The sequence below is a fragment of the Cervus canadensis genome, chromosome 18 (assembly GCF_019320065.1).
Source record: "Cervus canadensis isolate Bull #8, Minnesota chromosome 18, ASM1932006v1, whole genome shotgun sequence".
NCBI lineage: Eukaryota > Metazoa > Chordata > Mammalia > Artiodactyla > Cervidae > Cervus > Cervus canadensis.
The window spans coordinates 10722540-10866189 of record NC_057403.1 but is presented as its reverse complement, the minus strand read 5'-3'; the positions used below and the strand labels follow the sequence as shown (position 1 = coordinate 10866189).

Here is a 143650-nt window from a genome sequence, read left to right as displayed (position 1 = left end):
TCTCCAGTGTGGACTCTGTGATGATAACGAAGGCTAGAGCTAAAAGTAAAAGATTTCCCACATTCACTACATTCATAAGGCCTTTCTCCTGAATGAACTCTTACATGTATAATTAGGTTATTTTTTCGGGTAAAAGATTTCCCACATTCACTACACTCGTAAGGCCTTTCTCCAGTGTGAACTCTGTGATGATAACGGAGAGCAGTACGAGTGATAAAAGATTTCCCACATTCACTGCACTCATGAGGCCTTTCTCCAGAATGAACTCTCTGATGATAACGGAGGTCAGAGCTAGAGATAAAAGATTTCCCACAATCACTGCATATGTAAGGTCGTTCTCCAGTGTGGGATCTCTGATGATAACAGAGTGCAGACACTGAAGTAAAAGATTTCACACAGTCACTACATTTATAAGGCCGTTCTCCAGTTTGAACTCTCCTGTGTGGAATGAATACTGACCTATGGCTAAAAGATTTCGAACATTCACTGCATATATAACTCTTTTCTCCATTGCACCATGGGTGGGGAGAAATGAGGACAGATTTGTGACTTAAGGACTTCCCACATTTGCTGCACTTATATTGCCTTGCCCCAGTATGAATTCTTCGATGTTTATAGAGAATTGAACTTCGCTTAAAGGATTTCCCACATTCACCACACATATGAAGGTTTTTTCCAGCGTGCACTCTCTGGTGCACAACAAATGAGGATTTGTACCTGAATGCTTTCCCACATTCACTGCACACAAAACAAGGTATTCCAGTATGGACACTCTGATCCTGAACAAGTGTGTGTTTGGGGCTGAGGGCTTTCTTGCATTCTCCTGAGGTGTGATGACTTCTGCTCTGTAAAGTTGACTCACATCGGGTGCCTGTGTTTGGCTTCTCCACAGTATGAGTGGTCTGTTGCTGCAGGTGTCCCACAATGGTCGGGAAGTCCTTTTCAAACTCCCTGCAGGTGAATGGCTTCTGTAACACAAGGAATCTGCAGCTCTTGAAAAACTTGGCCTCATCCACACTACTTCTGAGGATTTTCTCTCCCATGTGCCACTCCTGGTGCTGCTGAAAATTTGCACTAAAACAAAACTGTTTCACACATGCTCCACACCTCAACAGTTTCTGGGTGTGTTGTGTTTCCTGGTGGTCAGCCAAGTGGAAAACTTTTTTCAAGACTGCACCACAAATCTCACAGGGGTGCATCTTCTGGGAAGACAAAGCTGCCTTTGGAATCCTAGCCTGTGACACTCCTAGAGAAGTGATCTGTTCAGAAGGTGCCTCTGCATTCTCTGTTCCACAGCAGCAACCTGAACAGAAAGAAATGCAGGTCAAGTACATATTGACTATAGAGAAGGGTCCAGCTCATCACTAATGTGTACCTATCTCATCCAGGTATGAGTCTATGAGATGCTTTTCAAGATACAGGAGTTGGAATTCAGCTGGAAGAACAGCCAACTGTTGTGTATTACTGAGTGTCAAGGTCACACAATAGTGGAGACCTCATCAGGAGGAAAAACAAAAACAGGGTAGGACACAAGAAGAGAGGCAGGGTCTATGACTTACTTCTCTTCCAGTGGCTTCCTGTAGGACTTTTCTGCTGACACTGGGTAGAAAAGGTTATCTAAGCTCATTAAAACCCCCACAGCAACATATCAGCTGCTATTCAAAATCAATTCAGGGAAATGCGAACATATCATAGCACAATCAATGTTGGTGAGTACTACAGAAAAGGTAGTGAGAGAAATGGGAGAGATATGGAGTCCAGAGAGGAGTGAAGACCAGAGATGTGGAGTCCAAATAATCAGTCCAGATTATCCCTGGGCTAAAGTCACAGTAGGAATAACAAGCAGTACAACTGACAAGTCAGTCAAGTGTTAACAGTGGAAAAGAAAAGATAGAAGTAGTATGGCCATGCACTGGAAATGGCACCTAAACCCTGGTTGAACAAAGACAGGTTCCTGCTATGATCTGAACACAGTCTGATGTCATACTCTTCTTAGCAGCCATTCACCAGGACCAGGCCCCCTCTGAGCCCACCTCACCATGACTGGAGTCATGTCAATCCTGGGACATCTATAAGCACTAGTTAAGCAACTACATAGGACATGCAGGATAAAAATCCTAACGGAAAAACAGGACAGATGAATAGCTTGTACCGTCACAAAGCAACTCAGCACATAACAGATGCAGAAAAAAGATCCAGGAGAGTGATGTCAGCAAAACAGCAGAGGACACGAGCCTTCGCCAACAACAAAAAAATACACAAAAGCAAACAAAAGTTGCCCTTGGAAGACTTAGGAATCCAATTAAGATACTGCAGCAACAAATTGAAATTGAAATTGAAAAAACAACACAAAACGATCACCAAAGATATTACCTTAACAGACTCGTGGAGATGGACAGGAAATAAGATGAAGGGTGGCAACTAAGTGCATCAGCCAAATGATGGCTGCTGTCACATTCCCAATGGCCTGCACTGCAAAGGATCCCAGTAGCTTTTACCTTAGAGAGCCTCAACAGGCCCTGCCACACTTGGAGACCCCACAGTTTGCAGAGCAGAGGAAGGCAAGTGTTTACAGGTGTGAACCCCAGCTGCCTGCTCTGCAGAGGGCACTGGAAGTTCTCACACTAAGGTAACTAATAGCCACCACCATGAGGCACCTGCAAGAGAATAATATTGTGAATCATCCCTGTCCCAAGTAGATATTGCTCTATTTCAGAGCCACAGCTGCCATCCCCATAAATCCTGCACACACCCTAAACCCTTGAGCCCCACCTGAACCACAGATGTTCATATTCTATAACCTGACTCCACATCTGTCACCTGAATGTCTGAATGTCTCAGGTGCCAGATTCATGGCCACTGTGGGTGTGCTAGTTCCTCAGACCCCAGAGACACTGTCTCTCTGTGTATACCCATACTCTGGTCAAGGCTCCACCACCGCTCATTGTGCCACTGCATCTCACAAAGCGAAGTCAACACTGAGACAGACTATTCAGTGTCTGGGACCCTAAAAGTGCTACTGCCTTCCATCTATTCACATCCTAGAGTTCAGATCTATATCTGCTCCACAGAATCCACACATCAGACACCAATGCCATCACCCCTATGAAGCATTCCGCCTCCAAGAGCCAAACTCTGCATTAAGACGGACCCCCAAGTCAAAACATTTCCCATGGGAGAAAGAAATCAGGAGAGCCCTAGCAGTCTTCTCTACTTCTGTGGACACCCACGGCTTTAGCTACTGAGGACCCTGCAGTCTGTGCTGACACTGACCTCAGGTGACAGAGCTGCAAACAAAGCCGCTGGGCCTTGTGGGTGCAGCAGCCACTGTCCATCAAGCTAGCACACTCACACCCACACAGAGGTGAGGATCTTGCCCACCAAACCCTTACGTAAAGCCTGAAAGAAATGACTGCTCCATGAAAGATACTAATCAACATAAGGCTTCAGGAAACACAAACACAATAATCGAGGAAACATGACACCCCTGAAGGAACAATAATCAGTTGCCCCAAAGAAATGGAGATCTACAAGCTGTCAAAAAAAATTTATAATAATTATTTATTTTTTTAACTTTTGAAAAATTTATATTTTAATTAAAGGATAACTGCTTTACAGAGTTTTGTTGTTTTCTGTCAACATGAATAAGCCATAGGTATACATATGTCCCTGGCTCTTGAACCTTCCCCCTCCCACCTCCCTCCCCATCCCACCCCTCTAGGTTGATACAGAGCCCCTGTTTGAGTTCCCCGAGACATACAGAAAATTCCCATTGGCTACCTATTTTACATATGGGAATGTAAGTTTCCATGTTACTTTCTCAATGCACCTTACCCTCTCCTCCCCTCTCCCCGTGTCCATAAGTCTGTACTCTATGTCTGTTTCTCCACTGCTGCCCTGAAAATAAATTCTTCAGTACCATCTTTCTAGATTCCATATATATATGTTAGTATACAATATTTATCTTTCTCTTTCTGACTTACCTCACTCTGTATAATAGGCTCTAGGTTCATTCACCTCAGAACTGACTCAAATGCATTCTTTTTTATGTCTGGGTAATAGTCCATTGTGTATATGTACCACAACTTCTTTATCCATTCATTTGTTGATGGACATCTAGATTGCTTCCATGTTCTAGCTATTATAAGTAGTGCTGCATGAACATTGGGGTACATGTGTCTTTTTCAATTTTAGTTTCCTCAGGGTATATGCCTAGGAGTGGGATTGCTGGGTCATATGGTGGTTTTATTCCTAGTTTTTTAAGAAATCTCCATACCATCTTCCATAGTGGCTGTATCAATTTACATTCCCAGTGCAAGAGGGTTTCCTTTTCTCCACACCCTCTCCAGCATTTATTGTTTGTAGACTTTTTGATGATGGCCATTCTGACTGGTGTGAGGTGATATCTCACTGTAGTTCTGATTTGCATTTCTCTGATAATGAGTGATGTTGAGCATCTTTTCATGTGTTTGTTAGCCATCTGAATGTCTTCTTTGGAGAAATGTCTGTTTAGGTCTTTTTCCTACTTTTTGATTGGGTTGTTTTTCTGGCATTGAATTGTATCAGCTGTCTACATATTTTAGAAATTAACCCTTTATCAGTTGTTTCATTTGCTATTATTTTCTCCCACTCTGAGGATTGTCTTTTCACCTTGTTTATAGTCTCCTTTCCTGTGCAAAAGCTTTTAAGTTTAATTAGGTCCCACTTGCTTACTTTTGTTTTTACTTCCATTATTCTAGGAGGTGGGTCATAGAGGATCTTGCTTTGATTTATGTCATTGAGTTTATGTTTTCCTCTAAGTTTTATATTTTCTGGTCTTACATTTAGGTCTTTAATCCATTTTGAGTTTATCTTTGTGTATGGTGTTAGGAAGTGTTCTACTTTCATTCTTTCATATGTAGCTGTCCAGTTTCCCCAGCACTACTTATTGAAGAGACTGTCTCTGCCCCATTGTATATTTGTGCCTCCTTTGTCAAAATTAAAGTACCCATAAGTGCATGGGTTTACTTCTGGGCTTTCTACCTTGTTCCATTGGTCTATATTTCTGTTTTTGTGCCTGTACCATACCATCTTGATGACTGCAGCTTTGTAGTATAATCTGACCAGGCCACAAGGCATGCAGGCTTTTAGTTCCCCAAGCAAGGATGGAACCTGTGCCCCTAGCACTGAAAGCCCAGAGTTGTAACTACTGGCCTGCCAGGGAAGTCTCTCACAATAATTTTTTAATTTTTTATTTTATATTGGAGTATAAACTATAGGTGATTAACAATGTTGTGACAGTTTCAGGTGGAGAGCAAAGGGACTCAATCATTCATATACACGTATCTATTCTTCCCTTAGCTCCCTCTCATTCAGGCTGCCACGTAACACTGAGAAAAGTTCCCTGTGCTCTACAATAGGTCCTTGTTGGTTATCCATTTTAAATATAGCATTGTATACAGGTAGATCGCAAACTCCGTAACTATCCCTTTGCCCTCATTTCCCCCACCCAGGAACCATAAGTTCATTCTCTAAGTCTCACAATAATTGTTTTAATGAAGCTCAGTAAGCTAACAGAAAACACAGACAGACAATTAAACAAAATAAAGAAAATGATATACAAGTAAAATAAGGCTTTAAACTGAGATTCAGAAAAATATGAAAAAAAGTCAAACAAATTACAGTGGAGAGTATGATGAATGAAATGTAGAGCACTAATAGCTAATTTGATCAATCAAAACAATGAATATGAAATGGAAAGTAGATCTTTGAGATTATCCAGTCAAAGGAGAAAAAAGATAAAATGACTAAAAAGAGTAAAGAAAAAAGTCTACATGAATTATGGGACACTGTGAAACAAAATAATATTTGCATAATGGTAGCCCTAGAAGGAAGAGAGCATGAGGAAGGGTCAGAAACTTTATTAAAAGAAATAATGAATGAAAACTTTCCAAATCTGGGAAAAGAAATGGACATTCAGGTACATGAGGCTTGCAAGTCCCCAAACAGATTCACTCCACAGAGGACTGGACGAAGACACATTAATATAAAACTCAAAGTGATGACAAATTATTTTGAAAGTTGCAAGAAAACAGAAAGTCATCACTCAAGGGAACCCCCCTAAAGATACAAGTGGTTTTCTTAGCGAAAACACTGCATACAGTGACAGTGAGATATGTTCTAAATGCCAAGGGGGAAGGGATGGGGGCACTGCAAACCAAGAATATTTTACCAGCAATGCTATTCTTCAGTAATGAGGAAGACTTTCTTAGACAAATGAAAATTGAGGAAGTTCATCACCACTTGACCTAACCCTATAAGAAATGAGGAAGTCTAACAAAGTCTTCTTCAAGCTGAATAAAGATATGCTAACAGTAATATGAAAACATATTAAAACATAAAACACACTGGTAAAAATAAGTATACAGTCAAATTCAGAACACTCTAATACTGTAAAACTGCCTTAATCACTCAACTCAATTATTAAAGATAGTAAGAGTATTAAAAGCAACTATACCAACAATAACTTGTTGATGGTTACACAATATACAATAGAAAATGATGTAAACGTGACATCAAAAACAAAATGTACGTGTTGGGGAAGTATAAGAGTGGACATTTTGTATGGGATTGAATTTACAGTCTTTATCAGCATAAAATAGAACGTTATAAGATGTTTTATATAAGCCTATGGTAACCACAAGTCAAAAACCAATAGACACAAAAGTCAGGAGAAAGGAATAAAAGTATCTTACCACAGGGTCTTCCCAGGTGGTTAATAATCTGCCTTGCAATGCAAGCGATGCACGTTTGATCCCTGGTCAAGGAACTAAGATCTTGTATGCCTCGGAGCAACTAAATCCATGCACCACAACTACAGAGCCCATGCACCGCAACTAGCTGTGCACCACAACAAAATATCCTGCCCAATACAACGAATATCCTGCATGCTGCAACTAAGACCCAACACAGCTAAATAAATAAATATATATTTTTAAAAGTACATTCCCACAGAAAATCATGAAGACAGCAAGAAAGGAAGAAAAAACTCTGCAAAATAGGGGGGCAATAATAAGGTGACAACAGTAGGTCCAATCAAATGATATAAAGTGGTTGAACAACAACAAAAAAAAAAACACAAGACTCAACGCTATGCTGCCTACAACAGAGTAACTTCAGCTTTAAGGACACACACAACCTGAAGGTGAAGAAATTGAAAGAGATACTCCACACAAATGGAAATCAGAAGAGAAGAGGGTAAACTATACTTAACTGAGACAAAACAGACTTTAAATCAAAAAACGTCACAAGAGACAAAGGTCATTATATAATAATAAAGGAGTTAGTCATGAATGTAATAATTATAACCACAAACACACACATCATACCTTAAAAATTAAGCAAATATGACCAGATCTGAAGGCTGAAAAGACAGGAAGCGAAAATTGGAGTTGGGGGGAAGGGGCGGGAAGCTGCATGGCAGGCAGGATCCTAGTTCTCCAACAAGGGACCGAACTGTGCTCCCTGCAATGGAAGCATAGAATCTTAACCACTGGGCCACCAGGGAAGTATCAGCCACAGGATATTTACAGGGAACTGCAATATCCCCCCTTCAACATAGGTGGATATCCAAATAGAAAGTTATTTGAATTGAATACTCCAGTCCAAATGGATGTAACAGATGTGTATAGAACATTCCATCCTATTGTAGCAGAATACACTCTCTTCCGAAGTACATATAGAATATTCTCTAGGATAGATTATATATTACGTCAAACAAGTCTTAACAAATATCAGAAGACTGAAACCATATGAATTAACTTTTCCTAACACAATGGATAACACTAGAAACCGGCAATAGGAGGAAAGCTTCAAAATTCAGATACATGAACATTAAACAATATGCTCCTGGCCAATCAATCAGTAAAAGGAAAAATCAAAAGGAAAATGAAACATACCTTGAAAAAAACAAAAATATAAACAAAACATATGAAACGTGCAAAGGCAGTTTTAAGAGAAAAGTTTAGAGCAATAAATGCCACCATTAAGAAAAAAGAAAGATCTCAAATAAATAACCAAACTTTACACCTCCAGGAACTAGAAAAAGAAAACTAAGACTAAAGTTATCAAAACAAATGAAACGAAGATAGCAAAGGGGAATTCCTTACAGATGCAATGGTTAAGATTTCATGCTTCCAATGCAGGGTGTGCAGGTTCCTTTCCTGGAAGGGGAATTAAGGCTAAGGTTCCCACATGCTGCACAGCATGGCCAAAAAAAAAAAAAAAAATCAGAGCAGAAATAAATGAAATACAAACTAGAAATATAATAAAAAGATTAACAACACTAAGAGCTCGTTTTGTAGGGGCTTCTCTAGTGGCTTAGTGGTAAAGAATTTACCTGTCAATGCAGGAGACATGGGTTCAATCTCTGATCCAGGTAGATCCCACATGCCATGCAACAGCTAAGCCCACATGCTACAACTACTAAAGACCTTGTGCCCTAGAGCCTGTGCTCCACAAGATAAGCCACCACAATGAGAAGCCCAAGCACCTCATTTAGGGTGTAGTCCTTACTCTCCACTACTAGAGAAAAGCCCTCGCTGCAACAAAGACCCAGCAGAGCCAAACATAAATAAATAAATAAAAAGATAAATCAAATTGACAAACCTTTGTCTAGACTTTATCTCATATAAATTAACAGAGAAATAAAACAGAACAAAAGAATCATAAAAGATTACTAGGAGCTGTTACACACCAACAGATTAGACAACCTAGAAGAAACAGATATATTCCTAGAAACATACAACCTATCAATTCTTAACCATAAATAGAAAAATTTAATAGACCAGTACCAATAAGGAAATTGAATCAGTAATCTTCAACAACAAAAATAGGCCATTAGATCAGACAGATTTCATTGGTGAAATTTATATTTTAATATCTAAAGTACTCAATAATATAAGGTACTGTACAATTCAACAGGAAAAGAACAATCTGTTCAAAAAGTGAGCAAAGGAACTTCCCTGGTGGTCCAGTGGTTAAGAATCCGCCTACCAATTGCAGGAGATACGGGTTCAATCCTGTTGGGGTCCTTTAATGGACCGGAACTTGGTGGTATGGAGTCGACGATAAGAAAGAGAGAAAGAGAGAGAGAGACAAAAAAAGACCCGGGGACCTAAGCTCTGATGGAGCAAAGGTGCTTTAATGATTTTTCTATGAGTATATATAGGCTGTGGTACAAGAAACTTCTTTCGGGAATGATAGAGATCAGAAAACCAAACGTACAGCAACCGTTACCAAGGGAACAAGGGGTAATGTTAGTCACAAGGTCAGGAGACAATCCATATCTCAAGAAAGGGGAACAAGACTAAGCAGTTTTGTCCTAAAGAGAATGTTTACTAAAGGAGACCCAAGCCTGCCTCACAGTCCCTGGGAGCAGCATGCTGTTCTGCTTGAAGAGGGACAAAGGACTCATGAGAGACAGCACGTAGGAATCCTCCTGTCAAACATTCCCTGACAATTCCCCCTTATTTATTTATAATATTTGTAAGGAGAGTTCTGACCATCAGAGTTTGTTCAGTTTTGACAATCTTTGCATGAAGCCAACGGTAGACAACAAATATAACTGTTAAGACAATCACCAAAATTATAGTTCTAGACCCAATGTTATGAGTAAGGCTTTGAAACCATCCATGTGGGTCTAGCCCAGATAACTGATCAGCTAATTGTTTAGCTAAAGTTCCCATACTAGTGGAAGAGGGCAGATTATTAGAAAAGGTTTCACATATTTCTTTTTTGTAATAACTGTACATTCAGAAAGGCATTATCATATATGTTTTGTAAATGAAACTTGATTTGTTTCCAGTTGTAGCCACTATTATAGAAATGAACAGGAGTAACATGAAATTGAGTAGAATTTCAATCACATTTTAGCATCATGTTTTTGTACATCTGTTCATTGATCTCCAACCCATTTGATGGCTGTTCTCAGTTCCTGTATTTCTTTTTGAATATCCTCATCTATTTGAGCCTGAGTAGCCCACATAGTATGAGCATCTTTAGTCCAATTTTGGATAAAATTATGTGTTTGAATTGAGGTTTGTAAAGTAACGCTAGTGATGGCAGCAATGGTGCAAATAGTTTTAATCCTATAATGCCAAAAATCAGCCATCTAATGAATCGTTTAGATCACTAGAGCAATTTAGTAAATAACTGGGAAGCAAGTCTAGCCTTGGGACCTTCTTCCCAGGGCCATTGGAGATTATTGGTAACCACAGATTATGTCGAGATGGAAGAATCAAACAGGAGTCATTTTTTAAGGAAATAGAGGAGTTAAGACAAGTATATAATTTACAATTTATGCAAGTTACAGAACGTAAAGTCTTATTGAATTGTAAATTTCTTATAGCTACAACAAAAGGAAGTGGAACATAGGCTTGTATAAAATATGATTGATTATAGTGAAAGAAATAATTGCTATAGCTATGATTGGTCCCTGTGAAATGTCTGGTCCAAGTCCCAAGTTCTTCAGTGTTTGCAGCAAGTTTTCAGATGTCCCACTGTTTAGGCCCAATCTGTTTATCAAGGATGATTCGAGGACGGGGTGGGGGCCATTCCATCGTCAAGCTAGCCAAGAAGTCCTCTGTCATAGTAATGTTTCATTGTAGTATTAGTAACCTTCCATGTTACTTTAGTAATATAATCATACATAGTATTGTTAATATCATCTGAGCAGTTCAATAACCACATACTATGGGGTCCCCAATTGACAATTGTATGATTAGCTATAAACGTTAATTTTCCTGATTTGGCCTGACATTTGTCTTAATGAACAGGAATATATTTAAAGTTCTTATTAGTAAACCCTTTGCATAGTGTTGTTTTTTCTTTAATTCTTTTCCTAAAGTTTTAGTATTATAAACATGATTCATGGACAAAGAAAAGGCAGTAAGTAATCCAAGAAGCATCAGAAAGTCCTCTTTTGGAGGCAGGGGAAGGCCTAAGTTTGTCAGCTAACGTTTATGCATAATTCTGTTGTGCCCATACACAAAGGTAGGATTTCATAACCTAGAAAGATATTAATTAGTTTTTCTTTTTCTTCAGGATGAGAGGGCCCCTCTAAGTTCCAAGGAGGGGGCATATGTGTTGACTCATTAGTGGATATGATTGGTCCTATATCTGTCCAATTTATAACCTACAATAAAAAGGGGGGGTTAGGTATATAAGCCCAGTAAGTGTGATCAATCAAGTCAGCCTGAGCGGGGGAAGCAAAAGCAAGCAAAGCAAGCATAGTGAAGAAAAATATTTTCAGGATTCTGAGGCATTCCCTGTTGAGAAATCAGATTTTCAGTTTGATTAGTAAGGGTTTTTATCTGTCTCCAAGTAGGGAGATCATAAGGTCGATGACGTCAAGTGCGGTGTTTTTTGGAAATTTTTAATGTCGCCATGGCTTGTATTGGAATTCTTTCTTCCTGGGTTTTTGCTGTTTCATCTCTAGTCTGAATGTTGGGGGCCCCCTTAGGTTGAATCTTTTGAAGAGGAAGTCATGTGAGCTCGTTGGAAGATTAGTTTCTTAGATTTCCATTGATTAGTTAACCCGTCTTGATATCAAATGGGCAAAGGAAAGGAGGTGTCCTTTAATGTTTCAAAACTTCTTTTTTTGTTTGTTTGTTTTTTGCTTTTGTCAAAACATCTCTTTGTGGTAAGTTTAAAAAGTTTAAAACAAATAAGGCTATATTAACAATAGTTATAAAAAGAAAGGAAAGCGATAATGATGAAAACATTCTTAGGAAATATTTCAGTCCAAAAGAAAAAAATCATTCAGAAATCTGTTTGGGACTGGTATTTGGCTGTGGTTTGTGTTATTTGGGGCAAAGGATTAGGAGTAACCATTTAAATATTTTTTCCTAAGTGAAATTATTGAAAAGGTGATGCAGAACAACTTGACAAATGAAATGTTGCTCACATCCAAATATATTTGACCTTGTCCTTGAAAAAGAAATGCAGCTTAGCAACTGTTGAATCTCACTGTTCAGTGTGTTAAAGAGGATGACTACACTTCCCAAGACAGACCTGAAAAGAAGGCGAACATTCCACATTTCTGATATTCTTAGGAACAAAGAATCCATTCAGGAAATGGTCTTTTTTTATGTTGTTTTCGTTTTAAGAATCTTACAGATTGGAAACAGAAATAAAGTCATATTAATAATAGTTATAGTCTTAAAGACTATATTACATTAGACTCTAGTAAAGTTTGTTCTGGATAAGGAAGATAAAAGTGTTCCTGTGTATTTCCTCTTATTTAATTTTTTATTTGCAGTTACAGTGTGTAACGTGTTTGTTTAATTATGTCTTGTGTTTGTGGATTATAAGGAATGTCTGTAATCTGTTTAATAGAGAATGAATGTAAAAATTGTTTGAACTGCTTAGAATATAGGCAGAGTCATTGTCTGTTTTTATAGAATTAGGTGTTCTCATTATCATGAAGTAAGTTGATAGGTAGGTTATAACATGTTGTGTAGTTTTACCTTAGAGAGGTATTGCCCCTGGAAAAGAAGAATTTGTATTGATCGAGAAATGTAAGAAGGAAGAGGAAGAAAGTTCAGGACAATGAGTTACATTTATTTGCCATAAAATTTTCTTTCATTTGTCATAAGCCTTTTTAAAATTCCAGCACTAAATATCTTTAAAAGTTAAAAGGCCAAAACAAAATATGATAGCACAATAAACAAATGCAATGTTTATTTCAAATAAACACATCATACTTTGTGGTTTTCATTGTGATCTACCTAAGTATTTTAATTGCATTTTCCAATATTTTTGCAGTCTGAATGTATCTGCTGACTAAAGTTAATTCTGTTAAATGTTGTTTTCCCAGAATTTTTCTTTTGTTTCTAATTTGGCTTAATTTGGAGAAAGAACATTTGCTGTAGCTAGAACAACAATGAAAAACTAGTTTAGTAAAGCCTATGTAAATACTATTTTATTTTATAATAAATGTTTCAACAATTAAAAAAAATATTTTTGTATTCATTTTATTTGTTATTTCTTATATCTTTTTATTAAAAGCATATATTTTTCTTTTCTATAGCAACTATGAAATGTATGTTAGTATTTTATAGACTGTTGAATATATTAATCAAATCATATTATATATATCCATTCCTATATAAATATATATTTATATTCATTAACAGCTCAAAATCTCTTCAGCTCTTCTGCAAGAAAAACCCCTTGTAAGAGTAAGCCAATGTTCAGCAATTAATGCTTCAAAATCCTACTTCATTTGGAAATGACCCAGCCATTCAACAAACTTCCACTATTTAGTTCAGTACAACTCCAGAAACCTAAGTCACTCCAATCCTAAGAGATTGTTTTAGATTATAGATAATAGATTATTCTATTAAAAATATAATTATTTCTAATGGAGCTTATCTAAAAGTTTTCATCTCATTTATATATTTGTATATATATATATAGTTACCTTTATGTTGACAAACTTAGTTTACCTTAAACCAAGGCATAATAAAAGTATTATATAATGTTGATGACTTAAGACATGTCTTAATTAGATTAACAAATAATTATATTTAAATAAACATTATATTTAATATTGAATACTTTTCAGTTAATGTGAAGTTGAATTTAAATAGAGCTTATTAACTTTATATTATCCAAAAACAAAGACATATATTGAGACATAGGTAATTTTAGATACATAAGCATAGTTCTCCATTTGAAATTTAAAATATCTTTTTGTTTTATTTATTTATTTTGAGCTCCACCAATTTGTTAATGGCTGGAGTCCTAGATAGAGTGGGCTGTGTATCCCAAGGACATGATAAGAGTTAACTTAAGGTTTTTTCTTAGGCCTATTTTTGTTTCCCAGGCAGAACTGGAGCTCCAAAAAAATATTTTAACAAGTTAACCTTTTCTTAACTGCACATGCAAGAAGAACCGGTTTTGCAATTTCAAAAAAGATTTTATTTTAATCAGTTTTCTCCAGAGTCTAAAGAATATCATAGCCATTGTGTCAAAAATATCATTTCTCCTTTTGGTAGCTATAGTATATTATTAATGATATATGCATAAGGGAATTGCTGTCACATAGGAAGTAAAGCCTTGGCTACAAAATTTTGACAAATTCTAGGACAGTTATGGGGATGGCAATGGCACCCTATTTCAGTACTCTTGTCTGGAGAATCCCAGGGATGGGGGAGCCTGGTGGGCTGACATCTATGGGGTCGCATAGAGTAGGACATGGCTGAAGTGACTTAGCAGCAGCAGTAGCAGGACTTTTAAGCATACCTTGAGGTAACATAGTCTACTGAAATCTCTTATGAGGCCTGATATGATTAGGATAAGGGAGAGAGAAAGTGAATCTCTCCCGGTCTAAAGGGTGTAAAGGTATATTAAAAAAGCAATCTTGTGAATCAATAATAATGTGCCAATTTTGAGGAATAGTAATAGGTGATGGGAGCTCTGGTTGCAATGCACCCATAGGTTTCATAAAAGAATTAACTTTTCTAAACTCTGTTAAGAGACACCATTTGTTATATTTCTTTTTTATAACAAAAATAGGAGAGTTCCAAAAAGAGCAAGATTCCTCAATATGTTTCAATTTTAATTGTGTGTTTATAAGTTCTTTAGTAGCTTGTAATTTTCCTTTTGTAAGGGGCCACTGCTTTGTCCAAATAGACTCATAATTTTTCTGTTATTTTAATAATTGTTTTGTTTGTTAAATGAGCAGTGGCCCCCAGGAAAAATGTGGAATGTATTTCTGAGTTTGCCATTGCATAAGTAAGTCCCTTCCTATTAGATTAAGGGGTGCATCTATCACATAAGGTCTTAATGTTGTAGGTTGGCCTTTTAGTCTATCATATGGGTAGATTTGAATATTTTGATAAATTTCTTGTACTTTGGTTTAAGAAATTTCTGCAATTTGGCAAGAGACCTTTTGTATAGGTCAGGATTTGGGCCACAGTGTTTGGAAATAATAATAATATTAGATCCAGTGCCGAGGAGACCAGAAAATCTTTTACCATTAATTTTGATATTTATAGTTGGTCGGACATATTTAAATACCAATGATGTCCATAAGGATTGTTTTTGATCTGTATTGCCAAATCTGCCTGTCCGTACATTATTAGAGGAGTTAATAGAAATGTAAGGCAAAAGAAGTAACTGAGCAATTTTGTCCCCCCTTTTGAATTGCCAAAGAATCTGAGCTGACATCATAATTTGAATTTCTCTTTTATAATTTGAATCAATTATTCCAGGGTGAACAGTAATTCCTTTTAGAAGCCAAATTAAATCAGCCAAGTAAAAGACTGAAGGTTTGTTGGGGGCAGGGGTCCAAAAAGTCCAGTAGGTATTCTAGAAGGGACTGCTTAAGGGTGAAGGAAAAAATCATTTAGGGCTGGTATATTAATGGCAGCACTGCTGGACGTTGAGGGTTTGAGGGAAAAGATAGAATTTGCCTCTGGTTTTTGTTGTAGGGGACCTGAGAGGTCCCCTGTTTGGAGTTTCCTGGAATAGGTTTTCCTTCAATATCAAATTTAAACTTACTGTCTTTGGCCCAATACATTCCTCTATGGCAGCAAGGGCGAATTTTTGGAGGTTTTTTATTAGCCTTCTTAGAGCAGTCCCTTTTTAAATGGTTTTTATCTCCACATGTAAAGCATCCTTCATTTCCCTTTTTAAAAGGTAGTAGCCATTGTTTCAGCTAGTATTTGCATCTTTTAAGTTTCTGATCCTAGATTGTGACAAGCCTTCAAATAATCAATAATAGTCCTAGTCTCACAAATTGCAGCTATAGCTCTTTGACATTTCTGATTTGCATTCTCATAAGCAAGTAATTTCTCTAGCTGTTTTTTGGTTTCTGATTACAGTACGGGAAATAGCAGCTTCTAATCTAGCTTAAAAATTAGCATAACTTTTCATTAGGTTCCAACAAAGGAGAGTTCCAACAACAAGAGTTGCGACTGTTGGCAGAGGAGAAGCATTTGGAGCAGCTGGGGCAGGGCTAGTAAGAAAATTTTGAGATATTTTGTATTGTTTTAATTGGGCCTTTTGTAAAGTTTAATCATTTAATTTATATTTACGTAGTAAGTGTTCTGTCTGTTGCTGAATATTGGAAGGGCTATAATGTACCTTGAAATGGCAGAATTACAGCTTTAATAAGAGCCCATAGGGGCTAGAGATCAATTGGAATATTTTTTCCTTGTTTGGTTGCTCATTTAACATTTTCTTTGAACTGGAGTCAAATTTCTAAATCAAAACTGCATTTATCAGGAAACTAAGGATTATGTTCAACTACTGTTTGAAGGCAAGCCTCTATTCATTGGCATGAAACCAGAAGTCCCTGAAATTTAAACAAATGGTGAAGTAAAGTAGAAAAATAATGGGGCTGGCCAGCCGTTTGACCCATTCCTTAGTACTTACCGACCTCAATAGGTCCCTGAGTCATTCTGCCCGATATGCCACATACACCAGTGTCCCTGTTCCTTGGCGCCATTTGTTGGGGTCCTTTAATGGCCCGGAACTTGGTGGTACGGAGTCGACGATAAGAAAGTAAAAGAGAGAAAGAGAGAGAGACAAAAAAAGACCTGGGGACCTAAGCTCTGATGGAGCAAAGGTGCTTTAATGATTTTTCTATGAGTATATATAGGCTGTGGTACAAGAAACTTCTTTCGGGAATGATAGAGATCAGAAAACCAAACGTAAAGCAACCGTTACCAAGGGAACAAGGGGTAATGTTAGTCACAAGGTCAGGAGACAATCCATATCTCAAGAAAGGGGAACGAGACTAAGCAGTTTTGTCCTAAAGAGAATGTTTACTAAAGGAGACCCAAGCCTGCCTCACACAATGACCTCAGTCCCTGGGAGCAGGGTGCTGTTCCGCTTGAAGAGGGACAAAGGACTCATGAGAGACAGCACGTAGGAATCCTCCTGTCAAACATTCCCTGACAAATCCTTGGTCCAGGAAGATTCCACAAGCCTTGAGGCAACTAGGCCCATGAGCCCGCAACTAATGAGCCTGTGCTCTAGAGCCCATGAGCCAAAAGAAGAGAAGCCACTACTGTGGACCTGTGCACTGCAACCAGAGAGTAGCCTCCGTTTGCCTGCATGCAGCAACACAGATCCGGGGCAGCCAAAAATAAATAAGTTAATTAAAATCAAGCTAAAAATAGGAGTCCCTGGTAGCTCAGATGGTAAAGAACCTGCCTGCAATGCAGGAGACCTGGTTTCATTCCCTGGGTTGGGAAGATTCCCTAGAGAACAAAGTGGCAACCCACTCCAGTATTCTTGCCTGGAGAATCCCATGGATAGAGGAGCCTGGCAGGCTACAGCCCATGGGGTCTCAAAGAGTCGGACACAACTGAGTGACTAAGCTAACACACAAGTTAAAAATAAAGATTAAAAAAAAATTTTTTTAAGGGAGCAAAGGACTTGAATAGACATTTTATCAAAGAAGATCTACAAATGGCTAAAAGGTACATGAAAAAATATTCCTCCTCACTATCTCACTAACCATCAGGAAAATGCAAATCAAAACCACAATGAGATAACACCTCACATCTGGTAAGATGTAGTAGTAGTTGCTCAGTCGTGTTCCGCTCTTTGTGACTCTATGAACTGTAGCCTGGCAGGCTGCTCTGTCCATGGGATTCTCCAGGCAAGAATACTGGAGTGGATTGCCATTCCCTTCTCTAGAGGATCTTCCTGACCCAGGGATCAAACTGCACTGCAAGGGGATTCTTTACCATCTGAACTATAGGGAAGTCTACCTGATAAGATGGCTACTATCAAAAAAGAGCAGGGGACAAAAAAAGAAAAGGAAAAAAAGAGCAGAGATAAGAAGTATTGGTGAGGGCATAGATTTAAAGGAAACAATCTTTGTCCACTATGGTTGTAATTTTTAAAAACTAAATAAGGGAAAATCATAGAAATAGAAAGTAAAATGCTAGGAGCTGGGGAATATGGAAAATAGGGAGATTGTTAGTCAAAAGGTACAAATGTTCAGTTATAAGATTAACAAGTTCTGAGGATGTAATATAAAGCATGGTGACTATAGTTAACAATGATGCTGGGACTTCCCTGGTGGTCCAGTGGCTAAGACTCTGCCATCCCAAAGCAGGAGGCCTGGGTTCAATCCCTGGTCAGTGAATTAGATCCCACATGACACAAAGAGGGAGCCTGCATGCTGCAACAAAGATCAAAGATCCTGAGTGCCACAACTAAGACCTGGAACAGCCTAAATAAATATTAACAAAAAATGATGTATAACAACGGTAACAACAACAATAATGTAACTTAATGAGGTGATAGATGTTTACCTAATTTCACTGTGACAATTATTTCATACTGTTTTCACACATCAAGTCAAAATGTTTACACATCAAGATATGCAATTTTATATCTGGACAAAGCTGGGGAAAAAAGAGAAAGCAAATCTAAACACTACCGACCTTGGAGGACACTGAAAAGTAGCTCATGCTTCAGCACAAGCAGGCACAAAGAAATGTTAGCTAAAAAGAAGGGATCAAGTGAGTTCCCTAGCAGTCCAGTGACCAGGACCCCAAGCTTTCACTGCCAGGGCCTTGATTTAGTCCCTGGTCAGTAAACTAAGATCCCACAAGCTGCACAACTCAGCATAAAAGAAGGGACATAGAGTTGAAAAGGATCTAGACACACCGACCCGGATAGAGAAAGGGCAAGTAAGGTAGAATCCATTAAACTTACTGAAATACTACTGACCTGGAATCTTTTTCCTAACAGCGTTCTATACAGCAGGTATTGGGGTTGGTACTGCAGGGGAAAGAAGAAGGCAGTGAAAACAACCCAGTCCTAGCTAGCTATCACAGCAACTCACTGCCGGGAGCCAACACTTGAGACCCTACCCATGACAAAGGCATGAGGGAGAAAACCTGACGGGCAAGGCGGATCAGGTTTTCAGGGATTTTGAAAAGCTGCCCCGGCACTCACCTTAAAGATGATATCTGTCTTTCTGATGCCTGCTTCAATAGACTACTCCCTAATTTCTGTGACACAGGCAGAAGGCCTTCCCCGATCTCTTCCCAAATAACAATCAATTCAGAACTTTAATCAATAAGTTTCCCAGGTGGTGGTATTTTATGAGATTATCCAGGGTGAAAGGAGTGTTTTAATTTAAACTCCTTTGCTGGTATTTTAGTTTGTTTGGCAAATCCGTTTATGCCCTTGGTACTAACAAGCATGACTGCTCATAATACCCTAATCATAAGACAGCATAAAGAACCTGATCATATAGAAGCCCTAATAGACATAGAACCTTTTTGAGGGGAGAAGGAGTCCTATTAGAAAACATAAGAAAAATTATTCTAAAAGTGGTTATTGGGTTAACATTTGCTTGCTGTGTTTCTACTCTTAATATGCTAAGGTTGTGTTATAGAAACCATTGTTAATATAGTTATAGATCTAGAAAAATAAGAGCTTAGCCCTAGTGTAGTAACAATGAGATGGTTGCTAATTGTCAGCCAGGAGTGCTAGGCACAGGCTGCCTCACCAAAGTCGCAGAGTCAGTCTGGGGTAAACTTCTTAGATAAACTCAACTGACAACTTCTACAGAAGGATTAATTTTTATGTTAACAGGGTTATACTTCTACTCTGTACTGTTGCCCTATGAGACTGCTACCTTTCAGTTAAGATCACCATAGAAACAGAAAATAGGTTTACATTCAACTGACCTGCATAAAATGTTAATAGGCCCCAAGGCCAGAAGATAATGTACAAGACCCTCATAAACAAAGAAGTATACAGAAAACACCCTGGTTTCCTGAAGAACAAGCTGATGTAATGTTAAACTATCTTCCCCTTAGAAATGTACTAATTTAAGGTATAAAAGCCACGGTGAAAAATAAAGCATTGCCAGACTCTGCCAGACCCTGCTGCACCCCCGCCCCCGTCTGGTCACTCTCTCTCTCTCTCTTTCTCTCTCTCTCCCTCGCAGACTTGGCCCTATCAAGGCTGGTCTCAAGTGTCTTCTCTTGCCGACGCCGTTCATCCTGAGGGTACCCCCTGGATCCTGCCGAGGCTGGACCCCAGCAAGTGGTGCCCGAACAGGGAACCCGAAGGTAATCTCCCCCCATTGTTCAGTCTTCAGGACGGCTAGGACCCCACTAGGGCGCCGCGGGCCCCCCTGCATAAGATAGGTAGGGTAAGGAAAGTGGGTAGGCTTCAGGTTTTAGAACCCCACTAGGGTGCTACAGGTCCCCCTACATAAGAAAGGTAGGGTAAGAAAGGTGGGTACGTTTCAGGTTTTTTCTTTCTTCTCTAAAATTAAGCCTCTTTCTTTTTTTCTCTTTTTTTCTTCTTCTAATTAGTGACAAAAATGGGTAACAGTGAGTCAAAGGAAGACAGCTTTTTATTGGAATCATAATGCAACTCCTTAACCACAGAGGAATTAAAGTTAAAAAAAACAGTGTTCAGTCCTTTTTTATGTTTGTCCAAGAGCAATGTCCTTGTTTTCCAGAAGAGAGCAGTTCTCCTGGGTTTCCTTACCTACTGCTCTCTACCCGGGTGCCCTGTCCCAATAAAATCTCTTGCTTTGTCAGCATGTGTCTCCTCGGACAATTCATTTCCGAGTGTTAGACAAGAGCCCAGTTTCGGGCCCTGAAAGAGGTCCCCCTTCTTGCAACAAATGGCGACTCTGGTGGGGACTCGTCTTTGCTGAGACTGACATCCTGACCACTCGGGGTACTCAGGGGCCAGCTTGCCTGCCAATGGACCAGACCCAGCGGCCGCAACTGGGACCCTTTTGTCCCTGATCTCCTCCTGACGCGGACAACTGGCCAGAGTGCCCTAACTGGTAAGGAACAAGAGACTTTATTGACCTCTCTCCCCTTCCCTCTCTCGTTCCTCTCCTTAGCCCTTCCTATCCTTCCCGTTTTTCTAGTCCCCTGGTCCTGGACGCAGGAATCTGGTCGAAGGGCCTCAGCTTGAGCTGAGGATTGGAGACTGATCACCTCCTCTTGGCAGAGAACTCGAATTCTGGTAGGGCCGAGTTCCAGTCCTCCCTTCTCTAGAAACCCAGGGAAAATTCCTGTAACGCCTGGGTATCTGCAGGTGGCAGGAGACGTCTGTAAGGCCACCCCTTTTGCCCCCCTTTCCCACCTCCTCCTTCTTTTCCTTTCCTCCTCTTAAAATCTTTGAAGACATCTGAAGTTCTGTGTCTCTATAGAAGGTTTTCTGAGAGACTGTATTCTTGTATTTAAGGGAGTGTCTGATGAGGACTGCCAGGTTTATATGTGTGTGTTTTAACTCTGTGTTCTGTGTTGTGATTTTTGATGGCCATTTTGCTTTTTGTTAGAACTTGATTTTCTTTCCCTGTACCTTGAGACCAGGGCTCTCAGGAACACTTATCTAGACCATCTCTAAATCCTGAGACTGAGGGAAAAAGGGAAAAAGCCTTTAAAATTTTTATTTATTTCTACTTTTTTATAAACTAGTAAATTTTATATTGTAATATCTAATTCATGACCAAACTTAAAAAATGAAGCTAGATCTTGCACTGTGTCTGTCTAAATATGTCTTGGTATGTCTTTGTCTCTGGGTAGTATTTTTTAGGTTAATTTGTAAAAGAGCTCTAATTAATTGGCTTAAAGAAAGGTAAGTGCTTACAAATCAAATAATTCTAAATTAAACAATAAATTCCAGGTTCAGGTAAACTGGAAAATATTCAGTATTAAATACCTGATATTAATGTTTGTTTGTTGACCTATCTAATATAGACATGTCTTAGAGTAATTAACATCAAGTGAAATATTTTCATTATGCCTAGGTTTATTATAAGTTAAATATTGTTATATTGTAATATCCGCTACAAGTTTGTCAACAAGGAAAGTACCTCAAGTAAAGAAACTTCAAAAAAAATGTAAATGAGATAGGAGTTTTTAGATAAACTATTAAAAATCATCATACTTTAGAAATGTCTCTCTAAAACAGTCCCTTTAGATTTTGGTAACCTGAATTTCTAGGGTTGTGCTAAATTAAGTGACTGATTTATTGAATAACTAGATCATTTAAAAAAATAATAATAAGATTCTAAAACATTCATTACTGAACACTAATTTCCTCTTTCAGAGAAACTAAAGACTTTAGACTATTAATAAATAATTTTTGATGCCATCCTGAAATGTTTGCTAGAATTTTTTTTAGAAATTATCACTGGTATTTATATTTACCAATCTATAGAATGTTAATACAGAAGTAAATTCTTGGTTGCTTAAAGAAAGTAGGATGTGTGTGTTCAGTAAAGATGGTATGAAAAATGAAGTTACATTAAAAAAAAAAAAAAAGGAAGTAAGTCTGACTTACAGGTGGCTGTTTCAGGATGGGAGAACAAAGTAACGGGTACAGAAAGTGTTAAGAAGGTTTGATGGAAAGTGCACTCCAAGGGAAGAGTTTTGTGCATAAATACAAGTTTTCTTGAGATGTTGAACTGCCTTTGATAATGGATTTTAAGTTTCTTTACCTCTGAAGTGATCTGTTCTATGTTTACCTTTAAAATCTTCTTTTTTACTTTGGCTAAGTAAATATATTATTTCACAGTGAACTATATGATTCTACCTGACAGAGTACTGTAAACCCTTTTGATATTTATTGACAAAACTGCCTAAATAGCTTGACTTCTAGCTGACTTTGGGATGCTTCAGAGGGCCCCTGAGACATCCCAAAGAGCTATTAAACTACCTGAGTTCATTTGACATGTTAAATTGCATGGGAATTATTGTTGGAGGAGTGATAAATCTTCTCCCGTTATATTCTATGGTTGATGTTACTTATATAGATATCCTAGAAATTATGTAAAATTCATGAAAATCTGATATTTCCTGGTAAAATGTTGTCAGTTATAATTTTAGTTATCATGTTAAAGTGTTACAAGTCACAGCAATGACCAGGCTACTTTGTCAATTACAATTTAAATAGATTTTAAACATGCCTTGTATGGTTTAACTCTCATGCCTTTAGAAAAATACTGCTAGTTCTTCAAGATTTATAAAAAAAGACTTTTCTAAGATTAACTGAAAAATTTTGTTTGTCTGCTATCTGGTAAATTGGTAACAGACTGAAATTTAGTCTACTCTCTATGTTAAGAGAACAAAGTTTTCTTAGAATGAATCTTTCAATAACAGATTATGAATTTCTTTGCCTTTAAGTGATTTATATTTGTTTTTAAAATCTTTTGTTACTTTAGTAAAGTAAATACATTTAAAAGCTCATTCTGCTTCTACCAAAAATAACCCCTCACTGTTAGACTTGTGCTATCCTAATGTCTTAAAACTGACAACGCCCCTGCTTACACTTCTAAATCATTTCAAGACTTTTGTACAAGGTTTTATATAAAACATAGCACAGGTATCCCTTATAACCCACAGGGACAAGCCATCGTAGAAAGAGCACATCAGACCCTAAAAACTCAAAATTTAAAACTACAGAAAGGTGAATTTAAGTATAGTTCCCCTCACCAGATTCTACAACATGCTCTTTTGTGATAAACAATCTAAACACTGATTCATTTGGGGTTACTGTAATGCTCCGACTTTGGAGTCCAGAGCAGCAGAGTACAAAACCTCTGGTTAAATAGAAAGACCTTCTTTCAGGACAATGGAAGGGTCCTGACCCATTGCTAACCAGCAGCCAAGGGTATGCTTGTATTTTTCCCCAGGGTGCTGAGTCACCAATTTGGGTCCTAGACAGACTGATTTGCCATGTCGCAGTCCCCCAGACATCCAGTTCCCCCATTGCTCCAACCACAAAAGAAGGAGGACACTCCTCTGCCCTTGCCTTCACCACCCACCTGGAAGGTCCAGCAGACTCTGAAAAAACTGGCAGTGGAGATCCCGGAAGAACAAACGGAAACCACCAGGACGTCCTGCGCGAGCAACTCAACAAGCCTGCATACCCACAAGGGGGCAAATTAAGTCGCTGTGCCGCTTCTCTGCAGGGATCTTCAGCCTCTCCTGAAAGGGTTTTTATTGCTATGCTTGCTTTACTGTCTTGCCAGGTAAGTGCTACCTCTTCTACATCAGAAAAATACTGGGCATATTTCCCTGATCCCCCGACCTTCCAAGTAGTTACCTGGAACAATGACCCTATACGGGTCAACACAGACCAGCCTCATCTCTTGGGAGGATCCTATACTTCTTATAATAAAGATCATTATCCCATCAATTTTAACTATACTTTTAGGGGATTAACAGATGACCTTCCCCTTTGCTTTAACTTCCCCCATAGTCATACAAGCGATCTTATCACTCCCTCTAAGGAGGGGTGTGTCGGAGCCTCCAAAAAAGCAATTCTGACAGATTCTCCAGCATGAAAATTTTCAGATAAAACAGGAGATCGGCTGGTTTGGATATTACAGGCCCATATGCCCGGGGTCCTTGATCCCTGTAAATCCTTGTTCCTTAATGCTCCACCAAAATATCCAAATTGTATTGATGTTGCTCCGTCAGACGTTATATGGAAAGTTATAGACAACCGCCTTGGATACCTGGTATGAAAATTTTGTACTTACAATTCAAGAATAGATTATAGAATACCGGGAGGCGGAAACTATTCGGTACAAGACTGGAGCAATCCAAATCCAAGTCAGAATCCAGGATCTGTTTCTGACCATGTCAGTAGGTTTAGCAATTGGAAAAATGATTCCCTCCCTTGGCCATTGGTGGCCAACAGATGGCATTATAATCAGTTTGTTTTCCCCATGTTGTCCTATACAACTAAGGGCAAAACTTTTTGGCAACCAGAAATTTGGAGAGCCCTTGCTGCCACCTCCCTTGTTACTCTATCTCGGCCAGAAAATGATTCCACCTATTCTGTGCTGGCTTGTTTACCCTCCCCTTATGTTTTTTTGTTGTTGTTGTTTACTAATGATTCAGAAGGGCTTCATATACAGAAGAATTATTCAGGTGGACCCAATATAGTCTACTGTGAACCATGCATGCTCTCATCCTGTTTAACCCCTCAATATAATATTTGTTCTTTTGTGGTCCTGCAACGCCCACCTTATCTTATGGTGCTTGTCATAGTGAATGCCTATTGGTATGACAATTACGGTTTAGCCGTTCTGCAACAACTACAAGATTTAATGCATTCCCAACAGTTTGTAGGACTACTTATTCTAGGGATTTCAGCTTTGATAACAGCAATTACCTCTGTCACTGTGGCAGCGATATCATTGACTCAACAGGTACATACTGTTCAATATGTCAATGATATGTCAAAAAATGTTTCTTTAGCTCTAGCTATGCAAGAGATTATAGATAGGAAATTAGAAGGAAAAATAGATGCCCTAGAAGAAGCAGTCATGCATATTGGAACTGAGTTGCAGGCTTTAAGAGTAAAGTTAGCACTATCCTGTCACGCTGACTATTGGTGGATCTGTGTAACACCCCTGAAAGTAAATGATACAGATTAGAATTGGGAAAGGATTAAAAATCATATTTCAGGTGTATGGAATAGCTACAACATTAGTTTAGATCTTGGAAAGCTTCACGGTCAGATAAAAACCGTAGAACATTCCCGCCTGGACTTTACTGCTGCAGGAGCTGCAAATGATTTTTTTCGTACCTTTTCTAAATTTATTACTGGAAAAAATATCCTATCAACTATCTTCAGTTATGCTGCTGTAGCAGCCCTAGTTTTACTTCTCATTATAATCCTTCCTTGCATTGTCAGAACTCTCCGGCAGAGCACTCAGAAGCTCGCAACTGAGATCCATCTGGCTGTCTTAAAAAGTAAAAAAAGGGGGAGATGCCGGGAGCCAACACACGAGACCCTACCCATGACAAGGTCATGAGGGAGAAAACCTGATGGGCAAGGCGGATCAGGTTTTCAGGGGTTTCGAAAAGGCCAGCTCATGAGATCCCACCCATGACAAGGTCACGAGGAGAAAGCCTGACAGGCAAGGAAGATCAGGTTTTCAGGGATTTCGAAAAGCTGCCCCCGGTGCTCACCTTAAAGATGATATCTGTCTTTCTGATGCCTGCCTCAATAGACTACTCCCTAATTTCTGTGACACAGGCAGAAGGCTTTCCCCGATCTCTTCCCAAATAACAATCAATTCAGAACTTTAATCAATAAGTTTCCCAGGTGGTGGTATTTTATGAGATTATCCAGGGTGAAAGGAGTGTTTTAATTTAAACTCCTTTGCTGGTATTTTAGTTTGTTTGGCAAATCCGTTTATGCCCTTGGTACTAACATGCAGGACTGCTCATAATACACTAATCATAAGACAGCATAAAGAACCTGATCATATAGAAGCCCTAATAGACATAGAGCCTTTTTGAGGGGTGAAGGAGTCCTATTAGAAAACATAAGAAAAATTATTCTAAAAGTGGTTATTGGGTTAACATTTGCTTGCTGTGTTTTTGCTTTTAATATACTAAGGTTGTGCTGTGGAAACCATTGTTAATATAGATCTAGAAAAATAAGAGCTTAGCCCTAGTGTAGTAACAATGAGATGGTTGCTAATTGTCAGCCAGGAGTGCTAGGCACAGGCTGCCTCACCAAAGTCGCAGAGTCAGTCTGGGGTAAACTTCTTAGATAAACACAACTGACAACTTCTACAGAAGGATTAATTTTTATGTTAACAAGGTTATACTTCTACTCTGTACTGTTGCCCTATGAGACTGCTACCTTTCAGTTAAGGTCACCATAGAAACAGAAAATAGGTTTACATTCAACTGACCTGCATAAAATGTTAATAGGCCCCAAGGCCAGAAGATAATGTACAAGACCCTCATAAACAAAGAAGTATGCAGAAAACACCCTGGTTTCCTGAAGAACAAGCTGATGTAATGTTAAACTATCTTCCCCTTAGAAATGTACTAATTTAAGGTATAAAAGCCACGGTGAAAAATAAAGCATTGCCAGACTCTGCCAGACTCTGCTGCAACCCCCGTCTGGTCACTCTCTCTCTTTCTCTCTCTCTCCCTCGCAGACTTGGCACTATCAAGGTTGGTCTCAAGTGTCTTCTCTCTCTCGCCAATGCCGTTCATCCTAAGGGTACCCCCTGGATCCTGCCGAGGCTGGACCCCGGCAACTCAGAAAGCTTGGGAAACAAGCAGTGCTCACAGTCCACATGTAGAAGAACAGAGCACCCCCTGGGGAAAGGGGGGTGAGATGGGACAGAGCCTAGTCCAGGTCACTGGGAAGGCTGTGAGAGTCTTACCCAGCGAGGATATAAGTGCATAGTTCTCCAGCATCACATCGAGGTACACGCTTCTCTGGGCCTCATCAAGGAGTCTCCATTCCTCCCAGGAGAAGTACACAGCCACATCCTCAAAGGTCACACTGCACTTCTATGAGAGACAGAGTAAACTATGAACATTCTAGGATCCCACAATCCATCTCATCACACATCTATTCCACCCTCATCCTCTTCCAAAGCTCTCCACCGAACAGGAATTCCAGACCTAGTTGTCACTGATGCCCACCTTATCCTTCAGGGTCCCCTTATTCACTGTGTTCAGTTCTCAGCAACATTGGGATGGACTGCTTTCCAAGCTTTCGTCCTGGCCTGTAGGGTCCCATCCATTCTGTCAATGAACTCCCCTGGAGTCTCTAGGTTGTGACTCACAGACACAACCAAACCTGGGCTCAAGTTTCACCCTTCAGTCCCCAATAACAGGATGCTGGGGTCATGAGCTAGTACTTCCTCTCCATGTACCCATGATTCTGTAGACTGTACCTTTCTCACACCTTTAGTCCCCACAGCTGCACTCCCACAACTGCACTTGTGGAAAGTTGCTTTGAAGGCCCCTTTTATACCTTTATTGATTCTTGCTTCAATTTGAGCCACCCAGAAGCACATGTGATTACAGATGCCCAAGACCCACTTCCCCTTTTGTGTTGCACTCCCTGTCCCCTCAGCAGCCAAAACCCTTCCCTCCCTCAACCTTCTTTGGAATCCTGGTCCACATGGTGTCTGTTCTAGACACCACAAATGACTCTCACGTTTGAGTAGGTCTGAGGCAGGATGATGGAGGCTGGGCCCTGCCCACATAAAACATAAGAAACCATATATTTTCCATTCTTGAAGTTAAGGATACCTTCCCACTACACATGCACAGAAAGGCTCCTTGGAAGTCAGCACAGAAAACCTCCTTGGAAAGGGAAGGGGCGTCACCTCATAGTAGGTGATGTCAACTACCCAATTAGCCTTCTCACTGGAATTCATCTTGGCTAAAAGATGCGCTTACACCCAGGAAAATCCTGAGATACACCAAATACCGACTCAAAACCAGGCAAAGCAAGATGATTGGCCAAAGGAAACCAGAAATAAATGCCCCACAAAAGCGACTAAAACCACCACAGCACGACTCTCCCTGAGTCCGCTGGAGTACAGTCCAAAAGGTACTGTACTCTTTTCTCCTCCTGATAAGTACTCTGTTTCACGGCTTCCCCTCTTTGTGGGAATTTTTTTCCTGCAAAACTGAAGGGCTAGGGCCTTGTCACTGACCACTGGTCTAGTGACTAGGATTCCGTGTTCACACCACAACCAACCTGCCTCAATCCCTCAATCTCTGGCCAGGAACCGAAGCCTACCCACCCAGTCACCCCCTTCAGTTCACTGCAGGTAGATCCACCCTAGATCAAGATCACTCTGTCACACTCTGTTCCCTGCAGACACCAGATCCACGCCAGTTTTCCTGGACCTTCTCGTCTATATCCGACCTCTAAGCCTTTGTACAGGCAGGTTCCTCCGCCTGTCACCCTCTCCCCGGCTCCATCACACTGTCAGACACAGGGCCCCACCCACGACCACCTCACCGGCCTGGACCCCAGGGCCGGGCTTCAGGCACGTGAGCAGGCGTCACGCACTTCGGGCTTTAGTGTCTGGTGGGGTGAGAACGGTAAGGGCCCAGGGGACTTGCGTTTACCTGAGGCTGATCCCTCAAGGCCGCCGCCGCCATCGGACTCTGTGGCCAGAGCCGGCGGGAGAGGAGACGGGAAGCGGGCACAGCGCGCGCGATTTGGGGCCTGGAGCGGGGGACCCCGGACGGCCCGCCTCTTTGCGCTGCCTCTTGGACCTTCTCAATCCCGTCACCTCACTCCCAACGTAGCGTTCCCGAGCGACAACACACAGAAAAGCAATATAAATGGCCGCCAGGAGGAGGACGCCGGAAGTCCCGCCCCGAGGAGAGCCACAGGCACGGAAATGCCTTTATGTTGTCCTGTCATTGGCTCAACACGGCACACAACCTTCTGGGTAATGTAGTTTCTAGCGCTCTAGAGGCCACTGGGAAAGGGTGTTGACGGTCTTGACTATCAGAGCATCAGTTCAGTTCAGTCGCTCAATGGTGTCTGACTCTCTGCGACCCCATGGACTGCAGCACGCCAGCCTTCCCTGTCCATCACCAACTCCCAGAGCTTGCTGAAACTCATGTCCATCCAGTCAGTGATGCCATCCAACCATCTCATCCTCTGTCGTCCCTTTCTCCCGCCTTCAATCTTCCCCAGCATTAGGGTCTTTTCAAATGAGTCATTCTTTGCATCAGGTGGCCAAAATGTTGGAGTTACAGCTTCAGCATCAGTCCTTCCAATTAATATTTAGGACTGATCTCTTGTAGGATGGACTGGTTGGATCTCCTTGCAGTCCAAGGGACTCTTAAGAGTCTTCTCCAATACCACAGTTCAAAAGCATCCGTTCTTTGACGCTCAACTTTCTTTATGGTCCAACTCTCACATCCATATATGACTACTGGAAAAACCATAGCTTTGACTAAGTGGACTTTTGTTGGTAAAGTAATGTCTCTGCTTTTTAATATACTGTCTAAGTTGGTCATAGCTTTTCTTCCAAGGAGCAAGCATCTTTTAATTTCATGGCTGCAGTCACCATCTGCAGTGATTTTGGAGCCCAAGGAAACAGTCTGTCACTGTTTCCATTGTTTCTTCATCTATTTGCCATGAAGTGATGGGACTGGATGCCATGATCTTAGTTATTTGAATGTTGAGTTTTAGGCCAGCTTTTTCACTCTTCTCTTTCACTTTCATCAAGAGGCTCCTCAGTTCCTCTTTGATTTCTGCCATAAGGGTGGTGTCATCTGCATATCTGAGGTTATTGATATTTCTCCTGGCAATCTTGATTCCAGCTTGTGCTTCACCCAGTCTGGCATTTCACACGATGTTTTCCATATTTAAGTTAAATAGGCAGGGTGACAATATACAGCCTTGATGTACTCCTTTCCCAATTTGAAACCAGCTTGTTGTTCCATGACTGGTTGTAACTGTTGCTTCTTGACCCACATACCGATTTCTCAGGAGGCAGGTAAGGTGGTCTGGTATTCCCATCTCTTAAAGAATTTTCCATCCATGCATTACTCTGAGAAATACGTGAAAGTGATAATCCCACCTAGATGGACTGAGGGGCTTTACTTCTTGTGAACTGCAGGAGAAAGATGTAATTTCATACTCTGTGAAGATCAGCCTGCTCTCAGGAAATAAAATTTGAGATACTCACAAATCTATTAAGGTGCTGGAATTTCAGCTGAGTTATTTCAAATCCTAAAAGATGATGCTGTTAGTGCTGCACTCAATATGCCCTCAAATTTGGAAAGCTCAGCAGTGGCCACAGTACTGGAAAAGGTCAGTTTTCATTCCAATCCCAAAGAAAGGCAATTCAAAGAATGTTAAAACTACCACACAATTGCATTCATTTCACAAGCTAGAAAAGTAATGCTCAACATCCTTTAAGCTAGACTTCAACAGTGTGTAAACCAAGAACTTTGAGATGTTCAAGTTGGATTTAGAAAAGGCATAGGAACCAGAGATCAAATTGCCATCATCCGTTGGATCATAGAAAAAGCAAGGGAATTCCAGAAAACATCTATTTCTGCTTCACTGACTACGCTAAAGCCTTTAACTGTGTGGATCACAACAAACTGGAAAATTATTAAAGAGATGGGGGAAAAAAAAAGAGAGATGGGAATACCAGGCCACATTACCTGCCTCCTGAGAAATCTGTGTGCAGGTCAAGAAGCAACAGTTGGCACCAGACATGGAACAGTGGAATGGTTCAAAATTGGGAAAAGAGTACAACAAGGCCATATACTGTCATCCTGCTTATTTAACTTACATGCAGAAGGGAGGGGAAGTCTAGGCCAGGTCCTTCACGAGGTTTCAAGGAAAAGGCAAGGCAAGGGCAGAGCAAACAGCTTAAGATTGGCTATTTCAATAGGAAATGCCAACCCATTCTAGTATTCTTGCCTGGGAAATCTTATGGACAGAGGAGCCATGCAGGTACAGTCCATGGGGCACAAAGAATTGGATATCATTTAGTGACTAAACAAGAACAATAAAGTTGAATAACTGAGGTGAGAGACTTGGTATACAGGAGTGATATCTAGTTGCCTGGAGCCTGGCCCTGGAATGATTGGGCAAAAGAATATTGAGGAATAAGGTATATAATATGGATTTTAAAAAAGAGTGTTCTTTGCTGGGTAGGACAATCACTGTTGATACAGACAAAGGAGACATTGGCTATCAATAGCCTGAGACAAGCACAAAACACATAACTGCTATTGAAACTGAGAGGAGTCATCAGTTAGATCTATTAAACTGTGTGCTCTGTCGTGCGGTCGTGTCTGACTCTTTGTGACCCCATGGACTGTAGTCACCAGACTCTTCTGTCCATGGAATTTTCTAGGCAAGAATACTGGAATGGGTTGCCATTTCCTACTCTAGGCCATCTTCTTGACCCAGGGATTGAACCCACCTCTCTTGCATCTGCTGCACTGGTAAGTGGATTCTTTACCACTAGCACCACCTGAGAAGCCCATTAAACTATAACTTGCTTAATAAATAAATGAACTGTAAAATGCCTTCATGTCATCTAAGCTGTAATGCCTAAACAATTAAGATGTTTGCCAGAGTTGTTTTTCAGGAAATTGGATGGCTACTCCATTTCTTCTAAGGGATTCTTGCCCACAGTAGTAGATATAAAGGTCATCTGAGTTAAATTCACCCACTCCAGTCCATTTTAGTTCTCTGATTCCTAAAACATCGATGTTCACTCTTGCCATCTCGTGTTTGACCACTTACAATTTGCATCGATTCATTGACCTAACATTCCAGGTTCCTATGCAATATTGCCCTTTACAGCATCGGACTTACTTCCATCACCAGTCACATCCACAAATGAGTGTTGTTTTTGATTTGGCTTCTCCCTTAGGAAAGACCTAAGGTTTTATGAGTTCTGTGCTGGAAACCTAGACAAAGACCAAATATGTATTTCTTGTTATAAATCTTAGTACTGCACTGCTGTAGTAAACAAATATGGATATGTTCATAGAGAATTCAGAAACCTTTCTATATTGTGGCTTCATTTTTACCTTAGTGAATGTGATTTTTCAAATGTTCAACAGTGTAAAATCAAGATAAATGTGTATCTTCTGAATGTTATATTACTAATATCATCTATATGCTTATTCTTTGTTTGATTTATCTCTTTCTAAGAAGATGTATGTGAATGAATAAGTTATACTTTTGTTCCTACAATTATTTTTCAGTTTTTTGCTTTAAATGCTCTCATATAAATAAAATAAAATAAAATAAAATACTCTCATATACTTAAATTATAGGGAAAATTTTTTTCAGATGATTAAATTCTTGGAGAACCTATAATAAATAATCCTTAATTACAAACATAAATTTAAGTGAAAAGGAATAGAATGAAATAATACGTGAATACTAACCAAAAGAGTGTTGGAGAGGTTATTTTAATATAAGAAAAACTTAAGGAAAAATAATATGACCAAAGAAAACACATGGCCATTTTATAATATTAAACAAGTAATTTAATCAAGAAGATTTGAAAATGCTAACTGGGGGATTCTTGGTGCTCCAGTGGTTAGAATTATGTGCTTTTACTGCAAGGGTCACAGGTTTGATCTCTGGTCAAATTAAGGTCTTGCAAGTCGCATGGCCATAAATAAATAAATGCTAAGTATATTTGTACCTAAGAATAGGCTTTCAAAATTCTTTACTCTCAATAATTAATAGAATAGGCAGGAAAATAATAAGGATACAGAAGACATGACCAGTATCATCAGCTATTTTTATTCAGTAAATATGTATAAGACATTACTTCAGTCTACAGCAGAATACACATTCTTTTCAGGTACGCATAGTACATTCCTCCGAGATAAATTAAACTCTGGGGGCATAAAGTAAATTTCAGTAAGTTTTAAAATAAGAACTATTACATATCAAAGAGTAAAAGAAATTGTGTGTTAGTCGCTCAGTTCTGTCTGACTGTTTGCAACCCCATAGACTGTCCCAGCCCACTAGGCTCCTCTGTCCATGGGATTCTCCAGATAAGAATACTGGAGTGGGTTGCCATTTTCTTCTCCAGGGAATTTTCTAGACCCAGGGATCGGACCCAGGTCTCCTGCATTGAGATGGAGTCTTTACCACCTGAGCCACCAGGGAAGCAAAAGAAATAAGGAAACCAATAGAAGATAAATTAGGAGCATAGTTTTTTTAAACAGACAAGAATAATTCTTTTTAACTTTTTTTTTAACTGTACCACACAGCATGTGAGACCTAGTTCCCTGACCAGAGATCAAACCCATGCCCCCTGTGTTGGCAGTGTGATATCTTAACCACTGGACTGCTGGGGAAGTCTCAAGAACAATTTAAAGTATCACCAAAAACCAAAATATTTTGTGTGGGGAAATTGATGAGTAATTTCTTTTAGAATTGCAGGCTTCTATTCCATAAAGCTCATGACAGTTAAAATTTAAAGAGCAAAAGACTATATCTCCAGTTTCTAAAACTGCCAAAGGATGAGCACACAGGACATACAAGGAAACTGTATTAATTAGAACAAGAAATACAACTCCAACCTAAATGACAAAAATAAGAGCAACCAGTGGAAGAAGGAGTCAAGGTGATTATCAGGCATATGATAAGATAAACCCGTTGACATTTGAGAACTGCATACCAAATACAGCGATCTTTAGAGAACAGAGAATATAAAAAACATTCTAAAACATCTGAAATTTTTAGAACCAACCTCATGAAAATGGAGCCTGGCAGACTACAGTCAAAGAATCGAATGCAACTGAGCATACACACACCTCATGAAAATAAATATAAATATCATTAAAACAATATTAGCAAATAAAATTCAGCTATGTGTAAAAAGAATTACATACCGTAACCAGAGAGATTTTTTTTAGTGGTGTTGGGCTTATTTAATATGAGAAAAACAAAGAATGTTATCCACCATATTAACAGGTTAAAGAAGAAAAATCACATATCATTTGATGCAGAAAACTCACTAGCATAGTTGAATGTAGCAAAGTGCTGTGTATAGTTCTTTTTCTCTTTACATATATTTATAAATACACGTGTGAAAAATAGCCTCCAACTAATAAAAAAAAATTAAAAAAAATAGCCTCCAACTAATAAAAAAATAAATAAAAAAAAATAAATACACGTGTGTATATGGTGGACAGAGGGTTATAGATATAAATGAACTGTTCTATGTATTAGTAATACATAGAAAACAATTGAATAATTAAATTTTCTAAATCTATAGCATAAAAAGTAAAATAGGAACAAATATAATTAAATATATGCAAATTCTTTGATTATATTCATTCCTCATTCATTGAAAACTACAAAATTATTCTTTTCAGTATTACTGAAAACTTCAAAGTTTAGCTGAAATCAAGAAAAACACTTCTGCTCAGAGAAATTAAAGATGACTTAAATAAATGGAGCAGTCTTTCTTATAGAATTTGATTTCACTTTTTCCCTCCTCTGAGAGTTTTGTGCTCATTTTGCACTCCAGTATCAAGTGATGGTGTCCTGTTGAAGACTGAACCTGGTAAGCTTGAGTCATGGGAATTCAGGCTGAGCTTTCATTTACTAGCCAGATCCACCTAGGGCCAGTTTACCTGAGGATAGTAGGGTCAGGGAGGCTGGTGGGGGGTGAGGTTCTTGTTCCTGGAAGAAGTGAGCACCTGAAGGCCTCTGAATCAACTCAAAAGAATATGGATGGTCAGGAGTCATTTCCTGGTCTTCCAATGTGAAAGGTTTGAAGCACAGTTGGGAGAATGACTAGAGGATGGCATGTAATTCTCCAGGTAATAACCCCAACAATCATGTGCTATGAATACTGTTGTTTCCCGCTTTCAGAAATGAGGAAATAGACGCTTAGAGAAGTGAGGCTTTCTGGCTAATGTACCATAATCAGTAATGGGGTTACAGGCCCTGAAGTCAGACACTGGACACCATGTCGTAGATTGCCTTGCCAGTTTGAAGCCAAACACATGATTGGTTCTAGTGTAAGTTCAAAGGCTGTGAATTTGAAAGTAAGATATAAAAAGTTTATGCTACCACCCTATGCTGTGGTTAAGACTCCACACTTCTGAAGCCGGGGGCATGGGTTTGATCCCTGGCTGGAGAACTAGGATTCCACATACCTTATGACACAGTTAAAAAATTGCTCTTGCCTGTTTCAAAAAAATATACTCCTGAGGGAAAAATATTTCTTAAACTATAAATCTTGAATCATCTTGCCTAGAAGAACATACCCCTAATGAAACTGGCTACCTGAAATTGATGATATCATTCTGTATGTGTGATTATTTTCTTCCTAAATGAATTTTAAATGGTACAGATTGTACACACTGCCATCCTATAAAATTTTAAATCATTCCTGTTAAGGCTCCTCATAGGTCCATGGTGTGTGTGTGTGAATTCTGATAGACATTGCCCAGAACTCTGTACATAGGCAGGCTTTCCTCACCTCCCACCACACAGGTACCTGATAGCCAAGGTTCCTGATGATGAGGACCATGTAGCCAGCACTAATCGTGCACCATGCCATGGTTTAAGCCCTTAATAATGTAACCTTACCAAGATATGGGTACTATTTTAGTGAATGCTCATTTATGTTTGAGGAATATTTAAGTAACTTCACAGAGGTCTGCAAGAGAGGTTTTAACTTCAATTTGCATTCCACATCATGGAAGTGAAGCTGCTGGCTTTGGGTCCCAAATTCAGAGGCTGGTATTTGCAGGCTGTGAACCTCCAAAACAGCCAGAATCAGCGTATCTCACTCAGGATGTGGAGCGCCTGCTGGAGATTTTACAGGAAGCAGGCCCCCCATCGGGGGAAAACTGCTGACCACAAGCAGACAGAACCAGACCTGTTGAAATTTCACCTTGAGGCCAACCAATCTAAGGACTGAGCACAAGTGGATCACACACCCTGCAGCCCACTTCCTCACACAGCCTTTATTTATTTATTTATTTTTTTCTTCCTCACACAGCCTTTAAATCCTTTGTCTCATAACCGGCAACTTGGATGGTCTCAGGACATTAGTCCACCATCTTCCCAGACTGCTGGTCTCCTAAATAAAGCAACTGTTCCTTTCCCACCAACATTTGTCTGCTTTTTCCAGTGGCAAGCAGTTGAACTTGGGTTTGGTACCAGCCTCATCTGGTTACAGAGATTTTGAGGTGTGATATGCAGCCTGAGGCTTGGGAGCAACTGGCAGGCTAAGAAGACAGTAAGCCCTCAATAAATGATTCGTTTACTTCCACCTTCTGACCAGGGGCTTCCCCTTTGTGACTGGAGGCAAACTGGGGCCTAAAATACCCAGAATTCTCAATGCTACAACGTGTCATCTCTCTGCCAGTCATGGCCCAGAAGAGGGGCCTTTTCCTGTGAGCAGTTCACCTTGGACCAGAGCTTCCAGCGTCCCATCTCATCTCCAGGAGTGCAGAATGCTGGAGACAAGACTAGCACCCCTGTCCTGGGGCAAGACGTGCTCAGTCATGTCTGATTCTTTGTGACCTCATGGACTGTAGCCCACCAGGCTCCTCTGTCCTTAGGATTTTCCAGCAAGAATACTGGAATGAGTTGTCATTTCCTTCTCCAGGGGATCTCCCCAACCCAGGGATCAAACCCATGTCACCTGCATTGGCAAGTAGATTCTTTACCGCTGAGCCACCTGGGAAGCCCTCCCTGAGGAGACAGGTTCAATCAAAGCCATAGTTACATGGCGTGATTCCCATAGAACCCAGAGAGGTGAAGGATGAAAGGCATCCCAAGTATGTTCAGGTGCTTGGAGGTGAGGCTGAGCTGTGAGTGTTCAATGAACCATTAGTCTCTTTCCTTTCGGGGGATAGACAACAGAGGGACAGGATTCAGGCCTGAAATGGCTGGCTGAGAGTCTTGGCCTCTACTCTGAGGGTGACAGGAGCTCTGGGGAATTTGGAGCAAGTCTCAGCAGACTGCCTCTGGCAGCAGAGAGAACACGCTGTGAAGGAGGCAGAGCCATGGTGGAGTCGGAGCCAGGGCAGGTGTGGGAATAAAGCAAGCCTGCCGGGAGCCAGCACACGAGATCCCACCCATGACAAGGTCACAAGGAGAAAACCTGATGGGCAAGGTGGATCAGGTTTTCAGGGATTCTGAAAAGCTGCCCCCAGCACTCACCTTAAAGATGATATCTGTCTTTCTGATGCTTACTTCAATAGACTACTCCCTCAATTCTGTGACAGGGGTAGAAGGCCTTCCCCAATCTCTTCCCAAATAACAATCAATTTAGAACTTTAATCAATAAGTTTCCCGGGTGGTGGTATTTTATGAGATTATCCAGGGTGAAAGGAGGGTTTTAATTTAAACTCCTTTGCTGTTATTTTAGTTTGTTTGGCAAATGCGTTTATGCCCTTGGTACTAATATGCATGATTGCTTATAATACCCTAATCATAAGACAGCATAAAGAACCTGATCATATAGAAGCCCTAATAGACATAGAGCCTTTTTGAGGGATGAAGGAGTCCATTAGAAAACATAAGAAATATTACTCTAAAGGTGGTTATTGGGTTGATGTTTGCTTGCTGTGTTTTGCTTGCTGTGTTTTTGCTGTTAATGTACTAAGGTTGTGCTGTGGAAACCATTGTTAATATAGTTATAGATCTAGAAAAATAAGAGCTTAGCCCTAGTGTAGTAACAATGAGATGGTTGCTAATTGTCAGCCAGGAGTGCTAGGCACAGGCTGCCTCACCAAAGTCGCAGAGTCAGTCTGGGGTAAACTTCTTAGATAAACTCAACTGACAACTTCTACAGAAGGATTAATTTTTATGTTAACAGGGTTATACTTCTACTCTGTACTGTTGCCCTATGAGACTGCTACCTTTCAGTTAAGATCACCATAGAAACAGAAAATAGGTTTACATTCAACTGACCTGCATAAAATGTTAATAGGCCCCAAGGCCAGAAGATAATGTACAAGACCCTCATAAACAAAGAAGTATGCAGAAAACACCCTGGTTTCGTGAAGAACAAGCTGATGTAATGTTAAACTATCTTCCCCTTAAAAATGTACTAACTTAGGGTATAAAAGCTACGGTAAAAAATAAAGCATTACCAGACTCTGCTGCACCCCCTGGCTGGTCACTCTCCCTCTCTCTCTCTCTCTTTCTCTCTCTGTCCCTCGCAGACTTGGCCCTATCAAGGCTGGTTTCACTTGTCTTCTCTCGCCAACACCGTTCATCCCGAGGGTATCCCCTGGATCCTGCCGAGGCTGGACCCCGACACAAGCCCACCCACATGAGATAAATGAAGGCCACCTATTCAGAGCTTGGTAATAACAAGGGAGTTGGGCACCATCACTTCCCTGAAGCTGAGGTTCACAGGCATGGGAGGGAGAGGGCTGATTGATCCCTAAGTTGGAAGTGGATATAAATCAGGTTCAGTTTCTGCAGAGGTTATAGACCAGAATTTTAGGTGTGTGTGTGTGTGTGTGTTTTTTTTTTTTTTTAACTTTTTTTGTATTGGGGTATAGACAATTAGGGGCTTCCCTGGTGACCCAGACAGTAAAGAACCCACATGCTAATGCAGGAGACTCAGGTTTGATTCCTGGGTCGGGAAGATTCCCTGGAGGAGAGAGTGGCAATCCACTCCAGTATTCTTGCCTGGAGAATCCCACGGACAGAGGAGCCTGGCAGGCTATAGTCCATGGGGTCACAAAGAGTCAGACACAAATGAGTGACTAACACTTTCACTTTTTCATAGCCAGTTAACAATGTTGTGATGGTTTCAGGTGGACAGCAAAGGGACCTAGCGATATATATACATGTATACATTCCCCCCAGCTCCCCTCCCATCCACACTGCCTCGTAACATTGAGCAGAGTTCCCTGTGCTGTACAGTAGCTCCTTATTGGTTATCCATTTTAAATGAATCAGTATGTACGTGTCCACCCCAAACTCCCTAACTCTTCCTTGCCCCCTGGCAACCATAAGCTCATTGAGAATTTTAGTTTTATATGTGGTCACACCACAGGGAAATTGAGGCAGAGACTATCGCAGGCATCTAAATGAATGTTGGTGGGCTGCACTGGAGTGATTGCTGTGAAAGTGGCACAAGAGGTTGTAATTCTAGGCTGTGATTTTAACTTTATTTATTTTTGACTGCACTGAGTCTTCATTACTGTGGGGCTACTCTAGTTGTGGTGCATGGACTTCTCACTGTGGTGGCTTCTCTTGTTGCAGAGATAGCGCTCTGGAGCACAGGCTCAGTAGTTGTGGCACACAGGCTCAGCTGCTCCATGGCATACAAGCTGTAATTTTACTAAAGCTGGTTTTATTTTCTTAAGTGGATTATGAGAGATGGAAGTCGAGGAGAGAGGACCCAAAGTTTTCAGTTTAGCTGCTGAAAGGATGGAAATGCCAGCCAGTGAAATGGGGAAGTCTGTTGTCAAGTTAATATTCAGGTGTAGAAATATTGTGACCAGTGTGCAGACAACATGTGTGTGATAAACAGCACAATGACCTCCATTTCCTAATTCCTGAAATCTTTGCCCATTTTGGATTTATACCCTCCAGATGTAAGGTGATAAATTTGTGTTGATTTAAGCCACCAGCTCATAGTGGCTTGTTCCAGCAGTGATAGGAAACTAATGCAATGTACAGCTGAGAAATGGAAGAGGGCTGAGAGTAACTGAGGTTTGCATGAGGTTCTGGGTCCCTGGGATTTGAAGAAAGGAAAAGGACCAGCTTGCAGGGCCTTTAGACCAGGAATGGGGGCTTTGGCATTGGGGGCCATTGGAGGTTTGTGACAAGATGGCAGCCTGGTTGCATTGCCAAGTGCTCTGTCCATGTTGTGTGCAGGGTGACCTGTGAGGAGTCCAGTGTGACATCTGTGATGTGGGACAGAAGCCTGGTGGTAGGTAGCTCAAGATGTGAGGGAGACACAGTCTGAAGAGCAAAGTGCATGAGAGAAGGGAGTGTTAACTGATGGTCCCTGTCATTGGAGACGTAAGTGAAAAGAGTGAGCCCAGGTGTAGGAATTATGCCCAGGAAGTATGTTACAGGGTTCCCTAGGGGAACTGGGCCAGGCATGGACTCTTTTTGTAAAAAATTTACTTATTTGCTTGTTTGGCTGTGTTGTGTCTTCACTGACACCTGGGCTTTCTCTAGTTGTAGCACAAGGGCTTCTCACTGCGGCGTCTTCTCTTGTTGCAGAGCATTGACTCTGGGCAGAAGGGCTTCAGTAGTTGCAGCACGGGGCTTAGTTGCTCCATGGCATGTGGGCTCTTCCTGGATTAGGGATGGAATCTGTGTCTCCTGCGTTGGCAGGTGGCTCCTTTACCACTGAGCCACCAGGAAAGCCCAGGCATGGACTTTAGATGGCATCTATCTCACAGCCCACTCGTTGTTGCTGTGGGCTGATACAGTGCTCGCTGGGGGTGGTCAGGAGAGAGCGAGGTCCAGTGGTGGAGGTGTCTGGTACTTTCTGTGACCTGGCAACCTGGGGACATGAGGGAGCAGGACATTGCTATGGGTAGGCAGTGTGGGGATGTTCAGTGAAGATACTTCTCATGGACCTTGTGTCTCCATCTTTGCAGGGCTGTGTCCTGTCTGAGGATATGTTTGTGTGCTTCTCCCTGGAAGAATGGAGGCTCCTTGGTGAGGCCCAGAGATTCCTGTATGGAAATATGATGCTGGAGACCTTGGCACTTTTAGCATCCCTGGGTAAGGCCCTCACACCAACCCCATCTCCTTTTTCCTTCTCCCCAGGGTCCACTCTGTCCTTCCCACACTGATTTCTTGCTGTGTCTCCTGGAGGAGATGCCAGGGCTGAGCTCTCTAGCTGTGTCCTCACTTCTTACGGAGAAGCCCCAAAGCCACACAAGCTGAGGTTTAAGTGATCACAAGGCATGGTTGGCCCAGTGGAGCCCATTAATTATAGTTGCTTTCTGGGTTGGTGAATCTGTCCAGAATTATGACATCTATGTGCCCAAGGTTCTGGCCTCTTGCTCCAGGTGACATTTTTCTGAAGCTCCATCCTACCAGAGTTTCAAGCACTCATATACTCACTACTTAATGGAGACTCTTGGATGGTTCCTTCATGGTTCTTTTCATAATAATAATAATTATTATTATTTTGGGCATGCAGTGCAGCATGTGGGACCTTAGTTCCCCCACCAGGGATCAAACCTGAGCCCCTGCATTGGAAGCTCAGAGTCTTAACCACTGGACCATCAGGGAAGTCCCAGTGATAATTATTATTTTTTTAACTGGTAGTCTGTCACAAGATGGGTTGCTCTGAGCCTGTACTCACCTGTCCTGGGTTTCCCTCAAGAATCATACCCACCAGATCACACTTCATCATGCAGCTGGAGCAGAGGGAAGAACCCTGGATACCTGCCCAGGTGGAGATGACTCCAGCCACAGAGAAAGAGCCTCATATGGGACATGGTGAGTGGACACAGAGAAGAGTGGGATGTCAAGGTTGGGTTCAAATACAGAAATATCAACTGTTCCTGCCAGTGTTTGGTTTCAAGTCCTATGTGGGTGTCAATCCACTTGCACTGCAGGAGACACAGGTTTAATCCCTGTTTTGGGATTGGGAACCCTGTGTTCCCTGGGTTGGGAAGATTGCCAAGAGAGGGACATGGCAACCCAACTCCAGTATTCTTGCCTGGGAAGTTCCATGGACAGAGGAGCCTGGTGGGCTGTAGTCCATGGGGTCACAAAGAGTTGGACATGACTGAAGTGACTGAGCATGCACGTGACCACACATGAATCTACCTATTCTTCCCCATATTCTGAGCACTGTGACTTACTTCTAGTCTGTCTACCCAACTCCAGTATTCTTGCCTGGGAAGTTCCATGGACAGAGGAGCCTGGTGGGCTGTAGTCCATGGGGTCACAAAGAGTTGGACATGACTGAAGTGACTGAGCATGCACGTGACCACACAAGAATCTACCTATTCTTCCCCATATTCTGAGCACTGTGACTTACTTCTAGTCTGACTTCTGGACCCTAGCATCTACCTTGCACCCACTACTCCTTACTGCTCAGTCTGCATTTGTCTACAGCATTGGCCTGCACTGCATGTCTCATGAGAGGTGCACATATGCTCCAGTAATCTTTGAACACCAGTTACTCACTTGTAACTGGGTTTTCTGGACCTGGACATGCCTTTCTCCCTAGCACTCACCTGCCCCAATGACCAACCTCCTCCTGGAAGCTGTTTGTTGAAACTTGTACTCATGTCCTTGCCGTCAGGAGGCCTCTCCCACTCTGTGACGTTCAGAGGCCCCACACTGCACAGCAACCCCTTCCTCAACCTGTCCCACCTCACTCTCCTGTGAATAGTCCCATGGACTCACCCTGGGTGTGTCAGACGTGTTTATGGTGGGGTTGTCCCCTCCCTGAAAGTCAACATGTGTCTCATTGGGCACTCCTCTGTTGCAGATTGTTGCCATGGTGTGGAGGCTGAGGCTGCTTCCTCTGAGCAGACTATTTCTTTAGAAGGAATGTCACCATTTAGGACCCCTGTGGCAGGTCTGAAGACCCAGCCATATGACATGACTGGCCCAATATCAAAAGACATCTTTCACCCTACTGAATAACCAGGAGGGGAAAGCCAGGCAGAAGCCACACAAGTGTGAGGCCTATGGGAGACAGTTCTGGTTCAGTGCAGATCTCCACCAGCACCAGAAACAGCACAGTGGAGAGAAATTCTTCAGGAAGAATGAGAGCAGAGACTCTGAAAAGCTGCAGAATCTGTGTGATGGAGAATATCTATGTATATGGTGAAGGCAGAATGCACATGCCAGCTGCCTCTGACCTTCAGCACTAGGTCCCTCATGACAGAATGAAGCCCCCACATGAGCACTGGTTGTGGGGGAGCCCTTAGTACTGGACAGAAGCTTAACAAATGCAGTGAATGTGGGAAAGAATTCACCTGGAAAGACACGCTTGCTTGACATCAGAGAATCCACACTGGAGTGTGGCAGCAAATGTGGGAAATGCTTCAGCCAAAGCTGTGACCTTTACAAACATCAGACCATACACACAGGTGAAAGGCCTTACAAATGCAAAGAATGCAGGAAATTTTTCAGACAGGTCTCTGGCCTGTTTGAACACAGGCGAGTTCACACAGGAAAAAGGCTCTTTTAGTTCAGTAACTGTGGAAAATTCTTTAACAGCAAATCGAACCTCATTCAACACCAGGAGTTTCACACAGGAGCAAGGCCATACATGTGCAGTGAATGTGGGAAAGAGTTCAACTGCAAACACACACTGGTTCTGCACCAGAGAACTCACACTAGAGAAAAGCCCTATGAGTGCAGCGAATGTGGGAAGACCTTCAGTCAAAGGTCCCACCTTAATTTACACTGGCGAGTTCACACAGTGACTACAAGTGCAGGAAATGTGGGAAAGTCTTCAGTTGCATCTCTAAACTCATTCAGCACCAGAAGTCCCATTCTGGAGAAAAGCCTTATGAGTGTAGCAGGTGTGGGAAGGTATTTGCTCAAAGGCCAAACCTTACTCAGCACTGGAAGGTTCACATGGGAGCAAGGACTTATGTTTGCAGTAACTGCGGGAAAGAGTTCAACTGCAAATACATGCTTGTTCTCCACCAGAGGACTCATATTGAAGAAGAACCATGAGAGTGCAGGGAACATGGAAGATCTCTTACCCAATGCTCCCAGCTTACTGTGCACTTGAGAATTCCTGGCAGTGCCTGTGAGTGCAGCAGACATAGGAAAGCCTTTGTTGTTCTCTAGTCACTAAGTTGTGTCTGACTCTTTGCAACCCCATGGAGTTTGCATGGACCATGGAGTTTCCCAGACAAGAATATTGGAGTGGGTTGCCATGTCCTCCTCCAGGGGATCTTCCCAACCCAGGGACTGAACCCATGTCTACTGCATTGGAAGGTGGATTCTTTACCACTGAGCCACCAGGGAAGCATGAAAGCCTTTTCCCAAAGACCAAACTTGGACCATAATGATGCCTGAGTGCCAAAGAATTGATGCTTTCAAACTGTGGTGCTGGAGAAGACTCTTGAGTGTCCGGACTGCAAGGAGATCAAACCAGTCAATCTGAAAGGAAATCAACCCTGAATGTTTATTGAAGACATGCTGAAGCTGAAACTCCAATACTTTGGCCACCTGATGTGAAGAGCCGACTCATTGGAAAAGATCCTGATTCTGGGAAAGATTAAGGCAAGAGGAAAAGAGGGTGGCAGAGGATGAGATGGTCGGATGGCATCACAAACTCAAGGGACATGAATCTGAGCAAACTCTAGGAGACAGTGAAGGACAGGGGAGCCTGGCATGTTGCAGTCCATGGGTTCTCAAAGACTGAGTGACTGAACAACAGCAAACCTTATTAGCACAGAAAGACCACACTGGACAATGGCTTTAGAGCCCAGGGAATATGCTATCTCCTTGTTCACCCTGACAACTCCCCGGAGTAAAGATCTGAGCATGGGCTTTGTAAGAGAGCCATCAATCAGAAGTGACACCTCATACATATAAACACTCACAACAGGAAGGCTCTCGATGAGCGCCCCATGTGTGAGTTGCTTTCAGGAGCTGTGGTACACATTCTACACTAAGTGCCTTTGCCGGTGGTAGAGGGCATCCTGCATATGGGAGAAGTCCCACAATGTGCCTTGGTTACAGGCTCAGGCAGGCCAACCTCTGCTGTCTCCCCAGTCCCCTGGGAGGAGTCAGGAGTAGCCTCAGGGGCCCACAGGGGGCCTTATTTTCCCCCTTTTACTGGGTTCAGTATGGAAAGGATCAGCACGTGTGTTCTCCAGAAAGCCTGCAGGGATTTACCTTTGGGATGTCTTGGTCTCATTAGGAGTGTAAAATACAGTCTGCAAGTCCCCCAGCCTTGGAACCATGAGCCTCACACCTGTTCATTTTAGTACAGTAATAAAGTCCCTACTCTGAGCTACCTGTAATCTTGAGGATTCTGTTTACTGTGTGGAGTCTGTTAAGGACACAGTTGTGTTCTACCAGTGTGAAAGGGTAAATAGATTTCATGAGAACCCTCAGATTTCTGTGCTTCAGAGAGTCCAGTATGATGGCAAAGAATAGCTGTCCATTTTTGGCCCAGTTTGCATTGCTATCAAGATATTATAGGACTGACTTCTGGGTCCCACCAGATACATGTGGCCTCAATGCTAGTTTTATTTGTAAGTATGAAGATAACCAGATGGTCCCTTGTTCCTGTAGAATGTTCTCAAGCATTAGTAAGAAGCAATTGGTCCCCAGTATCTGCCAAGGAGTCTGAGTTCAGAATTTGGGAGGCAAGTGTCACTAGCTGGGTGTCCTACAGGAACCATATTGGTTCAGAAACACTGAGTATGCATAATAAGCAGTTGGAGAGATTACAGCACCCTAGAGGGATGTACTTGCTAAAGGTACCTCCTCAGATATTCCCATTCTATAGCTATACAGGATGAGAGGGTATAGAAATTGTCAGGACCTCCAGTGCTGTGTTTCTTCTATAGCCAAGTTCACTTGCATGACAATCTATAAACATTCTGTGGATTTGCTTAAACTTGATGAATCAGTTTTTTTTCTTACTTTTCTAAAATCACACCATGCAACATCTGTGATCTTAGTTCCCTCACCAGGGATTGAACCCACACCCTTGAAGTGGAAGTGCAGTGTCTTAACTGCTGGACCTCCAGGGAAGTCCCTAGACTCGATGAATCAGGTCAAGTCTATTGCTGTGCAGAAAGGAAAATGGGGGCTGAGATAATGAAAATCTAGGATTCCAGAGATATGCGTTTTGTGACTTACCCAGTGTTTTTGGTAACTCCTATTGAAAGAGGTTTAATCGGTTGTCAGTTTGCTGCCCTGACTCCCAGGGTATGAGGATATGGTGGAATAATCATACAGCTGCCAAACATAGGATTTAGTCTGTCCTTTCTGTTTTCTTAAGGTGGATAGTGTCATTTATTCAAGAACTCGCACCTAATGTAGTCACTTGTTCTGTAAGTAATCACTCAGGCATGTCCAACAGTTTCGACCTCATGGACTGTCGCCTACCAAGCTCCTTTGTCCATGGACTTCTCGGGCGAAAATGACTGGAGTGACTATATTCCAGCATCCCAGAAATTTTGCTGTATTGGGCATTTGTTTTCATGTAAGATAAAATTTGTTTTAAAACTGAACCAGAACAGTTCTAGCTTTGTCTCTTGGGACTTCTAAATATCCGGCTTTGACATTTTGCTAAGATAAGAATAACAGGATTTATTATGTGTTGTTTAATGTTAAAAAATCCTGTGGCAGTGACTTCCCTGGCAGTCCAGTGGTTAAGACTCAGTGCTTTCAATTTGGAGGTCACAGGTTTGATGCCTGGCTGGGGAACTAAGGCCCCACACGCCACGCAGCGTGGCCTAAAATCCTGTGACAACACTAAGGTCAGTTTGATTACTGATGATAATGGTTAGGCAGTCTGGCTTGACTGTTATCAGAAAGGCATAAAAGTCCCTGCCGATATCTTCTGACTTGAGCCTTCCAAAAGTCAGGAGTCATCACCCAGATATCTGTGGCTTAATCTGGAAGTTCATCACAACACTGTGTGGGTAACAGTCTGTGAAACTGCCTGGAGGTCTCTGACCCCCAATGTAATTCTGCGTTTTCTTTGTCTTTTTATAACACATGCTGTGCTTTTTTTTTTATTCTTTGGCCATGCCAAAGGGCATGCAGAATCTTAGTTCTCCTATCTGTCATTGAATCCACACACCTGCAATGGAAGCCCAGAGCCGTTTTAATTGCTGGATCGCCTGGAAAGTCCCTCAGACTGAACTTCTAAGAGGCCTTTCAAGGCAAGGGAAGCCATACCAAGGGACTGATGTCAGAGATCTATCTAAACAGTTGGATGAATTCCTCTGTTTCTTATTCAGATGCTAAGTTGTGTCCAGCTCTTTGTGACCCCATGGGCTGCAGCACGCCAGGCTCCCATGTCCTTCACTATCTCCCGAGGTCTGCTCAAACTCATGTGTGTTGGTGATGCTGTCTTTACAGCATTGGACTCTACTTTCACCACCAGTCACATCCACAGCTGAGCATCATTTCCCCTTTGGCCCAGCCACTTGATTCTTTCTGGAGCTATTAGGAATTACCCTCCACTCTTCCCCAGTAGCATATTGGACACTTTCCGACCTGGGGGGATTGATCTTCCTCCTCCAGTTGACCAGATTTTGTCATAACTCTTCACTATGACCCCTCTGTCTTGGGTGGCCCTGCACTGCATGGCTCCTAGCTTCGTTGAGGTATGCAAGCCCTTCACCACAAGGCTGTGATCCACGAAGGGGGAATTCCTCTCTTGTCAAGGTAACCAATATCATGTGATTCCTGAACTTGCCAGGAGGTGGCGACACTTACCTGTGAATCCTGTAAGCAGAGTGCATAGTCATGTGCTCTGTAGCTAAGTCGTGTCTCTGACCTTATGGACTGTAGCCCGCCAGGCTCCTCTGTCCATGGGATTTCCCAGGCAAGAACACTAGAGTGGGTTGCCATTCCCATCTCCAGGGGATCTTCCTAACCCAGGGATCAAACTTGAGTCTTCTGCATTGCAGGTGGATTCTTCAGCATCTGAACCACCAAGGAAGTACCATAATGCCATGAGAATAAGATTCACTAAGAGTTTCCAACTTTTGGAGGGATCAATTAGAGAGAAAAGATTTATCAAGTTGCTTTAAATCACTATTAGCTTAAAGGTAAATATTTCCTTTTATCTGGGAAGCAAAGATTAAAAGCTAGTAATACTTCAGACGAACCCATAAAATTATATCTGTATTCATCAGTTCACTGGGTCCCATGTAACTAATCTTTGATCTTTTGTTAACAGTTTTATAAAGCCTTTAGGAGTCCCATTAGAATTTAATTTCTTACCAAGTTCAGTGGCATGATCTGAAAGTTATTGGAAATCTCGATACAGATGTGCACAGAATCAGTCTAAGGAGAAGACCACTATTTACCAGCCAAAGAGAAAGGGCTCAGAAGGAACCGAAGCTGAAACAAGTTCAGATTTCTTGAGTCTAAATTTGTGGAAAAAGAAATTTCTTTTGTTGAAGCCACCCAGTCTGTGGTGCTTTGTTATAGCTGCTCTAGCAGATAAATACAACCAGTAGGATACATATCTGGGCTTCATGGTCTTAATTTGTGGTTTCAATACCAGAATATTTTGTGGGCTCAGAAGTCATCCTGTGACTTCCCTGGTGGCTCAGTGGTAAAGAACCTGTCTGCCAGTGAAGGAAATGTGGGTTCGATTCTAGATCCAGGAAGATCCCACCCACCTCAGAGCAACTACACCCCTGTGCCACAGCTACTGAGTCTGGGCTCTAGAGCCCGTGCTCTACAACAAGAGAAGTTGCTGTGATAAGAAGCCCACACACTGCAGCTACAGAGTAGCCCCTGCTGTCCACAACTAGAGAAATGCCCAAGCAGCAGGGAAGACCTGGCACAGCCAAAAATGAATAAATTACTTTAAAAATCACTCTGAAGAGGGAGCAGTTGCCACAACCTCCAATGCTTCAAAACACCATGAATGTTTTGCTTGTTCTATTGACATCACATCGTGCTCAGGCTACTGAGTGGAATCTCCCCCAGATCCTGCAAAGGAATCACCTGCCCTGAAATACAGGATTCACTGGTAACACTAAGGCGGGGGTGGGGGGGAGGGAACCATAATTAGTAATCCAGAAGGCTGGATTAATAGAGAGTAGAGGAGGCTTCAGTCATCCAAATGGAGTGTACCTCTTCTAAAAGTGTGTCCACAGGGCTTCCTTTGTGGCTCAGTGGTGAAGAATCTGCCTGCCAATGCAGGAGACATAGGTTTGATCCCTGATGTGGGAAGATCTCAAGTGCCTTGGAGCAACATGTACATGTACAACAACTACTGAGCCTGTGTTCTAGAGCCCAGGATCTGCAACTACTGAGCCCACACCCTAGAGGCCCTGGTCCACAACAAGGGAAGCCATCGCAATGAGAAACCTGCACATGCACACCACAACAGGGAGTAGACCACACAGCACTGAAGGCCAAGCACAGCTGAAAATAAATTAAAAAAAGATAAAAATGTGTCCACAGGTGTTCTGCCGACTATGGCTATGCAAGATCATCGTGCACAGAAATTCTTCAACCTTCAGATCCATGGAAAGTGTGACAGAGGTCACTGTGAGATAAAATAATCTAAATTTTTTTGGATTCCCATAAGGCTATTGCTGTGCAGGCAGGAAAACAAGAATAAAGAAAAGGGAGATCTCAGAGTCCAGGTGTATGGATTCCGTGGCCCGGTCCAGCCAGCATTTATGTTGATACAAATGAAAACACCCTTCATTGCTTCCAGCAATGGACATGAAACTAACCTGTCTAGGAGGAGAGGTTATATAGAGTCAATATAGGGTTACCAAAGCTTATTTTCTGAAAAGAGTGGGAGATTTAGGTTTCTATTTTGAACTACTTTTAAAGGACTGTTAAAATATAATTGATAGAAATTAAAGTGTGCATGTTTAAAATTTACAGTTTTGAAAAAAAAATTTACAGTTTGAGAAGTTTTACCATACATATGAACCTATAAAACTATGATCATAATACCTGTTGCTTACGCATTTACCTCAGGCACTTTTTAAAAAAAGATTTATTTATTTTATTTTTGGCTGTGCTGGACCTTTGTTACCACGGGAGGGCCTTCTTCAGTTTCAGAGAGTGGGGGCTACTCTCTAGTTGTGGTGCACAGACTTCTCATTGCAGAGGTGTTTCTTATTGTGGAGCCCAGGATCTAGGCATGTGGGCTTCAGTAGTTGTGGCTCACGGCTCTGGAATGCTGGCTTATTAGTTGTGGTGCACAGGCTTAGCTGTGCTACGGCACGTGGTGTCTTCCCAGACCAGAGATCAAACCTGTGTCCTCTGCATTGGGAGGCAGATTCTTGACCCTTGAACCACCAGGGAAACCCTACCTCATGCACTTTTATAATCTCTCTCCCTGCATTTTCTGACCCTCCAAGCAACCATCAACTTACTTTCTCTACAGCAGATTAGCTTGCATTTTCTAGACTTTTATTGGATTGGAATCATGAAGTGTTTACTCTTTTTTCCCCTAAGTTCATCATGGTGCTGTCTTGTTTTGAGAGTCATCAATAAGCCTTATACTAGTAATTCATTCTTTTTATTGCTGAGAACTGTTTCGTTTTCTGGATATGTGTGCATGCTCAGTCGTGTCGGACTCTGCAACCCCATGGACTGCAGCCCATCAGGCTCCTTTGTCCATGAGATTTCCTAGGCAAGAATACTTAAATGGATTGCCATTTCTTTCTCCAGGGGATCTTCTGACCCTAGGGATCAAACCTGGCTCTCCTGCATTGGCAGGCAGATTCTTTACCACTGAGCCACCAGAGAAGATTACATGTTTACGTTCAGTCTGCATTATTAACCATCACCGTCTTACATCCAAGTATTCAGTAATATCATTCAGTTCAGTTCAGTCGCTCAATCCCATCTGACTCTTTGTGACCCCATGAATCACAGCACGCCAGGCCTCCCTGTCCATCACCAACTCTCGGAGTTTACTCAAACCCATGTCCATTGAGTTGGTGATGCCATACGGCCATCTCATCCTCTCTCATCCCCTTCTCCTCCTGCCCCCAATCCCTCCCAGCATCAGGGTCTTTTCCAATGAGTCAACTCTTCGCATGAGGTGGCCAAAGTACTGGAGTTTCAGCTTCAGCATCAGTCCTTCCAATGAACACCCAGGCCTGATCTCCTTTAGGATGGACTGGTTGGATCTCCTTGCAGTCCAAGGGACTCTCAAGAGTCTTCTCCAACACCACAGTTCAAAAGCATCCATTTTTCGGCGCTCAGCTTTCTTCACAGTCCAACTCTCACACTCACATCAGTAATACCATAAATCTAGCAAATTTCCAAGGTATAAATGCTCCCACCATAAAAGTGGGCTGTGTTCAAAGAAGGAGCTGAAAAATTCGATTTGGGGTCCCCTGGATGTTTGGTAGAAAACTAAGCTTAGCATGTGCAGGAGGAGACTTTACAAGGCTGGGCAGTTATCAGCATCTGGGGCTGCAAGCTGTTTGGAGGTTCCGGAAGCCTCACCAGCTGGAAAGAAAATCCTGACCAGCCAGAGGCGAGAGCCCTCCCTGAACAGGTTGGAGGATCAGCAGAAACCCAGAGCGGCCTCACCTTAGCAGCCATCTGGTGCTGGAACACATATGCAACCTCCCCAAAGGGACAGTGGGAGGAGGGTCGGGAGAGACTGGAGGGCTGGAAAGGTACCCAACACAGCCACAGTCCTTGCATTTACCAGGTTCATTGTAAGGGCTTCTCACCCTCTGAACATCTTTCTTCAGCGTTCTTTTCATCTATCCCTTTCTGTAATTACTGACTTACGGTCTCTAACAGGTAGCTACCCTCCATTGACCTCACCACCATTTGGGACTGCTTTCCCAGACACCTTAATTGCTGGGCGGGGTCCCTGTGGGCCTCCGGGTCCCTGGTGAGGTTTCTCAGGAGGGCTGGCGCCCAGACACACCCGGCGGCGGAAGGTCCTGGAGGAGCCCAGGGAGAAAGTTCCCAGTGGAACCTGATGAGGGCTTTTCCTCCGAGGCCCTCCTGCTCCCGGCCCCTGGGCCACATCTGACTGGAGATCGCATCTTAGAGGGGACCTGCAGGAGGAAGGTGCGAGTCAGGCGGGGTGCAGAGTCAGGCTGAGTCCTTTGCTGGGTGGAAAAACAGGGGTGGCGCGGGGTCCCGGGCGACACACAGGAGTGTCTGGGCCCTGCCAAGGCGATTTATTAATAGGTAGGACCTTCCAAGCTGAGCTCTCCCTTCTTCCGGGTCGAATTTTCTACTGCGTAGCCCAAAGGCGATGCCCTGCCCAGAGTTCGGGCTCACTCTCTTCTGGGGAGGCCCTTGAGGGTCTCAGCCGGGTCCTCGCCATCTGCTGACTCCTCCGCCCTCCGCCCACCGGCGCGCGGGGATCTCTGGACCAGCCCGCGTCGCTCCCAGCTTGGGCGCCTCTAGGCGGCAGTCTGTGCAAGTCAGGGCCAAGCGCTTCAGCAAGCGGGTAATCCATGATTCATGGTTAATGGAGAAAATTACAGTGCAGTAGGGCAAAGAATGAGTTTCCTGTACTAAGAAAAATACTGTGCATAGGTACATGTTGAACACACAGACACACATACAGCCATTAGTCCAGGGCAAAAGATATTTTATTGGCAAATATTGTTTTCCTCTACCAAGTATAATGATTAGAGGTTTTTCACTTTCTATGATTATAAAGGAGTAATAATCCAAACTTGACATTCTGCACTTTAAACTTTTTCTTTTAATTGTGCAGCTGGTGATTCAGGATCCTAGGTTCCTAGCCAGTGATCAAACTCTTGTCTGCTGGGAGTGAAAGCACAGAGTTTTAACCACTGCCAGGGAAATCCCTACATGTTAATTTTTTTTTTAATTTACTTAATTGGAATATAATTACATCTCATTGTGGTTACTTCTTTATGCCTTTAGCTGTAGATCTTTTTCTGTAGGTTACAGTTTTTTTATCCATAGTTGTTCAGCAGTTAGTTGTGATTTTGGTGTGTTCCTGAGAGGAGGTAAGTTCAAGGTCCTTCCATTCTGCTTTCTTGAAATTTAGCTTTTTAAATTAAGATAACAAATGTGCACTAATAAACTTTTGCAACCACAGTTCTAGAATTCTGCAGCTATAGAAGAGGTTTGGGCTTCCCTGACAGCTCAGTGGTTAAAAAATACACCTGCAGTGCGAGAGACCCAGAAGACCCAGGTTTGATCCCTGGATGGAGAAGATCCCCTGGAAGAGGAAATGGCAACTCACTCCAGTATTCTTGCCTGAAAAATCCCATGGACAGAGGAACCTGGCAGGTTGCAAAGAGTCTGACAAGACTGAGGGAGTAAGCACAGAGTAGATTTATACTACTGACAGGAAGCTCAGGCACCCTGGCCACAGGAAACACAGTGTGAGAATGGAATCTCTTATTGAAACAATTTACCACAGATTGGGACTTGAACCCACATGGCTGGGACTTAAACCCAGCCGAAACCCATGGTATCTGGTTTCAGGACCTAATGGAGCTCAGGTTCTTGATGTCTCCTCCCAGAGAGAATTCAGTGAGAAACAAAGTGATAGGTAAGAAGTGGATTTATTCAGATTTAGAGAGAAGCACACCCCTCAGACAGAATATGGGCCATAGCAGAGTGCAGTGTAGCCTCAAAAATGTGATCTAGTTAGTTTTTATAAGCTGGATAATTTCATATGCTAATGAGCAGGAGGATTATTCCAACGATTTTTGGGAAGGGAAGGAGATTTCTAGGCTATGGGCCACTGCCTGCTCCTTGGTCTTTTAACAGTGCCTTGGAACTGTCATGGCACCTCTATATGTGCCATTTCACTTGCTGATCGAGGATCAAGGTCTAGTCTTGTCTGCCATCTTGGTCCCATTTGATTCTAATCAGTTTATGTTGGATCACTTGGGCTATGTCATTCTTTCAAAAGTTGTACCCTGCCCCTTTCCTTCCTGTTATATTACTACTTGTGTTAATAAACACAATTCTTCTTTGGAGATCTAATTGGTTTTATAAGGCGATCATGATCCACGTAGCAACTAAAAGGATACTCAGATGGGTTGTACAAAAAGGAACTTGAGAAGAAGGGTGGTGCAAGGATGATATTAGCAAAAGAAAAAGATTACTTTAGAGACAGAGTATCTTGGGGGTGGAATGGGAGGAAGGGAATGGTGAAGGTTTTATCAGGTAGATAGTTCTTCTTCCTGTGGGGGATGGAGAGGGTGTTAGTGACAGATTGCCTCATGGCTGCCAACCAGAAAATTCTGGAGTCATTGGTTAAGATTCTTCAGAAGGCCAAAACTGCACTTAAGTCATGGTTTACTGCCATAAGGAGTAAATGACTTTACTTTGGGCCTGTTCTTTTTTAACATATGCATCTGTGTCACCTGAAGTCTTCTTAAAACACTGATACAAAAAAAAAAAAAAACACTGATACATGGACCTTGCTCCCAAGGTGTCTGAGTTTTGGACTGAAAATTAGCTTTTCTAATGGGTCCTTAGGTGATGCTGATGTACAGGGTCAGTGCAGAGAGGAAACTGTGAGAAGTTGTTCAAGGAAGGCTGCCTCCCTCCCAGCCCCGGACCATGGGGCTATTGATCTGCAGACTCAGAGAGCAGCAGAGTTAAGGTTTCTAATGGACATCCCCTCCTCCACCCCCAGTCTCTGCAGTGATCCAAGTGGACTCAAGGCTAAAATGACTGGAACTAAAAAAAAAGAAAAAAGGACCAAAAAAAAAAAAAAAGGACCAGACCTCTACAGCCGAGGACAACTGTGTGAGCCCTACATACTGAAGGTATGTAGCCACCTGCTTCTTTTGCTTGGAAGTGTAATTAAACAAGAAAGCCATCAGATGGAGTTGGTTCCAATGCTTTAACAGCCTTGTAAGCAAAACAAAACTTGAGCCAGAGTAAATTCTTGTAAATGCCTCCAAGGAGAGAAATAGAAATTTAAGAACAACCAATCACAAACACCCCCTTAGACTTTCCCAAATAAGTCTATTCCTTAAACTACAACCAATGGGATTATTTCTTTACTTTGCTTCCCTTCCTGCTCTCCAAAATCCTAGCCATTATTTAGGTTTGGGGCTGTCCAGTTTGAATTGATGTTTGCTCAAATGATCTCTTTAAAATCTTAATGTAGGACACTTCTCTTTTAACAGACAACAATGACATAAAAACCCACAGGGCTTATCCTTGCTCAGTGGTGCTCTTATTAAGGAGCACTTACTGTTCCCTGTGCTATTACATCCCATCCCTTCTGTTCAGCAAAACCACCTCTGTTTCCATTGCACCTGCCATATTCTAACATACTATGTAATTTATATCTCTTATTTTATGTTTCTTGTTGTTTTCTTTAAATATAATAGAAGCTGCACCAAAGCAGGGCTCTTTGTTTCTCCTGTGCCTGAATTTCTCCCATGCACCTAGAAAAAATTCCTGAAAATCAAGTGTCTGCTCAATGATCATTTGTTAGAGCAGTAAATAAACATGATGTGGTGACCCAAAGATGAAGGAGCAGATAACCAAGGAGGGTTGGAGTGCAGGAATGGAAAAACCAGACCCTTATTGTCCTTCCCTCCCCCATGTTGTAACTATTAATGGAACAGTATAACCCATTTCCCCTCCTACCCCATAGGGAGAAGATATTTGCCTTATCCCCCACAACCACCACCACCAACTCAGTATATGTGCCTCATCTAACCAGCAAATGACCTGCAAGATCCCTATCCCACTCCTTGTACCCTGGGTATAAAATTGGACTAAGGACGTTCAACGTCAGTTGTCCCTTGACCTGGCCCACTATTCTAACAGCACCTCCCACTCTAATAAACTCTATTTTCCCTTCATCCTGTCTCATGTCTGGAAATTCTTTTCCAACCCATGCCTGGACCACGACACATGATACCTCAGTTTTCCTCTTATTTTTACCATTCCAAGTACTCTTAATGTCCTCTTTAACTCTCACTGCAAAGTAGTATTGCTCCATGTTTTCAGGGATGAAGAATAATCACATTTTGAAGACAAAATACACATAATGACCAAAGTTTAAGACAATCACATGCTTGGCTTGATTTTGTATTTCCTGACTTCACAGAGCCTCCTCCAAACCTTGAGGTCTTGAGTTTTTTCAGCCTTTACTGATGTGTCCTTAGAGCTATTTCTGCTACTATCTTTGTTGTTGTTTACTAAGTCGTATCTGACTCTTTTGTGACCCTGTGGACTGTCATCAGGATCCTCTGTTCATGGGATTTCCCAGGCAAGAATACTGGAGTGGATTGCCATTTCTTTCTCCAGGGTATTTTCCTGAGCCCAGGATCAAACCCAAGTCTCCTGCAGTGGCAGGTGGGTTCTATACCACTGAGCCAATAGGGAAGCCCTGCTACTATCTTTAAAGAACTACATAAACATTATTAACTACTTTCTGAAGTGCACATTTTGCGGCAGTTTTTCTGAGATAATCTCAACTCCACATACAAAATGTTACAACAAGGCTTGCAGAAATAATGATCACTGCCTAGAAGATGAGATCCAGGGGTTCAGAAATGCTTTTTTTTCAGGGTTCAGATGCTCCCTTTTGCACATGCACTCCAACTGAAAATCAAAGCTTCTATGTAGTGCCCAAAACGTCAGTCAAAGTGCTTTTTGTTTGATTGCTCAGAGCAACTGCATGTATCTGGGGATACGAATTAAAAGTATTACAATAGATAAAAGCGTTCCTCAATGAGTGAGAAAATTCCTAATTGTGCAGGCAAGAGAGAGGTTTTGTGTCAGACCAGAAGCAGACCTTGTTGTTTACTTCAGGGTGACCCACCATCTGCTCACAAGAAAACCACAGGCTGAATACGAAGTTACTTATGATAGGCCACGACAGCAAACCGGGACTTAATACCTAACCTAATCGACTCTTCAACTTTCTCTGGAAATGTAGCCTTAACGAATCAGTTAAGAATTTTCTGGTTGAAATGAAGACCTACTGTATAGCACATGGAACTCTACTCAATGTTATGTACCAGCTTTGATGGGAGCAGTTTTGGGGGAAAATGGATGCATGTATATGTATGGCTGAGTCCCTTCACTGTTCACCTGAAACTACCACAACATTGTTGATCAGTTACACCCTAAAACAAAATAAAAAGTTTAAAGTTTGAAAAAAAATAATTTTCTGGTTGTTACCAATGAGGTAATATGTCACATGGGGCCCTCTCCATCTCCCTCAAAGGAAGATGAGGTAATCTGGTGCCTAGACCCCTTCCATTCTCCATAGGTAGGTTATCTAAGCCTGAAATCATCCTATCTATTGATGACTTCCTTTTCCTACTTTAAAAAACGTTTTCCTCTCTGTAGCCCTTCAGAACTCCCCCTTGCTTGCTAGAAGGGTTGATGCTTAATTCATGAACCAATCAATAAAGACAATTAAACTTTTAAAATTTACCCGGTTGATTGTTTTTTTTTCTTGCCAGTCGGGACCTGAAAGGGATCTTTTCTATTGTTCCTAGCGATTCACACTGAAACTCACAAAAGTGACTCTAATGCTTCAGGTTACAAATATTTGAGAGCAATAACCAATTTTCTAGCAACCCATGGACTCATTTTTGCCTGAATGGCTCTATTGAATGATGCCCCTCACACCTCAGTTGTGGATAGAAGTGGAAGACATAACATAAAAGTTGCAAGTAGTTCTATTCAGAGATGTTACTCAAAATTTTAACTCTAGTAACAATCTCTCACACAGCTCTGAGGAACTGCTCCATAGCGGTAAGGGAAAAGCTGGGGTATAGAGAAGGTGTTTTGTTTTTTTTTTTGCTGGAAAAAACAGGCAGTTGACCATTAAAGGATCACTGATAATCACAAAGAACAAACTCAAGTTAATGATTTTAGTGCTTCTCTTCTGTGTATGAGAGGATGCAGGAATCTGGGCTTCTTAACATTAGTCCTTAGATATGCATCTTAACTATTAAGGGTCATTGTCCCAGGCACAGAATGCTTCCTGTCTGTCTGCATCCTGATTTCCCCTCAGGGAACACCTTTGGGGAACAGCAGTAGTGGCTGTGGCTTTGATTCTTTTAGAACTGGAATGGGATCAGGAACAGGGGCAGCGTAGCCTTCCCACAGTAACAGAATTTGGAAAAGTCTAAAATAATAGACTTGTCCTCTGAGAGTTAGATGAGCTTGGGAGGAGTCTAAATTAATGTCTCTTCACGTCTTTAAGGAGTAAAGCTCCTCCCTCTGGGGAGGAGAACCATTTCCCCGCATTCTTCCGGGTAGCTTACAGGAAATGCTCTGGAAATTAAGGATGGCAAAACACCCTTTCCTGGGGTCTCCAGAGGACCCAGAACCTCACTACCAGGAAGAGCCTAGGCAGAGCGACACCAGTGTTGAACCAATGAGGGATGAGGATGACGACTTTCCCCCAGTGAGCATGCGCCAGGGGAGGGATTTCCGAGGGCTTTCCGGTCTCGCCTAGCGCTCTATTTGCTTAGAGGATCCGTTGGAGCAGGGTACGCTCCCGGGAAACCGTTGTGCTCCGTTAGGCACGGTTGTCCTCACGGAATGGTGAGGGGAGAAGGGGACACCCGCCTAGCCAGCCTGGTTACCCCCCTTTCTTGGCGTCTCTCCTGTTGGCTCGCTGGTTGGGGACGGGAGGGTCCGAGAGGAGGCTCTGTCCTCGCTGCACAGCGCCAGACCCGGGATAAGGACCGACACTCTCGTCCCTCTCAAGGCAGAGTCCAATGGCTGCGGCGGCGCTGCGGGACCCACCTCAGGTAAACGCTAGTCCTCCCGGCCCTCACCGCCCTTGCCCCGGGCTTGCGTGCTAAGTCGCTTCAGTCCTGTCCGACTCTTTGCGACCATATGGACCGTAGCCCTCCATGTCTTCTGTCCATGGGATTCTCCAAGCAGGAATACTGGAGTGCCCTACTCCTGAGACCCGAACCAGGGATCGAGCCCGCGTCGCCTGTGTCTCTTGCATTGGCAGGCGGATTCTTTTTCTGGGGCGGGTGGATCCCTGATGCATAAATTGTGCATCAGTTCTAGGGAACAAATGGAGAAGGGACACTTGTTCTCCAGGAACTTAGTGGGGAGGAAGGAGGCAAGTGTGTACAGGCGTATGGCATTCAAATAGATAATTTCAGTATAATTTTGTTAATAATTATAGATAGAAAGATTGTTATGAAAGCACTGAAAAAGGACATTGTTTTAAAAGTTCAGGACAGTTTTTTGAGTCAGGTTTTGAAAAATGAGAAGTATTTTGCCAAGTGAAGGAAGAAAGAAAATACATCCTGAGCAGAGGGACTAGAATATGTAAATAGCAATGGTAGTAATAACGGTCACAAAAATAACAGTAAACACACAGTGCTTACCAAGAACTATTTTAAACCCTCAATATATGTTATTTAATCTTAATAGTAATCATGTGAAGTAGGTGGTAACTTTTATAGAGGAGGAAATTTTAGCACAGAGGTATTAAGCACATTGTACAGACTCATAGCTGGTGTACAGTACCCTAGAATTTAATCTCAAGCAGTCTGCCTCTTACTCCATGCTGCTGTTCTAAGGAAGGAAGGCAAGAGGCTACATTTAATACATTTTTTTTTCAGTTCCAAGCTTCAGGCATAGAAAAGGCTTTCTGAATTACAACACATTTTTAAAAATTTATTTATTTATTTTAATTGGAGGCTAACTACTTTACAATATTGTAGTGGTTTTTACCATACATTCACATGAATCAGCCATGGGTGTACATCCTGAAAGCCCCCTCCCACGTCCCTCCCCACCCCCTTCCTCAGGTCATCCCAGTGCACCAGCCCTGAGCAGCAGCATTCTTTACCACTATCGCCACCTTGGGAAGCCCAGGCTGCACCAGACAATTAAGTCTGGGGCCCATGCTCACTTGCCCGCAGCTCGGGCCCCGGGATTCGGTCGTCAGGCCGTTTCTGACCGCATGGTGGAGAGTGGGAGAGCATGACAGATGGAGGGACCCCAAAATGCAGAGGCTTGTAGGTCAGACTAACCGGAACCGCAGTACAACTACTCTGTTTTCCTTTAGAAGCCAGATGCGGCGGGGCCAGAGTCAGGCTTGCAGTGTTGCTGCCTGAGAAGTTGGCAGTTTGTTACACAAGTAATGAGAGGTTTGAATCGCAGGTAGGAGGTAGTCTTTCTGAAATCAAAAGAAGCTCCAACTGGTTGCAGAGAACAGACTATAGAAGTAAACAGCGGGAGGGGCAGCAGGAGGCATGGAATGATTAATTGCGATTGCCTAGTTGAGAATTCATGGACCAGAGGGACTGCCCTCGATGTCTCAGGAATTCTGGATCCATTTTTGGAGACGGGCCAAGCCAAATTGTGGATCTGTTGGTGATAGAAAGGAAGTAGCGAGGGATGACCCTCAGGGTTTTGGCCTTAGTTGATGAAGGGATGGAAGGCCCATCAACTGGATGGGGACCTTAGTAGCAGATTAATTTTCCTTGGAAATATTATGTTTGTTTTCGCTCTGCTAAGAGTCTGAGATGTTTCAGAGAAGACTGAGTGTAGGCAACGAGTGGACAGTTGACTAGGCAGGTCTGAAAAACTGGGAAGGTGTTCAGGAATGGAAACTTCCAAAAGTGCTGACTGTTGTGTGGAGCAGCGTGGAGCTGTGGATCACATTTAGGAGGGGAATGCAGGTTATAGTAGGCATGATATTAGTAGGTCAGAAAGATGGGTGTGTCCTGAGGAGCGGTTCTTTTGCTCAGGGCCTGGATATGTTTGTGGGCATTGCAAACCCAAGTGAGGTAGAGAAGTGGCAGTGGGAGCCGTGTAAAAGAGGTCAGTCTGGCAGGTGGAGAAGGCTTGTGTGGGATGAGTGGAGGAAAAATGGCTGAGGAGACCAGGAGTAATTGAGACAAGAAGGCAGTGAGGCTGGGGCTGCTGCTTATTTAGTACTATATGGCTTCTTCAGGATTTTGTGATGAATTTTGACGGGATCTGGGATGTTTTAGTCTTACTGGTGGATAAGGTCTGGGGCAGATGTCATTTGTGAGTCACTATGTCTGGCTTGAAACTCAACATTCAGAAAACTAAGATCATGGCATCAAGTCCCATCACCTCATGCCAAATAGATGGGGAAACAATGGAAACAGTGACAGACTTTATTTTCTTGGACTCCAAAATCACTGCAGATGGTGACTGCAGCCATGAAATGAAAAGACGCTTGCTCCTTGGAAGAAAAGCTATGACAAACATAGACAGCATATTAAAAAGCAGAGACATTACTTTGCCAACATAGGTCGATCTAGTCAAGGCTATGGTTTTTCCAGTAGTCATGTATGAATGTGAGAGTTGGACTATAAAGAAAGCTGAGCAGTGAAGAACTGATGCTTTTGAACTGTGGTGTTGGAGAAGACTCTTGAGAGTCCCTTGGACTGCAAAGAAATCAAACCAGTCAATCCTGAAAGAAATCAGTCCTGACTATTCATTGGAAGGACTGATACTGAAACTCCAGTACTTTGGCCACCTGATGCGAAGAACTGATTGACTGGAAAAGACCCTGATGCTGGAAAACATTGAAGGTGGGGGAAGGGGATGACAGAGGATGAGATGGTTGGATGGCATCACCAACTCAAAGGACATGAGTTTGAGTCCACTCTGGGAGTTGGTGATGGATAGGAAAGCCTGGCATGCTGTAGTCCATGAGGTCGCAAGGAGCTGGAAACGACTGAGCAACTGAACTGAACTGAAGTGATGTCTTGTGGGGAGATTTTTAGGGCTGGGTTTTTTACAAAGCTTGAGTGGAGAGACAAGTGTTGTGGTGGTTGAGGGCAAAGCTGGCAGTAAAGAAGTTGAAGAGAGTTGTGGCAATGTGAAATTCACGTATGGTTTTAGGGTCGCAAATATGGAAGGAAGGACTGGTGGCAGGTGGCGAGATTTTCTAAGCAGTATTTGTGGCTTAGTTTGGCATTAGAGTTATCAGGGGAGTGAGGTTGTAGTGAATCTTCCTTTAATTTCTCAAGCATTTTCTGAATGCCAAGCGCCAGATGTACACATATGTTCAGGAAGAATTCTATGGTGTGGTGCAGGGAGATGGCAGTGCTGTGGAAGTGCAACTGTGAGGTCTGAAATTGTGAGAGAAGTGCCACCTGCAGAATGAAGTGCACATAGAGAGAAAGTGTGAACTGCCCCCCTGCCCCCCTGCCCCCACTGCCCCCACTGCCAGGCCCTGGTGTTGAGGTTACAGGTGAAACATGAGTTTATCTTTGTCTGTGTCTGGTTTCCCACAATTTGAGAGTCTCCAGGGGAATTGCTTGGCTGGAAGGACAGGACATTGCACGCCAAGTCCCGAGTTTAGATGGCATCTGTGTGCACTACCACCCCCTCCACCCAGTGACTGCTGAGGGCTGAACACATTGGTTAATGGCTGTGAGGAGACAGCGGCATCTGTTGCACCAGGGCCTGGCATCTTCTCTCAGGTTGGGAGCTCTGGTGGAGAATGTCTGGAATGGATGTGTGCAGAGATGGATTGTAGGTTCTCAGAGGGATAATGTTCAAGCTTTCATCTGTCCCCTTCATGACAGGGTGGTGTGACCTTTCCAGATGTTGCTGTGTGCTTCTCCCAGAGGGAATGGAGGCTCCTTGATGAGACTCAGAGATGCCTGTATCTGGATGTGATGCTGGAGAACTACACACTTATATCCTCACTGGGTAAGACAGCCTCCCCAGTGACCTGGGCTGGGCTCTGTATCCTGCCTCACCCTACCTTTCTGAAGGAGGTGCTCTGTCCTCACGTGGTATAGGCACTGCTAGTTTCCCCAGTTTTCTGTATAGTTGTTGTGGTAGGTAGAAGGCTGGGGTGTGGGCACTGCTCTCTTTTCTCTCCAACCCCAATCCTTGCTGTACTGGACTCTCATGGGGCAAGTGATTTGGTTATACATATATATGTATACATCCATGTGTTTTCAGTTCTTTTCCATTAAATAGTTTACTATAAGTTATTGAATATGGTTCCCTGTGCTATACAGTAAATCATTGTTTATTGTATACATGGTAGTGTGCATCTGTTAATCCCATATTCCCAATTTATCCCTCCCTCACTTCTCCTTTGGCAACCATGGGTTTTTTATCTGAGTCTGTGTCTATTTTGTAAATAAAGTTCATTCGTACTATTTTTTTTAGATTCCACATATAAGTGATAGCACATACATTTGTTTTTCTCTGACTTACTTCACTTAGTATGATAACCTCTAGGTTCATCCATGTTGCTGCAAATAGCATTATTTCATTCTTTTTATGACTAGTATATAATCCGCCCCACCGCTCCCAGACACACCTCAAGGCTTTGGGATCATAGTTCCCTGACCAGGGTTTGAACTTAGGCCCCAGCAGTAAAAGTGCCCAGTCCTAACCACTGGACCTCCAGGGAATTTGCTGTAGTTGCTTTTTGACCATTTTATTATAATATGCTTCAGTGAAGTTTTTGATTGAACCTGTGAGCCTCATGTATCTGGATATCTACTCTTTTCTCTCTAGTTAGAAAGTGTTCAATCATTGTTCCTTTAAATCTGCTTGCTACCCCTTTCTCTCTGTCTTCTCTGAAAATGCAAATAATGTTTTGCTTTATGTTTCATAATCCATGTATGCTTTCTTCACTTCATCTTTCTCTTTTTTTCCTCCTCATTGGATAATTGAAACACCTGTTTTCAAGTTCCTAGATTTTTACTTTTGCTTAATAAAATTTGGCTGTTGATACTGTCTTCATTGTGCTTTATTTCATTGTATTCTTCAGCAGCAGAATTTCTGTTTGGGTCCATTTGTTTGTTTGCTTTCTTTTTAAAAACACATTTTTATTTGGTTAGTTTTGGCTGTGTGGGTCTTTGTTGCAGTGAGTGGGGACTACTCTTCCTTGTGGTGTGTAGGTTTCTCATTGCAGTGGTTTCTTTTCTTGTGGATCACAGACTCTAGGAGCATGGGCTCAGTAGTTGTGGTGCAGGGGCTCAGTTGCTGCGGGCCATGTAGAATCTTCCTGGACCAGGGATCTTTGACAGGTGGACTCTTAAAGACTGGACCACCAGGGAAGCTCTTGTTTGTTTGTTTTCAGTGAGTGTCATCATTGTATTACTAAGGTAAACATAATGCCCAACAGATGAAGGTAATTTTACCAACTCAGAATTTTTGCAAGTACATGAAATTTCCATTTTTATTGTACAGTTTTCTCAGACTAGTCAAAGCATTTCTTACATGTATTCCAGTGTAGCTGCTTTGGAGTGATTTTCAATAGCCATAACATAAGAAACCAAGGACCTAGAATCTAAATGGAATTCCAACTGACTGATTTTTAGTTAAACAAGGTAAGAAATAGAGAGTCCCAACAGGGAGGGGATATATGTATACATATGGCTGATTCACTTTGTTGTACAGAAAAAATTAATACAACATTGTGAAACAATTATACTCCCCCAAAAAAGATTGTTAAAATCTTCAGGTTATTGATACTATCCTTTTTCAACAGTTATTTATACTCTTCTTCTAATACACGAGTTATATGTTTGAACATTCAAAACACAAAGACAGCACAAAAAGACAATAAAAGCTTAAGCCCATAGTCATAATTTTTTGACAAAAACTTAAGTATCTTTCCTGCAAATTGACTGGGTCTCTGGTATTTCCATCTAGTTTTCACTTAGTTAAAAATAGATGCCTAAGGGATATACATTGCAAAGAAACAGAGGAAAACAATAGAATGGGAAAGACTAGAGATCTCTTCAAGAAAATTAGAGGGGCGGCTGGACTCGCCCGGGAGGTCCGGGCGTGCGAAGCAGGTCAGGGAGGTTGGCAGGTGTGGGTGTAGCGAGTGGCGTAGGGGACAGGGCGCCCCCGGGTCCACGATGCAGCCCCCGGATGAGGCTGCAGTATTTTCCTTATATGATCGGGCCCCATGGCTGGCGGCGCCGCTGACCCGTAGCTTGAGAGGATTATGAAAATGTGTCAGGCAAAATGGGGCCAGGGACCCGGGGACTGGGAGGTTAGGGGGAGGCAGTTGGGCTAAGGTTTGGGTGAGGTTAGGGTGGCCCCTGCCACTCTGCGAGCCCTGGTCAATGATGACGTGACCACTGAGCAATCTGAGTTCTGGGAACTAGGTGATGGAGCGTGTTCTGAGATCAGACTGAGACCGGAAATTAAAGAAAAGAAAAGAAAAGAAAAGAAAATTAGAGATACCAAGGGAACATTTCATCCAAAGATGGGCTCAATGAAGGACGAAAATGATATGGACCTAACAGAAGCAGAAGATATTAAGAAAAAGTGGCAGGAATACATGGAAGAACTATACAAGAAAGATCTTCATGACCCAGATAACCACGATGGTGTGATCACTCACCTAGAGCCAGACATCTTGGAATGTGAAGTCAAATGGGCCTTAGGAAATGGGCCACTATGAACAAAGCTAATGGAGGTGATGGAATTCCAGTTGAGCTATTTCAAATCCTAAAAGATGATGCTGTGAAAGTGCTACCTTCAATATGGCAGCAAATCTGGAAAACTCAGCAATGGCCACAGGACTGGAAAAGGTCAGTTTTCATCCCAATCCCAAAGAAAGGCAATGCCAAAGAATGTTCAAACTACTGCAAAATTGCACTCATCTCACATGCTAGCAAAGTAATGCTCAAAATTTTCCAAGCAAGGCTTCAGGAGTACATGAACTTCCAGATGTTGAAGCTGGATTTAGAAAAGGCAGAGGAACCATAGATCAAATTGCCAACATCGGTTGGATCATAGAAAAAGCTAGAGAATTCCAGAAAACATCTACTTTTGCTTCATTGACTATGCCAAAGCCTTTAACTGTGTAGAGCACAACAAACTGGAAAATTCTTCAAGAGATGGGAACCCAGACAACCTTACCTGCCTCCTGATAAATCTGTATGCAGGTCAAGAAGCAACAGTTAAAACCAGACATGGAACAACGGACTGGTTCCAAGTTGGAAAAGGAGCACATCAAGGCTGCATACTGTCACTCCGCTTATTTAACTTCTATGCAGAGTACATCATGCAAAATGCCGGGATGGATGAAACACAAGCTGGAATCAAGATTGCCAGGAGAAATATATCAATAACTTCAGATATTCAGATGATACCACTGTTATGGCAGAAAGCAAAGAGGAACTGAGGAGCCTCTTTATGAAAGTGAAAGAGGAGAGTGAAAAGGCTGGCTTAAAACTCAGCATTCAGAAAACAAAGATCATAGCATCAGGTCCATCACTTCATGGCAGACAGATGGGGAAACAGTAGAAACAGTGACAGATTTTATTTGGGGGGCTCCAAAATCACTGCAGATGGTGACTGAAGCCATGAAATTCAAAGATGCTTGCTCCTTGGAAGAAAAGCTATGACCAACCTAAACAGCATATTAAAAAGCAGAGACCTTACTTTGCCAACAAAGGTGCGTCTAGTCAAACTATGGTTTTTCAAGAGTCGTGTGGATGTGAGAGTTGAACCATAAGGAAAGCTGAGCAGTGAAGAATGGATGCTTTTAAACTGTGATGTTGGAGAAGACTCTTGAGAGTCCCTTGGACTGCAAGGGGATCAAACCAGTTAATCCTAAGGTAAATCAGTCCTGAATATTCGTTGGAAGGACTGATACTGAAGCTGAAGCTCCAATACTTTGGCCATCTGGTGCAAAGAACTGACTCACTGGAAAAGACCCTGATTCTGGAAAAGATTGAAGGCAGGAGGAGAAGGGGATGACAGAGGATGGGATAGTTGGATGGCATCACTGACTCGATGGACATGAATTTGAACAGGCTCCGGGAGTTCATGATGGACAGGGAAGCCTGACATGCTACAATCTGTGGGGTCACAGAGTCAAACACGACTGAGTGACTGAACTGAACTGAACTGAAGGCGTATACTTCATATATATATATATAGTATCTTGGTTCTCCTAACTTTCGTTATTCAAGTTTTTAATACCCATAGAAGTCCAAAGGTACTTAAAAAAATAACAGTAGGAATTGTCAATCTTGAGTATGTTTCTGGAATTTAACTTGTAACAAATATATTCTGTTATATAAAATGTTTTTACCTTATTTTGAAAGCATTAAATATGTAGGGATGTAAAAAAAAAAAAAAAGTCCAAAGGTGTAAGAATACATAAACTGTTCTGGTAATAGGTAAGAGCAGACTGTAAAAGTGTAAGTTGTTTGTGCTATTTCAGCCCAGTAGAAAGTTTTCTTTTGGAGACCAAGTAGAATAATTCTGCTAAAAGATCAGTGCAATAAAGACAGTCAATGTAGAAACAGCCTTTCCCACGAATTAGTTGACACTGTACTGGTATTAAGAGGATATAGTTGTTCTGTGTCTGCATGAAAGTGTTTGATTATAAATATATGTAATGATCTTGTTCCATTTCTTATTTTGATATGTCTTCTTAGCTCCCTGTTGTATCATAATGTTAGGTAGTTAGAAGAGGGAAAAGGCGTCCCAAATGGCGGTGGCTAAAAGACAAGGAAGGGACAAGCCCGTGAAAATAGAACAAAGGAAGGTCAAAGAAAGGTCCGAGGACCAGAGTGAAGACCTCAGGTAGAACAAACAGCACTTCTGGCTAAGCCCAATTTACATAGGGCAGGCCCAGGGGGAGGAATAAACATAAAAGGAGGAGCCAAAGCACTTTCTCTCTCTCTCTCTCTCTCTCTTTCCCTCCCTCCCCCATGCTCACTCTCTCTCTTTCTCTCTCTCTCCCGCACACTGTCGTGCTCCTTCACTCTCTTCTCTTCGCGTCTTTGGGTTGGCATGCCCTCACACTTTGAGGATGGATCCTCCTGCTATCTTCTAAATAAAATAGAGCTATAACACTGATTTGTCTAAGAGCTATAGCATGGTTTGTCCAAGACCCGAGAGCTGTGACGAGCCGAGGGCTTTAATGTCCATCGTTCCAAATCTTTGTTGTGATGAGACAGAACTGAGGAGCATACACTCGCCTGACAATATTAAGAATCCCATCAGTGATGTGATAGGCATTTCCCACATATTCATTTATCAATTTATCTGTTGATTCTTCACATCTGAGTGCCTTTTTGGTGAGTGGGCATACCAGAACCTCTGGTATCACTGGTTGAAAGTGTGGGGTGATTCTTCAGTCCTATTCCTCTCAGCCAACCTTCATGAGTTCAGTGAGTGCTGGTATCGTTAGTCACTTAGTCATGTCCGACTCTTTGCGACCCCATGAACTGTAGCCCACCAAGCTCCTCTGTCCTTGGAATTCTCCAAGCAAGAATACTGGAGTGGGTTGCCATTTCCTTCTCCATGGGATCTTCCCAACCCAGGGACTGAACCCAGGTCTCTCACATTGGAGGCAGAATCTTTACTGGCCGAGCCACCAGGGAAGACCTGTAGACAACTGTGGAAGATGGAAGATGGTGTACCTGTCCCCTGCAGCTCTTGGGTGTGGCAGCCAGAGACTGTCCCTTAGGGCACCCTTGGCAGTCTGTTTTGTTCTTTTTCATTTTTGTCTCTTTGTTAAACAACTTGTTTTGTTTATGTATTATTTACCTTACTTTGTTGAATTGTCTGTGCTTTGTTGTTGCTTCACTGAACTGTGGTGAAACAATTATTTTGAACTCTTTGACCCTTTGTAGGTCTCCATTTCCTTGGGTGTGGTTTCTGATAAATTATGGTATTTCTGTATTGGTTTCATGTTTTCTTTGATTTTTTGTGTGTTTCCTGTAGCCTTGTATTTCTTTATGCTGATTTGATGGTGTAGTCATTTCTTCCAGGCTTCACATTACAGTTTTTGGTGTGGGAAGACCTCAATCTGTGGTGGGTTCAAGTTTGGGCTGTGGCTATTCTGGCTCTGTGGAAAGCCCAGCTATGTTGTTCTCTGTGCCGCTCCTTCACCTGAAGTCAGTTTCAGTAAAGATAATCAAGACTCCTCAATTAGCAAGGCTGAGGGTGTCCAAAGTGGTGGAGAAGGCTGCTAGGGAACTCCTGATCTCTTTTTCTCCCAGAGGACTTTGTCACCAAGGGGATCCTTCTTGGTGCCCTGTCGACTGTTGCTCACCTGATTGGTTGTAGTAACACTGGTGTCTGAGGTGTATGTATCTGTTGAGGATCCACAGACCTGGGGTGTTGTATACAGGCACTTTTGGAGTGACAGTGGTTATGGGGTCTGGGTCATTGGATAGCCTCAGCAACCTTGGCTTTGGTTTGAGATATGTGGCTGTGCAGGGATCAGCCATGGAATCTGCCTGGCTGCACATGCAGACAGTGGCTGTGATTCTGTCAAACTGGTATGTCTATAGCAAAGTTGTTTCTAGTGCCTGAGACACAGGAGTACATGGTGTAGTGGTGGAGTCAGGGTCTGGAATGCCGGCACAGGTTTGGGGGTTGTGGCAGCCCTGCTTCTGGATCACCACAACAGCTCCTACTGAGGGTGTTGACCGGTAGCTTCATACTCACCAGGGCATCCACTCTGACCATGAGTGTCAGATAACTCAGTGGCAAAAGTTCCAGTGTCCTCTGTAGAGCAGGCAGCTATGTCTTCTGCAGCAGAGGCCACTGGGACTGCAGTGGCCCCTGTCTTGTGGCTGAGAGAAATAGCCCAGTGGCAGCCCAGCCCTCATTTCCTAGTCATTTCCAGATGTCTTTTTTAAGACACTTTCTAGTGATCTTTTCTGTGTGCTTTTTAAATTATGTTCCACTGTGGTGGTGGTGGTAGTGGTGTTCAATGCTTAGGTTGTATACTACTCTTTACAACCTCCTGGACTGCAGCACTGCAGACTCCTCTGTCTTTCACTGTCCCCGGAGTTGGCTCAAATTCATGTCCATTGAGCCAGTGATGCTGTCTAACCATCTTATCTTCTGCTGCCCCTTTCTCCATTTGCCTTCAATTTTTCCCATCATCAGGGTCTTTTCCAGTGAGTTGGCTCTTTGCATCAGGTGGCCAAAGTATTAGAACTTCAGCTTTAGCGTCAGTCCTTCCAATGAGTATTCAGGGTTGATTTCCTTTAGGATTGACTGGTTAAATCTTCTTGCAGTCCAAGGTATTCTCAAGAGTGTTCTCCAACACAAATCAAAAGCATCAGTTCTTTGGCACTCAGCCTTCTTTATGGCTCAACTCTCACATCCATACATGAATATGAGAGTCAGTTCTTGACTGGACTCTTGTGTCTTCCAAGGCTGATTAATGTCCTTCATGGACAGCTGTTTATTTTTCATTAGTGGTGAGAGGTGGTATCTCCTATTCTACTATTTTATTGATGTCACTCAACTTGTGCTTTTTCCTGGGTCTGATGTAATGCTGAGTTGCTCTGGAACAGTACTGGCCTTTCTCTTTTTCTTTTTTTGCCTTCAGTGCTCCATGTACCCAGTAATTGCAGTTATGACTTTCTTAGGGAAAGGAATCCTTTGTGCATAATAGGATGGACATGACTCTGGCCATGGCACAGTGAGCTCAGTGGGCCTGGTCCTGCTGAATTATAGCTGGGGAGACTGTGACATCAGGGCATTGTTAAAAATATACCAGAAAAAAAAAAAAAATATATATATATATATATATATATACCAGGAAACTGTTCAATGAAAACTTTGGTACTATTGCCAGTGACCACACCCCATTTCTACCTTTACTCCTCCACTGTTGACTTTTTGCCGACCTGTCATTTCTGTTACTTTGTCATTTCTGCTATGACTTCCAGCACAGGGATCATCTCCACCTCTCTGGACTCAACATCTTACCTATTTCTCTTACCTCGCTTTCTCTATTACTCTCTGAACTTTGCCCATCATGCATCATGCTGTGAGGTATGCATATATGCTTAAATTGACCTTGAAAAGCAAATAATTTGTGATTGTGTTTTTGTGGCTGTGATCACACCCTTCTACTGAGCTTCACATCAGTAGTAGAAAAGGTCCTACAGGAAGCTGTGGACAGAGAAATAAGCACTAGACCTTGCTTCTCTTCCTTGTGTCAGTGACAACTCTATTTTTGCATCCTTTTCTTGTTGAGGTCTCCACCACTTTCAGATCCAGTAATGCACAGCAGCTGCTGCTTAAACTGATTTCCAACTCCCTAGTCTTAAAAAGTATCCCATTTCTTTGAAGGTCGTTCTTATATGAAATGGCTATACATTTATGGTGAACTAGCTCCCTCCCTAGGAAGTCAATGTGCACTTGACTAGTGTTTCTTTGCATTCAGGTTGCTGCTGTGGAGCAGAAGGTGAGGAGACACCCTGTGAAAAAACTGTTCCTGTAGGAGTCTCATGGACTGGATCTCCCACAGCAGCTCCATTTTCTCAGAAGACCCATCCCTGTGAGAAGTGTAGTACAGTCTTGAGATATGTTTTCCAGTTGGTGGAGCAGCAGGAAACACAATACAGCCAAAAACTGTTGAGGTGTGGGGCGTGTGCAAAAAAATTTTATATGCCTTTGAGAAGCTGTGTACATGAGGCTTTATCTTTTAAGAGCCCCAGATTCCATGTGTCAGGGAAGCCTCTTACTTCTGGGAAAATCCTGGCCAGCATGGGACATCTGCAGGCCACTTATACTGTCGAGAAGCTGAATACAGCCACCCAGTGCAGATCAACTTCACCAAGTAGAAGTCATTATACCTCAGGAGATTGTGAGAAAGCCTTCAGCCCTGAACACACACTTGTTCAGGACTGGCATGTCTACACTGAAAGACCATGTTTTGTGTGCAGGGAATGTGGGAAAACATTCAGGTACAAATCAACATTTATTATGCACCAGAGAGTTCATCCTGGGGAAGGTCTTCATTTGTTTATCAAAAGTGGCACATCTTTTAGGCAAAACTCAACTGTCAGTCAGCATCAAAAAATTTATACTCGTTCAGGATTGGAGAAGTGCAGCAAATGTTGGAAATCCTTAAGCCACAAATCAGTCCTCGTTTCTCCCCAGAGATTGGACAATGGAGAGAACAGTTCTGTGTGCAGTGAGTGTGCAGAGTCTTTTTACCACAGCTCTATGTTCATTGGATATAAGAGAGTATTTCCTGGAGAACGTCCTTATAAGTGTAGTGACTGTGTGAAATCTTTTACATGTAGATCTGCCCTCATTTATCATCAGAGATCTCACACAGGAGAAAGGCCTTATCAGTGCAGTGAATGTGGGAAATCCTTTACCACTAACTGCATCCTCCGATCTCATCAGAGATCTCACACTGGAGAAAAGCCTTATAAGTGCTATGAATGTGAGAAATCTTTTACCTCTGCCAACGCTCTCCAATATCATCAGAGATCTCACACTGGGGAAAGGCCTTATAAGTGCAGTGAATGTGGGAAATCTTTTACCGCTTCTAGTGTTCTACAATATCATCAGAGATCTCACACTGGAGAAAGGCCTTATAAATGCAGTGAATGTGGGAAATCTTTCATCTCCACTAGCACTCTCCAATATCATCAGAGATCTCACACTGGAGAAAGGCCTTATAAATGCAGTGAATGTGGGAAATCTTTCATCTCCACTAGCACTCTCCAATATCATCAGAGATCTCACACTGGAGAAAGGCCTTATAAATGCAGTGAATGTGGGAAATCTTTCATCTCCACTAGCACTCTCCAATATCATCAGAGATCTCACACTGGAGAAAGGCCTTATAAATGCAGTGAATGTGGGAAATCTTTCATCTCCACTAGCACTCTCCAATATCATCAGAGATCTCACACTGGAGAAAGGCCTTATAAATGCAGTGAATGTGGGAAATCTTTCATCTCCACTAGCACTCTCCAATATCATCAGAGATCTCATACTGGAGAAAGGCCTTATAAATGCAGTGAATGTGGAAAATGCTTCACCTCTAACGTCAACCTCCGTAATCATCAGAGATCTCACACAGGAGAAAAGCCTTATAAATGCTATGAATGTGGGAAATGTTTTACCTCTACCAACGCTTTGCAATATCATTGGAGATCTCACACAGGAGAAAAGCCTTATAAATGCTATGAATGTGGGAAATCTTTTACTTCTACCAGCGCTCTCCAATATCATCAGAGATCTCACACTGGAGAAAGGCCTTACAAATGCAGTGAATGTGGGAAATCTTTTATGTCTAGATCCTCATTCATTTGTCATAATAGATCTCACACAGGAGAAAGACCTTATGAGTGCAGTGAATGTGAGAAATCTTTTACCTCTAGGCCTTCACTCAGATATCATCAGAGATCTCACCCAGGAGCAAGGCCTTATAAGTGCAATGAATGTGGGAAATCTTTTATTACTAGTTCCCATCTCCGTCGTCATCAGAGAATTCACACTGGAGAAAGGCCTTATGTGTGTGGTGAGTGTGGAAAATCTTTTACCAGTAGCACTAGTCTCCATTATCATGAAGGCACTCACACTCAAAGGCCTAGTGAGTGCAGTGAATGTGGGAAATCTTGTATTACCCCTGCTGTTCTTCGTTACCATCAGAGAATTCATTCTAGTGAATGGCCATATAGGTGCAGTGAGTGTGGGAAATCTTTTACCTCTAAATTCAACTTTCGTTATCATCAGGGGATTCATTCTGGAGACAGGTCTTATGTAAGTTGCAATGAATGCAAGAAATCATTTACTACTGTCAGTTCTCTCCGTAATCATCAGAGAGTTCATTCTGGAGAAAGACCTCATGAGTGCAGTGAATGTGGAAAATCTTTCATGTCTAGGTCAGCCCTTAAGCGTCATCAGAAATCACATGCAGGGGAAAGGCCTTTTGAGTGTAGTGAATGTGGGAAATCCTTTATCTTTAGGAGTATCTTAACTAAACACCAGAGAGTTCACACAGGGAAAAGTGCTTGTGTGTGTAGTGAGTGTGGGAAATCTTATAATAGTAAGTGTAGGCTTATTGAACACCAGAGTATTCACAAAGATGAAAGGCGTTATGAATGCAGGGAATGTGGAAAATCTTTTAAATTTAACTCTGCCTTGTACTATCATAAGAAAACTCACACTGGAGAAAAGCCTTACAAATGCATTGAATGTGGAAAATCTTTTATTACTAATTACCTCCTCCGTGTTCATCAGAGAGCCCACACTGGAGAAAAGCCTTTTGAGTGCAGTGAATGTGGGAAATCTTATACTCTTAGTTACGTCCTTCGTTGTCATCTTAGAGTTCATACTGGAGAAAGGCCTTACAAATGCACAAAATGTGGGAAATCTTTTACCACTAATTACCAGCTCCATATACATCTGAGAAGTCACACTGGAGAAAAGCCTTATGAGTGCAGTGAATGTGGGAGGTCCTTTAGCAGCAAATCTGGCCTCCGTTATCATCAGAGTGCTCACACTGGAGAAAGGCCTTATGCGTGTGGTGATTGTGGGAAAGCCTTTGTCCAGAGAAATCATCTCATTATACACCAGAGAGCTCACACTGGAGAAAGGCCTTATAAGTGCACTGAATGTGGGAAATCTTTCACTCATGGCAACAGCCTCTATTATCATCAGAGAGTTCACCTTGGAGAAAGGCCTTTTAAATGCAGTGAATGTGGGAAATCTTTTATTAACACCACTAAACTGCACTGTCATAAGAAAGCTCACACTGGAGAAAGGCCTTAGGAATGTACTAAATATAGGAAATCTTTTACAAGCAAATAACTTTGAAAATTTGAGTTTACCCTAGAGGAAGGCATAAATGTACAGGGAATGTGCAATTTCCTTGTTGAGTATAGGGACACTGGAGGAAATTGAGGGGCCATTGGTCTGAATTGAATCTCATTTCAAGTGTTTCTGAATCTTTATTCCTTATTCAGATTAGACATTATAGGGTATTGAGGCACTATTGAAAGGTATGTATTCTCCAAGTCTAAAAAAAACCATGTTTCCTGATGTCCACAAATCTTTGAGCTAATCTCATTATTTGTATGACCATTGGGTCCAGGGGAAACCACAATTGGTACAGAAACTCTGGTTTAATAGGGAGTGGGGGAAATTGCAGGCAACTTGATGGAATGTACCTCTCCATTGACTGTGCAGGATCAGTTTATATGCTGATTCTAGTGAATTTCACTTCAAGAACCTTACTACAAGAAAGGAAAAAGGGATGTGACTCTTGTGATCTAGGCAGCATTCCTGCTGACTCAGGTAGAAATGTACTTCACTGTCTCCATCTTTGCTACCACTGACAGAAGACTGATCCCCAGAGGACATGAGGAGTGCTTTAGTGGGTTCAGCATACAGTTGCAGAACCTATTTTCCAAAAAGTGTTGGACATACATGTTTTTTCCATTTTGAGCCAATCTTTAAAGCTATATCAAAGTATAATTTACATTCACTAAACTGCAGCCATGAAGTCAGACCATTGTTTCTTGGCAGGAAACCAATGACAAATCTAGACGGTGTTCTGAAAAGCGGAGACATTACTCTGCCGACAAAGATGTATATAGCCAAGGCTATGGTGTCCCCAGTGGTCACTTTTGGTTGTGAGAGCTGGACCATAAAGAAGGCAGAATGCCAAAGAATTGATGATTTCAAAATGTGGTGCTAGAGAAGACTCCTGAAAGTCCTTTTCACAGCAAGGAGATCAACCTTGAATATTTGCTGGAAGGACTGATGCTGAAGCAAGTCTTCACCTAGGTATGAACCTTGAGTCCTGATAATGCCCATATCTGTTAATGGCATGTTTACCTCTCCTTACCCTTCCCACCTCTCCAGTAACCATTGATGTACTTTCCCTTAGAATAGATAACATGTGCATTTTCTTGAATTTATCTGATTGGAGTCATAAACGGCTATTTTTGTTTTCCTTTGTTTCACAGTTGTTTCAGATTCATCCATGATGTGTACAAGTATCTCATCTCTTTAGTTTTTGATGAGTAGCATTCTTATATTTAGATGTACAACTGTTTATCCATTCATCTTTTTCTGAGTATTCAGGTTACTTCTAGGTTTTCATTCTTGAAAATAAAGCTGCTATAAACATTTGTGTCACTTCTTTCTGTGGATGTATGTTCCTTTTATTGATAACTCAGGGCAATGTCTGAGTCACTTTGGTAGATGAATTTTAACACCTGATGAAACTAAGAAACTCATTTAAAATGACTGTTCCCCTTTGCGTTTCCATCTGCATTGTAGGAGTTCCAATTTCTCAACATCTGTACTAGTCATTAATATCAGTCCTTTTAATAAGTGAGTAGTGCTGTCTCAGTGAGCTTCCAATTGGTTTTACTACATTTCCCTAGCGATTCATGATTTTGAGCATTTTTAATGTGCTGTTTACAAGCTCTATATCTTCTGTATAATTGCTGATCATATCATTTGCCTTTTTAAATATGTATCATCCCTGTTCCCATCACTTAAGTCTAGGCATTCAGTGAAACAATAAACCTAGCCCTGCTTTGTAGCTTTTGCCAATTTTTAAAACTCTTAGGTTGTGAAAGTGGGATGTACTCAGGGAAGGAACTGATAAATTCTGCTTGGATCCTCTGGGTGTTTGGTGGAAAACTAAACTTAGCATCCAGTCTTTATGTTGTTCAGTCACTCAGTCGTGTCCAACTCAAACCCCATGAAGTGCAGCACGCTAGGCTTCCCTGTCTCACCATCTCCTGATATAGGCTTCTTATGCTCTGAACACTCTCTTCAAGGTTCTTGTCATCTTTTTCTGTTTATAATTATTGACAATGGCATCAGGTATTTTCCCTCCATGAAGTTCACCATCACTTGGGGTGCTTTTTCAGACACTCCAGTTGGTTGATGGGGCCACTGTGGGTCTCTCCATCCCTGGTGAGACTTCTCAGGAAAACTAGAGCCAGGAGGTTCCCCAGTGGAACCTGGTGTGGCCTTTTTGTCCAAGGCCTACATTCTCCAAGCCACTGGCCATGTTTGATTGGAGGTGGCACCTCAGGAGAGGGAAAGGGGTGAGCCAGGTGTGGTGCAGAGCAGGAGGTGGCAGGAAGGTAGTGTTGGTAATGGGGACCCAGGAGAAACCTAGGTGTGTTGGCATCCACCAAGAGAATTTAGGTAGGACCATTCAGGCTGAGTAACCAATTCTCTTGGGGTGAGGTTACCACAGCTCATCCCCAAGGTGATGCGCTGCCCAAAGTCACAGATCCCTCTTGCCCTCGGAGGTTCCTGAGCAATGCAGGACAGTGAGGGCAGGATGCAGTCTTGTTGATCTGCTGGCAGGCCCCACCTTGTGCCCAACATGTATGCTGTAAACGCCAAAGATTTCCTCAATGAGGCAAAAAACCAAGGCTTAGCCTCTGAGGCAAGAATCAAGAGTTTCAGTCTTTGGAGCAAAGTGGAGCGTCAATATTGGTATTGATTAGGTTGTCCAAGCTACATCATTAAGGGAGAAATTAATATCAGACAAGAAAGCACAAATCAGGAGCTTTAGTACTAAGCAGGATAAATGGCAATGAAAAACTACATGTAGCCATCAGTTTGAAACTCCAGGAAATCAAGGGTTAAAGATTAAAAACTACATGTAGACGTCAGTTTTAAATTAAAGGAAATCAGATATTAAAAAGTCCTGAAATGATTTGTGGTACAGTGGTTAACAATTCACCAATTTCAGATGGGTGAAATTGATCTTACAGTGCAGGTGGCATGGGGTGGATTCCCTGGTCCTGGAAGATCCCATATGCCATGGGGCAACTAATCCTATTCTCCAAAACAAGAGAAACTAATGAGAAGCTCTCACCACAACTAGAGAGCAGCCCCTGCTTGCTGCAACTTAGAGAAAGCATGAAGCAACAAAGACCACCACCACAGCGACCACCTCAAAAAAAAAAAAAAAGTTCAGGGGGACTTCCTTGGTGGTCCAGTGTTTGGGAATCTGCCTGTCAATGCAAGGGACATGGGTTCAATCCCTGGTCTGGGAAGATTACACATGCCAGGGGCAGGTAAGTCCACGGGCCACAACTACTGAAGCCTGAATGCTTTAGAGTTTGTGCTCTGCAACACAAGAAGTCGCCATAATGAGAACCCTTCCCACAGCAACTAGAGAGTAGCCCCTGCTGGCTTCAACTAGAGAAAGCCTGTGTACAGTAATGAAGACCCACTGTAACCAATAATAAATAATCTTCAAAAATTGTGCAGGGAAAGCAAAGCCTATTAAAGTCAATCAGCTATACTCCAATGTAAAATAAAGAGTTTTTAAAAATAAAGAGAAATAAAAACTGAGGGAATTTTTTTTTCCCAGTAAAACTACCATCTTGGTTCATATGGGGTGTTATAACAAAATACCACAGCCTTGTTTGTTTATTTTTTTTTTTTTAATGAACGTTTCTTTCCCTTTAAGTTGGAGACTGTGGAGTACCAGATCAAGATACCAGCATGGATGAGTTTTCTGATGGTAACCCACTTCCTGGGTCTTAGCTGGTGCTTTCTTGCTGTGTCCACATGTGATAGAAAGAGCTAGGGGTCTCTCTGGAGCTTCTTATAAAGGCACTAATTCCACTTCCGAGGACTCCATCACCCTATAGCTGAAGCATCTATTAAAGACCCCATTCCTAATACTAGCACCTTTGGGACTGTTCTTTCAACACACAACTTTTGGAGGAACAACTCAAACATTCAGACCATAGCACCTGCCTTGCAAGAACTGTGTAAATTTCATTAGAGATGAGCAAAACTATAGGTCAAAAAGTCCAATTAAAGAAGAGCACTGAAGAAGGAATACAGGTAAAGTTATTTTTCTCGTTCTTAATTGATCTGATAGCAGTTTGTTTGAAATAGTAATACTGACAACACATCCTGTTATGTATGCTTATGTGTGTGCATATTCTGTGCATGTATGCTTCTATGTGAGTAGAATTGTTCAGTGGCTCAGTGTGTCCGACTCACTGCTTGGATGGCAATACGCCAGGCTTCCCTGTCCTTTAACATCTTCACCAGAGCTTGCTCAAACTTGTCCATTGAGTTGGTGATGCTATCCAATCATCTCATCCTCTGTCATCCCCTTCTCCTGCTATCAATCTTTTCTAGCATCAGGGTCTTTTCTGAGGAGTCAGCTTTTTGTATCAGGTGGCCAAAGTATTGGAGTTTCAGCTTCAGCACCAGTCCTTCCAGTGAATATTCAGGACTGATTTCCTTTCAGGTGGACTGGTTGGATTGCTGCCATCCAAGGGACTCTCAAGAGTCTTCTCCAACACCACAGTTCAAAAGCATCAATTCTTTGGCACTCAGCTTTCTTTATACTCCAACTCTCACATCCATACATGACTACTGGAAAAACCATAGCTTAGACTAGATGGACCTTTGTTGGCAAAGTAATGTCTCTGCTTTTTAATATGCTGTCTAGATTTGTCACAGCTTTTCTTCTAAGGAGTAAGAATCATTTAATTTCACAGCTGCAGTCATCATCTGCAGTGATTTTGTGGAGTCCAAGAAAATAAAATCTGTCACTGTTTCCATTGTTTCCCCATCTATTTGCCATGAAGTGATGGGACCTGATGCCATGATCTTTGTTTTTTGAATGTTGAGTTTTAAGCCAGCTTTTTCACTCTCCTCTTTCACCTATGTTAAAAAGCTCTTTAGTTCCTCTTTGCTTTCTGCCATAAGGGTGGTGTCATCTGCATAGCTGAGGTTTATTGATATTTCTCCTGGTAATCTCTATTCCAGCTTGTGCTTCAATCCAGCCCAGCATTTTCCACGATGTACTCTGCATGGAAATTAAATAAGCAGGGTGACAATATTCAGCCTCGATGTTCTCCTTTCCCAAGTTTGAACCAGTCTTTTCCATGTCTGGTTCTAACTATTGCTTCTTGACCTGCATACAGATTTCTCAGGAGGCCAGTGAGATTGTCTAGTATTCCCATATCTTTAAGAATTTTCCACAATTTGTTGTGATCCATACCGCCAAAGGCTTTAGTGTAGTCAATGAAGCAGAAGTAGATGTTTTTCTGGAATTCTCTTGCTTTTTCTATGATCCAACAGATGTTGGCAATTTGATCTCTGGTTCCTCTGCCTTTTCTAAATCCAGCTTGAACATCTGGAAGTTCTTGGTTCACACAATGTTGAAGCCTAGCTTGGAGAATTTTGATCGTTACTTTGATAGCATGAGAAATGAATGCAATTGTTCAGTAGAACATTCTTTGGCACTGTCTTTCTTTGGGACGGGGATGAAAACTGACCTTTTCCAGTCCTGTGGCCATTGCTGAGTTTCCATATTTACTGGCATATTGAGTGCAGCACTTTCACAGCATCATGTTTAAGGACTTGAAATAGCTCAGCTGGAATTCCTTCATCTCCACTAGCTTTGTTCATAGTAATGCTTGCTAAGTCCCCCTTGACTTCACATTCCAAGATGTCTGGCTCTAGGTGAGTGATCACACCATTGTGGTTATCTGGGTCATTAAGATCTTTTTTGTATGGTTCTTCTGTGTATTCTTGCTACCTCTTCGTAATATCTTCTTCTGTTAGGTTCATACTGTTTCTGTCCATTATTGTGTCCATCTTTGCATGAAAATTTCCCCTAGTATCTCTAATTTTCTTGAAGAGCTCTCTATTCTTTCCCATTCTATTGTTTTCCTCTATTTCTTCGCATCATTCACTTAAGTTTCCTTTTCTCCTTGCTATTCTTTGGAATTCTGAATTCAGATAGGTATATCTTTCCTTTACTCCTTTGCCTTTCACATCTCTTCTCAGCTATTTTTAAGGTCTCCTCAGACAACCATTTTGCCTTTTTGCATTTCTTTTTCTTGGGTATGGTTTTGATCACTGCCTCCTGTACAATGTTACAAACCTCCATCCATAGTTCTTCAGGCACTCTATCAGATCTAATCCCTTCAATCTATTTGTCACTTCCACTGTATAATTGTAAATTATATAGGATTATATATTATCCTATATAATTATATATAATATAATATAATATATATTATATAATTATATAAAATATAATTATATGTTATCCTATATATAAATTTATAGGATTTGACTATAAGTAGAATAAATGACAATAATTCAAGGGACTAGAGGGAAGAACTGGGATTGTTGTATTATGAGGTACGCTATCTGTGAAATGGAGAATATTATTTGAAAATGGACTTGTTTTAGTTGTCAATGTTTACTGAAAACTCTAGTGTCCATGTGCTAAGATGCTTCAGTCGTGTCTGACTTTGCAACCCTGTGGACTCTAGCCCACCAGGCTCCTCTGTCCATGGGATTCCTCAGGCAAAAAGACTGGAATGTATTACTGTGCCCTCCTCCAGGGGATCTTCCTGACCCAGGGATCAAACCCATGTCTCTTATATCTCCTGAATTGGCAGGCAGGTTCTTTATCAGTAGTGCAAAGAAGTATAACCTGATATGCTAACAAGATAGAATGGAATCATAAAATAATGAAAACCACATAAGCAGGAAAAGAGTGGAAAACAAAAATTGGAATAAAGGGACTTCCCTGGTAGCTCAGTGGTAAAGAATCTGCCTGCCAATGCAGAAGATCACTGGTCCAGGAGGATCCCACATGCCACAGAGCAACTAAGCCCGTGTGCCACGACTATTGAGCCTGTGCTGTAGAGCCCGGGAACCACAACTACTGAACCTATGCACTTCAACTACTTAAGCCTGTGCAATCTAGAGCGTGTGCTCCACAACAAGAGAAGCTGCTGCAATGAGAAGCCCACACACTGCAACCAGAAAGTAGCCTCTGCTTGCCATTACTAGAGGAAAAGTTCATGCAGCAACAAAGACCCAGCACAAACAAATATAAATTAATTTTTTTTTTTACTTTAAACAAAGGAAAATGGCAATGAATACAAATTAGTAACAAATATGCTACAGTCCATGGGGTCGTGAAGAATTAGACGTGACTGAGTGACTGAGCACAACACAGCATGGTAGATATTAATCCAACAATCCAACTATCTCAATAGTCACTTTGAACAGCAAAAGACTAAATACAAGAGATTTCCAGGGTAGGTAGAAAACCAAGATCCTAAGTATTATCTACAAAAATGGTCTTAATCTTCTAAGTTTGTAATAATTTGCCACAGAGGCAATAGAATATGAATAATGGAATTCCCTGGCAATCCAGTAGTTAGGACTCCACCCTTCCACTGCTAGGGCCCCGGGTTCAGGCCTTGGTGGGAGAACTAAAATCATGCATGCCCATGGCTTGGCCAAACAAAAGAAAATGCATAATGGGATAGAAGTGAAAGAAATGAAATAACTGAAAAAGACAAATTAGCAAACCAAGACAGGACTTACTTCTGACTTTGTGACATTGGTACGGTCATGTCACATGGTAAATATGTGGTAAATAAGCCTCTTTATTTACTATGGATTCATTGCTTAACAGTGTCCATTAGATATCTGTCATCAGACAAAATAATAATGTTATATTAATATTTCAATATACATCAACATTAATAATGTTATATTAATGCTTCCCAGGTGGCATTATTGGTAAAGAACCCACCTGCCAATGCAGGAGACATAGGAGATGCAGGTTCAATCCCTAGGTCAGGAAGATCCCCTGGAGGAGGGCATGGCAACCTACTCCAGTATTCTTGCCTGGAGACTCCCATCGACAGAGAAGCCTTGCAGGCTAAAGTCCATAGTGTCACAAAGAATTGGACACTACTAAAGTGGCTTAAGAGAATGTTTCATCATAAAATTATTCAGTTATGACTGGGTTAGAAATGACTTTATGACTAGCGGTGGCAAAAGTTAGTTGGTGAACTACTTAGCTAACTGGAAATCATTCAAGTCTCTGATTTACTGAAATATACCCTTGACCCTATTGTAAAGATTCTGTAAATGGAGGAATAGGAAGGACACAGCCTCATTACAGCTTATTGTGAAGTGCCCAGTTGGTTAGTCAGGTCCAACTCTTTGGGGCCTCATGGACTGTAGCCCACCCGGCTCCTCTGCCCATGGAATTTTTCAGGCAAGAATACTGGAGTGGGGTGCCATTTCCTCCTCCAGGGGGTCTTCTCTACCTAAGGATCCAACCCAAATCTCTTGCATTTCCTGCCTTGACAGGCAGATTCTTTACCACCTGGAACTTAATCCCAATAGATATTTACAAAGTGTATAGAAGTTTAGAAACACACAGTTATACTCCCAGTATAGTATGAGGGTTTAGAATTAAGCTTTTAAATCCATCATTGGAATAGAGGTAGATATGTAGACCAATGGAACAGAATATATAGCCCAGAAATGAATAGGTCCACATATGGTGAATCTGCTTACATTAAAGTCATCAAGAATAGACAATGAGGAAAGGATTGTCTTTTCTAAAAATTGTTTTGGGGAAAACTGGAGAGACACATACAAAAGAGTGGAACTGGATCCCTATCTTACACCATACACAAAAATCAACTCAGAATGGATGGAAAATTTGAACACATCACCTGGAATTATAAAGCTCCTCGAAGAAAACATAGAGCGAAAGCTCCTTGTCATTTGCCTTGGCATTGATTTTTGGGGGGGATTAACAACAAAAGCAACTAATAAAAGAAAAATATTAATAAGCAAGTGGGACTACATCAATCTAAAAAAGCATCTGCACAGCACAGGAAACCAAGACTATCAACAAAATGAAAAGGGAATGTACAGAATAGCAAGAAATATTTGCAAATCATACATCTGATAAGTAGTTAATAAGTAAAATATAAGAAGAACTAATACAACTTAATAGCAAAGTAAATAAATAATCCAATTAAAAAATAAACAGTGAAACTATATAAACATATTTTCCAAAGAGAGCCTACAAATGGGCAACAAGTACATGGAAATGTGTTCAGTATCACTAAATACACAAAGAAAATTGTAATGAGATATCACCACACACATTAGAAAGGCTAACATCAAACAGACAAAGGCTAATAAGTTTTAGAGAGGATGTTGAGAAATGTGAAATTTTTGTGCATCAATTCTGGGAATGTAAATTAGTGCAGCCACTATGGAAAAAAGTCGAGTTTTCACAAAAAAATTTAAAAAAAAAAGAACTACCCTAGTATCCAACAATTCCAGATAACAGTGCTAGAGAAGACTCTTCAGAGTCCCTTGGACTGCAAGGAGATCAAACCAGTCAACCCTAAAGGAAATCAACCCTCAATATTATTGGATGGACTGATGCTAAGGCTGAAGTTCAAATACTTTGGCCACCTCATGTGAAGAGCAGACTCATTGGGAAAGACCCTGATGCTGGGAAGGATTGAGGGCAGGAGGAGAAGGGGGTGACAAAGGATGGGGTGGTTGGATAGCATCACCAACTCAATGGAGATGAGTTTGAGCAAACTCCAGGAGATAGTGGAGGACTGGGAAGCCTGCAGTCCATGGGGTTGCAAAGAGTTGAACATGACTGAGTGACTGAACAACAACTTAGCCACAAGAATGAAGGAACTCCTGCTATTTGTGACAACATCAACGGATCTTTAATGCATTGTGTTAAGTAAAAGAAGTGAAACAGAAAGACGAATACTCTGTGGTATCACTTTTATGCAAAATCTTAAAAAGTCAAACTCATAGAAATAAAGAGTATAAGTGTTGTTACTGGTGTGAGGCAGGGTGGAAGAAATAGGGAGAGGTTGGTGAAAAGGAGCAAACTTCCAGGTATAAAATGACTAAGGTCTGAGGATCTAATGTAAAACCATGAGTAATGTTGATAAAACCATATTGTATAATTGATACATCTAAAGAGAGTGTAACATAAATGTTCTCTCATATACATGATGACTATATGAGGTGATGATGTATTAATTAACTAGATGAAGGAATGGTTTCACATGGTATACATATGTCAAATGAGGAAGATGTACACATTGATATCTTACAGTTTTATATCATAACTCAGTGAAAGTGAAGTGAAGTTGCTCAGTCATGTCCGACTATTTGCGACCCCATGGACTGTAGCCTATCAGGCTTTGCCGTCCATGGGATTTTTCAGGCAAGAGTACTGGAGTGGGTTGCCATTTCCTTCTCCAGGGGATCTTCCCGACCCAGGGATGGAACCCAGGTCTCCTGCATTGTAGGCGGACGCTTTACCCTCTGAGCCACCAGGGAAGCCCTATAACTCAGTAAATCTATTAAAAAATAAAATAACAAAATAAAACAATAAGTCAAACTCCTAGGCATGTCTTTCTTTATTTAAGGCTTATTTTTAATTGAAGGATAATTGCTTTACAATATTGTGTTGGTTTCTGCCATACATCAACATGAATCAGTCATATACATATGTCTGATAGCTATACATATGTCATCTCCCTCTTAAACCTCCCTAAAACGCATGTCTTTTTTGATCAAACTAACAAATACCAAATCTCTTTGATACTTGCTGATACTTGATATCTGACAGATTTGTAGAAAGACCCTGATTCATAGGAAGGGAGTTACATGAATCATTTGCTGAAACGAGGAATCTAAGCTTATTCTAAATCTTACAGAGATTCATATTCCTCAACTAATTTTATGGTACTAGAATAGCAGTCTCATAAAACTTACTAAATTCAGCTGTGTTTCCAGAATGTAATACAAGTTGAAAGCATCTCAGTAACTCAAGAATGGTTTAGTATTAGAAATACATTAATAGCATTCAACATAATACTAACGAATTATAAAACATGTTCATATTAACAAGTGCAGAAAAATAGATCCATTCATGTTAGAAAACAACACAACATGCAAATATATACATCATTAGTCAAAATGTACCAAAGAAAACACTACAATAAATTAGCATTCTAGTAATATAAGAAAGTTTGCTTTAAAATTATCAAGCAGACAAGGCTCTCATTATTGGTGCTATATCAAATATACTATACATTGTAACTGGTGCTTTAACACAGACATTAAAGAATTAAAATAATTGAAAACCCACTTGGGCTTCTCTGGTGGCTCAGCTGGTGAATCAAAGAGTCTGCCTGCAATGCGGGAGACCTGGTCCCAATCCCTGGGTTGGGAAGATTCCCTGGAGAAGGGAAAGGCTACCCACTCCAGTATTCTGATCTGGAGAATTCTATGGACTCTATAGTCCATGTGGTCACAAAAAGTCCGACACGACTGAGTGACTTTCACTTTCTTTCACTTTCAAGCCTATCTGAGAATCTATGATTACATAAAAGAATTTCAAAAAGTAACATTAGTATCTGGCATATTCATGACACTTCCACAAGTTTGCTATATTTAAGATCAGTATCCAAAAAGAAATTACAATTCCACAAATGAGAATCATAAGGGCATAAATCCATATTGGATTTATGGATTTATGGAGGTTGGCTACCTCCAGAAAATCTAGATGCCCGTCATGGAGGACTCTTTTCAGCTTCCTTTCCCATCCCCCTCTATCTAACTTCCTCTGTAACCCCATTGGGATCTTGAAAGCTATACTGCCTACACTCACTCTATATCCTGAATATTTCCATCTTCTACTAGAACCCCCATTCCTAAGACATGGCTACGCTTATTTGTGCAACCCATAGTGTACTATCCAGTTCCTGTGACAAGGTTTGGAAAATCGTATGGTTTAGATTTCTTTGAAACAGGTAAGTTTTACTTCAGTGTAACCAGTCCGACCCTACATAAAGTGGTTTATTTGGTCTGATAAGGACTCTGGAATAAAATTCCCCCAGTGATTCTGATTGAGGTAGACTGGCATGAGCATTTTCAATGATGCCCTTATGCCCAGTGGCATAAATAGCATGCCATTTCCTTCTCCAGGGGATCTTCCTGACCCAGGAATCGAACCCGGATCTCCCGCATTGCAGGCAGGTACTTTACCCTCTAAGCCACCAGGGAAGTCAAGGGCATAAAGGAAACTTTTAAAAAATATTTGCCTTATAACCAAAAACATTTACAGATACTCAAGATAAAATGTATGTTGTCACCCTGTTTATTTAACTTATATGCAGAGTACATCATGAGAAATGCTGGGCTGGAAGAAGCACAAGCTGGAATCAAGATTGCTGGGAGAAATCCATCCTAAAGGAGATAAATCCTGGGTGTTCATTGGAAGGACTGATGTTGAAGCTGAAACTCCAATACTTTGGTCACCTGATGCGAAGAGTTGACTCATTGGAAAAGACCCTGATGCTGGGAGGGATTGAGGGCAGGAGAAGGGGACAACAGAGGATGAGATGGCTGGATGGCATCATCAACTCGATGGACATGACTTTGAGTAATCTCCGGGAGTTGGTGATGGATAGGGAGGCCTGGGGTACTGCGATTCATGGGGTCGCAAAGAGTCGGACATGACTGAGCGACTGAACTGAACTGAAGATAAAATTAACAAAATATTTCGTGAATTTGCACTGGCGCCCTTGGCGTTCTGGGAAAGACGTGTCTTCTTAATTCATGGCATGGATTCCTTGGCGGTCAGTTGCAAAACGCGTCGCTACCAATGGTGTTTGGCCCCTTTAAAGGCGGCGACTCACTGCTCTGGCATGGCTTGGGAGAGGTCATTCCCTGGCGCCATATGAGGTGGACGAAGGCCTTTTCTCCTGGCAACTGGGAACTACAAGACCCAGAGTGCCCAGCGTCAAAGGCGACGCTGCTGAGGCAATGATGGCGCAGAAAAAAGCTATTTCCGCTGGGGAACAATCCTAAGGGGCGGGACTTCTGGCCTCCTCCTTAAGGTGGACATTTTAACTCCGCCGGTTCTGTTCTGTATGAGAGGGCTGGCAGGACCCGAGGGACGGGAACAGGAAGGTCCGAGAGGGGGTACTGTCGTTGCTGCAAAGGGACGGGTCTGAACCTCGGCGACACCGCCTGGGGTCCGCCGCTCCCGGGTCTCTCCGCCTCTCCTAGCCCCGCTACCCCCAGAGTCCGATGGCGGCGGCGGCGGCGGCGCTGAGGGAGCAGCCTCAGGTAAATGCTCGTCCTCCGGGCCCTCACCGCCTTCATCCCATCATACCATAAAGCCCCGCGCGGCGGCTGCTCACGTGGGCGCAGCCCAGGTCGGGGCTCCAGGATGTACAGGCGGTGCTGTTTGGGGCCCTGCGTCTGACAGACAGCGTGATGACGCAAGGGAGATGGGGTCTGCCGGAGGGGCCGGTAGGTGCAGAGGCTTGGAAGTCGGACTGAGGCAGGAGAATTCCGGAAACCTAGCATCAGCCTTCTGCTTACCGGAAAGAAGAATGTTAGCGCAGTCAGGCCCGGGGTAGTGCGTTATTGGGATGTAATCACCAAGAGCTGTTTAAAGGAAAAACAGGGTGGAGAGGGTTGATGAGGACATCGAGGTCCTGGGAGGTTGAATCTTTGTTCAGCGCCCCACAGCTGGTAAGAGGCAGCACTGAGCATTGAGCCCCAGAGGTTACAAGCCTGAGGTAAGCTGGCTTCCATGGCCAGGCAGGAGTACAGACGGTGAACGGTGGAATCCCACATTGGACGCATTCCTTCCTCTTCACACAATTCTCAGGGTTAAAGAAGTGCTTATGGAACCTGAACAGGGAGGTAGGGGGTGTCCCGTTGCCTCACTCGCCCGCTGTCGCTCCCATGTTCCCTGGAGTTGTCGCCCCGATATGTTTAATGGGCTTCCTTGGTGGCTCAGCGTAGAGAATCTACCTGCAATGTAGGAGATACAGGAGACGCGGGTTTGATCCCTGGGTTGGGAAGATCCCCTGGAGGAGGGCATGGCAACCCACGGTATCCTTGCCTGGAGAATCCCAGGGACAGAGGATCCTGTTAGGATGGGGTTTCAGAGAGTCAGGCACGACTAAAGCGATTTAGCACACACTCACACAGGAGATGCTTAATGTCCTTTATCTCCTCCTTGAGTCCGAGGTTCCTGAAAAACGCCAAGCCTACCGTCCTAAGTCCATGCTAGAGGTTATATAGAGAGGTGTTCCCATTTCTGGCAGTCATGGTAAACGTGTGTAAGGTCAACCTAACCCAAGATGTGCAAATGCCTAGATTTAAAACTGAGCTCAGGAATATTCAGGACCCACAGGTCTCCTCTCTTTTGGGTAGGAATAAATAGCAGGTGGGTTGGTGTCAGGAGAGGAACAACTGCCTGAGATGTCAATTTTTGTGTTCTAGAGGAAACTAGAAGTTTGGGTCGTGGGATGGAGGTGATGTGATTAAGGTTTCATTTGGCTTTAGAGTGGAAAACTGTGGGCTTGAGAGAGGAAGAAGGACCATCATTGTGGAGGTTACTACCATAGCCCAGGTGAGGGTTAATGGAGCAGGGGCATGCCTTGGGAAATGTGGCTGTATTCTGGCTGCATGTTTTTATTTTTATTTTTTTGCCATCCCATGCAGCATGTGGGATCTTAGTTCTGCAATCCGTGATCTTGCATGTTCCTCCTGTGCTGGAAGCACAGAGTGTTAATGACTGGACCACCAGGGAAGTCCCTGGCTGCATGTTTTTAGAGGAGGCAGCTAGATTTTGTAAAGTGGGTGGTGAGGGAATGAAACGCAGGTACCAGAGATGAGCCCTGGCTTTGCAGCTGTAGAGATGGAAGCTGCATCAGTGGAGATAGCAGGTTGGTAGTAGGTGTAATATTCATTGTTTATCTGGAGCTTTGTTTTAACCATGTTAAGAATCAGATATTTTAGACACCAATGAGTGGAGGCATCAAATGAACATCTGATGTACAAGCTTGGAATTCTTGAGAGTGATTCAGGTTAGAGACATCTAAAATGTAACTACAGTGTAGACCAAACTGAATGACCTGTGTCTCAACATTTGGAAGAGGCAAGCTTCAGGTTGTGGTGCAGATCTTTTAGGGAGGAGGTATGGAAGAAGCGGGCAGAGGATTGGGTTTCTTGCTTGCTTCCATGTGTGATGGTGTCGTTTACTTCATAAATGTAAGTAAATGGCCAGGAAGTTTTGCTGTATGAGACAGGATAGTCTGGCAGGCAGCCAAAGCTTCCAAGAGAAGAGTTAACATGAGGTGGATGTAGAAGCAAGGGATAATTCATCCATATGGCACTCAGGCCAGAACTGGTACTTCTTTACCACTTTATCAGCTCACCAAGTTTTGTGAGAACTTTGGTGGTGCCTGGCGTGTTTCATTCAACCTAGTCATATGGCCACGAGCAATAAGGTCCTCTGTAAGAATCACTAGGCTTGGGGTAGGCAAGTAATGGGGCTGGAGTTTGAATGAGGGTAAGGGAACAGAGAAAGGTTGTCATTGCTGACTTACATCAAGGACCGCACAGAAGTACCATGGGACTATGTGTATCTGAGATCCACACACGGTTCTGTTGTTTTAAATCTGAGACAAGGATCAGAGTCAGCATGAGTAAGGCCCTTATAGATGATTTCTGATGCTGCCTTTGGGAATTGTTGAGAGTTCTGTAGTCATATTGGGTTCTGTTTGATTTTGCCATTTGTATTGTGGATACTGCCTGCCAAGTTGTGGTATAAGGCCTAAGTTCAATGTGATGTGCTTCTTTGACATTTGGTGAAACTTGGGTGCCTTCAAATGACCTGAGTGCAAGTTCCTCTCCTCACAGTGTTCCTGTGGATAACGTCTCTTAGCCTAACAACCATTTTTACAAAGGAAACCAGATACTTCTAGGTAGCACTAGCCCTCAGAATTATTCAAATAAGGCAGTCACATCCTCCTTGGAGCATCCAAACTCCTTCATCCCACAAAGATTCCTTTACACAGATCCTGATTGTGTTGTTTTTTTTTTAGAACTACTCCCTGTGGGCCTTTGTGGTGAGTGGTGAGTTTATGTGATTAATAAGCTACTGTCAGTTGCATTTGTCCAGTCTCAGGTGTCATGTGTTAGATCACCATCATAGCCCTATGCTGGGGTTAGGAGAAAGTCACTTAAATACAGATAAGGTGTGGGAAGGGTAAGGAGATGTCTGTGGTGTGGGAGAGTGAGGTTTTGGTGGCCATGGTCATGTATGGTTATGGGATACAGAGACTGAGGATGTGCAACCCAAGGAGTGATGTGTGCGTGAAGAGGGAGCATGTCTGATGCTGCTAACATGTCCAGGGCAATGCCCATACCAGGGAAAATTGCTTGTCAGCAGTGGGTGGATCCCTCTATGCCAGGCCTATAGTTGAGATATATGTTCATCCACCTGCCTCTTGTTCCTGGTGGTTATGCCTAGTGATCAATGAGCCTGTGGGGAGACAACCACACCAAGGTGCCAGGGTGTGATTGCTTCTCTGAATTGGAAGGGCTGGGTGATAGATAGTCAAAGGGTAGATGTGTGGGGAAATGGACTGCAGCTCTTCAGAAGTGTACTGTTTGTTGTTTCATCTGTCACCATCATGGCAGGTCAGTGTGAACTTTGAAGATGTAGCTGTGACCTTTTCCTGGGAGGAATGGGATCTCCTTGATGAGCCTCAGAGATGCCTGTACCGTGATGTGATGCTGGAGAACTTGGCACTTATAACCTCCCTGGGTAAGAACCTTAAACCTTTCCTCATGACCTGAGCTAGTCTCTGCACTTTCCTTTTCCCCAGAGACAAGCTTGTCCTTCTCATGTCAGGACCATGATCACTGCCTTTTTTTTCCCCAGTACTCTAGGTTGGTGCTGTGGTTGGTTGGGCTGAGGTATTTGCACTGCCATCTGTTTTCCTTGAAGAGTTCCCACATCTGCTACCCTGCAGCCTCCCCTGGAAGGATCCAGTGTCAGGAATCTTCCATTCAGCCTAATATATCCCACCATACTTGCCCTCTTCCTACTGGGTGACATCCAGATGCAAGTTATCTGTGCTCCTCAGGTTCTACTTCTTTCTTCTCATAAACATTTCCTTGTAACTGCCTTTGCTGGGAATTAATTCTCTGGTGTAGACCATGCACTTCTTGCAAGAACCTTTCCAAAGTTCTCTTAATAGTATTTAAATGTTTTCCTCTGGTTTATGATGTGATGAATATGGGTCAGCTTCTCCTGTGTGGTGTCGTTCCCCTTGTATTTGCATCATCCAGGTCCCATACACTTGTTCATTTTGGAAGTGGAGTGGGGAGCTCTTATTTGTCCACAAGCTGGATATGAATTTCAACTCAACCAGGTAGGCCCAGAGGGCTGCTGTACAGTATCACCCTGTGGGAGTGCATGATGCTAGTTCAAGTGATACCAGGAATTTGTTCTGTTCGACTTCAATTTTGATGGCTATTTCCAGGACCACACCTTATTTCTCCTTTTTTTTTTTTTCCTCCATTCTTAATAGTGCTGACTTAATTCTGCATTGTGGTTCTTCTACTTGTAGTCCAACCTGTGGCTAATCCTTATATCTCTGAATCTCTGTATCACCCATTTTCCTCCCTGCTTTATCTGTTCATTCTGTAACATTGGCCCATATATTTTCTATAATCAAACATATACCCATTCTTAAAATGTTCCTGACCAAAATCTACTTTTTTGCAGTCCTTTTTTCTTGGCTCTGGAAATGCTCATCTACATTGCAGTCATGTGTTACCAGCAGACACAGTCCTGCTGATGTTGTTTGTAACTAATTTATATTTTTTCCTTTTTTTTTTGTAATGGCTGCACTGGGTCTTCATTGTGGCACATGGGCTTCTCTAGGTTGCAGCTCATGGCCTTGGATGCCTGTGGCTTGTGGGATCTTAGTTTCCAAACTAGGGATCAAACCCATGTCCTCTGCATTGGAACGCAGATTCTTTACCACTTGACCACCAGGGAAGTCTCTGTAACTGATTTTTTAACTGTCAATAATTAAGTAATTTTTCACCCTGCTTTTCCTCTCTATGGCACATCACATGGTTATCTTTTTTCTCATGTGGTCTTCCCCCCATCCTGTGGCCTTTATAGCCCAGTATTGCTCATGATATTGTCATCAAGAAGCCAACTCCCTGTTCTTGTAAATAATCACACAGACTTATTCATGAGTTTATCAGACACACACTGATGTGTGGGCTTCCCCCTGCCCTACTAAAGTCAACATGTGCTTCATCAACATTTCTTGCTTTTAGGTTGTTGCCATGAAGTGGAGACCAAGAAGACTTCTTTTGAGCAAAATGTTTATTTTCAAAGAATGTCACAGATCAGGACTCCCAAGGCAGATCTATCCTCCAAAAAGGCCCACCCCTGTGAACTATGTGTCCAAATATTGACAGACTTTCTATACTTGGGTCAATGTCAAGGAATACATTCAAAGCAGAAATTACATAGGTCTGGGAAACAGTTGTATGTCAGCACAAACCTTCATCAGCATCAGAAGCAGTGCATCGGGGAGAAACTCTTCAGAAGAGATGTGGATAGAACTTCATTTGTGATGAACTGCAAATTCCATGTGTCAGGAAAGTCATTAGTTTTCAGGGTGGTTGAGAAGGACTTCTTGACCAGGTCTCAATTTCTCCAGCAATGGGCTACTGACACCTGGGAGAGGTCAAGCAGAACTGAGTGTGAGACAGCCTTTCAGAGGGGAAAAACTTATCCTAACTGGGGAGAAGTTAGCAAGAAGTCCCACCTCATTGTATACCAGAGAGTTCACACCAGGGAAAAGCCATATAAATGCAGTGAAAGTGGGAAGTCATTTAGCCGAAACTCTACGCTCCTTCAACATCAGAGAATCCACACTGGAGAAAGGCCTTATGAGTGCAGTGAATGCGTGAAAACTTTTAATCAACGTTCTGCTCTTCATCAGCATCAGAGACTTCACACTGGTTCAAGGCCTTATAAGTGCACTGATTGTGGGAAATCCTTTGCCGATAATTCCACCTTCATTAAACACAGGAGAATTCACACTGGAGAAAGGCCTTATGAGTGCAGCAAATGTGGGAAAGCATTTTCCCAAAGTTCTTCACTCCTGCGACATCAGAGTGTTCACACTGGGGAAAGGCCTTATGAATGTGGAGAGTGTGGAAAATCCTTTAGGCAAAAGCCCAACCTTATTCAACATTGGAGAATTCACACTAGAGAAAGACCTTTTAAATGTGAGAAATTATTTAGCAACAAGTCCCATCTCACTGAACACCAAAGAGTTCACACTAGAGAAAGGCCATATGAGTGTGGGGAATGTAAGAAATTCTTTAGCAAGAGGTCCCACCTTATTATACACCAGAGAGTTCACACCGGGGAAAGGCCATATAAATGCAATGAATGCGGGAAATCATTTAGCCAGAACTCTACGCTCCTTCAACATCAGAGAATCCACACTGGAGAAAGGCCTTATGAGTGCAGTGACTGTGGGAAAACTTTTAATCAACGTTCTGCTCTTCATCAGCATCAGAGACTTCACACTGGTTCAAGGCCTTATAAGTGCACTGATTGTGGGAAATCCTTTGCCGATAATTCCACCTTCATTAAACACAGGAGAATTCACACTGGAGAAAGGCCTTATGAGTGCAGCAAATGTGGGAAAGCATTTTCCCAAAGTTCTTCACTCCTTCGACATTGGAGAGTGCATGCTGGAGAAAGGCCTTATGAATGTGGAGAGTGTGGAAAATCATTTAGGCAAAGTTTCCCAAAGTTCTTCACTCCTTCGACATCACAGAGTTCATTGGAGAAAAATCTTACAAGTAAAGAAAATTTAAGAAGCTGGTTAGCCCAAACTGTTTTTCAACATCAGAGAACTCACACTGGATCAAAGCCATGTATGAGTGCCATGAATGTTGGAAGTACTTTGCAAAAAGCTTCAGATTCATTAAACACTTGAGTGTTCATACTGCAGAAAGGCATTATATTGTAGGAAATGTTTGAATTCCTTTACCTACAACTCTAGTCTCATAGAACACCATAATGTTCACACTGGATAATAGCCTTGCGGATGTGACTAATGTGGGAATTTTTTTTTTTTATCTGAAACTCTAGCCTCATTACATACTGGAGAGTTCACAAACGTCACTCTTATTTCATTGAATACCACAAAGTTCAGAAATGAGTTGTACAGGGATGAATTATTGGTCAGTATAACACTGGGGAGATCCCTTATGAGGGTGTTGACCTCATACATGCACTTATATTCCAGGTTTATGGGAGCTTCTGTTGTATGGAAGGTGTTCATAATGTACATTTTTGAACCACCCTGAGTCCAGGGAAGAACACTTTGATGTTGTCCCATTTATGGGAGCCTTTGTAATAAGTCTGAGCACTCTTTCCTTTCTAATTCTTTTGATGGGTTACATCTCTGAGTTGACCTATTTTTGTCCTAGGCTACTCTGCTGGTGACTTGCCAACGGAGCCTACTTTTCTCAGTGTCTATTGTGACTCCTGTGATGAGATTTTCCTCCCCTTCATGCCTCAAGCCCAGGAATAGTCTGCATCCCATTGTACTGGTTTGTGTGAAAAATGAAGACCTTACTCTTTTTTTTTTAACAGCTCAGCTTTTTATTGAATATGTTACTAAAGAGGTTTAGTAAAAAAGGCCAAAGCCCATGTCATCATCAGATTCTTCTTTCTTTGCTTTTACTTTCTTCTCCTCAGCTGGGGCAGCAGTGGTGGATGGGGCAAGACCTCCTGCTGGTGCAGCACTAGCTGCTGGGGCAGGTCCACCAGCCCCCACATTGCAGATGAGGCTTCTGATGTTGACATTGGCCAAAGCCTTTGCAAACAAGCCTGGCCAGAAAGGCTCCACATTTACACTGGCTGCTTTAATGAGGGCATTGATTTTATCCTCCATGACCATGCAGAATGAGGGCAGAGTAGATGCAGGTGAGCTCTGAGATGGAGGCCATGGTGAGGACGAGTGCTAGATGGGGGCTGCCAGGCACGGTGCTAGTCACCGGATGAAGTGAGGGCCTCATCCCCAAATGGCAGCTTCCTCAGAAGAACCGAGCACCTTAGCAGCAGAGGAGGAAAAAGCAAGACCTTACTCTTTAAGTCCCTTCAATCTTGGGATTTTATTCACTGTGGTGACTTGAAAACAACTGGGTTCTAGCAGCAATCAGGGTTGAAAAGCTTTTTTGTGGAATTGCACGCTCTGTGCCTCAGAGAGAACAGTATGCTGTGAGTGTACCTCTCTCTAGTTTTGTCCTAGTTGCCATTGCTGCCCAGGGCCTCCAAGAAAAGACTGCAGGGATTTGTGGTTCTTTTTTGCAGCCTGGATGCATTGGTATTTTGTTGGTTCAGATGTCAGTCTTTAGATGGGCAGTTGTGATACCTTTGCTGCTTCCTAAATCAAGGAAATTTTCTTGTTCACGGAGGTTATGGATTATGTCCAGTCAGTAAGAGAAGACTGTTCCCTAGGTCCTGCAGTGGAGCCATGTATCCTCATGTCTAGAATTCGAGATAGTGGCAGCATAGATTATACAGTCGTACAGGCAGGGGGAATCACCTGTTAAAGGAACACTGGATCTGTAGGGAGGGGAAAAGACTGCCACAAGTTTGTGGAAATGTGCCTGTACTGAAGGGGCCTCTGCAGTATTCCAGTTACTAGCTGTGAAGGATGAGCCAGTGCAGAAATTGTCATGGCATCCAGAACTATGTCTTGTATAGGGAGGCTGTTGTGAGATGAAAAAATTATCAGTGGTTTTGTGCCGGGGTCCAGCCCCAGCAGGATCCAGGGGAACCCTCAGGATGAACAGCGTCGGCGAGAGAGAGACACGTAGGACCAGCCTTGATAGGGCCAAGTCTGCTAGGGAGAGAGAGAGAGAGAGAAAGAAAGAGACCAGACCAGGAATATGCAGCAGAGTCTGGCAGTTGCTTTATTTTTCACTGTAGCCTTTATACCCTAAGTTGGTACATTTCTAAGGGGCAGATAAGCATACAGACTTAGTTTAACATTATATCAGCTTGTCCTTCACGAAACCAGGTGTGCTCTGTATATTTTTGTTTATGAGAGTCTTTTCCCATAGATTTTTTGTACATTATCTTCTGGCCTTGAGGTTAGCAGAAAACAGAAAATTGGCAGTCTCATGGTACAGCAAGTTGTAACATAATAGACATACAATCCTGTTGACATAAAAGTCAGTCTTTTTGCAGAAACTCTCAGCTAAATTTATCTAAAAAGTTTAACACACAAAGACTCTGTGGCTCTGGTGAGGCAGCCCCTGATTAGCGCTCTTGGTTAAAATTAACAATTATCTTATTGTTTTTACACTAGGGCTAAACTCTTATTTTACTATATCTTTAACTGTATTAACAATAGTGTCCACTGCACAACCTCAGCACATTAACATCAATCAAACGTTGATCTAATAACAACTTTTAAAACAATATTTTTTGTATTCTCTAATAGGGCTTCTTCACCCTCAAAGGGCTCTGTGCCTATTAGGGCCTTTTTTATGGTTAATCTCTATATATAGTATCTTTTGGCTTTCAGGCCTGTTGACAATTTATGGTTTGCACCTGGTGCAACTTTAAGCAACTTCAGTAGCCGACCCTGTCTTTCTTATAATTAATCTATTTTCTTTCTAAGAAGCGTCATCTCTATGGGAACTAGATAGGATTACATTTTCACAGAACAGAAATGCAAAGGATTGCAAAAACAGCAGATATGGCACAAAATAGGCTCTTAGTCCAAAAGTTAATTACCTGCAAGAAGTCACCAGCTAATCTCTATCTAAACTATTTTCTATTAGGCGTATATGCGGCTATAATATTTGTGGGGCTTTTTTCACCCCGCAAAGGGGCCTATGCTTAATAGTTTCTTTTGTTAGCGTACTATGTTTAGGATGTTTAGAACAATCATGAGCATTTTGTGCAATAAGAGCACACATTTATCAAACAAGCCAGAATGCCAGCAAAAGGGTTTGAATTGAAGCATTTCCTTCATCCCTGGCCACTTCATAGGGTACCAGCGTCCAGGAGATTTATTAGTTAGGGTTTTAAGTTGGTCCTCACTCAGTGAAAGAGGAGCAGGAGAGCTCTCGGCAGGCAACACAAGAATCCGCAGCAGGGCAAACAAGAACAACAGCAGAAAAGGGGGGAGGATATAGGGTAGGGTAGAGGCCGAGGCCAACCTGGAGGGTCCCTTATCCTAGACGGCCTTGCCTGTCAGGTATTTTCCTCATGATCTCGTCATGGATGGGGTCTCGGATGGCCTTGCCTGCCCGGTATTTTCTTCATGACCTCGTCATGGGCGGTACCTCCCATAATGGCTCCCGACAGTTTTGTAGTGTCTATGTGATTTCACTTCAGATGTGTTGCTGTGCAGGAAAATGAGGATAGTGAGGATGTGCTATCCCCACTGTAGACCACCCTGCATTCCTATTGAATTTTGGGGGGATTTCCTAGCAATTCAGTAGTTAGGGTTTGGCACTTTCACTGTTGAGGGCTTGGGTTCAGTCTCTGGTACAAGCTGCAACCAAAAAAAAAATATTAAAAAATTCTTTGGGGAAGTTTCTGTTTTTTTCCTAACAAAAAAAGATGGTGAAACAGCAAAAACTTATGTTGGAATTTTATTCATTTTTCAGTGATGTGACCTCTCTGCTATAAAAATAATTGTTCTTTAATGTGGGAGTATTTCATAAACACTTTGTGTACTGTACACAATGCAGTAGCCACATACAGCATATACTTTTAAAGTTTAGTCATTAATATTCTTGCTCACTTAAAAAAATTTTTTATTATAGTATGTGCCAGTCTATGCTGTACAGCACAGTGACTCAGTTATATGCATATATACATTCTTTTTTTTTAAAATATTCTTTTCCACTATGGTTTATCACAGAGTATTCAATATAGTTCCGTGACCTTGTTTCTTGATTAGTTCTTAAATCTAGATACTCAACATTTTTAAGCCATGATTTGTAGCTCTGAATAAATAGGCTTTGAGTGTTCTCATTTGGTTGGCCATCTTTATTTCCACAAGTCTAGGTAAGTGTAGTCAAAATTCTATGTTATGAATTGATTTGAAATAGTTTTTGACTATGTGATTATACAAGTATTCACTTTATACAGCATTTAGTTTGTTGTATTTCATTTTCCATTTTAGGTTATTGACATTTTAGCAACAAATGGATCTAAGATGATGCCTTAACCAACATCTTTCAAGGAGGCATTGTTAGTCAAAATTGCATTTGGAAGCTTCATCACACCATGCATGGAAAGTGGTCCATTGGTTAATCAGAACTTTCTTTTGCTTGTGAGTAAACAATACTGTAGGATCCACTTAGGGGCACTTGGCTATAGATAATTTATGAATAAGTTAAAGCTTTCTCACTGGTGAAACCACCTAAATCCTGCCCCCTTTGTGTTACTTGCATCCCACCTTTCTTTTCTTTTCCTCTTCTCTGATAAGCTGGTTGAAGTAGCTCAGTGTCCTTTTTGTGTGTGTGTGCTGAACCATGTGGCTAGCTAGATCTTAGTTCCTTGACCAGGGATCAAACCTGTGCCCCCTGCAGTGGAAGCAAGTCTTAATCACTGGACCACCAGGGAAATGCCACTCAGTGTCCCCTGAATTTGCAATTTCCACATGGAGGAAACCCTCCATGTACATTCAGCATGGTTGTGTTCAAATCTCTGGCATTGTCAAAGACTTCCTAAATCCCAGGTTGGAAAAGTTTATTAGAACATTCATTTCTCTTCTGTGTGCACACAGTCCAGGCAACTTGTGACTGAGACAAGAAAAACAACATTGGTTGAAAAATCTTAGACCTTTCCTGAAAAGGGTTTGAATATTAATAAATCTTGTAGACTTTAAAGGTTAAAAATAATACAAACCCCCCTTTAAAAAAAGTTTTTAAAAAGGACACTAGAAAATGTAAGAAATTATACTAAGCTAGTAAAGGAAAGATAAATATTAGGCTTATAATGGTTTGGATGGAGTCAGCACATTACATTGCTAAACATAATCTTGCTCAAAGTTGTTTTCTCAAAGAAAAGTTTAAAAGGTATAATTTTTAATAATGTTTTCCCCTTATAGGTTACCAGGTGAGAAGAAACAGGAGACTGTCAGAGCTTTTACATAATTTGAAGTGTCTTTAAGCATTTGATTTGTGTATATAGATATTTATAAATTATATTTTTGAAAGTTTCTACAGTAGCCCTACCAGGATGACTTTTTGAACAAATAACACTTCATAATTTTAATTTTAAAACAAAAACAACATTTTCTACCATGGAAAAAATATTATCACATTATTGTAATTTATAAAGACTAAAATTTAGTATCTAAAGATTTGAAATTTATGAATATACTCCACTGGGTTTATGGGTCAGCTAACTTGTTAATATTTCCACAAATAATTATATCTGCTCAGTTCAGCATCTTAATGAGAAGTGCCCTTCATTCTCTTTCCACCCTTTATCTCAGCTTCCTGAATGCTCACACCCCTTCACATACTTGTCCTTCATATGTACTTTTCTCTCTCTGGAATATTCTTCCCAACACTCTACACTTAGTAAATCACAAAAAAATAATCATTGCAAACATTTAAAAAATAGCTTCAGAGGATTTTCCCAGAGACTTTAGGTAAAATTCACTGGAGTGGTGGTATGGCTGTTTCTCCTTGTCCTGAGCTATGTAAGAGGTGTAAGGACAATGCTTTCCTCCCAGAGGAAATAAATGAACCATAGTTGATCAGATGTTTTACACCTGGTTTGTGCTTATGATGAATGGCATCTGTCATTATTCCTGTTTTCTTGCCAGAAAAAAATCCCATGGACAGAGGAGCCTGGCTTAGTGACTAAACAGCAACAACAATAGAACCTTTCATCTTGAGCTTCCCTGATGGCTTAGTGGTAAAGGATCCTAATGTGATGCAAGAGACTTGGGTTGAGAAGACCCCTTGGAGAAGGAAATGGCAACCCATTCCACTATTCTTGCCTGGGAAATCCCAGGGACAGAGGAACCTGGTGGGCTACATTCCATGAAGTATCAAAAGGGTCGGACATGACTTTCTGACTTAACTTAGATCTTGAGGTACAAAGACATTATGCAGTAGTTGCAGAATGTGAGCTCAGTAGTTGTGGTGCACAGGTTTACTTTCACTGAGGCACATGGAATCTTCCCAGACCAGGGATCGAACCTGTGTCTCCTGCATTGCTAGGTGGATTCTTTTTTTTTTTGGTAGGTGGATTCTTAACCACTGCTCCACCAGGTAAGTCCCAAGAACCCTTACATTTTAAAAACAGTCTGAAGAGTTTATACATTAAAATACATGCTATCTGGGATTCAGTTCACTTCAGTCGCTCAGTCGTGTCCGACTCTTTGCAACCCCATGAACCGCAGCATGCCAGGCCTCCCTGTCCATCACCAACTCCCGGAGTTTATCCAAACTCATGTCCATTGAGTCAGTGATGCTATCCAAGCATCTCATCCTCTGTCGTCCCCTTTACAGGTGAAATAATATAGTAAGGTGCATGGGGTAGATGAAACGACCAACCATGAAATAGCAAATAGTGCTGAAATATTGCAAAACACTGCAGCCATTGTCGCATGTCAAAATGGCATTTGTTTTGTTCTCTTTTTTGAAATTGACATCAGATTCGGAAAGGAATTGAATATATGTGAGAATATGAAGTAAGATAAATAGATGAAAGTATTGCTCAATGAATTGGACAGAGTCAATTTGGTTCAGTTCAGTCGCTCAGTTGTGTCTGACTCTGCAACCCCATGGATGGCAGTGTGCCTGGCCTCCCTGTCCATCACCGACTCCTGGAGTTTACCCAAACTCATGTCCATTGAGTCAGTGATGCCATCCAACCATCTCATCTTCTGTCATCTCCTTCTCCCGCCTTCAATCTTCCCCAGCATCAGGGTCTTTTCAAACGAGTCACCTGTTCACATCAGGTGGCCAAAGTACTGGAGCTTCAGCATCAGTCCTTCCAATGAATATTCAGGACTGATCTTCTTTAGGATGGACTGGTTGCATCTCCTTGCAGTCCAAGGGACTCTCAAGAGTCTTTTCCAACACCACAGTTCAAAAGCATCCATTCTTCAGTGTTCAGCTTTCTTTATAGTCCCAACTCTCACACCCATACATGACTACTGGAAAAACCATAGCCTTGACTAGATGGACCTTTGTTGGCAAAGTAATGTCTCTGCTTTTTAGCATGCTGTCTAGGTTGGTCATAACTTTTCTTCCAAGGAGTAAGCGTCTTTTAATTTCATGGCTGCAGTCATCATCTGCAGTGATTTTGGAGCCCTCCAAAATAAAGTCTGCCTCTGTTTCCACTGTTTCCCCATCTACTTGCCATGAAGTGATGGGACCGATGCCATGATCTTAGTTTTCTGAATGTTGAGTTTTAAGCCAACTTTTTCCACTCTCCTCTTTCATCAAGAGGCTCTTTAGTTCTTCTTCACTTTCTGCCATAAGGGTGGTGTCATCTGCATATCTGATGTTATTGATATTTCTCCCAGCAACTATAAAGGCAGGATTTCTGTTGTCTTGGGAATCGTTGTCAGAGACCTATCTTTGTATTCCTTCCTCAAGGTGGCGCAGCATCCTTTTCCTTATCTACACTTTTGTGTACTTGTCTATATCAAACAGATGTACAGTGCACTATTGTTTATTAGCTTCAGTTACCAGTGCCTCCATTCTGTGTCTAAGTGACTCGGCTTAGGTCATTTGGGTTTTTTGTTTGGTTGGACGTGCTGTGAGATTTGTGGGACCTTAGTTCCCTCATCAGGGATTGAATCACGCCTCCTGCCGTGAAAGGGAGGAGTATTAATCACTGGACCGCCTGGGAAGTTCGGGGATGCATTTGGATTGATGGATTTGAGAGCATCTGGAAAGGTACTCGTAGCCTCTAGGAACACGCTGAGCTTCGAAGAATTTGAAAAACTGTCTCCAAACACTTGGGTGATCAGTTACAGATAGTAATCCTCAAACATCTGAATGCATTCTCTTTAAGAAGCAACGCCCCACCTCAGTCTCTGGACTTAGGTTGTTATTTTAGCAAACCTCACAGTGTAGCTTCGCCTTTTCTCCTGCACGTCAGGGATAACTCAAACGACCTTGGCTCGTGGATCTGTGGGAAATACATTACCCAGGCGGCTGTGCAATGGGTGGCTGCGACGATCAGCCAATTAAGACGAAAAGAAGCCGCATTTTCTTGTGAAGCAATAATGTCTGGGCGGGACTTCCGGTGGCGACGCTATGAGCGTTATTTTGAATGTGCTCGAGTTTTTTCATAATTCAAGCGCTTCGGTTACTCGTGCTGGGAAGCGGGGATGAGACTGAGAAGGTACCAGCTGCAGAGAGGCGGGTGTGAGGCCCGGTGACGCCGCCCAGGGTGTGCCGCGCCAAGACTGGGAGAGGCCCCGCCGGGCGGGGTACTGCAGCCGCTCCCGGTCCCGCTCCGCCCACAGAGTCCGATGGCGGCGGCACTAAGGGACCCGCCTCAGGTAAACGCTGGTCCCCGTGGGCCCTCACCGCCCTCACCCCACCAGACACTAAAGCCCCGAGCGTCGGGGGGCGTCGGGGGCGCCTGTTCACGTGCCCGCAGCCCAGTCCCCGGGATCCAGGCCGGTGAGGCCGACTTGGGTGGGGCTCTGTGTCTGTGAATGCGCGTGGGAGAGGGTGACGGGCGGAGGGACCTGCAGGCTCAGAGATTTAGAGGTGGTACTGATCAGGGACTTAGGTATAGCAATTCTCCACCCTCCTAGCAATTTCTGCTAGGAGCAAGTTGCAGCTAGGCCAGTCAAGGTTGCAGTGTTGCTGCGAGAAAGGTTGGCCATTTATGGAAACTTCCTGGCAGTCCAGTGGTTAGGATTCCGCCTCTCATGGCCGAGGGCCCCGGTTCAATCCCTGGTTGGGGAACTAAGATCTGACAAGTCCCACCGTGCGGCCAGAAAAAAGAAAGGACCGTTTATTTCATAGGTAATAGAGGGTTTGAATCCCAAGCGGGAAGTGATCGCATGCAGACCAAAATAGGCTCCCTCTGACTGCAGAAAAGAAAACAAACTAGGAGAGGGAGGAAGGAGACAGGAAGCACAGAGGTATTAATTGTAATCGCCTAGGTGTGTATTGATGGACCAGAGCGACTACCTTGGATGTGTGAAAAGTGATTGAATTCTGGATCAATTTTTTGAGAAGGTGTTATCGAAATCGCAAGTCCTTGTGCCCCACACACAGTCAGGCCCATCAATACTAAAACAGAGTTTGGAACAGAGGTTTATTGCAGATTTGTACAAGGAGATGGGTGGCTCATGCCCTATGAGCCCCAAAATTACTGAAAGCTTTCAGCAAGGCCCTTTAAAAGCAAAAGTTGAGGTATGGGCGTAGTTAGTTGTAGATTTCTCATGTCAGATCCTTTGATCTTGGCATCAGCTCATGGTCAGGTAAGGAAGTTCCTGTAAGTCTCTACCAGATGAATGTTATTCTTTGTCCTGACAAGAAAGGGCAAAGTCCCAAGGCACAACTTTCACCCCCCAATGTCCCAGTCCTAGCTAAGAGGAGGCAGATTGCAGTTGGCAGCTCCTTCAAGGCCAGGTCCCCAGACTTGCCCAGCTGTCATCCCTGAGGGAGCCAGGCACCCAACCCAACTGGCCCTCAGTCTCCTCAGTTCAGTTCAGTTGCTCAGTCGTGTCTGATTCTTTGCAACCCCATGGATTGCAGCACGCCGGGCTGCTCTGTTCATCACCAACTCCCAGAGCTTACTCAAATTCATGTCCATTGAGTCAGTGATGCCATCCAGGCATCTCCTCCTCTGTTTTCCCCTTTTCCTCCTGCCTTCAGTCTTTCCAGCATCAGGGTCTTTAACAGTGAGTCAGTCTTTCGCATCAGGTGGCCAAAGTATTGGAGTTTCAGCTTCAGCATCAGTCCTTCCAACAAATATTCAGGACTGATTTCCTTTAGGATTGACTGGTTTGATCTTCTTGCTATCTAAGGGACTCTCGAGTCTTCTCCCAACACCGCAGTTCAAAAGCATCAATTCTTCAGCACTCAGCTTTCTTTATAATCCAACTCAGACTCCTCAGGCTGCCCAAAACTGGGAAACCAATTCTCACAGACTGCAAACCATGCAAACAGCCACTGCTGTTACATCGCAGAGACAGGGATGGGAGAGAGGTTCACTACTGCCTCAAGGCCTGGGCCATGGCTAGTAGAGGGCCTTATGAGGGCCCTGAAGCCCTGCAGGACATAATCCCCAGCCTGTTTCCTGGACTCTTCAGGTGACCCGCTGGCCTAAGCATGGTTGCGCTGGAGGGTCTCCAGGAGAAGGCCTGAATCTCCCTCTTAGCTCACTCTCCACCTGATGATCACCACACCACTGACCCTTGACTGAATCACTTCCCTAATGGTCACTCATTGACAGTTGGTTGCTTGTGGGGAGGGTCCTCTGCAGCACTGACCAATGGCTGAGCAAGACTTGTTGCCTAGTTACAGGGTGTGGAGTAATGAGGCACAGCCATGGCTGCCTGCTAAGGGCTGTTCTCATCCTGTTCTGTTACAAAGGGACATATAAAATTGTGGGTGTTGTTGATGACAAGAGAAAAGCAATTGTAAGTGATGACCCTTGGGATTTTGGCCCTAGTAGACAAAAGGATGGAAGACCCATCAACTGGATGGGGACCTTAGCATCAGGTTAATTTTCCTTGGAAATATTATGAGTTTGTTTTGGCTCTCTGAAGAGTCTGAAATGTTTCAGAGAAGACTGAGTGTAGGCAACATGGGCATTTGACTAGGCAGGTCTGGAAAACTGGGGAACCTGTTCAGGAATGGAAATTTTCAAAAGTGATGACCATTGTGTGGACACAGGTGGAGCTGTGGATCACATTTTGGGGGGAATGCAGGTTATAGTGGCCATGATTATTAGTAGGTCAGAAAGACTAGGGTGTGTGCTAAGGAGTAGTTCTTTTGCTCAGGGTTTGTACGGCATTGCAAACCCAAGTGAAGTAGAGAAGTAGCAGTGGGACCCATGTAAAAGAGGTCAACTTGGCAGGTAGCCAAGGCTTCAGTGAGGTGAATGGAGTCTGAGATATGGCTGAGGAAACCCAGGAGTAATTGAGACAAGAAGGCAGTAAGGCTGGGGCTGCTTCTCATTTAGTACTATATGACTTCTCCAGAATGTTGCAATGAACTTTGACAGGATCTGGGATGTTTTAGTCTTGCTAGTGGATAAGGTCTGGGGCCGATGTCATTTGTGAGTCACTATGACTGGAGGGGAGATTTTTAGGGCTGGATTTTTTTTTACAAAGGTTGAGTGGAGAGAGGAGCGTTGTGGCTGTTGAAGGGGCAAAGCTGGCAGTAAAGAAGTTGAAGAGAGTTATGGGAATGTGAAAATCATGTGTGGTTTTAGGGTGGTGAATGTTGAAGGAAGGACTGGCAGCAGGTGGCAAGATCTTCTAAGCAGCATGTTGCTTAGTCTGGTGTCAGATCCATCAGAGGACTGGGGTTGTAGTGAATCTTCTTTTAATTTCTAAAGCAATCTCTGGATGCCAAGCACCAGGTGTGCATGTATGTTCAGGAAGAATTCTGTGGTGTGGTGCAGGGAGATGTCAGTGCTATGGAAGTGCAACTGTAGAGTCTGAAATTGTGAGAGAAGTGCTACCTACAGAATGATGTGCCCATTGAGAGGAAGTGTGAACTGATGGCCTCAGGTTCCTGATGTTGAGTATTTACAGGTGGAGCATGAGCTTATCTTTGGCTGTGTCTGGAATCCCACATTTTGGGAGACTCTAGGGGAATTGCTTGACTGGAGGGACAGGACATTGCACGCCAAGCCCAGAGTTTAGATGGCATCTGTGTGCACAAAATTCTGGAGAAGCCTTGTAGTACCGCTCCCCGCACCCTGCCCAGTTACTGCTGAGGGCTGAACACAGTGAGTAAAGCGGCTGGTGAAGAGAGAGAAGGCATCAGTGGCACCAGTGGAGGATGGGAATGGCATAGGTGTTTGGAGAGATGTGTTGTGGATTCTTAGAGAGAGAATGTTCAAGGTTTCATTTGTCCCCTTCACCACAGGGTAGTGTGACCTTTCCAGATGTTGCTGTGTACTTCTCCTGGGAGGAATGGAGGCTCCTTGATGAGGCTCAGAGACGCCTGTATCTGGATGTGATGCTGGAGAACTATGCACTTATATCCTCACTGGGTAAGACCTTCAGCCTCCCTACTGACCTGGGCTGGCCTCTGTATTCTGCCTCACGCCCCAGAAGGTGCTCTGTCCTCACATGTAGGCACTGCTTCCTTCCCCAGTGTTCTGGGTAGTTGTGGTAATTAGGGCTGGGGTGTTTGCACTGCCCTTTTTTCTCCTCTACAGCCCTAATACCTGCTATACTGAACTGTCACAGGGAAGGATATGTGGTTCATAGTCTTGCAATAAGGCCTTTGGGTGCAGCTTGCTTGCCCTTTCCCTTAATGGGTCAGTGTGTCCAGATCCATGCAGTTTCTGTGGCCCCTCCTTTAGCTGACAATTCTGTTTCTGCTTGTTTATGGAATTGCAGCCATTGTCATGGGGACTATTTACATGAGCATTGGCTACTATTGATCTCTCTCCTATATAGTTCTTTTTATGATGTTTGGACCTCTTATTTCCATTTCATCCTGTCGTCCCAACTTTATTGAGGTATAACTGATAAAATTGTATGTACTTAATATATATAATGTGATGATTTGATATATATATATATTATGAAACAATTATCACCATGAAATTTATTAACACGCCTATCACCAGACATAACTTTTTTCTTTTATGTGTGTGAGAATACTTAGGATTTGTTAGCAAATTTCCGGTATACAATACAATATTAATGACTATAGTCACTATTCTGCACTTTTGGTTCTTAGAACTTACTCATAACTGGAAGTGTTTTTGACCATCTCCCTGTTTTTCTAGCTCTCAATATTTGGCATTCTACTTTATGCCTCTCTAAGTTTGACTTTTTTAAAGATTCTATATTTAATACACTATTTGTTCATCGCTCTGTGGCTTATTTCATTTAGCATAATGTCCTCTAGGCTCCTGATTTTTACAAGTGGCAGCTTTTCCTTTTTCTTGTCCAAATATTCCTGCACACATAATCGTGGGAAAGTTGGTGCATGTTTGTGTGTATACCGTATTTTCTTTATCACTTCATCCAGTAATGAACACTTTAGAATGTTTCTGTATCTTGGCTCTTTTGAATAATGCTGCAATGAATATGCACGTGAACCTGTTTCATGAAGATACTGGTTTTGTTCCTTGGGATATATACCCAGAAGTGGGTGTGTTTGATCATATGGTAGTTCTACTTTCAATATTTTGATGAATATTTGTGGTATTTTCCATTACTATGTTAATTTACATTCTTTGCAACCATGTGCAATGGTTCCCCTTTCTGTGTATCCTTGCTAGCATGTTACCCCTCATTTAAAAAAAAAAAATTATTTTTGGCTGCACTGAGTTTTTGTTGCTGTGTGTGAGGTTTCTCTAGTTGAGGTCAGTGGGGGCTACTCTAGTTGTGATGCATGGGCTTCTTTTTTTTTTTAATTTTATTTATTTATTTTAATTGGAGGCTAATTACTTTACAATATTGTAGTGGGTTTTGCCATACATTGATACGAAGCAGCTATGGGTGTACATGTGTTCCCCATCCTGAACCCCTCTCCTTTCTCCCTCCCCATCCCATCCCTCTTGGTTATCCCAGTGCACCAGCCCTGAGCACCCTGTCTCATGTATCAAACCTGGACTGGTGATCTATTTCACATATGGTAATATACATGTTTCAGTGCTGTTCTCTCAAATCATCCCACCCTCACCTTCTCCCACAGAGTCCAAGAGTCTGTTCTTTACCTCTGCGTCTCTTCTGCTGTCTCACATATAGGGTCATCGTTACCATCTCTCTAAATTCCATATATATGCGTTAATATTACTGTATTTGGTGTTTTTCTTTCTGACTGACTTCACTCTGTATAATAGGCTCCAGTTTCATCCACCTCATTAGAACTGATTCAAAGATGCATGGGCTTCTTATTGCAGTGGCTTCTTCTGTTGTGGAGCACAGGCTGTAGGGCAAGTGGGCTTCACTAGTTGTGGCGCATGGGCTCAGTTGCCCTGCAGCATATGGAATCTTTCTGCACCAGGGATCAAACTTGTATCCCTTGCATTGGCAGTTGGATTCTTTACTACTGGACCACCCTGGGGGGCCGGGGGGGCCTTTTTTATTTTCTTAAAAATTCATTCATTTTTGGCTGTGCTGCGTCTTCAAGCAGGTCAACTTAGTTGCTTGATCAGGGATTGAACCTGGGTCATCGCAGTGAAAGCACTGAGTCCTAACCATCAGATCTCTAGGGAATTCCCCTAGCTTTTTTTTTTTTTTTTTTTGAGTTTTTTTGTTTATTTTATAATAATCCTTTGGCTATTTGCTAAGTTTTGTGGTTTTATATATAAATTGTCAGATTTTTTGTTCTGTTTCTGTGAAAAATGTCCTTGGGATTTCTATTGAGATTGCATTCAATCTGTAGGTTGCTTTAGGCAGTATGGACATTTTAATAATGTTAATTCATCCAGTCAGTGAGCATGTAATATCTTTCCGTTTGTATCTTTTTCAGTCTTTCAACAATGTCTTTGAGTTTTTCATGTATAGGTCTTCATCCTTCTTGGTTAAATATTCCTAGGTATTTTTTTTTGTTGAAATTGTAAATGGGATTGTTTTAATTTTTTTGCTAGCTCACTATTCAGGTTTAGAAATTGAACTGTTTTTTGTATGTTGATTTTGTACCCTGCAACTTTGTTGGTTATTTCTAATAGATTGTTGGTGGAGTCCTTCAAGTTTTCTATGTGTGAAACCATGATATCTGCAAATAGTGAAAGTTTTACTTCTGCCTTTCCATTTTGGATGCCTTTTTTCCCCCTTGCCTGACTGTTCTTTGCTAGGACTTTCGATGTTACATCAAATAAGGGTGGAGATAGTGGACATCCTTTTCTTGTTCCTGATTTTAGAGAGATAGGTTTTGACATTTCACTATTGAGCTTAATGTCATCTGAAGGATTTGCCATCTATGACTTTTATTATGTTGAGGTATGTTCCTTCTTTACCGACTTAATTCAGAGTTTTTATCATAAATGGATGTTTAATCTTGTCAAAGGCATTTTCTGTATCTATTGAAGTGATCATATGGTCTTAATCCTTCATTTTGTTTATGTGGTATATCACATTGATTGATTTGTAGATGTTGAACTATTCTTGCATCTCTGGACTAATCGTGATGTATGATTCTTTTAATGTGGTGTTGTATTTGGTTTACTAGTATTTTGTTGAGAATTTTTGCATCTGTGTTTATCAGAGATGCTGTCCTATAATTTTCTCTGTGTTGTCTTCATTTTGTTTTGGTGTCTGGTGATGTTGCCATTGTAAAATGAACTAGGAAGCATTCCTTGCTCCAATATTTTGGAAGAGTTTGAAAAGGGTAGGTATTTAATCTTTTTTGAATTTTTGGTAGAAGTCACCTGTGAAGCCAAAATTGTTATTTTCCTATATATGCATACAGTAAGCAGTTATTGCTCTAAGTTTCCCTCTTTGAACTACTAAGGTATTTTTTTATTTCTTTTGAGATCCATTATTTTTCCATGATTCTGTTGTTTAATTTCCACATGTTTGTGAATTTTCCCAGTTTCCTCCTTGTTACTGATTTCTTGCTTCAATCCATTGTGGTCAGCAAAGATAGTTTATATTATTTCAATCTCCTTAAATTTGTTACACCTGGTTTTATAACCTATAACATATGATCTGCTCTGGGCAGTGTTCTGTATGTAGTTGAGGAGAATGTGTATTCTGCTGCAGTTGGACGTTATGTTTTGTATATGTCCATTTGATCTAAAATATATGTTCAAGTCCAAAGTTTTCTTACTGAATTTCTGTCTGGATGATCAACCTCTAGTTGAAGGGAGAATATTGAAGTCTCTAGCTCTTTTTTTTTTTCCCTAATTGTATTTATTTATTTGGCTGTGTCAGATCTTAGTTGTGATACACAGGATCTTCTTTGTTTCATCATTTGGAATCTTTTGTTGAGGCACATGGACTCCCTAGTTGTGGCGCATGGGCTTCAGTATTTACAGCACGCAGGCCCTCTGTTGTGGTGAGCTGCTCTGGAACTCACGGGCTCAGAAGTTTTAGCATGCCAGCTCAGTTGTTCTGCAGCATGTGAGATCTTAATTACCTTACTAGGGATCGAACCCCTGTCCCCTGCATGACAAGGTGAATTCTTAACCACCAGACCACTAGGAAAGTTCTATGAAATCCTTTGTTATTGGGTTGTTGTTTCTGCTTTCAGATTGGTTAATATTTGATGCAGACATTTTCATGCTACAATGTTCAATGCATATACGCTAGCCATTGTTATAGTCCCTTGATTAACTTTTTTATCATTATATCATGAACTTCTTTGTCTTTTGTGGCAGTTTTTCACTTAATGTTTGTTTTGTCTGAAGCTATACAGTACTTTTTTTTTCTTTTTTTTTTTAGCTATACAGTACTTATGCTGACTTTCAGTTTTCCATTTGCATGGAGTATCTTTATGTTGCCTTCATTTTGAGCTCTGTGTGTCCTTAGTACTGATGTGAGTCTCTTTTTGACAATATAAGATTCAGTCTTGTTCTTTTATTAATTTGGTTACTGTTTTTGTTTTAAGATTTTGATGTGGACCATTTTTAAAGTCTATTGAATTTGTTACAGTATTGTTTCTGTTTTCTGTTTTGGTTTTTTGACAGAGGCATGTGGGATATTAGCTCCCCAGCCAGGGATTGAACCCACTCTCCCTGTATTAGAAGGTGAAGTTTTAACCACTGGATCTCCAGGGAAATTGTGGCCACTGTTTATTGTTTTCTGGCTGTTTTGTTGATGCAGATGCAAATTTGTGATGAGCTTGACCCTTCCCTGTAGTCAATATGTACTTGACCTGCATTTCTTTCTGTTCAGGTTGCTGCTGTGGAACAGAGAATGCAGAGGCACCTTCTGAACAGATCACTTCTCTAGGAATGTCACAGGCTAGGACCACGAAGTCAGCTTTGTCTACCCAAAATACACACCCATGTGAGATCTGTGGTCCAGTCTTGAGAAATGTTTTCCACTTGGCTGAGCACCATGAAACACAACACGTCCAGAAACTGTTGAGGTGTGGAGCATGTGTGAAACAATTTTATTTTAGTACAAACTTTCAGCAGCACCTGAAGCAGCACATGGGAGAGAAAACCCTCAGAAGCAGTGTGGACAAGGCCTTGTTTGTGAAGAGCTGCAGATTCCTTGTGTCACAGAAGCCATTTACCTGCAGGGATTTTGAAAAGGACTTCCTGACCATCATGGTTCATCTGCAGCAACAGGCTGTGAAGAAGCCAAACACAGTCACCCAGTGCGAGTCAACCTTACATGGCAGGAAAAGTCATCACACATGGGAAGAATGCAAGAAAGCCCTTAGTCCCCCACGTATACTTGTTCAGGACCAGGGTGTCCGCACTGGAAGACCTTGTTTTGTGTGCAGTGAATGTGGGAAAGCATTCAGGTACAAATCCTCATTTGTTGTGCACCAGAGAGTCCATGCTGGAGAATGGATTCATGTGTGTGGTGAATCTGGAAAATCCTTTAGGCAAAGCTCAACCCTGTGTCAACATCAAAGCATTCATACTGGGGCAATGCAGTACAAGTGCAGCAAATGTGGGAAATTCTTAAGCCACAAATCTGTCCTCATTTCTCCCCACACATGGCACAGTGGAGAAAATAGTTACGTGTGTGGTGAATGTTCAAAATCTTTTACCTCTAGCTCAGCCCTCACTTACCATCAGAGATCTCACACAGGAGAAAGGCCTTATGAGTGTAGTGACTGTGAGAAATCTTTTGTCTCTAGGCCTGCCCTCAGGTATCATCAGAGATCTCACACAGGAGAACGGCCTTATGCGTGCAGTCAGTGTGGGAAAACTTTTACCACTAGCTCTAACCTCCATTATCATCAAAGAGTTCACACCGGAGAAAGGCCTTATGAATGTAGTGAATGTGGGAAATCTTTTAACAATAGGTGGGTTCTCATTCAACATCAGAGAGTTCACACAGGAGAAAGGCCTTATGAGTGTACTGAGTGTGGGAAATTGTTTAAATATGGATCCCAATTGAATCAACACCAGAAAGCTCACACTGGTGAAAAGCCTTTTAAGTGCACTGAATGTGGGAAGTCTTTTAACAATAGGTGGACACTCATTCAACACTGGAGAGTTCACACCGGAGAAAGGCCTTTTGAGTGCAGTGAATGTGGGAAGTCCTTTAATCGAAGAAATAACCTCATCTTACACCAGAGAATTCACACAGGAGAAAGACCTTACGTGTGCAATGAATGTGGGAAATCTTTTACCTTCAGCTCCAGCCTTCGTTATCATCAGAGAGCTCACACTGGAGAAAGACCTTATGAGTGCAGTGAATGTGGGAAGTCTTTTATTTCTAGGTCTGACCTCCATTATCATCAAAGAGTTCATTCTGGAGAAAGACCTTATGAGTGTAGTGAATGTGGGAAATCCTTTATCCAAAGAAATAACCTCATAATACACCAGAGAATTCACACAGGAGAAAGGCCTTATGAGTGCAGTGAATGTGGTAAATCTTTTACTTGTAGTTCCACTCTCCATTATCATCAGAGAGTTCACACTGGAGAAAGGCCTTACGTGTGCAGTGAATGCGGGAAATCTTTTATTACCACATCCAAACTGCGTTGTCATCAGAAAGGTCATGTTGGAGAAAGGCCTTAAGAGTGCACTGAATGTGGGAAATCTTTTATAGGAAAAATCTAACCCCTTTCAACATCAGAGTTCACACAAAGGCATAGATATGCAGGAAATGTGGTTTCAGCATTCAGTTTAAGGGCACTGGAGGAAACTTTCTGAGGAGCCAGCTGTCTGAATTGACTTTCATCCATCTGCGCATGCATAGTGGGAGAATCCCTGGTTATGTGTGAAGCATGTGTGACTATGTTGCACTCTCCAACCTATCCAGGGTTCTTCCCAGATTTATGTCACTGCCATCTCTGTGGTCAAGGCCATTTCACACCTACCACCTAGCAGGTCCACATAGTGTGCTCAGGGAAATTTAACTCTGTCCTCCCATGTATTGGCCAAATCAGGAGTTACCTGAGCCCTAGGGGGTCTTCCTCTCCTCTTTGATGATGTTGGGCATAGACCTAACCCAATATTGATCCATAGAACATCATTTGAGTTTGCTGGTGGCACTCCAACAAAGATGACAGTTTTAAGGGACATGTTGGTGTCATGTGATACTTGTGATGAGTGTGTCCAGCTTGCAAGTCATGGATTCCAGAGCTCAGCTACACATTGCTTTGAACAGTAACAAAGGCCTTACCCTTGAAGTCTTCATTAATCTTGACAGTTCTGTTCCTGTGTAGGGTAGTTTAGAAACTAGTACAGATTTCTAATCTACAGGCAGGAAGGAGGGGAGAAATTTTTATAGGTCTTACATGCTGTACCTGAGGAGGGGCAGCATCATGGCAGAAAATAACTTGGTGATTTTGACCAAATTTGTGTTACTGCCCAGAGCCTCCTAGGAAAGACTGCAGGACTTTCTCTTCATTTGAAGCTTGTATGCTATATTTCTTATGAGTCTCAGATGACTTCTAAGGAAGGGGAGTGGTTCTGAGAACCACATCATTTTTTTCTCTTACTTGGAGTAAAGATCACAGGTATTTCCACCACTGTTGATGGAATGTCTTCCCCAGGTCTGCAAAGATCCACATTCCTTGATGGCCACAATCCACTGGTTGTCACTGGTTGTAAGAGAACTGTGATAGATACGGAACGGTTATAAGGGGAACCATAATAAGTATGGAAACTCTAGTATATAGTGTAGGAAACTGCAGCCAATTAGATGAAATGTACCTCTTCTAAAAATGTAGCTAGAGGGAATTCCCTGGTGGTCTAATGGTTAGGACTTACACGCTTTCACTGCCAAGGGCCCTGGTTCAGTCCCTGGTTGGGGAACTAAAATCCCATAAACCTCAAAGTGTGGCCAAAATAAAACAAAGTGTAGCCAGCAATGTTTCTGTGACTCTGCAGGATCACAGATCATGCAAATCTCAGGACTTGTGGGCACGCCTATCTTGTGTAGCTGAGGATGTTGTCAGGGAAATTAGTCAGGCTTTGAGGATCACTGTAGCCTCAGTGATGTTCACCTCCAGGCCCTTACTACACAGGGAGGAAAAAAGGGAAGAGGTTTCGTATTCTGAGGATGTGGCTCTTGGCCTGTGCAGCACTCTTCCTGATGGATAGAAATGTTGATTGCTCCCTGTATTTGCTGCTACTGAGACAAGACTGACCTTCCAGAGGGCATAAGGAGAGAGATGCTGGAGTCAGCACAGGGTTTCTCAGCCTATTTTCCGTAAGTGTGGGACATGGATTTTGTTTGTTTTTTTCTCTTGAGCCAATTTTTAAAGCTTTATAAAGATACAATTTATATGTAATCAGCAGCTTATAACTAAAATATACAGTTTTACAAATTTTGACCTATGTACAGACCTCTGAAAACATCATCCTACTCTTGATAATGACCAGATCTGTCATGGTGTGTTTACCTCATGTCTTTTTATAATCTCTTCTTGCTTTCCCACCTCTCCAGGTAACCATTTATTTACTTTCCCTTATAATAGATAACCTTTGCATTTTCTTATATTTATATGATGGGAATAAGCTGTTCTTTTTTTTCCTGGTTTTCTTTGTTTTGTAATTACTTTGAGATATGAGTATCTCTTTTTTTTCTGAGTAATATTCTTATCTTTGGATATGCCACTGTTGACTTACTTATCCATCTCTTTATGGTTCTTTAGGTTATTTCTAGGTTGTGACTATTGGAAGTAAACCTGTTACAAACAGTTGTGTTAGTTTACATGGATGTGTGTTTCTTTGCTCTTGTGTCAGTAACTTAAACTGGGATGTCTGAGTCACAGGATAGATCTAAAATGATTGTACTTTTTTTTGGCATATTAACTAGCAGTGTGTTAGAGAGTTCCGCTTCTTCTATATCCCTGCTAATGCTTGATATGATTTATAGCAGCCCTTTTTAAAACTGAATAGTGCTATCTCGAGGCTTCCCCAGTGGCCCAGTGGTAAAGAATCCACCTGCAATTTGGGAGACACGAGTTTGATCCCTGGGTTGGGAGGATCCCCTGGAGGAGGAAATGGCAACTCATGCCAGTATTCTTGCCTAGAGAATCCCATGGACAATGGAGATTGGTGGGCTGCAGTCCAGTGGTCACAAAGAGTTGGAAATGACTGAGTGACTGAGCATGCACACATACAGAGTGCTATCTCAGTGTGATTTTAATTGCATTTTTTAATGATATGTGGTTTTGAGCACTTTGCAGGTCTTTGCCACTTGTATATCTGTTTCTGTGCTGTTTCACTTCTTATTTGCTATTTTTTAAATATGCATTATCACAGTTTCCTGATTCATTTACAAACAAGACACCCAAACAGCAAAGACATGAGGAATTTTACTTTCTTAAATGAGTAACATTTGCCATATGGAATCATTGTTTTTAATACAGGTAAGATATTTCCTCATTTTTCCTCAAAGTTTCTACAATGTCATGACCATATCCCACACATATTTAAGATCAGTCTGCATTATAAACATGACCTCCATTATTTAAATCCAGATATTCAATAATACAATAAATCTAGTCTTACTTTATAGTGTTTCCCAATCACCACTAATTTGGAATGTGGTCAGAGAAGGAGCTGAAAATTTCTTTGTGTGTATGTGTGTTTGTGTTTGGCTGTGCCGTGTGGCCTGTGGGATCTTAGTTTCCTGACCAGGGATGGAACCCGCACCCCCTGCATGGATGCATAGAGTCTTTTATTTTTTTGAACTTTCTGTTTTGTAGTAGAGTATGGCTGATTAACAATGTTGTGATAGTTTCATGTGAACAGTGAAGGGACTCAGCCATGTGGTATACATGTATCCATGCTCCCCCAAACTCCCCTGCCATCCAGGCTGCCACATGACATTGAGCAGAGTTCCTTGTGCTATAGAGCAGGGCCTAACTGTCCTGGAAGTGTGGAGCCACTGGACGGCCAGGGAGGTCCTTGTGGAGCTGAAAAATTCTACCCAAGTTCCCCCAAGCTTTTGGTAGAAAACTACACATGTGCAGGAGGAGACTTTTTTTTTTTTTTTTAGGAGGAGACTTTACAAGGCCAGTCAGGCAACAGCTCGGGGCACCGTGACCTGACTGGAGGCTTGGAGGCCTCAAAGACATAACTTACTGACCAGAGGGGAGGCATGTCCCTGAACACACTGGGGCATCCCTGGAAATCCTCACTGGCCTCACCTTTTTAGCATCAGGGTATCTGAGTGGTCATGCTATTCTGAGTTGCCCTGTCTGACTCACTGGTTACTTTGCAAGGGCTTCTTACACCAAACTCTCCAAAACTCTTTTTTATCTCTCCCTTTCTCTAACTGTTGACTATTTGCAACTGCTTTTACCTTCTGTGGATCTCGCCATGTTTGGCTGCTTTTTCAGACACTTGGACTTCAGGGCCACTACTCACTTCTGGTTGGGGCAGTGTCTCATAAGAACTGCGGTGGGAATGTACAGGGCAGGCGCCTGGGGCATGCACTCTTTGCTCTATACCTTAAGAGGGCCATGTGTCAAGTCTGCGGGGACACCTGTGATCTAAGGTTGTGTCTCAGATGAGGAGGAGTACAGGTGCAGTGGTAATGGAGGAGCACAGCAGAGAGTGCCAGACCCAAAATGTCAGTCAGGGAGGCTGGGATGGTACAGGGACCGCAGGAGACACCTAGCATGTGTCTGCCCATTGTGGAAAGCTTCTCCCTCTAAAATCACCAAAGGCTAGGCCCTGCCCAGAGTTCCTGGCAGATCTGTCCCTGGAGGCTTCTGAGGGAGGCAGAGCAGTTTATGGGGATCCACAGGCTCTCCAACCTACCCAGTAGCACCCCACCATCCGCCACTCATGCATCCGGTGGTGGTTGGTTCAGTCGCTCAGTCGTGTCCAACTCTTTGCAACTCCATGGGCTGCAGCATGCCAGGCTTCCCTGTCCTGTCCTTCTGTCCTTCTGTGTCAGAGAAACCCGTGTCCATAACTTTGATGCACCCTAGTAGCAACATGCACAAGTTGGGATTCTGCCTCTGAAGTGAAAAGGCAGGACTAAGCCTCTGAGTTAAAAATCTCATATTTGGCCTCTGGAGCCAACTAGGGACTAAGTGATTGGATTATCTAGGATAAATCATATTGTATATTGGTGCTTCCCAAGTGGTGGCGCTAGTAGTAAAGAATCCACCTGCCAATGCAAGAAACAAGGGTTCAATCCCTGGATCAGAAGATCCCCTGGAGAAGGGCATGGCTACCCAGTCCAGTATTCTTGCCTGGAGAATCCCATGGACAGAGGAGCCTGGCGGGTTACAGTCCACGGGGTCGCAAAGAGTCGGACACTGAAGCGAATGAGCGCACACATAAGAGCTGGCTGAGTTTCATGGAGTCTGAAATGATGTCTTTTCGCCAACAAAGCCTCTCCCTCCTTTGAGGGATAAGAACCACCGTCCAGCGTTCCTCCTTAGTCCTTTCAGCTTACGTGCGTGCTCAGTCGCCTCCAACTTTTCGCGACTCCTTGGACTGTAGTCCGCTCCAGGCTCCTCTGTACATGGGATTTCCCAGGCAAGAATAACTGGAGTGGGTTGCCATTTCCATCTCCAGGGGATCTTCCCGACCCAGGGAGCGAAGCCTGCACTGGTTGGCCGATTGTTTACCACTATGCCACCTGGGAGTGGATGCCACGGTCCCTCAGGGGGTTGCAAAGCCAATGCTTCAGATGAACAATAACTCCGTTCACTGCGCCGCTAGAGCGCAGACACCCAGAAGAGGGCAGGCAGAGAAGCTTCAATTAAAAGGCAACGACCAATCAGGGCGAGGGATTCCTGCGCCGTCTTATCGCTTTGGGGAGGGACTTCCGGCGTCCTCGTTGTGGCAGTGATTTTTTCGCGCCCGTTGGGTCCTTTCCGGCTGCAGACCGTTGTGTCGGGATCTAGGTGGCCGCACCGAGAGGGTCCGAGAGGAGAGCCTGTAACCGCTGCACAGAGGCAGATCTGAGACTCGGCGACGCCGCCCGGGGTGACCCGCGCTAGGCCCAGTAGAGGCCCTGCAGTGCCCGAGTTCTCAGGCCGCTTCCGGACCCGCTCCGGCCACGGTCAGATGGCGGCGGCGGCGGCGGTGGCGGCGGCGCTGAGGGACCCGCCTCAGGTAAACGCTCGATCTCTGGGCCTGCACCGCCCTCACCCCATCAGACATTAAAGCTCCGAGCGCGATGCTCCTGCTCAAGTGCACACAGCCGCGGGATCTAGAACGGTGGGGCGGTCGTGGGTGGGGTCCTGTGTCTGACAGTGTGATGGCTCGTGGAAGAGGGTGACAGGCGGAGGGACCCCCAGGCTCAGAGGCTTGGAGGTCGTACTGAGGCAGGAGGATGGGGAAACCTGGGTCCATCTTATATGTGCAGTAAACAAGAGTGTGAGGTGATAATCAGGCCTGGCCTGGCAGAGGGAGAGGTTGTTCCTTTATTCTGAGGGACTTGGAAACCATGGAGAGTTCTGAATGGACAAGGAACACTGTCAGGGCTTTAAAAGTTTTCAAAACCTGCTCTGAGAAGGAACATACTGGAATGGGGTGACACAGAAAGGCACAGGAAGTTGAGTCTTGTCTAAGGGCTCAGGATCTGATAAGAGGCAGCACTGAGGACTGAAGCGCAGAGGTTAGTCAGGTTGACTTTACTAGGTTCCAGTGCCAGGTGGGGATACAGGCGAGGTGATACACATTGAGCCCGGCCATGGTTGCCTTCCTTTCCCCCCAGGTTCTGAAGGTTGAAAAGGCACATATGGAACCTACCTAAAGCAGGAGAGGATGTCCCAGCCCCTCACTGGTTCTGGGTGGCTAATACTGAAAGTTCAGAGGGAAAGTAGGCAGTGCTTCAAAACAGCATTCAGGACTTCTCCTGGGTATGGGATCCCTCAGAGATCTGGGATAATACTAGATCATGTTTGATTTTGTTAAGCACTCTCTGAATGTCATGTTACAGGTATGTAGGTGAGTCCACAGAGATGCCTGTGATGTGGGGCAGGGTGGTGGGAGAGCTGTGGGAGTGCAACTGTGGGGTCTGAAGATGTGAAGGAGGTTTGGTTAGCTGATGTGCACATCAAGAGGAAGTACGAATTGAGGGCCCACAGGCCCTGGTGCTGGTGACTTAAGGGTAGCGATGAGACCATGTTTGGCTGTGTCTTGGAGGCACAATGTGGGAGTTCTCAGGGGAATTACCTGGTGGGAGGGATGGGGCCCTGTAAGCCAGGCCCAGAGTTTAGGTGGAGTTTATTCCTCCTGGGCACCGCCTTTTGTGGCTGAAGGCTCAACAGTGATTAACGGGACAGTGAAGAGAGATCAGGCATCATTGGCACCATAGCCTGAGGTGACGAACTCTGGGGGAGGATGACTGGAATAGATGTGTGAGATGAATTGTGGGTTTTCAGAGAGAGAATGTTTATGGTTTCATCTATCTCATTCATGACAGGGTGGTGTGACCTTTGAGGATGTTGCCCTGTCCTTTAGTTGGAAGGAATGGAAGCTCCTTGATGCGGCTCAGAGACGCCTGTACCATGATGTGATGCTGGAGAACTATGCACTTATATCCTCATTGGGTAAGACTGTCACCCACCCCAGACTGACCTGGGCTAGGCTCTATATCCTGCCTCACCCTCCTTTCCTCAAGGGGTGCCCTGTTCAAACACATGCACCTTGGGCACTGTTTGTTTCCTCAGCTTTCTGGCTGGTTGTTTTGATAGATAGGGCAGGGTTGTTTGCACTGCCGTTGTCTCGCCTTGTAGCCCCAATTATTATTATTATTTCCAAAAAGAATAAAATAATATTACTGTTTTCCTTTACAGGGTCATTGTAAGGATTAAATGAGATGCTGATATAGTTTCAATACTAATAATTGAATAAGCATAGGGATTTCTGTACTCAACCCTAATACGGATGTATTTGAAGTCAGCAGTCTTGCAGTGAGGCTAATGGATTGCATCTTTCTTCCCTTTTCCCTGACCAGGTGGTGTATCCAGATCCATGGCACTTCTGTGTCCCTGGTTTTGTTCCCTTTTATTATCTCACGTTTCCTCATGTCTCTGTATGCCAAGAGTTGAAGGCATTGTCATGGTCATAACCTGGATCATGGGCTGTTTTTCAAGGATATCCTTTATGGTTCTGTCTGTAGTGTTTAGATCTCTTCTTTTCCTTTTCTCTTATTGAGTTATAATTAATAATACTGTATACATTTAAAGTGTACAGAGAGTTCCCTAATGGTCCTGTGATTAGGATTAGTTCTTTCATTGCTGTGGCCTGGATTCAATTCTTGGTTGGGGAACTGAGATCCCACAAACCTTGAGGTGGTGAACTCTGAGGGAGGATGACTGGAATAGATGTGAAGATGTGAGATGAATTGTGGGTTCTCAGAGAATGCTTATGATTTCATCTTTCTCATTCATGACAGGTGGTGTGACCTTTGAAGACAGCCAAAAAATTTTAAAAAAGAATGTATACAATGCTATGATTTTATATATATACACACATATTATGAAATGAGGACTATAATAAATTAACGTATCCATTACCTGATATATTTACCTTTTTCATATGTGTGAGAACACTTAAGATCTACTCTCTTAGCACATTTGAAGTGTACAATACAGCATTATTAACTATAGTCTCCATGCTGTATTAGATCCCCAGAGCTTATTCACCTTATAATCAACCACCATTTTCTGTAGACCTGAGCCCCCATTCTTTGTTTCTCTGGTTTCAACTCTCTTTTTCAAGATTTCATATATAAGTGATACCATACAGTATTTGGGCTTCCCTGGTGGCTCAGATGGTAAAGAATCTGTCTGCAATGCAGGAGACCTGGGTTTGATTCCTGGGTTGGAATGATCCCCTTGAAAAGAAAATGGCTACCCACTCCAATATTCTTGCCTGGAGAATTCCATGGACAAAGGAGTCTGGTGGGCTGTGGTCCATGGGGTCACAAAGAATCAGACATGACTGAGCGACTTGCATTCCTTCAGTCATACAGTTTTGTTTTTTTTTTTTCTGGCTTATTTTATTTTGTGTTAAGCCTTCCAGGTTCATCAATGCATGCTTTCCTTTTTTATGACTGAGTGATACTCCATTGCGTATAAATACCAGACTGTCCATTTATTCATATACAGATAGAGGCAAGGCATACCTCACAGACATTGCAGGTTTGGTTCCAGACCACCACAATAAAAAGTGAGTATGACCCTAAAGCAAGTGACAAAGTTTTGTTTCCCAGTGAATGTAAGTGTTATGTTCATGCTGTGCAGTAGCCTAAGTGTGCAATAGCATTATATATAAAATGACAACAAATATACTTTAGTTAAAAAGAAGTCTTCATTGCTTGAAAAATGTTAACTGTCATCTGAGCTGTATCTTTTTGCTCTTCCCTTAATTTTGGCTGATCAAGGTGCTGATTAATCAGGTTGCTGAAGGTTGGGGTGGCTATGGCAATTTTTTCAAATAAGACAATGAAATTTCTTGCATGGATGGACTCTTCCCTTCATGAATGATTTCTCTGTAGTATGGAATGCTGTTTGATAGCATTTTACACACAGTAGAAATTGTTTCAAGGTTGGAATCAATCTTCTCAAACCCTATTGCTGCTTTATCAACTAAGTTTATGTAATATTCTGAATCCTTTGTTATCATTCCAACATTTTAAACAGCATTTTCACCAGTATATTCTGTCTCAAGAAGATGCTTTCTTTTCTCATCTGTTAAAGTTTTATTCTGAGATTGCAGCAATTCAGTTCTCTTCTAGCTCCATTCTTATTCTAGTTCTCTTGCATTTTCCACCACATCTACAGTTACTTCCTTCACTGAGGTCTTGAACCCCTCAAAGTCACACATGAGAGTGTTCTTCAATCAACTTTTCTCCAGATTCTTTTAGTGTTGATATTTTGATCTTTTCCCATGATTCATAAATATTCTTAATGGCATCTAGAATGATGAATCCTTTCCAGAAGGTTTTCAATTTACTTGACCTGGATATATTAGAGGAATCAGGCCTTCCCAAATGCTCAGTGGTGCCAATCTTGGTGGCAATTCTTGGTGCCAAGAATCCAAGTGCCAATGCAGGAGACATGGGTTTGATCCCTGGGTCAGAAAGATCCTCTGGAAAAGGAAATGGCAACCCACTCTAGTATTCTGCCTGGGGAATCCCATGGATAGAGGAGCCTGGTAGGCTACAGTCCACTGGGGGTCACAAAAGAGTCAGACGTGACTTAGAGACTAAACAACAACAACAGAGGAATTACTATCTATGGTGTCTATAGCCTTATGAAATGTATTTCTTAAGGTTGGCAGTCTAGTCTACTTGATCCATGGGCCACAGAATGGATGTTGTCGTACTAGGCATGAAAACAATATACATCTCCATCAGAGCTCTTGAGCGACTGGGTACATTTTCAGTGAACAGTAATATTTTGAAAACAATCTTTTTTTCAGAGCAGTAGGTCTCAACAGTAGTCTTAAATTATTCAGTAAACCATGTTATAAATATATGTGCTGTCATCCAGGCTTTGTTGTCCTGTTTATAGAGTATATGAAGAGTAAATCTAGCATAATGCTTAAGGGCCCAAGATTTTCAGAGTGATAAAGGACCATTGGCTTCAACATCTAGTCACTAGCTGCATTAGCCCCTAACGAGAGAGTTTAGCTTGTCCTTTGAAGCCAGGCATTGACTTCTCTCTCACTGTGAAAGTCCTAGATGATATCTTTTTCCAACATAAGACTATTTCATCTACATTAAAAATCTATTGTTTAGTGTAGCAATGTTTATTAATTAGCTTAGCTAGATCTTTTGGATAACTTTGGTGTAGCTTCTACATCAGCATTTGCTGCTTCACCTTGTGCTTCTGTGTTATGGAGACAGTCCCTTTCCTTGAACCTCGTGAACTAATCTGTGCTAGCATCAAATTTTTTTTTTTGCAGCTTCTCACGTCTCTCAGTCATCACAGAATTGGAGAGGGTTAGGGCTTGACTCCCTTAGGCTTTGGCTTAGGGAATGTTATGCCTGGCTTGATCTTGTATTGTTGTCGTTCAGTTACTAAGTTGTGTCTGACTTTGCGACCCAGTGGACTGTAGCACACCAGGCTCCTCTATCCTCCACTGTCTCCAGGAGTTTGCTCAAACTCATGTCCGTTGAGTTGGTGATACCACCCAACCATCTCCTCCTCTGCTGCCTCCTTCTCCTCCTGCCTTCAGTCTTTCCCAACATCAGAGTGTTTTCCAATGAGTCAGCTCTTTGACTCAGGTGACCAGAGTATTGGAGCTTCGACATTGGTCCTCCCAATGAATACTCAGGGTTGATTTCCTTTAGGATTGACTAGTTTCCTCTCCTTACAGTCCATTTGACTCTCAAAAGTCTTCTGCAGCATCACAGTTCCAAAGCATCAATTCTTTGGCATACAGCCTTCTTTATGGTCCAACTCTCATATCCGTACATGACTACTGGAAAAAATGTAGCTTTGACAATACAGACCTTTGTTGGCAAAGTGATATCTCTGCTTTTTAATTAATATGCTATCTAGGTTTGTTATAATTTTCCATTCAGGGAATAAGTGTCTTTTAATTTCATGGCTGCAGTCACAATCTGCAGTGATTTTGGAGCCTAAGAAAATAAAATCTGTCACCACTTCCACTTTTTCCCCTTTGATTTACCATGAAGTGATGAGACCAAATGCTATGATCTTAGTTTTTTGAATATTGAGTTTTAAGCTAACTTTTCACTTTCTTCTTTGACCCTCATCAAAAGGCTCTTTAGTTCCTCTTCACTTTCTGCCATTAGAGTTGGGGCTCACTATTCAATTCCATTGATCTATGTGTCTTTTTTAATGCCAGTACCATAATGTGTCAGTTACTGTAGCTTTGTAATACTTTGAAATCAGGCAGTATGATGCCTCTCGCTTTGTCCTTCTTTGTCAAGATTGCTTTTGCTATTTGGAATTTTTTATGGTTCCCTATGAACTTGAGGATTGTTTATTTCTGTGGGAAATGTCTTTGGAATTTTGATATGGATTGTTTTCTATCTATAAATTGCTCTTGGTAAAATTAACAATATTAATTCTTGAAATCCTAGAACACTGGATATCTTTTCATTTATTTATGTCTTCTCTACTTTCTTTTATCATTGTTGTATAATTTTCAGAATATAAATTTCTCAACTCCTAGGTTGAATTTATTCCTGAATATTTTGTTTTTTATTCTATTTAAAATAAGATTATTTTCTTAATTTTCTTTTCAGACAGTTTTTACTAGTGTATATAAAAGCAACTGAAACAAATTTGTATATTGGGGTTTTTTGTCCTGCAACTTTACTGAATTCATTTAGTAGGGTAGAATTTTGGGGTTTCTACATATAAGACTGTGCTGCCTACAAACAGTTTTGCTTCTTCTATTCTTGCTGTTAAAGTGCTGGACTTAATATGCCAGCAAATCTGGAAAGCTCAGCAATGGCCCCAGGACTGGCAATGGTCAGTTTTCATTTCTATCCTAAAGAAGGACAATGCTAGAGAATGTACAAACTATTGTACAACTGTGCTTATTTCACACGCTAACAAGGTAATGGTCAAAATCCTTCAAGCTAGTCTTCAACAGTATGTGAACTGAGAACTTATAGATGTACAAGTTGGATTTACAAAAGGCAGAGGAACCAGAGGTCAGCTTGCCAACATTCATTGGATCATAGAGAAAGCAAGGGAATTCCAGAAAAACATCTACTTCTGATTCATTGACTATGCCAAAGCCTTTGACTATGTGAATCACAACAAAGTCTGGAAAATTCTTAAAGAGATGGCAGTGCCAGACCACCTTACCTGTCTCCTGAGAAACCTGTATGCAGGTCAAAAAGCAACAGTTAGAGCCAGACATGCAACAATAGACTGGTTCAAAATTGGGAAAGGAGTATGACGAGGCTGTATACTGTCACTCTATTTATTTAACATACATGCAGAGTACCTAATGCAAAATTCCAGGCTGGATGAATCACTAACTGGACTCAGGATTACCAGCAGAAATATCAGCAGCATCAGATATGCAGATAATACCACCCTAAGGGAAGAAAGTGAAGAGGAACCTCTTGATGAAGGTGAAAGAGGACAATGAAAAAGCTGGCTTAAAACTGAACAATCAGAAAACTAAGATCATGGCATCTGGTCCCATCACTTCATGGCAAATAGACAGGAAAACAATGAAAACAGTGACAGACTTTATTTTCTTGGGCTCCAAAATCACTGCAAATGGTGACTGCAGCCATGAAATTAAAAGACACTTGCTTCTTGGAAGAAGAGCTTTATGACAAAGCTAGACAGCATTTTAAAAAGTAGAGACATCACTTTGCTGACAAAGGTCCATATAGTCTAAGCTATGGTTTTTCCAGTAGTCATGTATAGATGTAAGAGTTGGACCATAAAGAAGGCTGAGCACTGAAGAATTGATGCTTGCAAATTGTGGTGCTGGAGAAGACTCTTGAGAGTCAGTTGGACTGAAGGGAAATCAAACTAGTCAGTCCTAAAGGAAATCAACCCTGAATGTTCAGTGAAAGACTGATGCTGAAGCTGAAGCTCTGGTACTTAGGCTACCTGGTGCAAAGAACCAACTCACTGGAAAAGACCCCGCTGCTGGGGAAGATTGAGGGCAAGAGGAGAACAGGGCAACAGAGGATGAGCTGGTTGGATGTCATCACCAACTTTTTGAACATGATTGAGCAAATTTGGGGAGATAGTGAAGGATGGTGAAGCCTGGTGTGTTGAAGTCCCAGGGGTGGCACAGAGTCGGACGTGACTTAGCAACTGCACAATGACAGCAATTCTGGTTTGAATGCCTTTTCTTTCTTTTTCTTCCCTACTTACTCTGGCTAGGGCTTCCTGTACTGTGTTGAATAAAAGCAGAAGTGATGGGCATCCTCGTCTTGTTCCTGATGTTAGAGGAAAACCTTTTTAGCTTTTGAGTGTTGAATATAATGTTGTTGTTGTTGTTTAGTCATTGATTTGTGTCCGACTCTTTTGTGACCCCATGGACTGTAGCCCGCCAGGCTCCCCTGTCCATGAGATTTCCCAGGCAAGAATACTGGAGCTGATTGCCATTTCCTTCTCCAGGGGATCTTCCTGACTTAGGGATCAAAACTGTTTCCTGCTTGGCAGGTAGATTCTTTACCACTGGGCCACCTGGGAAGCCCGGAATGTGATGTTAGCTGTAGCCGTATCAGATGTGTTGAGGTGCATTCCTTCTATGTCTAACTTATTGAGAGTTTTTAATCTTGAAAAGATATTGAATTTTATCAAATGCTTTTTCAGCATGTATAGATATGATTATGGGTTTTATCTTCCATTGTGATAATGTGTTTGTCACATTTTTTGATGTTGCACATGATGTTTAACCTTGTTAGCATCCCCGGGATAAATCCTCCTTGATTGTGATGTATGATTCTTTTAATGTGCTGTTAGATTTGATTTGTAAGTGTTTTGTTGAAGAGTTTTGTATCTATGTTTATCAGGGGTATTGTCCTATAATTTTCTTCTCTTGTGTTATGCTTAAATAGCTTTGATATCAGAGTAATGCTGTTCTCATAAAATGAACTTGGAAGTGTTCCTGCTTCAAGTTCTTGGAAGACTTTGAGAAGGATTAATGTTAAGTCTATAAATATTAAGTTCATTTCCCAGTGATTCTGTCTAGTCCTGGGCTTTTCTTTGTTGGGGATTTTTTTATTAGTGATTATGTCTCCTTACCATCTCCTTACCTCCTTATAGATCTGTTCAGATTTTCTATTTCTTCATGATTTAGTTTTGGTTGGTTTTATGTTTATAGGTATGTCATTCATTTCTTGAGGTTATCTAATTTGTTCAAAATTGGAACAAATTGTTCATTGTAATTTCTTCTGATAGATTGTATTCCTGCAGTATCAGTTGTGATGTCTCCTCTTTTATTTCTGAGTTTGAGTTGTCACTCTTCTTTTCATCATCTAACTAAAGGCCTGTCAATCTAACCAAAGACCTCGTATCTTCTAAGAAACTGACTCTTGGGAATTCCCTGGTGGTCCAGTGGTTAGGACTCCATACTTTCACTCCAGGAGGCCCAGGTTTGATCCTTGGTCAGGGAACTAAGATTCTTTAAGCCACATGCTGTGGCCAAAAAAAAAGCCCTCTTAGTTTCATTGATGTTTTCTATCATTTTCCTAGTCTCTGTTTCACTTTTCTGCTCTGATCTTTGTTATTTGCTTATTTCTGATAATTTTAATCTTAGTTCTTTTTTTCATGTCTTGAGGTATAAGCATACACTGTTTATTTGAGATAGTTCTTTTATTCTTAATGTAGGCATGTATTGCTCTAAACTATCCTCTTACAGTTGCTTTTGCTGCATCCCACAAATTTTGGTGTGTTGTTTTCATTTTCATTTGTCTAAATATTTTTTTTTAAACTTCTTATTTAACCTGTAGGTCATTCAGGAGTGTGTCATTTAAATTCCAATATTTGTGAATTTTCCAGGTTTCTTCCTGTTAATGATTTCCAGTTTCATACCATTGTAGTTTGAAAAGATACTTGATACGATTTTCATCTTTGTAAATTTTTTAGTATTTGTTTTGTGACCCAACATGTAATGTCTCCTAGAGAATGATACATGCACTTGGGAAGAATGTGTATTCTGCTATAATTGGATAGCATCTTTTGTACATGTCTATTAGGTCCGTTTGGTCTTAGGTGCAATTCAAGTCCAGCGCTTTCTTATCCAGAGTGGGATATTGAACCCTTAATATTATTGCAGCTATCTATTTCTACCTTCAGGTTTGTTAAAATTTGCTTTATATATTTAGGTGCTCCAATATTGGGTACATATGTATTTGTAATTTTTATCCTCTTGATGAATTCATTGCTTTATCATTATGTAATGACCTCCTTTGTCTCTTGTGACAATTATTTACTTAAAGAGTATCTCATCTGACATAGTATAATTACCCTGCTTGTGTTTTTTAACCACTGCTTTTGAAAAAATTTGTTTTTCTGTTTATTTTTGGTGTGGTGGATCTTTGTTGCTGTGTGGGCTTTTTCTCTAGTTCTGGTGAGTGGGGGCTGCTCTCATTGCAGTGCAAAGGCTTCTCATTGTAGAGTATGAGTTCTAGGTGCATGGGCTTCAGTGGTTGTGGCACATGGGTTCACCAGTTGCAGCTCCTGGACTCTAGAGCACAGGCTTAGTAGCTGTGGCACATATGGGCTTAGTTCCTCTACAGCATGTGGGATCTTCCCAGACCAGGGATCAAACTTGTGTCTCCTGTATTGGCAGGTGGATTCTTTACCAGTGAGCCACCATGGAAGCCCCATACGCTGGGTCTTAATTGTGGCTCATGGGATCTTCATTGCCACATGCAAGATATTTTTTTGTTTCATTTGCATGTTTGTGCAGAGAGTTGCCCCTTCCAATAAAGTGAATGTGTTCCTCATCAGCATTTCTTTCCATTCAGGCTTCTGGAGTGGAGAGGAGAAAGTTGAGACTTCCTTTGAACAGAGTGTTTCTGTGGCAGTGTCACAGGCAAGGACTTCCAAGGAACCTTCATCTTCTCAGAAGATTCACCCCTGTGAAGTGTGTGGTCCAGTCTTGAGAGGCATTTTCCATTTGGCTGAGCAGCAGGGAACACAACACAGCAAGAAACTACTGAAGTGTAGGGCATGTGCCAAAGGATTTTCTTTCAGTACAGACCCTCAGCAGCACCAGGAGCAGCACAAGCAAGAAAAACCACCCATAATCAGTGTGGACAGGCCATCATTTGTGAAGAGCTCCAATTTCCACGCGTCAAGGGAGCCTTTAACCAGCAAGGAAGTTGGGGATGACTGCCAAACCACCTCAGAACATCTGAAGCAACAGGCCAGTCACACTGGGGAGAAGCCAAATACGGTCACCCACTGCATGGAAACTTTACAAAGCAAAAAAAGTCATTGTACCAAGGGAGAATGCAAGAAAGCCTTCAGCCCCAAACACACACTTGTTCAGGACCAGAGTGCCTACCCTGAAAGACAGCGTTTTGTGTGCAGTAAATGTGGGAAAAAATTCAAGTATAAATCCTCGTTTATTGTGCACCAGAAAGCTCACACTGGTGACAGGCTTTATGAGTGTGGTGACTGTGGAAAGTCTTTTAGAGGAAGCTCAGCCCTCATTCAACATCGAAGAATTCATACTGGGGCAAGGCAGTACAAGTGCAGCAAATGTGGGAAATCCTTTAGCCAAGAATTTGTCCTCATTTATCCTCAGAGGAGTAACACTGGAGAAAATTGCCATGTGTGCTATCATTGTGCACAGTCTTCTGGCCATAGCTCCATCTTTATTCAACAACGGACAGTTCACACTGGAGAAATCAGTTATGAATGCACTGAGTGTAGGAAGTCCTTTAAACGAAAATCTGATGTAATTGAACACTGGAGGGTTCATACAGGAGAAAGGCCTTACGAGTGCAATGACTGTGGGAAATCTTTTACTTCTAGCTCTGCCCTCCATTATCATCAGAGAGTTCACACTGGAGAAAAGACTCATAAATGCGGGGAATGTGGGAAGTCTTTTACCTCTAGCTCTGGCCTGCGTTATCATCAGAGAATTCACACAGGAGAAAGGCCATATGAGTGTACTGATTGTGGAAAGTCTTTTACCCAAATAAATCACCTCATTATACACCGAAGAATTCACACAGGAGAAAGGCCTTATGAGTGCAGTGAATGTGGGAAATCCTTTAGCCATAAATCTTACCTATCTCAACACCAGAGAGTTCACACTGGAGAAAGGCCTTTTGAATGTAATGAATGTGGGAAATCTTTTACCTCTGGTTCTGCCCTCTGTTATCATCAGAGAGTTCACACAGGAGAAAAACCTTATGAGTGCAGTGACTGTGGGAAATCCTTTACGAATGGACCAATACTCATCCGACACCGTAGAGTTCACACAGGAGAAAGGCCTTATGAGTGCAATGAGTGTGGAAAATCCTTTACCCAAAGAAATCATCTCAACATACACCAGAGAGTTCACACAGGAGAAAGGCCTTACGAGTGCAGCGAATGTGGAAAATCTTTTACCTCTGGCTCTGCCCTTCGTTATCATCAGAAAATTCACATTGGAGAAAGGCCTTATGAGTGCAGCGAATGTGAGAAGTCTTTTACCTCTAACTCTGCCCTCCGTTGTCATCAGAGAGTTCACACAGGAGAAAGGCCTTTTGACTGCAGTGAATGTGGGAAATCTTTTAGAGATAGTTCCCAGTTGAATCAACACCAGAGGGTTCACACTGGAGAAAAGCCTTATGAATGTACGGATTGTGGGAGATCCTTTAGCCAGAATTCATACCTCTCTAAACACCGGAGAGTTCACACTGGAGAAAGACCTTATGAGTGCAATGAATGTGAGAAGTCATTTACTTCTGTCTCTGCCCTTGGCTACCATCAGAGAGTTCACACTGGAGAACGGCCTTACAAGTGCAGTGACTGTGGGAAATCTTTTACCAATAGCTCAATACTCGTTCGACATCGGAGAGTTCACACAGGAGAAAGGCCTCATGAATGTAGTGATTGTGGGAAATCCTTTACCCAAAGAATTCACCTCATTATTCACCGGAGAGTTCACACAGGAGAAAGGCCTTATGAATGCAGTGAATGTGGGAAGTCTTTCACCTCTCGTTCCACCCTTCATTATCATCAGAGAGTTCACACAGGAGAAAAGCCATATGACTGCCTCAAATGTGGGAAGTCTTTTAGCCGAAAATCTAACCTCTCTCAGCATCAGAGAATTCACACTGGAAAAAGGCCTTAGATGTATAAGAAATGTATAGTTTCCTTGCTCAGTGTAATGACACTGGACCAAACTGTGAGACACTAATTGCCTCATAAATCCAAACACCAAGAGTAAAGAGATTCTTCATCATAATTTCAGTCATGTGGGAAGCACGTGTAACTGTGTTGCACGCTAATCTGCTCTTGATAGATTTACATCACTTCCAGTTTCCGTTGCCATATTCATTTCACCTCTAATCTGGCAGGTCTCCACAGTATGCATCAGTCACTACCCCAGCATGCTCAGGGAAGTGTACTCTGTTCTCTCATTTGTTGGAGGAAATTAGGATTAACCTAAACCCTTGGGATGTCTTCATTCCCTTTCTGAGCAGCTTGTGCCTGGGCCTGATACAGTATCGGCCCAGAGAACATCAAAAGTTCATCTGGCAGCTTGCAGAGAAGGACCACCATTTTCAGGGACATGTTGGTCTGAAGATACTAGTGATTAATTTTTCTAGCTTCCAAGTCACCAATTAAGAATTGCCAGCCATTGCTGGCAGATCTGCCTGACCATTGCTTTGGTTTGTACAGTAACAAAGATGTTACTATTTAAATCCTCCTTAATCTTGGAAGTTCCATTTACCATGTCATGTGTTTTATAAACAGAATTGGGCTTTACAAGCATGAAGAGGTGTGCAACTTTCATGGGGGTATCAAACTTACTGTGCTTCAGAGGAGACAATACAGAGGCAGAAGTTAGCTTACTAGTTTTTGCCAAATTTGCATTTCTGCCCATGGCCCCCTGTGAAAGACTGCAGGGCTTTCTTTTCCTCATTTCAGGCCTGGATGCTATGATGAGCTTCAGGAGACTTAGATCACCCTGAGGAGGGGTCAGCTGTGACAACTGCTTCTGGGAGCAGCATAAATATTTTCCCTTGTTCACAGGGAATGCCAGCAGTGCTGAGGGGAATTTCTTCCCCAGGTCCTACCAAGAGCAAGGCAGGTAAAAAAGAGTAAAGATAGAAGAAAGGAGAATTCTCATCCACAAATGTATCTGTGACCCAGGTCACATTCCTGTTGACTCAGGTGGAAGGTCATTCGTTGCTCATTCTATTTGTTGTCTTTGAGGTAAAACTGATCCACAAAGGGCCTGAGAAAGTGGAATGAATATAGGATTGCCAAACCTCCTTTGCAGAAAGTTGGACATAGAAGTTTGGTTTTTGTTGTTGGTTTTTTTTCAATCGTGAACCATTTCAAAAGCTATTTGATGAGTTCTGACATATGTATGGAAGTAAAACCATCATCATAGTCATGGTAATGACTGTATGTTACTGTATATTTATCTCATGACCTTTTATACTCTTTCTTTGCCCTTCACAGCCCTCCATGTAACCATTGATTTATTTTCCATTATAATAGATCTCTTTGCATTTTCTAGAATTCATGATAGGAATCAAAGTATTTACTCTTCTGCTTTTATTTAAGTTGCATAAATCCTTGAAGAGTCATCAATAATGTATGAGCAGCTCATACTTTTTTTTTCTAAGAAATATTGTTGCTTTTGAATATACCACTATTATCCATTCATTTGTTTATGAACATTTGGAGTTTTTCTAATTTTTGACTATTGAAAAAGAAAGCTGGTAAAATATTTGTGTATAATTCTTTATGTGGATATGTTTCATTTATCTTTATTTCAATAACTCAGAGTGCAAAGTGTGAATCATAAGATAGTTGTGTGTTAACTTAAACAAATTATCAAATTATGATCTGAACTAATTATACCTTTTCTTCTTTTTTTGGTCACACTGTATGGCTTGTGGGATTTTAATATCCCAATCAGGGATTGAACCTGGGCCCTAAGCAGTGAACACCTGGAGTCCTAACCACTGGACTGCCTGGGAATTTTTGTGGTTTTTTTTGTTGTTGTTGTTGTTGTTTTTTTCATTCTTATCAGCAGTGTTTGAGAGGTCCATTTCCTCCTGTATCCTAGTGAATACTTCGTTTGGTCAATCTTTTTTTCTTTAAGGAAGCTGTCACTTTAATCTATTGTGTGTGTATATATATATATCTTTCTACACAAATGGGGTAGAGGATAACCTTCCAGGATATTAGTGTTTTTATTAGGAATATGCTTATCTTTATTTTTTTAATTTTTATTTTCCTTCTGATCAGTTATTCTTAATTTTAATCCTTTTGATAAGTTTGTAATACTATCTCACTGTTGTTTTATTTGCATTTCCCTAAGGATTCATGATCATTTTTCAGATATGTATTTGCTATCTCTATATCTTTAGTGAAATGTTCATATTTGTCACCTAGTCTCTGAGTTTTGGCTATTTTCTTCCTTTTACAAAAGAGCAGTGAAACAGCCAAGTCATACTGGAATTTCACTCATTTTGTGACTTTTTAATTTATGGAGTATTTTAATAACAGAATAATGTGTTCTAATTTTTTCAGTTTTTTTAATGCTATGTGCACTGTAATGGACACATATATCATTCACTTTTAATCTGTGTTACTAATGTACTCTCCATCACTTTCTAAAGTCCAAGCATTTAATAAAACCAGAAACCCTTGCTTAATAGTGTTTGCCTGGTTTCCTGATCTATCATCATGGGATTTGGGTTGGAGCAGAACTCTAGAGGAAGGGGGACAAGATGGCATCAGAATGAAGAATCTCAGAGCCCAGCTGGGCTGGAAATAGGGCAGTAATCAGACTCCCCAAGCGCTGGCTCAAGCAGCCTGGGTTTGAATCCTGATCACAAAACATCATTATGACTCACAGGCAAATGATTCCCCACCTCTGGGCCTCAGTTTCCCCTTGTAAAACAGGTATAAGATGTGGCTCTACCCATGAACTGTGGGAGGTGGAGCTGGAGCACCCATCTGCTGCCCCATACTGTACCCACAACCTCACTGGGCCTCCCCACCAGCCTTGCCAGGCACCCCTCATTTCCCCTAAAGTCCCTGAGCCCCACTGGTGCTGAGTGCATTTGAGAAAGAAATGGGGCTTCTGATAAGCCACTGACACACTCACCTGAAGGAGGCAGAGGCTGCAGAGGGCTGGTATCTCAGTATGGGTTCACCTCCTGGGAATCTCTAGGCAACTCACTAGAGCTTCCTGAACCTATTTGCTGAATGACCTGGAGGGATGAAGGTGCTTACCTGGGTCCCTGTGAGAATCAATAAAAGTAACAAAACACTGAGTACTTGAGTGTCACACTGAGTGCCAAGATTCCAGGGTTTGCTTTATAAACATATTCTCTTTAATTCTCACAACTGAGAAAGTAGGAACTTTTGTTTTACTACTGGCAAAACCCAGGGTCAAAATGATGAAGTGGGTTCCCCAAGATCACACAATGGAGAAGTGCCTGAGTCAAGAGGGATTCATACCCTTCAGTCTAGCTCCAAAACTTGAGATGTTTAATCTATTTACCTTGGTACATGAAGCCTTCAGCCTGAGGCAGACACACAGAGAATTCCAAGGAGTCCCAGCTGCCTTTAGCTTTGTTGGAATCATCAACACAGCCATTTACCCATGTACCATCTGCCCTTGTAGTTCTCACTGGAATATCCTTGTCTGTTACCGCCAGTAGCTTCCTCCACTGGAGGCTTTTCTCTCAGCTGCAACTGATTATATCCCAAGGCCACATCTTCCATTTGAGCACAGCAGAGAGCTCAACCTTCGAGAATCAGTGATTCTGAGCTGGGTCTCTCCACTCTCAGCGGCTGAGTGACAGATAGCCTCTGACACCATCTAACAACCAGGTAGGAGGTTTAACTTTCTCAGGTGTTTGTAACCTTCAGCTTGGAAGAGCAGAGACAGCCCAGAGGACCTGGTACCAGAAAGTGATAATGGAGATCTTTGTGCTGCTGGTCTCACTGGGTAGCAGCTTGCCTCTGCTCCATTCGTGGACCCACTGCCTGTTGGGGCAGGTTGAGAAGACCATTGGCACACACCAGCCTTCTTCCCTGCACTCTGCATGTGTTCTGAACCTGCATCCTCTCTTTCAACCTCTCTGTGTCTGCACCAAGGATCTTTTGGTAAAAAAACACACTCCTTAACACGAATCCTCACTGGAGTGCCTGGCAAGCTCTGGCACGTCTGAGGTCCTTGTTCCAGATTCCACAGAAGAGGAGCTGACTGGCCCAGCCTGCTCATGTTCCAAGTTTGCAGGGCCGTGGATGATAGATGTGTCAGAGAATAGGGTGATTCAGACAGTACTTCTTGGAAGCCATTTGCTATCAGTTCACCAAGGGCATCTTCCTAAACCATACAATCCCAGTTAAAATGGGCTCTGGAATGCTACACCATTGTTGCTTATTGCTTAAGGCCTGGACCACACTCTTGTGCTGCCTGAGGAGATAATTTTAGAGTGTGCACAGATACGACATCAAGTGGCATGGCTGGATGCTGAGAAAGCTGCTGATCCTTTTTCCCTGCTTTTTCCCTTGCTGCTGTCTGAAGAAAGTTTTGATACAGTATAGTGGTAGATCTCCATTTCCCCACTGTTACTAATATCCCCCACTTTTTTGGGGGGGGCATCCAAACATGGACTTGAAACTAATGTCCCTTTTTAACAGAGGGAACAGTGTTGAGCATACCCCATAAGGTCCCTGGGAGTTCATTATTTTGATTTCATTTTTCATGTTAAACTTCTGCTTGTTGCAAGTCAAATTGGTTTTCCCAATTAGCAAACAAAGAAATACAAATATTCTTTTTAAAATACAGTCTACATAAGAAAAATAAAAAGTAGGTCATTTAAAAGAGAATTACAGCAGTGGCCACAGCCAAGTTTCCCTAAACACAGACGAGGTATTGGGTTTGTTGCAGGCACTGTTAAAACTCTGTTCCTTGAATTCAAACATCCTGTCCTTAGCAAAGTAAGGCTGCATGAAAACACCTTTCTTTGGTTGCTGATGTATATAACTTATTATCTAGATGAGCCTCTGAGGCAGATGAGCTATTTAATAAGTGATTACCAATGGAATATAACATGATGTGACTTTCAAGTTAGTTTTCCTCAGAGATGTCATAAATGGAAAGGATTCACACTTTGTGGAAATAAGAAATTCATGGTAGCCATGTTTCCAGCATAATCATGGACTCAGTTCTCTCAAATTTAGAACTCAGTGTCCTTCATTTACCACCCATTGAAACTTAACCTTTCCTCAGGATTCACAAATCCTTTTTCTCTTCTAGTGATTTCAACAGTGCCCAATGGATGACTCAATTAATCAACATTAATAACTCTGTAATTTGCTCACTCTACAGCTATTTTCCTAAGATACTTTCATGTACCCTTGCAGTCACAACCACTCCTTTTATAGGTAAAATGATAATCACTTCCCAGCGAGTAGATGAGATCATGGAATTAACAACTTTTATCTCTTGTTGGGTGCTCACTTTTTACCGCTACACAGTTGCTGACATTTCAGCTATCCTGACAAGTATAAATTTGGTAAGTAGCCAATATCCACAGATCCATGTCATATTATTAAAAAAAAATAGAGCATGTCTCAGAAAATTCAGAGTTACAGAGAAGGGATGCATTCTGAGGAACCAAGAGGCATGGTGCCACCTTATCTATTATACTTGCCTTAACAAACTGTCTGGGTTATATTTGCTCTTATTGCTGACCAAACACATTGAACCTCACAGTGTCCATTCTAAAAGCTTTGTTCCCCACAAAGAGTAAGAAGGCTGTTTTATTCAGTTTTTGAGTGGATATTTATGTCAATTGTTGGATATGCATTGTTTATCTTGTGGGAGCATGATTTGAAAATGGAATCTGTAGGAGTGTTTTACTAAGATGTCTCTGATGAGTGCCAGTGTTAAAATTCCTTGTCAGTTTTTTTTAGTGAAAGCAAGTAATGCAACTTGAATAAGATTGTAAGATACAGATAACAAGATAATCAGGGATATAAAGAATCTCAAAGCCTAAGATTATCTAAGTATGATGTCATGTTTTGTATATATATATATATTAATATCTTCATTGTTTAATATTTTGCTCTCTTCTCTCTGGAAAGATCTCTGATGATTCAATGGTGAATCAGTAGGTTTCTAGTAGTCAAGAGATGGCTTACTCTAAGAAATCATACCCTGATCACACACTGATAGGTATCTTTCAATCCATTGTAGAGGGTCAGATTTTTTTCCTTTTTATACTTCTCTTACTCTAATTTCTTGGCATATTTACTGTACTGCCAATTTCCTAATTTTGTTCAATTTTATAAAATGCTATATAAATCAAAATAATCACTGAGAAAATTTTTACTCAATGCATACAGGTATGATTTTTCATGTATAGATTTGATTAAATTATTTTCCAATACGAGAAAATTTTTTCCATTTCAGTGTTCAATCTATTTTAATATTTTATTGCATTATATATTTTATCTCTAAATTGATAGTCAAGTTTAATACATGTATGCATCAATAAATTATTCAGTATGTACATGTCAGTAAGGTGTGTTCCCAGGCACTCTGCTATGTACTATTAACTCACTATGGTTTTCTCTTCCAGAATAAGTTATTGGATATATTTCAGTTCAGTTCAGTCGCTCAGTTGTGTCCTACTCTTTGTGACCCCATGAACCACAGCACGCCAGGCCTCCCTGTCCATCACCAACTTCTGGAGTCTACCCAAACCCATGTCCATCAAGTCGGTGATGCCATCCAACCATCTCATCCTCTATTGTCCCCTTCTCCTCCAGCCCTCAATCTTTCCCAGCATCAGGGTCCTTTCAGATGAGTCAGCTCTTCGCATGAGGTGGCCAAAGTATTGGAGTTTCAGCTTCAACATCAGTCCTTCCAATGAACACCTAGGACTGATCTCCTTTAGGATGGACTGGTTGGATCTCCTTGCAGTCCAAGGGACTCTCAAGAGTCTTCTCCAACACCACAGTTCAAAAGCATCAATTCTTTGGTGCTCAGCTTTCTTTATAATCCAACTCTCACATCCATACATTTAGTTTATTCTAATAAACATTTCTTTTAAGTAAACTTTAACTAATAAGATCTGCAACAATAGTATTTTGTTTGAAATGCATAAAGTAAGTGACCTCTCAGTATTTTTATTCATAATAGCCTTCTTATATAGAAACTTGGTTTGTATCTATTATCACTTACAAGTGGTTTTCATAATTTCTGTTTAATTTCAAAGGTTTTGACTTTTTTCCATTTTCCCATCACATTTCTTAGTGTTCATGTTTTTCAAATTTTTGTTTGTATTTCAGTAACACTGCATTTAAATTTTAAAATAGAAGAAAGCTTCTTAAAAATTAATATTGATTTTTAATTTTATTGCATATATGCATGCCCATCATTTCTTGTTAATTATAATATTTTAAATGATTTTAAAAGGATTTTTAGTTATATATGGGTCAACTTTGAGTATGAAGATGTACTTCTTCATTTTCTCAAAATAAATATATTTCTAATATTATAGCATTGAAAATGCCAGACACATCACCACTCTTATAAATCTTTTGAATATGTCTATAAAGTACAAATTCTCTTTTATTATGACAATTGCATTAACATTTCACACTAACAAATACCAATAACTTAAAATTCAATGTTTCTACTTTTTATAAAATTTATTTTTCATAATCATTATCTTTAAATCTTAAGCAGCATACTCCCATTTTATATTTACATTATGCATCTTAGTTTTCTTTATTTCAAAGATTTGTCTTACATCCTTGTGTTGTATTTGTCATATATGTGTGTGTGCTAAGTCACTTCAGTCATGTCTGACTCTTTGTGACCCTATGGACAATAGCCCACCAGGCTCTTCTGTCCATGGAATTTCCCAGGCAAGAATACTGGAGTGGGTTGCCATTTCCTTCTCCAGGGGAGCTTCCTCACTCAGGGATCAAACAGGCATCTCTTACATCTCCTGCACTGGCAGGCGGATTCTTTACCACTAGTGCCACCTGGGAAGCCCCATTTGTCATCTGTATGATGGTGTAACTAGGTCCTTTGGGATAATTTTCCACATTTTCTAATATAATTATGTTTCTTCGATAGCTTTAACATGTTCTCCATTGCTTCCAATAAATGTATAATTACAGCCCGGGCCATTGATCAAATTCACTCTGGTCACAGTTCTCCATAGGCAGGGCTGAGTCTTTTTTTTTTTTTTTGGTTGCACCAAGCAGCATGTGGGATCTTAGTTTCCTGACTAGGGATTGACTCTGCACCCCATGAATGGGAAGTGTGGAGTCTTAACCACTGGACTGCCAGGGAAATCCCATGGACTGAAACTTTTGACTGCAACATCAACAGATGCCCTAAAGTCTGAGTGTCTGTATTTTTCAAAGGTAATGACTGATGCAGTAAAAATTTGTATTCTAAGGCAAGTAAGGATAATTTAAATATGAAAAATTTTCTCTGTCCTTTGACCTCCCTTTCCCCTCTACTGTATATCATATATCTGCATTATGCACCCCCCAAACCTCCCCATTGGCAGAAATACCTGCTTAACCCATAAACAGCAACATTTTCCTAGCACCAACAAGACAATGCCTTAAAAGATAATGTGCCTGGGCTTCCCTGGTGGCTCACCGGTAAAGAATCCTCCTGCTAATGCAGGAGACAAGGGTTCCATCTGTGATCCAGGAAGATCCCACATGCCTCAGAGCAACTAAGCCCATAAGCACAACTGTTGAGCCTGTGCTTTAGAGCCCAGGAGCCACACAACTACTGAAGTCCTTGTGCCCTAGAGCCCATGCTCCACATCAGGAGAGGCTACTGCAGTGAGAAGCCTGCACACCTCAACTAGAGAGTAGCCCCTGCTGGCCACAACTAGAGAAAAGCCCAAGCAGCAAGGAAGACCCAGCATTGGCAAAAATTACATAAATTATTGTTTTAAAAAAAGATAACATGCCTCCTTGATGGTGTAAGCGATCATGATAACCTACCACTTTGTACTTACAGATCTAGATTTTGCCAATTATCTATGGCATTTAAAGTAGCCTTCTGTCACAAAAACCTACATAATGCTACATCATTATGCTTTGATCTTGAACAAGCGTAACAGTTCTTGGAGGTTTCTGAGAGCATGTTCCTGGGTTATAATCCTATTTGGCCTGAGTAAAATGTTTCATTTCTTTCTTAGATCGATTGTTTCCTTTTATGAAACCTTAGTTCCCCCACCATGGGTCGAACCTGCACTCCCTCCATTGCAAGCACAGACTCATCCCCTAGACTGCCAGGGAAGTGCAGACCCAGTAATTTTTCCAGGACACAGTGGGTTAAATTGTAATTACGGTTTTTTCCATCCAATATCTTTTTTACCCCACTGAACTTTTCTCTTTTGTGCCACTGTCCTCTGCAGCTAATTGGGTTGAAGAAATTGATTGGTGGGGCTTCCCTGGTGGGTCAGTGTAAAGAATCTGCCTGCCTGCCAATGGAGGAGACACGGGTTTGATCTCTGGGTCAGGAAGATTCCCTGGAGTAGGAACTGGCTACACATTCCAGTGTTCTAGCCTAGAAAATCCCATGGACAGAGCAGCCTGGCGGGCTACAGTCCTCGGGGCAGCAAAGAGTCAGGTAAGACTGAGCACTCTTTCTGCATGAAAGTCAAAGAGTTAGTCGCTCAGCCGTGCCCATCTCTTTGCAACCCCATGGACTGGGGGTTGCCCGCCAGGTTTCTCTGTCCAGGAGATTTCCCAGGCAAGAATGCTAGTCTCCGCGCATGGAATTCTCCAGGCAAGAATACTGGAGTGGGTAGCCATTCCTTTCTCCAGGGGATCTTTCCGATCCAGGGATCGAACCTAGGTCTCCTGCATTGCAGACAGATTCTTTACCGTCTGAGCCACCAGGGAAGCCCTTCTGCATGTTCGTCAAAGGGAAATGCTTGATACCTTCTCTTTGCGCACAATTTCCCCAGCCTCCTCGTGGAGGAATTCAGCAGTTTGGCCTGGAAACGGGAACTACATGACTCAGAATTCCTTGCGTCGAAGGCAGTGTCCTTTATTGGCTCAGGGAAACGGAGTTTCCGTTTGGGCACAAAGGGAGGGGGCGGGACCTCCTAACTCCGCCTCCAGGCGGCCATTATAACTGCCCCAAGCTTGTGCCTGATCCAGAGCGCTAGGTTGGGACGAAGGTGAGGCGATTAAGGATGTCCGAGAGGAGGTGCTGTCTCTGCTGCACAGAGGCGGGCCCGAGGTTCGGCGCCTCCCGGGGTGCCTCGCGCCAGGCCCGGGAGCGAGACCGCGGCGCGGGTATCCCCCCGCCTCTCGAGCACTTCGGTCCCCCTGCGCCTAGAAGTCCGATGGCGGCGGCGGCGTTGAGGGACCCGCCTCAGGTAAGCGCTCGTTCTCCGGGCCCGCACCGCCCTCAGCCGACCGGACACTGAAGCCCCGAGCGCCAGACGCCTGTTTCCGCTCCCACAGTTCAGGTCCCCGGGTCCAGGACGGTGAGGCAATCGTAGGTGGGGCCTTGCGTCTGACAGTTTGGTGGCGCTTCGGAGAGGGTGCAGGCAGAGGGACCCGCAAGTGCAGAGGCTTGCACGTGGAACTTAGCTGGGTGAATTCGGGCATCCTGGGGTCCATCTGATGTCTGCAGGAATAAACGACATGAGGCAGCTGTTAAGACTGGACTAGTAGAGTGCAAGTTGTTCATTACTCTGAGAACTCTAGAAGCGATGGGTAGTTTTAAGAAAGAAAGTGCAGAATCCACGTCAGAGGTTAAAGTGTTTTCAAAAGCTGTTCAAAGGAAAAAGATGCAGAGACATCAAATTGATGACTCCGGGGTGCTCTGGCCTGTTTCATTTAGCCTGGAGAATAAGATCAGGGGGAAATGTGGTCATTTGTGAGCATCAGTAGGCCTGAGGTGCGCCACCAATGGGCTAGGCTTTGGGTGAGGGTTAGGTGGACAGAAGAAGGTTGTGACAGATAAGGGAACAGCAGGTACAGCCTCAAAGTGGAGTAGGGCGGTGGATGTCGGAAACGAACAGGCGATGTGTGTGGTGGAGTCTCAGGTAAGAAATGGAGCCTCTCAGGGAGGCCTTTAATAGAAGATTTTGGCGCTGCCACTGCTACTGGGAGCCATGAGAGGTCTAGGGAATTACTGGATCCTGTATGAATTTGCCAAACATACTCTGGATGCTGTCTGCTAAATTGTGGTGTAAGTCCTAAAATTAAGTCCCAGTTTTATATACTGCCTGGACATGTGTTAAAACTGGTAGGACCTCAAATGACCGGAGCACCAGTTCCCCACCTTGCTCTGCCCCAGTGGATAGGGTCTCCTTAACTAAACAACCCTTTTCATAAAAGGGCTGAGGTATAGTTCCTGCTTATCCCTCTGTAGTGGGTTTCAGTGCCCTGTCAGCCAGCCCTTTTGGGGTTATTTAGAAAAGAAACTTGCATCCTCCTTTGGAGAGCAGGGGCACCTTACCTTCTTGGTACTATAAAGCTTACGTCCCACAGCTCTTGGTTGTCCACTGTTTTCCAGAGTGTAACACCTTGTAGCCCTGTGTGGTGTGTGGTGTTCTCCTATTCTAGCTGTGGATATATAGGATTAATAAGATGCTACTGATAACATCTCTCCAGTGTTAGTTGTCCTATGTTTGGTCATCACTATAACTCTAGGCAGGAATCCCATCCTCACCAGTGGAGTGAAAAGGATGTGATCAAAATACTTCAACATGAGGGGAGGCCAAGGAGAGGCTTATAGAGTGGGATGGTGAGGTGGTGCTGGCTGGGGGCACGTGCCTGTGGTGTCTGGAGATAAGAGGGATGTGCAATCTAGAGAGTGATGTGTACATGGAGAGGGTGTATGTCTGATGGTCCCAGGTCCCTGGTATTGTGATTTACATGACCTTGACCATACCAGGGTTATTGCCTGGCAGGAGTATTGGATTCCTCTATGTCAGACCCACAGTTTAAGTATCTGTTTGTGCACCTGTCTCTTGTCGCTGATGGCTGGACCCCATAATCAGTGGGCCTGTAGGGAGACAATGGCATCAGGGCCTAGTTTCTCCTCTGACTGGGGAGATTGGGAGGAAGATGGTCATAGAATAGATATATGGGGGAATTCCTCTTGAGAGGAACTTGTTTGTGATTTCATCTGTCCCAATTGTGACAGGGTAGTGTGACTTTTGAAGATGTGGCCGTGAACTTTTCCTGGGAGGAATGGGGTCTCCTTGACGAGTCTCAGAAACGCCTGTATCATGATGTGATGCTGGAGAACTTGGCACTTATAAGCTCCCTGGGTAAGAACCTCAAACCCACCCCTGTGCCCTGAGCTAGTCTCCGCCCTTTCTCTTTGTCCATTGGCAAGTCTCCTTTCTCACATCACGACCCT

General features: G+C 42.3%; 6 protein-coding genes, 2 non-coding genes and 1 pseudogene across 14 annotated transcripts in view; 7 read left to right on the top strand and 2 right to left on the bottom strand.

Moving 5' to 3' along the window:
- Window positions 1-29145, bottom strand: part of LOC122420718 (zinc finger protein 418-like) — a 32136-nt gene extending 2991 nt beyond the window's left edge. Inside the window, exons 1-3 of the mRNA XM_043436118.1 lie at window positions 28908-29145; window positions 27197-27326; window positions 1-1303 (exon numbers count right to left, since the gene is read on the bottom strand). The exon at window positions 1-1303 is cut by the window's left edge and continues 2991 nt beyond it. Of these exons, the coding sequence (XP_043292053.1) occupies window positions 1-1303; window positions 27197-27326; window positions 28908-28940 (1466 nt within the window). The 5' untranslated portion in view covers window positions 28941-29145. The remainder of the gene's footprint in view (window positions 1304-27196; window positions 27327-28907) is intronic.
- An 11723-nt stretch (window positions 29146-40868) lies between these two features.
- On the top strand, window positions 40869-43953 carry ZNF671 (zinc finger protein 671). The gene is given in 8 exon segments (XM_043435632.1): window positions 40869-41032; window positions 41642-41748; window positions 42752-42897; window positions 42899-43047; window positions 43049-43160; window positions 43162-43286; window positions 43288-43688; window positions 43691-43953. Coding segments are annotated over 8 exon segments (1467 nt in total).
- Window positions 43954-58379: 14426 nt separating this feature from the next.
- On the top strand, window positions 58380-76193 carry LOC122420580 (zinc finger protein 850-like). Of its 3 annotated transcripts, XM_043435828.1 has the most exons (4): window positions 58380-58667; window positions 62454-62580; window positions 71063-72203; window positions 72288-76193. In XM_043435828.1, exons 1-4 carry the CDS (start codon window positions 58635-58637, stop codon window positions 74410-74412), a joined length of 3426 nt encoding a protein of 1141 aa, XP_043291763.1. In that variant the 5' UTR covers window positions 58380-58634; the 3' UTR covers window positions 74413-76193. The 3 variants fall into 3 exon arrangements, with proteins under 3 accessions (XP_043291763.1, XP_043291764.1, XP_043291762.1); XM_043435829.1 differs by having other exon boundaries at window positions 62473-62580; window positions 71063-76193; XM_043435827.1 differs by having other exon boundaries at window positions 71063-76193.
- On the top strand, window positions 64747-64889 carry LOC122421836. Its single transcript, XR_006263645.1, has one exon.
- On the top strand, window positions 64965-65047 carry LOC122421825. The gene has a single exon (XR_006263634.1).
- A 10757-nt stretch (window positions 76194-86950) lies between the features above and the next one.
- On the top strand, window positions 86951-115334 carry LOC122420604 (zinc finger protein 256-like). 5 transcript variants are annotated; one of them, XR_006263326.1, is made up of 4 exons: window positions 86951-87606; window positions 90982-91430; window positions 91636-91718; window positions 92641-92775. XR_006263326.1 is itself a non-coding variant. In XM_043435899.1 (4 exons), the coding sequence occupies exons 1-4, from the start codon at window positions 87568-87570 to the stop codon at window positions 113201-113203; spliced, it is 2001 nt and encodes a 666-aa protein (XP_043291834.1). In that variant the 5' UTR covers window positions 86961-87567; the 3' UTR covers window positions 113204-115334. The 5 variants fall into 5 exon arrangements, 2 of the variants coding, with proteins under 2 accessions (XP_043291834.1, XP_043291835.1); XM_043435899.1 differs by lacking the exons at window positions 91636-91718; window positions 92641-92775 and adding exons at window positions 90384-90407; window positions 111393-115334 and having other exon boundaries at window positions 86961-87606; window positions 90982-91108; XM_043435900.1 differs by lacking the exon at window positions 91636-91718 and adding an exon at window positions 90384-90407 and having other exon boundaries at window positions 86970-87606; window positions 90982-91108; window positions 92641-94716.
- On the bottom strand, window positions 95022-95343 carry LOC122420400 (annotated as a pseudogene).
- Window positions 115335-118266: 2932 nt separating the features above from the next.
- On the top strand, window positions 118267-133913 carry LOC122420593 (zinc finger protein 345-like). Its single transcript, XM_043435869.1, has 3 exons — window positions 118267-118717; window positions 120033-120159; window positions 129045-133913. The coding sequence occupies exons 1-3, from the start codon at window positions 118670-118672 to the stop codon at window positions 131366-131368; spliced, it is 2499 nt and encodes an 832-aa protein (XP_043291804.1). The 5' UTR covers window positions 118267-118669; the 3' UTR covers window positions 131369-133913.
- Window positions 133914-141371: 7458 nt separating this feature from the next.
- The window catches only part of LOC122420614 (zinc finger protein 211-like), a 12432-nt gene continuing 10153 nt past the window's right edge, over window positions 141372-143650 (top strand). Inside the window, exons 1-2 of the mRNA XM_043435923.1 lie at window positions 141372-141650; window positions 143432-143558. Of these exons, the coding sequence (XP_043291858.1) occupies window positions 141465-141650; window positions 143432-143558 (313 nt within the window). The 5' untranslated portion in view covers window positions 141372-141464. The remainder of the gene's footprint in view (window positions 141651-143431; window positions 143559-143650) is intronic.

Excerpts from the sequence above, each read along its gene's own strand:
- LOC122420580 (XM_043435827.1), top strand. The coding sequence starts at position 58,635 with ATGGCTGCGGCGGCGCTGCGGGACCCACCTCAG. Across the intron at positions 58,668-62,453 it reads CGCTGCGGGACCCACCTCAG|GGTGGTGTGACCTTTCCAGA; the intron begins GTAAACGCTAGT and ends CCTTCATGACAG. Across the intron at positions 62,581-71,062 it reads CACACTTATATCCTCACTGG|GTTGCTGCTGTGGAGCAGAA; the intron begins GTAAGACAGCCT and ends CTTTGCATTCAG.
- LOC122420604 (XM_043435899.1), top strand. The coding sequence starts at position 87,568 with ATGGCGGCGGCGGCGGCGGCGCTGAGGGAGCAGCCTCAG. Across the intron at positions 87,607-90,383 it reads CGCTGAGGGAGCAGCCTCAG|AACTACTCCCTGTGGGCCTT; the intron begins GTAAATGCTCGT and ends TTTTTTTTTTAG. Across the intron at positions 90,408-90,981 it reads ACTCCCTGTGGGCCTTTGTG|GTCAGTGTGAACTTTGAAGA; the intron begins GTGAGTGGTGAG and ends CCATCATGGCAG.
- LOC122420593 (XM_043435869.1), top strand. The coding sequence starts at position 118,670 with ATGGCGGCGGCGGCGGCGGTGGCGGCGGCGCTGAGGGACCCGCCTCAG. Across the intron at positions 118,718-120,032 it reads CGCTGAGGGACCCGCCTCAG|GGTGGTGTGACCTTTGAGGA; the intron begins GTAAACGCTCGA and ends CATTCATGACAG. Across the intron at positions 120,160-129,044 it reads TGCACTTATATCCTCATTGG|GCTTCTGGAGTGGAGAGGAG; the intron begins GTAAGACTGTCA and ends CTTTCCATTCAG.